Raw genomic sequence first — 144,179 nt, forward strand, 5'->3', positions numbered from 1 at the left:
CTGAGGTAGGACCGTAGTTGACACCCCAGAGATAGAAGCACAAAGATAGTTGTCCGAACAAAATTTACTCCAGCTACTGATTTGTCTTGTTTGCCAGTCAATAGTAGGGTTATGCTTTATCAACCACGGTAAAGCCCTTCATAACAAAACAAGAAATGGACTCAACATGTGAATCACCCACCCTTAACTGAATGTCATGAATGACATGAGTAAGACTCTTTTGTGAGAGAGGGGAGGAATCAATAGCAAACACTGGTATCTCTTTATCTAAAGTGCTAGTTCTAAAACCAAGATTTTGGAGGAACTGAAAATCAATAAGATTTACCCCCGCACCACTGTCAACAAATACCTCAAAATCTAAATTTCCTGAGTCTAGTGCCCCCATGGCAGGCAGGAGGAAACGGGTATTGCAGGGAGAATGCATATTTGCTTGCTCAGACTCCCCATTCACACTACCAAGAGTCAGGGAAGTTTTTTTTCCCTCTTTATGTGAATGCCTCCGTAGTTTTTCATTACTGCTTTGAGGTTTAACAAAAGGACACGCACAAACAAAATGATTTTCTTTTCCTCAGAAGTAACATAGCTTATCCAGCTTCCTAAAATCCCTATCACCTGAGTGAATGGAAACCTGGCCCAACTGCATAGGCTCCTCTCCTGCCCCAGATTCAAAAGTCATATTACCCCGGGGACTAGGTGGGACGGATCCACTTACAGATGGGACACCCCGCTCGAGAGGAATCTTATACCTTTCTCTGAGATGTCTTTCAAGTCGCACTGCCAAAAACATGGCACCTGGGATCCAGCAAACAGGAAAACACAAATGAATGAACAAAACTTATCTGTAGAAGACTCAGTAGTAGCATCCAGCATGCATACACTCCAGGAAGTTGTATAAACCGCAAAGTGATGCAGTATGGGAAGGGATTTAAAGGGATGCAATCAGTGCAACTACATGACAGCTGAGAGAGGCTAACGAGATGAGAAAATGAAAGCAAAACAAAAGGAACCTCAAGGAGGAGGTTCTGAAGGATGTCTGTTAGAGCTTCTCAGAAGTCTGGTGGTGACACCCTGCATGCGATCAACCAAGGCATCCATAGCCTCCATTTTGCAAAACAGCAGGGATATGACAGTTTTTTGGGCGGGTTGTTATAATGTCACGATAGGTAGGTAAGCGGGGAAATAACCAAACACAGGAAAACAAACAGAGCAAACGACTAGGCCCAAAAGCTAGGGAGAAAAGGGTCACCTCCTAGCGATCCCTAAAAGCTTTCCCTAGACTGCTGTGCCCATGTGCATACCCTTATAGTGGATATGCACATGCCCTCGTGCCTAAACCTAAAAACCCTGGGCAAACCCTAAGCAGCAGGGAAAAGGGAAGCGGCAACCTGCTTCTTCAAACCAGGAGGAAGTGAGCATCTCCCTAGAGGCCTAGATACAACACACAAAGGGAAATAATGGAGAGGACTTATCTTGAGCAGAGCTGGAGCAGACAATCCATCGCACATCAAGAGCTTCTAGGAAAGAACTATAACCCACACAGGCCACTGGGGGAAGGAGGGATAAAAAAGCCTCACTAACAATGAAACTCAGTACACCTGAGGGAAGGTGGATCCCGATCAAAACAAACAGAGAAGTCAGACATGTGCAGTCAGTCTGACAGACCTCCGAATTTTACAGTGACCACCCATTTAACAGTGACTGCCCCTTTAAGAGTGACTTTCACATTGACCGCCCCTTTAACAGTGACCGTCCCTTTAACAGTGAATTTTACAGTGACCGCCCCTTTAACAGTAACCGCCCCTTTAACAGTGACTTTCACAGTGACCGCCGATTTAACTGTGACTTTCACAGTGACTGCCCCTTTAACAGTGAATTTCACAGTAACCGCCTCTTTAACAGTGAGTTTCACATTGACCCCCCCTTTATCAGTGACCGCCTCTTTAACAGTGACTTTTACAGTGACCGCCCCTACAGTGACTACCTCTTTAACAGTGACTTTTACAGTGACCGCCCCTTTAACAGTGACCGCCCCTTTAACAGTTACTTTCACAGTGACCGCCCCTTTAACAGTGACTTTCACAGTGACCGCCCCTTTAACAGGGACCTTCATAGCGCCCGCCCCTTTAATAACAGTGACCTCCACAGTTCCCGCCCATTTAATAACAATGTCCTCCACAGTGCCCCCCCCTTTAATAACAGTGACTTCCACTGTGCCCGCCTCTTTAAAAACAGTGACCTCCACAGTACCCGCCCCTTTAAGCAGTAAAGAAAAATTGCTAGGTTGGTATGAAAACCTTGAGTAAAACTGTGTTTATAGCAGTAGCGATTTTAGGAGAAAGACTTGCAGGCTTTTATTGGCTAATGTGGGTAATTTTTTGGGAATGGTACGTCCAATCTCAGGAATGGTACGTCCTATAGAGCTGAGACCCAGTCTAAAACCTTCCCGGACAACTGATGTACCTGTGTGCCAAATTTGGTGAAGATCGGTCCAGTCGTTTGGTCGCGCATAAAGAACGTCCACACGTACAGACAGACAAACTCATTTTTAGATATATAAAGAGATTATTATAGCCAAATTTGCCACCCTAACTCCTCCCATAGTTTCTACACTACATAGACAGTAATATACCGAAACGTGTGATATTACTTTATGGAATGTTTCGCCGAATGGTTAACGAAATATCTGCATTTTTGTGGTGAAATTGGTCCTATAGGAATGAAAGACGAAATGTTCAAAACTAGAGTGTGAGCTGACAAAAGCTAGAGTGTGAGCTGAAAAATCAGGACATGATTTCTAAACTGCCACCACTCCCTCATTTTCAAGCCCACCTACACAAATCTTATATTAAAACGTTCATTTATCCCTGCTGCCACTATAAATGTCTGCTAAGCCATAGTCCTGATAGTTTGCACAATATGACCATTTGTTTGCAACTCACGCCGCCTATTGACATTCATTAAAACTCCACTCTAGCCACCTCAAATTTGAAGGGCAATTTATAAACTGCGACTGTGCCTTCATTTTTAATATTTCAGAGACATACTATGCATAAGAATGTAGGTCTGGGTATTGTGATTCTCACAATAGAAAGCTCTTCGCTGTAGGATTTATAATTTTTAAACTACAACCGTTTGAGGATGGCAACCGCAGTGAAGTTGGGGCAGTTCATTTTTAACCGCTCTTCTCTGCCCTTGCTGTAGAGTGAGTTGCCATAGGAACCCAGGTGTGTGAGCAGCCAGCAGAGTGACAAAAGCTAGAGTGTGAGCTGAAAAATCAGGCCATGATTTCTAAACTGCCACCACTCCCTCATTTTCAAGCCCACCTACACAAATCGGCTGCAAATGTTTTTATAAATGTATGTTTTAATGTAACTATGAAGCACTTTGGGCAACAACATTGCAATGAAATGTGCTATATAAATAAATGAAAGTTGAAATGCATTTCTCACTCTATCAAGCTTGCCATGTGCACTTTTTTAATTTGATCAATCAATTGGTTAGTGCAATGTTTACTATCTTTATTCACTCCAAACACTCCATACAGTTACTCTGCCCAGTCCAACCTTTCCACAGTTACTCCAGCCATTCCAACCACACAACAGTTACTCAAGCCACTCCACCCAGTTACTCCGCCCACTCCAGTTGTAGACTACTGGTGGAGGCAAGAACACTTCACACAATTTCCCCATAAATTGTAGCTTTTCTAGTTTATTTTAAAGTTTTACTGACAAAATAGGGACAAGGCGTTTAGGGTTTGTGTAGCACTTTGGAATCCATATACCAGTGCACCCCTGACGTGTATGCAGTGCACACAGTGGCCAAGGTGAGTACTGGTAGGAGCACATATCGCTGCTCCTGCCTGTGCCATCTCGACTCTGCTAAAGCCTGGCATAGCACATTGGTACAAGGTCTTTTGTGCTGGTAAACTATGCAGAGCTTTTAGCAGAGCGGAGCTGGCACAGGAAGGAGCAGCAATATACTGTGCAGAGCTCCTGCCTGTGCCTGCTCCTCTAAAAGCTCTGTATCAGGGGCGTAGCTATAGGGGGTGCAGAGGTAGCAGTCGCTACCGGGCCCAGGAGCCTGAGGGGGCCCAAAGACCCTTGTGCCACATAAAACACTGGCATTATAGAAAGTGCATACTGGTCAATTTACACCTCTGGCTGGAGGGAAGAGGTTAGGTCAAGAATTTGGCATGAGGGGGTGCCCTTTCAATGTTTGCCTCAGGCAGCAGGAAGGCTATGTGCTCCCCTGCCCATTGCCAACAAGCACTGAGGGACGGGGGCCCAAGCTGAACTCTTGCACCAGGGCCCATGAGCTTTTAGCTACGCCCCTGCTCTGTATATATTATCTGTATTTATCTGACTTTTCAGAATATCATTCATAACAAGCTGTTGGAATGAATAAAAAATTCTGTTCTGTTCTCACCTCGGGGTCAGAATGGAGCAGATGGTATCATAAAATCAAACTTGCCTGAATCATAAGTGGCAAAAAATCATAGTCCTTTATCAGTAACCTTTAGTTCATTATCAGTTAAAGGGGTTGTCCAGGTTCAGAGCTGAACCTGGACATCCCTCCATTTTCACCCAGGCAGCCCCCCTGACATGAGCATCGGAGCAGTTCATGCTCCGATGCTCTCCTTTGCCCTGCGCTAAATCGCACAGGGCAAAGGCATTTTTCTGAGTTCCGGTGACGTACCGGGCTCTCTATGGGGCTGACAGGCAGCCCGGTGACGTCACCGGCACTGATGGGCGGGATTTGGCTCTGCCCTAGCCAGTAAAACGGCTAGGGCAGAGCTAAAGCCCGCCCCTCAGAGCCGGTGACGTCACCGAACACACTGCTGGGCGGAAGTTACCGCCTGGCAGTGTGTTATTGAAAACACAAGAGCCCGTATCCTGTGCGATCTAGCGCAGGGCACGGGAGCGCATCGGAGCATGAGATGCTCCGATGCCAGGCTCAGGAGGGCTGCCCGGGTGAAAATAAGGGTATGTCCGGGTTCAGCTCTGAACCCGGACAACCCCTTTAACTGTTTAGATGAAATATTCACAAGCTCACATATTTTTTGTCTTGTTACCTTGCCTTACTTTGGGAGCTGTTGTATCTTGTGCTTTTATTCTGTTTGAGCTGCTTTCACACCTACATCTTCTTCTCCACTTTTATGTCATATTTCGAGGCTCAGTGTGTGGTGTGTGAATTCGCCGACCAAATTTTACTTTGATTAGATTACATGGATCTTTTTGTTTAGTGGTGGAAACAAGCGTAAGATTCTCTGTATCTTGAATGAACTATTTTTATGTCATCTTATATTCTTTGTGCATTAAATATTCCTTTTTTAATATTCTCTGAAACATTATTTTGTTTCCTCTGCCTATAAGAAATCATTTAAAAAAATCTGTCTCCATCCACCTGAATAAAAGCTGTAAAGTCTTGGCCACTAGGGGTCCCACTTCCACATAAGTTGCAGTCCATTGCCGGTTGTCAGGCAAGATCCATCCCTGGTAATAGAGACTCAGAAGACAACAGAGAGGAAGTAGGGGGGTGTCAGAGCTAGCTGAGATCCTGAGCTCCATAAAACAACTGCTCCTACACACCTTCTGAACATCGCAGGAGCCTCCTGTCTTGCTGTAAGTGTGATTTATTCCTCCTTATCTGTTCTGTGAGCTCCAGAGCTGAAAACAAACATAGTGGGAAGGGAAAGGACTTGACAGCAGTACAGTGCTGGCGAAATGGAGATGTGCCCTGCTTCTGAGTGAAATGCATCTAGCTATGTAGTTGAAACAGGCAGTAATATGGCTGAAAAACCATTAAGGAAGTCCAAATATAACTTTTGCTTCACAGTTATGATTGTACAAAGAAGCACAGCCATTTTTTTTAAAACTCAGGTATGCTTTAACATCAGGATAGGTCATTAATATCTGCTCTGGGAGGGTTATACACACAGCACCTCTACCAGTTAGTTTTTCTCTACAGCAGTGGTCCCAACCTTTTTTTGCACCAAGGACCAGTTTATTGCAAGACAATTTTCCCAGGGACCAGGTGGTGGTGGTGGGGTTCTTGGGCGGGGCTTATGGGGTAGGCGGGGCTTTGGGGTGCTGTTCGGCGCTGACTGATTCACGCGCATAACAAATTCACGTCGCCCGGCAAACAATCTTTCAGGGCTCGGTCCTGGCTGTTGGGGACCACTGCTCTACAGTCTCTGGAACTAGGAGATTGAATGCAACAGGAAGTACAGCTCTGTTCAAAGTGAATGGCCATGATGGGTTAGGTCAGTGGTGGGCAAACTTTTTTGTCAACTGAGCCACGACTGAAATTTCTTTCGAGAGCCACATTTTTAAAACCTAAAATATCGCGTCAACAGTACCAGTGAGGACTATTAGGGCTCATGCACACGACCGTGTGCTCGCCGTTGCCATATTGCAGGCCGCATAAGGCGGGTCCGCAATACACGGGCACTGGCCGTGTGCAGCCCGCATCAAGGACCCATTCACTTCAATGGGTCCAGGATCCGGGATATGAGTGCTACAGAGTGCTTCCATGGTGCTTCTGGCTGTGCCTCCGCACCACAAAAAAGTAGCGCATGCAGTACTTTTTTGCGGTGCGGAGGCACAGCCATAAGCACCACGGAAGCACACTGTAGCACTCATATCCCGGATCCTGGACCCATTGAAGTGAATGGGTCCATGATGCAGGCTGCACATGGCCGTGTGCAGCCCGCATCATGGACCCATTCACTTCAGTATGCGCTACTTTTTTGCGGTGCGGGCAGTCGGATGCGGATCGCGAACCCCATTCAAGTGAATGGGTCCGCGATCCTCATGCAGCTGCCCCATGGTCTGTGTCCGTGCATTGCAGACTGCTATTTGCGGTCCACAGCACAGGCACGGTGCCCTTACATTCGTGGGCATGAGCCCAGAGTGTGTTTTTACATACTTTTATATGTACTTTATTTTATTTGGATCTTGATTATTATTTCATTTTATCTTTATCATTTTTTACTTTTATTAAACTTGTCTGCAGATGTGGATGTAATGTGGATGACGCACTTATGGGGGATGTAATGTGGATGACGCACTTATGGGGGATATCTGTGGATGACGCACTTATGGGGGATATCTGTGGAGGGCATTTATGGGGGATATCTGTGGATGACGCACTTATGGGGGATAACTGTGGATGACACATATATAGCATAAGAGGCTATATAAATGCCCTCCACAGATATCCCCCATAAGTGCCCTCCACAGGTATCCCCCATAAGTGCCCTCCAGTAAGTAAAGTAATGTATTAGTGGGGGGAAGGGAGGAGGCAGGGACACTTGCGGCGGGGCCGGTGCAGTGCCCGGCGCTGTGCACACACCGGGGGCAGCTCCTACCTTTCTGCTGCAGGAAATGTCCTCCTGGACCTGAGCGGCGGCCTCTTCACCACTCCTCACATGGGCGGTGTTCTGCTGAAAGTCCGCGGCTGCCCGCCCTTCTGCTTCTGTGCGCAGCGTGACATCTCACCCTCCATCATGCGCCTCCTGCCCCGCCTGCCTGCTTCATTCATAAAGTGGAAGGAGCAGACAGACGGGGCAGGAGGCGCATGATGGACATTTTGCAAGCTTGAGCGGCGCGATATGGCTGCGCGGCCACCCACCCGCCAGTCCGCACCAAAGAGCCGCATTCAAGGATAAAAAGAGCCGCTTGTGGCTCGCGAGCCGCACTTTGCCGACCACTGGGTTAGGTGAATGGAAGCTAAGCTCCCACACGGCCACTACACATTAAACAGAGCTGTACTTCCGGCTTGATTTTAAAGGGAACCCTGTCATGTGGATATTTGATTATAATCTAACTAATTATATACAATCATTAACTACTAAAAAGTCCCTTAGATGTATTCACTTACTGGTGTGACAGATGGTTACCTCATAATATACACACAAAGATGCCGCATGCCGCATGCTAATGAGCTGATTGGAGTCCGGCGTGATGTCATGGAGTCCAGCGTATATTTAATTCAGAGCTATAGCCACTCCCCTGCCCACCTGCTGCTGATTCCTATGGAAACAAACTGTCATTCAGCAGCAGGTGGGCGGGGAGAGTCAGGAGCTCATGAATATTCATGACTCATCATTATCAGCTGGAGCTTTTCAATACAAGATGTTGGCAGATTGACTGGGTCAATTAAAGAAAGTGACCCAGCATTTTGCTAAGAGAATCAGTCACTTATTTATGTTTCCCTTAGTTAGGACACCATAAAACTGGTGACAGGTTCCCTTTTAAGTGCTAGTTCATGGGCCTGCAAGGAACAGCTGATTGACTCTAACAGTTTAGATAATAATTTATCTAAAAGGATAGATCATCAATATCAGGAGCCTGGAAGACTCCTTTATGTTGGTAAATACATTATTAGAAAGTGAATGAACAAAAGAGAAATCTAAACCAAATCAATATTTGGTGTGACCACCCTTTGCCTTCAAAACAGCCTCAGTACTTCTAGGTACACTTGCACACAGTTTTTGAAGGAACTCGGCAGGGAGGTTGTTCCAAACATCTTGGAGAACTAACCACAGATGTTGTCACAGTGCGCTCTGTGCGAAAAGCAGGGACAGCTGGGGCGCGCTCGTTTCATCAGCGCGCCCTGCGTCGCCCGTTCCCATGGTAACCACAATGGGGCTGAGCGCCGAGCTGCTCACTCGGCTGTATTGGAACTCAGGAGTCATGTGACGCTCGGCTGTGTGTGTGACAGATGTTCTATGGATGTAGGCTTGCTAAGATCCTTCTGTATCTTCATGTAATTCCAGACAGACTGGATAATGCTGAGATCAGAGCTCTGGGAGGGCAATATCATCACTTCCAGGACCCCTGGTTCTTTACGCTGAAGAGATTTCTTAATAACATTGGATGTATGTTTGGGGTTGTTGTCCTGCTGCAGAATACAATAAAATTTTATTTAAAACCTGAAAGCATTGTTACTTTGCAGCATTTTTTCCAAAACTCTTGCACAGTACTGTAGTCCTGTGGATTATCATGTTATGTTTTTTAATTGGGTTAGCTTTTCCCACTGTTTAAACACAACACAGGGTGCATCACAATGCATGCTTTTGCATGCTTGAGAAAAAGGGCATGGCCCTGAAAAGTCACCATACTAATTCTCCATTGAACTGGCCTTCTATGGACTTTGCTTTATCACGTACACAGGTTTTTTGGGAGTTTAGAGACACTTGAAATGATTCAGGCCCTTTAAGGCCCTTTTACACATTAATGTATTGTCAGTTCAACCTCCCGAGAAGGGTGGGTTTGGCCAACAATCTGTCTACTGTGTATGGGGAGCTCCCGACTCACCTCTGAAGAAAGATCGGGCAAGCTGAATATTTTCTTATTATCTTTTGTTCTCTCAGGATTCAAGCTCTCATCAGAGGTGTCTGGCAGCAACTCCCTCCTCTTTCGGGAGAGATCATTTGGTGGACAGCTGTTGAATGTGTATGGCCAGCTTTAGGCATCTGTGTTCAGAAGCAATGTACAGAATATGTCTGATTTCTATTGCTATTCTATGAGGTGTGCAACTGTCTGTTTGGTATTCACTATGGATGTATTCCTCCATATGGATGAGACACATGGATACAAACAGTACGACCCCCAACTGAGATCTCTAAAATCTGCCCTAGGGGACTGAATAGTAACAGGTACTGAATTCAGAAGTATAAGCATTATATCTGCTGCATTCAGTTACTGACTAACAACTGTAGATGAAGGCATGCTTCTCAGCAGCATATCTACTTATTTCTATATAGCCATATTTTTACACATTCCATGAAAATAATGGCCGTATTCTCTCCGTGGCAGTCAGTGGAGCTTGAATCAAAGACCCACATATTATATGATATCTCTTCCGGAATGGTGGCTCACTCCGGACAAAATTATGGAGATGGTGCTGCTAACCCTCAAGAGGGAAACCCACCCTCTAATCAGGATTTATAAAATTACAACTCTGATGAAGGGAAGGAGAGTTCCCGAAACGCGTCTGGGCTGGATCGCTTAATTAAAGAAGAAAATACCTCTGCAACAACTTGCATGGCCATGCGAGAATTATAACAACCACAACTAATACCTCGAATTAAGACGGACGTTTGTTTTGCTTGATGCGCTAGATACAAGTCACGTGAGCGGACCAAACCGGAACAGAGCCTCAACTCCCGTGAGAAGTTGGGTGAGTTAGCGAAGGAGCACGCAGAGACACGCCAACTGTGTCCCGCGCTGCCCTCGCCAAACTAGAGGAAGGCTTGTAACAGGAACGAGGGAGGTAAGGAGAAACCACCTCCATAACCCGTTTAAGGACCGGCATAACTGGTAATATAAGACTATAACCAGCCAGCACAAATTGGATTATATGCGCAATACGATATGAATGGACACTATTACTGAATATGGGCCACTGACCAGTATATCAGATTGTTAAATACAATTAGAAGCATTCTGTGAAAACTGAGATATATATACTAAACACAGACCGGGTGTAAGGCAGTGGACAAACAGAACATTTTACCATTGTAATACGAACAGAGACTTTGCAGTAGTAGACTGTGAATTTCTACAGAACATCCTTCATATATTGTGCTCCAATAGAGACTCTTCATCAATTGAATGTGAATTTCTCCTATTTATGCGAATTGCTAGATTTATAGCATATGAAATGGTATTTTATATTATTTTATCCTCTATATATGTGTGTATTTTACTAATACTTTTAGTGTTTAATTAAACTTTTAACCTCCAATATGCCAGCTGTTGAGTGCTCACCCAATTTTGAGTTGTAATATTATATGATTTGTTTGCAAAAGATGACTCCCCTACTGTATTCATGTCTTGGAAATTCAGCAGTGGGATTATCAGAAATCTGCTGCTTCTTTCTAAACTACTGCCAAAGTGGCCTTTTTTGTGGTAGGAATCACTGTGTGTCTTCTGCTGGCTCAAACTTTGCATTGCAAAGGTTCAAAGCTGTGGGTAAAACCTGCAGCGTGCACTGACGTTTCAATCCGCAGCGCGGCATGTGGGTGAGATTTCTGAAAATCTTATCCATGTGCTACCACTGTGTACTGCTACATATCTGCTGCCCACAAATCTGCAGTGCGGGAATATACCCTTAAAGGGGCCTTGAAGCCTAACCTTTGCCCCTATACATAACACACCCCACTCACAACAGTGATGTACCATTCAAGCTGCTGTGACCTGTGACTGGCTGCAGCGGTCATGGTCCTGTGGGGATCTGAAGCGGCAGGGAATGGAACAGAGGTGGGGTGGGGTTTGTTATGTTCACGGCACCGGTTAGGACCTCAAGGGTTATTGGCTCCAAGGCTGGACAACCCTTTTCCTGTGGGGATCTGAAGCGGCAGGGAATGGAACAGAGGTGGGGTGGGGTTTGTTATGTTCACGGCACCGGTTAGGACCTCAAGGGTTATTGGCTCCAAGGCTGGACAACCCTTTTACTGTGGGGATCTGAAGCGGCAGGGAATGGAACAGAGGTGGGACAGGGGTTTGTTATGTTCACAGCACAGGTTAGGACCTCAAGGGTTATTGGCTCCAAGGCTGGACAACCCTTTTCCTGTGGGGATCTAAAGCGGCAGGGAATGGAACAGAGGTGGGACAGGGGTTTGTTATGTTCACGGCACAGGTTAGGACCTCAAGGGTTATTGGCTCCAAGGCTGGACAAACCCTTTAACTGCCAGGAAATTATCCTATAGGCTTTGTGCACATAGAGATTGAATAATGCACCAACAGACTTCTATAGGGCCCTACTGTAGCTCTGTAGTTCACGTATGGAGGCACAAATAGTAGTTAGGGGTGCACCTAGCCTTTCTTCTGCCTGAGGCGAAATCTGATACGCACCCCAAACCCCCAATGCCAAATTCTTAACCGAACCCCTTCCCTCCAGCCCTACTGTTACAGACATACTTGGAAAACATTACATACAGAGCTAGAAAACATACAGGGTAACACGACGCCACATACTGTGCTTCCTAATACTATACTGCAGAAACTGATCATCTCTTCCGCTGCCCCGACTCTTGCCCCTACCTGGTGCTGCCTGAGGCAATCGCCTAACCTCGCCTCCTTGGTGGTGCACCCCTGATAGTAGTTATCTGCCACCTGATGACATTTGATGCACTATGGCAGATTACCATGCAGGTATGATGCCATACAGATCACCATTTGAGGGCACACCCAGGTCCTATGGCTCTGTACTAGGCAGCAGAGGCTACAGGCCCCCAGTTCAGCATGGCTTTGATTTATGGTACAAAATATGTTAAAAATGACCATTTATTTAGTACCAATTGACAAAGTATTAGGCAGCACCAAGAAATAGCCAGCAGCCCAGTACGATGATGGGGATACTAGCAGCAGAGGAGGATGGCAGTGACGCTGTGGCCCCGTGTACACCTGGTCCTGCAGCCTCACACTCTGCACTGGCTGTGGCAGGCGGCCAATGGGAGGGCGGGAGGCCCGGAAGCTCGTCCACACAGACAGCCGGGGAGGAGGAAGGGGCTCTGCGGCTGCCGGGATCTCAGGAGCCGCTGCAGGGAAGGAAAGCAGCCGGCGTGTGCGGGGCCTCGTCCTTCTCCGGTGCAGAGGATGATCGCGCCGCAGTGAGAGCGGAGGCCGGTGCCCGCGGCTGTGTGTGAGTACTGACCGCTTCCCGCCCATCACTGCCTGTGTACATACCGGCCCGGAGTCTGCTCCCCTCATACCAGATGTGGAGTACCCAGGGAAGCATCAGTGCAACAGCTGTGCATGCAGCAGATACATTGTACAGCGCCACGGAGGGGGCTGGTGCCATATAAACTTTATATCATTCTAAAAAAGATTCTATCTATCTATCTATCATCTATTCTATCTATCATCTATTCTATCTATTATCTATTCTATCTATCTATCATCTATTCTATCTATCTATCTATCTATCTATCTATCTATATCTCTATCTATTATCTATCTAATCTTCTATATCTCTATCTAATCTATCTATTATCTATTCTATCTATCTATCTATCTATCTATCTATCTATCTATCAATCATCTATCTATCTATCATCTATTCTATCTATCTTTTATCTATCATCTATTCTATCTATTATCTATTCTATCTATCTATCTATCTATCTATCAATCATCTATTCTATCTATTATCTATTCTATCTATCTATCTATCTATCTATCTATCATCTATTCTATCTATTATCTATTCTATCTATTATCTATCTATCTATCTATCAATTATCTATCTATCTATCTATCTATCTATCTATCTATATCTCTATCTATTATCTATCTATCTAATCTTCTATATCTCTATCTAATCTATCTATTGTCTATTCTATCTATCTATCTATCTATCTATCTATCAATCATCTATCTATCTATCTATCTATCTATCTATCTATCTATCTATCTATCATCTATTCTATCTATCTATCTATCTATCTATTATGTATTCTATCTATTTATCAATCAATCAATCATCTATCTTTATCTATCTATCTATCTATCTATCTATCTATCTTTTATCTATCACATATTCTATATATCTATTATCTATCAATCATCTATCTATCTATTATCTATCTATTATATCTATCTATTATCTATCTATCTATCTATCTATCTATCTATCTATCTATTATATCTATCTATCTATTATATCTATCTATCTATCTATCTATCTATTATATCTATCTATTATCTATCTATCTATCTATCTATCTATCTATCATCTATCTATCTATCTATCTATCTATATCTATCTATTATCTATCTATCTATCTATATCTCTATCTATTATCTATCTAATCTTCTATATCTCTATCTAATCTATCTATTATCTATTCTATCTATCTATCTATCTATCTATCTATCTATCAATCATCTATCTATCTATCATCTATTCTATCTATCTTTTATCTATCATCTATTCTATCTATTATCTATTCTATCTATCTATCTATCAATCATCTATTCTATCTATTATCTATTCTATCTATCTATCTATCTATCTATCTATCTATCTATCTATATCTCTATCTATTATCTATCTATCTAATCTTCTATATCTCTATCTAATCTATCTATTATCTATTCTATCTATCTATCTATCTATCTATCTATCATCTATTCTATCTATTATCTATTCTATCTATTATCTATCTATCTATCAATTATCTATCTATCTATCTATATCTCTATCTATTATCTATCTATCTAATCTATCTATTGTCTATTCTATCTATCTATCTATCTATCTATCTATCTATCTATCTATCAATCATCTATCTATCTATTATCTATCTATCTATCTATCATCTATTCTATCTATCTATCTATCTATCTATCTATTATGTATTCTATCTATTTATCAATCAATCAATCATCTATCTTTTATCTATCTATCTATCTTTTATCTATCACATATTCTATATATCTATTATCTATCAATCATCTATCTATCTATTATCTATCTATTATATCTATCTATTATCTATCTATCTATCTATCTATTATATCTATCTATCTATTATATCTATCTATCTATCTATCTATCTATTATATCTATCTATTATCTATCTATCTATCTATCTATCTATCTATCATCTATCTATCTATCTATATCTATCTATTATCTATCTATCTATCTATCTATCTATATCTCTATCTATTATCTATCTAATCTTCTATATCTCTATCTAATCTATCTATTATCTATTCTTTCTATCTATCTATCTATCTATCTATCAATCATCTATCTATCTATCATCTATTCTATCTATCTTTTATCTATCATCTATTCTATCTATTATCTATTCTATCTATCTATCTATCTATCTATCTATCAATCATCTATTCTATCTATTATCTATTCTATCTATCTATCTATCTATCTATCTATCTATCATCTATTCTATCTATTATCTATTCTATCTATTATCTATCTATCTATCTATCTATCTATCAATTATCTATCTATCTATCTATCTATATCTCTATCTATTATCTATCTATCTAATCTTCTATATCTCTATCTAATCTATCTATTGTCTATTCTATCTATCTATCTATCTATCTATCTATCTATCAATCATCTATCTATCTATTATCTATCTATCTATCTATCTATCATCTATTCTATCTATCTATCTATCTATTATGTATTCTATCTATTTATCAATCAATCAATCATCTATCTTTTATCTATCTATCTATCTTTTATCTATCACATATTCTATATATCTATTATCTATCAATCATCTATCTATCTATTATATCTATCTATTATCTATCTATCTATCTATCTATCTATATATCTATCTATCTATTATATCTATCTATCTATCTATCTATCTATCTATCTATTATATCTATCTATTATCTATCTATCTATCATCTATCTATCTATCTATATCTATCTATTATCTATCTATCTATCTATATCTCTATCTATCTATCTATCTATCTATATTTTATCTATCTGTCTATCTATTATCATCTATCTATCTATCTATATCTATCTATCTATCTATCTATCTATCTATCTATCATCTATATTTTATCTATCTATCTATCTATTATCTATTCTATCTATTATCTATCTATCTATCTATCTATCTATCTATCTATCTATTATCTAATCTTCTATATCTCTATCTAATCTATCTGTCTATATATCATCTAATATCTGTCTATCTAATCTATCTATTTCATATCTATCTATCATCTATTCTGTCTATCTCATATCTATCTCTCTATTATCTATCTATCTCTCTCTCTCTCTCTCTCTCTCTCTCTCATATCTATCTATCTATCATCTATTCTATCTATTATCTATTCTATCTATCTATCTCTCTATTATCTATCTATCTTTCTCTCTCAGATCTATCTATCTATCTATTATCTATTCTATCTATCTATCTATTATCTATTCTATCTATTATCTATCTATCTATCTATCTATCTATCATCTATTCCAGGGGTGCACAACCTGCGGCCAGCGGGTCGCATGCGGCCCCCAGAGCCATGGTTTGCAGCCCCCGCCCTGCTGGGCAGAAACACAGCTGATCCTGCAATCAGCTGTGTTTCTGCACAGAGCGCCGCACAGCAGACGGATCACAGGTTTTGCTCCTCTACTGTAGCAGGAGCAGAAAGGGTCCCCGGCTATTAGTGAGAGCGGGGAAGCTGAGGAGATGACAGAAGCGCTTTATTAGCGCTTCTGCCTTCTCCTCTATGAGCACTCTGCAGTGTGGACCCAGCGATCATGTGATCGCTGGGTGTCTCGGGAACAGAGGAGCGCTGCCCTGGTACAAAGCCTCCGCAGCAGGCTGGTTTCCCTAAAACTGGGGCTCCTTTGGATGCTCCAGCTACAGTGGTAATAGTACAAAGAAAAAGTCACTTATTGTCTCCCAAAGGTCTTTCAGTGACCTCTTGGGGACAAATTATGTGGTAAATATATATATATATATATATATATATATATAAAAAAAAGTAAAAAAATGATTCAAAAAAATTTGAAAACAAAATAAATGTAAAAATTAAATAAAAAGGAAAAAGTGCTTAATAAAAGAGAGTGTTCACTGTCCCTCCACAGTCTTTTTATGAAAAAGTGAAAATTTTTAAAAAGTGACAGTGTGCCCCAAAGTCTTTTTATGACCTCTTGGGGGACATATTATGTAGCAGAAATATATTAAGTTAAAAAAAATAAAGATACATAAAAGAAAAAACACCCACACCAATCAAAACCGTCACCATTACCGCCCCATTCACGTGAAACTTTTCATATTATATAGCAAAACAGCCTACACAAAATAGAGAACTAATTATAATAATATATTTTGGTGTCAGTTTGCATAAAATTATTTTGGTAGTCCAACAAATAAGATAGTTACAACCATTTGAACCACCACGCGCGCTAAATCACAAAAAAGTGTTTGGTCCTTAAGGCCTTTTCGGGCCTGGTCATTCAAGCGTTAACCAATAGGCGCCTGGTTACTGCAGGGCGCCTATAACTGGATTGGCAGGAGATGGTAGTAACCAGTGAGCTCCGTCCTCTGCAGTGAAGGAAAACGCTTATTTAGAAATAGGAGGCAGGATGGAAGGAAATGTCGCCACTTTTCTGGTAAAAAATGATTTTTAACAAGTTCCTGCAGCATGGCCTCTGAAATCGAAAATTCATAATTACCTGCTCCACTCCGCTCTGGTCCTCTGCACTGCCCCCGCTGCCTCCATCTTCCGGTTCCTGCTCTGTTTACACCTGTCAGTGCATGGCCATGGTCACTTGCACGGCTCCAGCCAATGAATGGCTTCAGCAGTGACACGCTGCTTGTGGCCACATCACCGCCTAAGCCAGTCATTGGCTGGAGTGGTGTATGACCATGTCCATGCACTGCCAGGTGTAAACAGCGGAGGCAATTCGAAGAACCAGAGAGGCGGGGAGCAGGTAAGTATAACTCTTCAGTTTCAGGGGTTATGCTGCAGCACGATATTTGGGACAATTACTGGGAACAAGTGTTCATAGGAGCGCTCATATCTTATATCTGGCCGGTATAATCCTGCAGCTGATCAGTCGATAAACAAGGAATTGCTCATTTGTCGGCTGATTTGCATTTATTTATCTGGATGAAAGATGTCCGATTATCTGCAGCACGACTGTGGCAGCGATCACTCCTCCCCAGTCACTTTGCACTGGCTTGTGTAATAGACAGATGAGCGCCGATCAACATTTTTTTATTTGCGGCCCCTTGAAATAGAACGATGTGACAATGCGGCCCCCAGACCAAAAAAGGTTGTGCACCCCTGATCTATTCTATCTATCTATCTATCTATCTATCTATCTATCTATCTCTCTAGCTAATCTATCTATCTATCTATCTATCTATCTATCTATCTATCTATCTATCTATCTCTCTAGCTAATCTATCTATCTATCTATCTATCTATCTATCTCTCTAGCTAATCTATCTATCTATCTATCTATCTATCTATCTATCTATCTATCTAATGTTCTATATCTCTATCTAATCTATCTATCTATCTATCTATCTATCTATCTATCTATCTATCTAATCTTCTATATCTCTATCTAATCTATCTATCTATCTATCTATCTATCTATCTATCTATCTCATATCTATCTATCTCATATCTATCTATCTATCTAATCTATCTATCTCTTATCTATCTATCTATCTATCTATCTAATCTTCTATATCTATCTATCTAATCTATCTATCTATCTATCTATCTATCTATCTATCTATCTATCTAGCTAATCTTCTATATCTCTATCTAATCTATCTATCTATCTATCTATCTATCTATCTATCTATCTCATATCTATCTATCTAATCTATCTATCTCTTATCTATCTATCTATCTATCTATCTATCTATCTATCTATCTATCTATCTATCACAAACAGTTTCCACTGGAGCGTTATTTCATGTCATCTTGTCACAGGTCGCCATTCTTAATGTCTATTGGATTTTTGGTATTCAGTTTCTATCCCAGCCTACATAACCCTAATCTGATAAGGGTTATCCAGTGTCAGGATTTACTGACATGCCACTTTCAGATGTCAGGAAGATACATTGCCCTGTGATCTATTGTTCTGGATTATATTGGGGAGGATACAAATGCCACGATTATTCGATAGATATCACAAACCTACAAAACCATGTGAGGTTCAGCCAATGTTCCAGTGTCTTATCCTTCTGGAGGCCGATCACACAGTAAGGGTACGGTCACTCCGTCAGGTTTCTGCTGCAGTTTTGAAAGCTAAAATCAGGAGTGGATCATAAGAGAGGAGAAAGTATAAAGGACAGATAGATTAAATTTAATCCTCGTCTTTCAAAACACAGTGCAGAAACCTGACCGTGAGGTTGTACCCTAAGGCCGTATTCACATTTCCGTGTTTGTTTGATGTCAATGAAAAAAATCATTCTGTGTTTTATCTGTGTCAGTTTTTTGCCATCCATGTGTCATCCCTTATTCCATGGACAACTCACAGTGTTTTTTCGCTGACCCATAGACTATGGCCTCATGCACATGACCGTTTGCTTCCTCGTCGTTTCCTCCGATTGTAGCGTTTCAGGTGCGGACCCATTCATTTCTACGGAGCCGTTGAAAATGCAGCTAGTGCACCGTTTGCCATCCGCGTCCGTGATCCGTGGTTCCAGTCCGTCAAAAAAATATAACCTGTCCTATTATTTCCGCGGAAAACGGTTCACGGACCCATTCAAGTCAACGGGACTGCTAAAAAACGCGGAGGCACACAAGATTGTCATCCGCATCCGCGTGTCCATGTCCGTTTTATTCCTATCATTTGCATGGCAAACCTGTCTTATACTTTTTTTATATTCCTTTATGTCTGGTGATCCTCCAAAAATAAAGGAAGACACTCGGAAACAAAAACGGAAACGGATCACGGAACAACGGAACCTCATTTTGCGGAACGGAACACAACAACGGTCGTGTGCATGAGGCCTATAATGGGCGTATTTGGTCTGCATCATGTCTCCGTGATTTTTTTCACTGACCCACGGTCAGTGAAAATCTACTGATATGTGAGCAGACACATTAAAATCAATGGGTACTTGTCCATTCATTTTTTGTTCCAGGGAAAGGGATAGCCACCTAGCAACAACTATTAAGTGTAGGTCGCTGCCTATTACTGCCAACGGGAAAGAATCCGAGATCTCGCGAGACTGCTACGGCAAGCGAGATCTCATGGGAAAGTGTTGCGACACCGGGTACTCTCAACTCTGTCAACCTAAGATCAAAATTAAGTCAAGTAGACTTGAGAGGTCTCAACAGGTTTAATAACTGAAAACGGGACGAACTGTAATAAACTTTGTGGCTCAGATTAACTGTGTAATAATTGTGAGTGTTTTTTTTTTAAACTTGTTGATGAAATGTAGTTTTCTTGAGTTGACAACTCAGAATGAGAATAGTCCTACATGTAATGACAGGAAGGGAACAACAATCCAGCCCTGAACTCCACCCACACCACTGTCCATACCTAGTTGTGCGATCCGCCCTAAATTAAGGCCCACAACTAGGTGATGGTCCCTGACTTGAGTACAGAGGCCTAAGTGTTGTCAGATAGAGGTCAAAACCAGGAGTGGATCAGAATTTAACAGCTAAGTCAAATACACAGCAGAGTGAAACCAGGAGGTAACGTCAGCAGGCAAAGGCTAGGTCAGAAACTATCAGAGTCTAATACCAAACAGTATCCAATATCAAGCAAGGTCAAATAACAAGCAGAGTCAAATACCCGGAGGTCATGACAGAGGCAAAATCAGAATACTTTGGCAAAGTAAAAAAAAAACAGGCAACAGGTAAGCGATCCAGAGTAACAAACACTAAACTAGCTAGTAAGGCAGGAATACCAATCGCAGGCAACTGTGGCCAGCAGCAGCTGCCTGATTACTCTGCATTCCAAATTGTTATGCAAGTCATATTTTTCTCTGCTTTTCCTAAATGGTCAATGCAAATCAACCGTTAGAGTAGAAATCAAATTTTATTCAATAAACCTCCCAATGATAACAGTATTTTTTTCACAAATGAAAAAACTCAAAATGCACTGTTCCAAGTTATTATGCACAACAGGTCACATTTACTGAAATCAAAAACTATTTCAATCAAAAACATCTTAACAGGCCAAGTTACATGTTAAATAGGACCCTTTTTTGATATCACCTTCACAATTCTTGCTTCCATTGAACTTCAGAGTTTTTAGACAGGTTCTGCTTGGATTTCTTTGCAGGATGTCAGAATAGCCTCCCAGAGCTGCTGTTTTGATGTGAACTGCCTCCCACGCATATATCTTTTGCGTGAGGATACTCCAAAGATTCTCAATAGGGTTAAGGTCAGAGAAGTTTCTCTCCTTTTTTGCCAATAGCAGCCAATGAATTAGAGGTATTCCTTGCCGCATGAGATTTTCATGCATTTTCAGGTATGAAGATGAATTTGCTATGGAAGGCATGGTTCTTTTTTTTTGTACCATGGAAGAAAGTGGTCAGTGAGAAACTTTATATACATATGCTAAGGTCATTTTCACACCTTCAGGGACCCTAAAGGGTTTTACCAGCTCTCTCCCCATGATTCCACCCCAAAACATGACTCCGCCACCTCCTTGCTGATGTCACATCCTTGTTGGGACTTGGTGGCCGTCCACCAACCATCCAGTACTCCATCCATCTGGACCATCCTGAGTTGCAGAGCTCTCATTAATAAAAAAGACTGTTTGAAAACTAGTCTTCATGTATGTCTGGGCCCACTGGAACCACTTCTGCTTGTGAGCACTGGTTAGGGATGGCCGAATAGTAGGTTTATGCACAACTACAAACCTCTGGAGGATCCTACACCTTGGGGTTCACGGGACTTCAGAGGCACCAGCAGCTTCAAATACCTGTTTTCAGCTTTGTAATTGCATTTTAAAGCAGCTGCTCTCCTAATCCTATGAATTTGTCTGGCAGAAACCTTCCTCATTATGGCTTTATCTGCACAAACCCCTCTGTGCTGTGAATCAGCCACTAATCTCTTCACAGTACGATGATCATGCTTACGTTTTCATAAAATATCTAATGTTTTCATATCTTGTCCAAGGCATTGCACTATTTAACGCTTTTGGCAGTAGAGCGATCTTTTTTATTTCCCATATTGTTTGAAACCTGTGGCCTGAATAATAATAATGAACGTCCTTCTTATGTAGTTTTCCTTTAATTGAGCTCACCTGGCAAACTAATTATCTCAGGTGTTTAAGACTGATTTCAGTGATCCAAAGAGCCCTGAGACATAAAACCATCCATGAGTATAATTGAAAAACCAAAAATGACTTCTTTATGACACTTGAATCCAATTTGCATAATAATTTGGAATGTGGTGTAAATAGCTTGCCCTCAGGAAGCATGTGACGTCGGCACTGAGCCTTATTGGCACGGCATCCCTGCTCCTGATCGGTCGACCAGCCCCACTGTCAGCAGGGTTGGTTGCCACAGCAACAAAGCGCCACCGTAGTCCAGTCAGACTCGCCACGGGAGAGCAGACTGGTAAGTATGTGACACTATGAGGGACATTTACTAAAGGCATTATGCCACTATTGTGGCCTAAAAATGCTTCTCAGCACTTTTCCGAAGTGCAGAGAAAAAGGCCGGCACTTAGCGGGAGGGGTGGGGCTCTGTGCAGCCTGCTGGATATACTATTACTGGCGTAAGTTATAGCGAAAGTCTACACCAGTCTGTAACTAGCGTAGAATTTATTAAGAGGCATCAACCTCCTAATTAATTAGACGCATCTCACCCAGGGCAAGAAGATCAAGACTGGCGTATGTTTCTGGTAGATTGTTACCCTGTACCTTTTAGGCTATGTTTGAGTTTAAGGACCTTTTGGCTCTTTTGTTGGCCTAAGAGAATGTATATAAACCAAATTAGTATTCTCTGTTCTCAAACAGGAAAACCTATGTGGGTAGGATATTTGGATTTGCTAGGTGGCCGTGCCCTTCCCTAGAATAAAAACCATTTGCAGATCATAGAGTCCTGCAAACTGTGCTTTGTTCTTTGTGGGGGCAGCCACCTAGCACCAACTATTAGGCAGAGAGGCACACACCTGATGGTAGCTCTCATCATTTGTAAACGTTCAGTTTCGGAAGAATGCCAATAGAAGCCTAATGAAAGTGAGTTCTGAAGACCATCTAGCTGCCCTCAATAGCAGCTTCTCTCATATGTTGGGCTTTAAATATGGTCTTATCTATGCCTGCATTTTATATGCCAAAAAGAATCCATGTAGTCTATAGAAACATGTATTCCAGCTCACCATATGTTGCCCATGCACGGAACAGACCGGACGAGTCTTTCAAACAGATACATAAAACAAACAGGGTTCCAGCATCCAAAGTTTTGATTGTTGCTTCGTCTTTATTTCATTTACGGTTAAAAATACATCTTGTAGACAACACCACCCTCCACCATCAGGTTAACGTGTTTTGAACTCAAGCGTTCTTACTCATAACCTCATGTGGTGTGCGACTTCAGGGATAAAATAGACCCCACCCTCCAATGGGAAAAATGGGGGAAGGGAAAACAAGTCTTGGAGGGGGAAAGAAAATCCTCCCTGGGTCAGACTCCACATAATCAGTCACCTGTCACATTCATAGAATCACAATACTCTTCCTACCTTTAATACATAAAATTCATAGTTACATCAATGTTATAAACTCAATAAAAAAAATAAAAAAAATAAAAATTAGAAAGGAAAGAAAAAGGTGAAAAGCTAGGAGAGAAAAACGGACAAACTAAGCCCCTTTATTTGGACATATTAGCTCCAAAGAAAAAACGCACTATGTGAATATACACACTGTGCTAATATCTCTGGAATGATCTCTGTTGTATTTAAGGCTGTTCACTCCTAACCCATGTGATAAAAAAATGGCTTCTCTTAAGTCTATTAAGACATTGGTTGGAGGAAAACACACCTTCGATATCAGAAACCCTAAATGACATGAAAAAATGTCTAAACCTAGAGAAAATAGAGACAGAATATCAGAAGACCAAATTAACAAATGCATTTTTTGGGAAATGGAGACCTTATATTGCGGCCTTCCTTTCAGCAGAGGAGATACAGGAGGTAGTGCGGCCATTGTATGCCACACATACAGAAACTTTTCCAATAAAGAGTTATATAAATTGTAACAGTGAGGGGGTTATATATATAATTAAATGTACAAGCTGTGATATTATGTATGTGGGCAGCACCAGTAGACAATTTAAAGCCACATCACAGGAACATCTCAACTACACTACTAACCCCCAGGCAACGGGCATTTCAATTGCGGCCACCCATTTTATTAATAAACATAACAGAAATTTTGATATCAAAATTTGTGGTCGGATGAAAAAATCTGCATGTTTTACAAGGATGCCTCCCGCATTTAGTAAAGCCCAGGTATTTCAACCAGGTATTTATAGGTGTACTATAGGACTGTGTAAACACTGAAGGGGATAGGCTATTTGCCAATGTGCACGGTCGTCTCGACACGATCCTGCATCTTTTCTTGAGAACATTATACAGGATGTTATCTTCATATAGAATTGGGAGGCATTTCCGTATCGCTTGTTCTATTAAGAAAAATTGCCGACTATATGTAAGAACAAGTGTAGGTTTCTCATCACTCCCTATTCCCTTCCGAGCCAAATTTTTATTTTCAGATTTGAATAAAAGATCTATTCTGTCTTTATTTTTGGCTATATTCAGGGCTCTGGATAACATCCACTTAGCATACCCTCTGTGTCTCAAACGATCCCATATTAGTTGACATTCATTCTGAAAGGCAATATTGGTACTACAGTTTCTACGTGGCGGTATAAATTCACACACCAATTATGGCTTTTATTATATGGGTTGGATGGTGGCTGCTTTTAAGATAGTATTACCAGAGACCTCCTTTCCGATAAGTCTCTGTATTGATATTCTGGTTTGGGATTCCAGTCAGCCTCAGATCCAAAAAACAAACAGATTGTAAATCCATTCAACTTCAAATTATATGGATTATTGTTTACATAATTAACAAAGTCCGGTATGGCAGATACATCGCCACTCCAAATGAGTATCAAGTCATCGATGTATCTGCCATACCAGACAATAGCTTCCGAAAAATGATTATGCTCCGAAAAGACATAACTCTCCTCCCAATACGCCATGGTTATATTTGCGAGGGATGGTGAGAATTTGGCCCCCATAGACACGCATATAAAGTATTTAGGAGGTTCAGGAGGTTCTTGACTGCAATACATAAGGGCAAATCTAATACACAATGCAAACACCATAATCTCACTAGAAAACAAAGGGAAGCACTTAAACAATTGAAAGACCGCTCAGTATGCCATCGAGAAAGTGTTTATTCCATCCAGGGGAGGCAATCTTAAGCAAAGAATCTTATTGCGTGAGGCATACTGGATCTTCAGATTGAACACTCGTTATCCATCAGGACTCAATCTGAGGAAGGAGCTTATGTATTTATATCAACGATAGCTCGATACAGGGGCCAGTTTAAACACCTAGATTTTAAATTAAAACAGCTAAATTAAATATAATATATTATACCTAAATCATCAAATTCATTTTTCCGGTCAAAATGGAATAGTAATAACATCATAAAGAGAAGCCATTTTTTAATCACATGGGTTAGGAGTGAACAGCCTTAAATACAACAGAGATCATTCCCCTGAGATTTTATAGTTTTTTTTCAGATATTAGCACATTGTGTTTTTTCTTTGGAGCTAATATGTCCAAATCAAAGGGCTTAGTTTGTCTGTTTTTCTCTCCTAGTTTTTCACCTTTTTCTTTCCTTTCTAATTTGGTACTCAGTGTTTTGTTTTTACTGAGTTTATAACATTGATGTAACTATGAATTTTATGTATTAAAGGTAGGAAGAGTATTGTGATTCTATGAATGGGACAGGTGACTGATTATGTGGAGACTGATTAAGCTGGACACCACATGAGGTTATAAGTAAGAACGCTTGAGTTCGAAACATGTTAACCTGACGGTGGAGGGTGGTGTTGTCTACAAGATGTATTTTTAACCGTAAATGAAATAAAGCCGCCCTCCATTCATTTCAATGGGGCTGCTGAAAATAGCCGATCACTGGCTTTGCTATTTCTGTCTTCCCCATAGAAATGAATAGGAGCAGGGGCCGCGTGTGCACGGTGTGCTCCAATTCACTTGTATGGGAGCAGCGCTTGGTGGTGGGCGAACCGGGGTTCTCCAGCCACAGCTCTTCCCGCTCCGTTCTCCTTGTAGGTGCAGGTCCCAGAGATGGGACACGCATATATCAGACAATGGGGGCATATCTTAGCGATATGCCCCCATTGTATGTGATGGGAAAACCTCTTTAATCCTGAACGCATAATATGCGTAACAATGCCTATCCTTGTTTTGCGGACCCATAGAAATGAATGGTTCCGTGTGAAATCTGAAAAAACTGCTGATTGGATGCGGACCAAAAATATGGTTGTGTGAATGGGACCTAATACTTAGTCTAAACACTGTTTTCTGTGCAAAGATAAGGATTTTTTCTGGAAAGGAAACATTTTTTGTGACAGTGAGAAGTTTTTTTTATCACATTTATGACCCAACTGTCTGACGAGATTTTTTCTAAATAATGACGGGAAGGAATGGATAATGCTATGCTTACCCGAATAGGATTTCTTGTAAGTATTTGGTTTTGTTGAAGATCCTTTTCCCGAAATGTATGATTTTTAGAATATTTTTTGGGGGGGATTGTCCCTGTGATCATGGTCCGCCCATGGGACCATAGTTGCCCTAGCAGCTTCAGTTCTGCAAAGGACTTACGAGCCCTATATCTCATTTTTACTTCATGAGCAAGTTCTGGACCTAACAAATTACTGTTTTCCAGATTTGAGTCTTCGTGTGATTTTGGGGCTAAATCTGCCATCCCTTCTGATGTGAGCCAATGGGATCTTCTGATGTTTGTAATGTAGTTAAATGATTGTCCTATAGGGCTCATGGACACAAATGTGTACCGCCCGTTCCGTGCATTGGGGACCTCAGTTGTGGTCTCCAATGCATGGGCACCATCAGTATGGCTGGCACAGATGGATGCAGGCCTATTGAACTTGAATGGGTCTGTGATCCGTCCACACCGCAAAAAAATAGAACAAGTTCCGCACCTTCTGTATTGCGGACCAATTCAACTGAATGTTTGCAGGCCGCAATATGGACCCTGGCCAACAACAATCATGTGCATGAGTCAGGACAGCTCTGCTAACAACTTTCAGAAGTGCTAATTAAGATGAGCAAGCATCTGCCTCCATGGCCAGCTTAAAGAAATCTGTGGAGAGCACTTGCTCTCCTGAGACTTTCCTGCGATCTCGCTTGACTATAGTGGTCTTGTGAGATCTTCCTTTCTTTCCTGATGGCAGAGAGAGGCAGCTGCCTAAACCTTATAGCTGGTGCTAGGTGGCTGTCTTACCAAAGAACAAATTATGTATTTAAAGATTTATTGTCCCTGAAATAAAAGAATTAAGCTCTTATTTTATCAGCTTCTATCAGTCCGGTCAGTTATATCTAGGAAAGCTGGGTAATAACCGTTATGGTGGCCGTTACAGCCCCTATTTTTGAAAGTTCACTTTTGTGAAATGTCAGAGGCTGAATAGTTGTATGCAGTCCTGACATTTCATTTCACATGACTGGCCTGTAGCCACAAAGGAGATTACAGCAGTAGCCATGGTGATGGATGTTGCTGTGACTTCAGCCTACCATGTCCATCATGGGACATAGGGAGAAGCTGTAGGGTCCCATGGACCCTATTAATGCAAATTAGGCATAGCAGTCTAGCAAATGGAGGGGAGAGGCAGAGGAATGATTTCTGTCATGTGAGTCAGCCCAAATTCTCTGCTTGGTATTGCTGTGAGTAAGAAGAACATTTTAAAAGAACCTGCCCCTTGGAGGTGTCACATACAGACATGGATGTTCTGAGACAATTGTGTGTAGCTGCTTACTGCAACATGAGCAGATCCAATCAGTATGTGGCAACTACTCCTTAAATACATTGCCTTGAAAAAGTATTCATACCCTTTGAACTTTTCCATATTTTTTCATGTTACACCCACAAACTTAAATGTATTTTATTGGGATTTTATGTGATAGACCAACACAAAGTATCTAGTTAGTAGTTAATAAATTCAAATCTAGAAAGTGTTTTGTATTCAGCCCCCCTGAGTCAATACCTTGTAGGAGCACCTTTCGCTACAATTACAGCTGCAAGTCTTTTGGGGTATGTCTCTACAAGATTTTCACATCTAGAAGCTATCATTTTTGCCCATTCTTCTTTGCAAAGTAGCTCAAGCCTAGGCAGATTGGATGGAGAGCATCTGTGAACAGCAATTTTGAGGTCTTGCCATAGATTTTCAGTGGGATTTAGGTCCAGACTTTGAGCTATTCTAACGCATGAATATGCTTTGCTATAAATTATTCCATTAAAGCTCTGGCTATATGTTTAGGGTCATTGTCCTGCTGGAAGGTGATCCTCCTCTCCAGTATCAAGTTTTTGCAGCCTCTATCAGGTTTTCCTCCGGCCCTATATTTAGCTCCATCCATCTTCCAACGAAATCTGACCAGCTTCCCTGTCCCTGCTGAAGAAAAGCATCCCCACACCACAAATCTGCCACCACCATGTTGCACTGTGGAAATGGGGTGTTCAGGTTTATGTGCAGTGTTAGTTTTCCACCAGCCATAGCATTTAGGCCAAAAAGTTCAACCTTAACTCTCATTTAACTAGAGCACCTTCTTCCACGTGTTTACTGTGTCCCCTACATGGCTTGTGGAAAACTACAAACAGGACTTCTTATGGCGTGTTTTTTTATTTTTATTCTTCTTGCCAGTTTTTTGATTACACAACTAATAGTTGTCCTGTGGACAGATTCTCTCACCTGACCTGTGGATCTATGTAGCTTCTCCTTAGTGACCATGGTCCTTCTCTATTAGTGCTCTACTTGCCTTAGCTGCCAGTTACGGTGGGCGGACATGTCTTCATAGGTATGCAGTTGTGCCATACTCCTTCCATTGTCAGATGATGGATTGAACAGTGGTCCGTGAGATGTTCAGAGCTTGGAATATATTTTAGAACCTATTCCTGCTTCACACTTCTCCACAAGTTTATCCCTGACCTGTCTGGTGTGTTCTTTGGTTTCCATAGTTAATACGGTTGAAAAAAGACATACAGTGAGGCATGGTGGCGGCAGCATCATGTTTTGGGGCTGTTTTTCTTTAGCTGGAACTGGGGCCTTAGTTAAGCTAGAGGGAATTATGGACAGTTCCAAATACCAGTCAATATTGGCACAAAACCTTCAGGCTTCTGCTAGAAAGCTGAACATGAAGAGGAACTTCATCTTTCAGCATGACAACAACCCAAAGCATACATCCAAATCAACAAAGGAATGGCTTCACCAGAAGAAGATTAAAGTTTTGGAATGGCCCAGCTAGAGCCCAGACCTGAATCCGAAAATCTGTGGGGTGATCTGAAGAGGGCTGTGCACAGGAAATCCAACTATTGAAACAGCTCAGCGGGATGTCGCTGATTAGTGAGTATAGCAGGACGCCGCTAAACAAATTACTAGTTTTTTAACACATTGATATTGTGTCACTACCACATTGGGAGGATATGCAAATACCGCAACTGAACAGAGAGCCTCTATAAGACACAAACAGAGGTGACGTTTCATTACTAAAGACTACTGCTGTGTAATCTTATTAAATCTGCAGTGGAGCTATAATACTGTACCATCCCACATTACATATTCGTATTTATTACTAATCTGGACCTAGGTGGATTTTATTTGATGTTTAGGATATTGTATGCATTTTAACTTTTTAGGCTATCAATTAATTTGTAATTCTACCTTTTATTTGGTAATTAGGCTTTTTATCTATTGTTACCCCCAAGTTTTTTTTTGTTATTAATAAATTGTATGGTCCCAATATATCGAGAGTTCCCAGTATTTTTTATCCAATCCCATTATTTGTTCAGAGCACCTCTACCTTGATTGTGTGTCATTCCTGTGCGCCACATTTTTTCACACCTTCTCTATAAGTGACTCTCCCAGTGTTACATCACCTAGGACATATGAGAGATTATTACTACCAAGATGCATAACTTTACATTTGTCCACATTGAACCTAATTTGCCAAGTTGAAGCCCAATCACTCAGAGTGATAACGTCAGCTCTTAGTGTATGGACGTCTTCAATAGACTGTACAGTTCTACATAGCTTAGTGTCATCTGCAAAAATAGATATGGTGTTATTAATCCCCTCCTCAATATCATTAATAAATATAGATAATATATATATATATATATATATATATAAATAAAGGGCCCAGCACTGAAACTTGGGGTACACCACTTATAACCCAGGACCATTCTGAATAGGAATCATTGACCACAACTCTCTGGACACGGTCCTTCGGCCAGTTTTCAATCCAATTACAAACTATACTTTCCAAGCCTATATACCTTACTTTACCTATTAACCGTCTATGAGAGACATTATCAAAAGCCTTAGCAAAATCCAGAAACACTACATCCACAGCCGCCCCTCTGTCCAGGCTACTACTCACCTCCTCATAAAAACAAATCAGGTTAGTCTGACAACTTCTGTCCTTGGTAAACCCATGCTGGTTATCACTTATAATAATATTTACAGTCACATACTCCTGTATATAGTCCTTTAAGAGTCCTTCAAACATTTTTCCCACAACAGAAGTTAAACTAACTGGTCTATAAATACCTGTTGAGGACCTTGATCCTTTTTTGAATATGGGCACCACGTTTGCCTTGCGCCAATCACTTGGCACTGTACCAGTACCTAGAGAATCTTAAAAAATTATAAACTGGGGCACAGCAATGACTGAACTGAGCTCTTTAAGCACTCTTGGGTGTAATCAATCTGGACCCGGAGCCTTGTTCACATTTACCCTATTTAACTTCTCATGGATCATATCTACAGTTAGCCAATGGAGTATATTACTGGATATACTAACAACCCCAGCACCACAGATATCAGCCCCTGTCTCTTCTTTTGTATATACAGAGCTAAAAAAAACATTTAGTAACTCTACCTTTTCCTTATCTTCAGTGACTACCCCCCCTTTACCATTATTTGGTGGACCTACCTGCTCAGACCTATGTTTTTTAGCATTTATATATTTAAATAATTTTTGGGGATTTGTTTTGCTCTCTTTTGCTACCTGATGTTCGTTTTGTAGTTTTGATAAGTTTATCTCCTTTTTACAGATTTTATTAAGCCCTTTGTAATCTTCAAACGTTCCAGCTGACCCCCTCAGATTAGTATTTTTTAAATGCTCTCTTTTTGTCTTTTATTGCCCTTTTTACAGTAGCTGTAAGCCATGGGGGGTTTAATTTTAGCCGTTTATTTACTTGTTACCTAAAGGGATACATTTTTTAGTGCAATTACTCAATGTGGATTTGAAGCTCTCCCATTTATCCTCAGTATTATTTTGTGACAGTAGCTGCTCCCAGTCTATGGCCTGAAATGCTGCCCTCAACCCAGGGAAATTAGCTTTTTGAAATTCAGTGTCTTTGCTCTGCCTGACAGTTTGCTTTTTATAGTTTAGGGGGATTATAATTATATTGTGGTCACTGTTACCTAGTGTTTCTCGAACAGTAACATTTACAACAAGCTCTGCATCATTAGAAATTACCAGATCCAACAGAGCATCGCCCCTAGTGGGAGCTTCTACAAACTGGCCCATAAAGTGGTCCTGCAGCAAGTTGAGGAATCTTCTCCCCTTTGATGTTGAGGCAGAACCGTGACCCCAGTCAATGTCTGGGAAGTTAAAATCTCCCATTATAACCACTGTACCAGCAAGTGCCGCCCGCTCTATTTGGTTATACAGTTGAGCTTCCATCTCCTCTGTGATGTTAGGGGGTCTATAGATTACACCAAGTATTATTTTATTAGTGTTTATATCGCTTTGAACCTCCACCCATAAGGTTTCCTCACATCCTCACCATCCGCACACACAATTGCTTCTTTCACACTTGTCTTCAGATCACTCCTCACATACAGGCAACTTTTCTATTGACCCGGTCTTTCCTAAATAGTGTAAAACCCTTAATATTAACAGCCCAGTCATGCGAAGAGTCCAACCATGTCTCAGCCACACCAACTATATCTTTGTGTTTTTCTAGTACACTGTACCATAGCCTACAGCTCCCCCATTTTTCTAGCTAGACTTCTAGCATTTGTGAAAATACATTTTAAATTACTATTAGCTGTAAAGTGAATATCCGGGATTTTTTGATTACCTTTGTTGATTTTTGTATGTAACAGATTCTTGTTACCAGCAGTTCTATTTTTCATAAATGTATAGTTATGCCCAGTCTTCTCCCTATTTTCCTCGCTAACCCCAGCCCCCACTAAATCCCCACTGTCCCCTTCTACACTCACCTAAAGAATTATTAGGAACACCATACTAATGCGGTGTTGAACCCCCTTTTGCCGTCAGAACTGCCTTAATTCTATGTGGCATTGATTCAACAAGGTGCTTTCTTTAGAAATGTTGGCCCGTATTGATAGGATAGCATCTTGCAGTTGATGGAGATTTGAGGGATGCACATCCAGGGCACGAAGCTCCCGTTCCATCACATCCCAAAGATGCTCTATTGGGTTGAGATCTGGTGACTGTGGGGGCCATTTTAGTACAGAGAACTCATTGTCATGTTCAAGAAACCAATTTGAAATGATTCGAGCTTTGTGACATGGTGCATTATCCTGCTGGAAGTAGCCATCAGAGGATGGGTACATGGTGGTCATGAAGAGATGGACATGGTCAGAAACAATGCTCAGGTAGCCCGTGGCATTTAAACAATGGCCAATTGGCACTAAGAGCCTAAAGTGTGCCCAGAAAACATCCCCCACACCATTACACCACCACCACCACCAGCCTGCACAGTGGTAACAAGGCATGATGGATACATGTTCTTATCCTGTTTACGCCAAATTCGGACTCTATCATTTGAATGTCTCAACAGAAATCAAGACTCATCAGACCAGGCAACATTTTTCCAGTCTTCAACAGTCCAATTTTGGTGAGCTTGTGCAAATTGTAGCCTCTTTTTCCCATTTGTAGTGGAGATGAGTGGTACCCGGGGGGGTCTTCTGCTGTTGTTGCCCATCCACCTCAAGGATGTGCATGTTGTGGCTTCACAAATGCTTTGCTGCATACCTCGGTTGTAACGAGTGGTTATTTCAGTCAACGTTGCTCTTCTATCAGCTTGAATCAGTCAGCCCATTCTCCTCTGACCTCTAGCATCAACAAGGCATTTTCGCCCACAGGACTGCCGCATACTGGATGTTTTTCCCTTTTCACACCATTCTTTGTAAACCCTAGAAATGGTTGTGCGTGAAAATCCCTGTAACTGAGCAGATTGTGAAATACTCAGACCGGCCCGTCTGGCACAAACAACCATGCCATACTCAAAATTGCTTAAATCACCTTTTTTTTCCCATTCTGACATTCAGTTTGGAGTTCAGGAGATTGTCTTGACCAGGACCACAACCCTACATGCATTGAAGCAACTGCCATATGATTAGTTGACTAGATAATCGCATTAATGAGAAATAGAACAGGTGTTCCTAATAATTCTTTAGGTTAGTGTATAACCCACTCTCTATCTACACTATCTGCCCCCTTATTAGTATGACCTTTCCTCCCCAGATCCTAGTTTAAAAGCTCCTCCAGCCGTCTAACAATTTTTTCCCCCAGGGTAGTTGCACCCTCCCCATTAAAGTGCAGCCCATCCCTACTGTAGAGCCTGTAACCGACCGAGAAGTCGGCCCAGTTCTCCATGAACCCAAACCCTTCCTTCCTGCACCAGCTTCTAAACCACCTATTTAACTCCCTAAGCTCCCGTTATCTCTCTGGTGATGCTTGTAGCACTGGCAGTATTTCTGAAAACACTACCTTGGAGATCCTGGACTTGCGCTTCTCACCTAGTTCCCTAAAATCGTTTTTAAGGACCTTCCATCTCCCACTGACTTTGTCATTGGTGCCAATGTATACCATGACGGCCGGGTCTTCCCCAGCCCCACCCAGCAATCTGTCAATCCGATCCGCAATATGCCGAACCCGAGCACCCGGCAGACAACACACTGTTCAGCATTCACGGTCTCGGTGACAGATGACCCTGTCTGTCCGCCATAATGCTGTTTGATCACTAATGTTCTCTAACAAACCTCTGAGGCCTTCACAGAACAGCTGTAGTTATACTGAAATAAAATTACACACAGGTGGTCTCTATTTACAAATTAGGTTACTTCTGAAGGCAATAGTTCACACTGGATTTTATTTAGGGCTATCAGAGTACGTCACACGTTTCAGATTTTTATTTATTAAAAATTTTGAAAACCATGTATCATTTTCTTTTCACTTCACACATATTTGCTAATTTGTGTTGGTCTATCACATGAAATCCCAATAAAATTTGCTGGTGTAACGTGAAAAAAATTTGGAAAAGTTCTAGGGGTATGAATACGTTTTCAAGGCACTGTTGTTCTCTAAGACTATTGATCCTTAAAGGAGTTGTCTATTTTAGAAACCCATGTTTATATACCATATTAGACTAGGGTTAATACACATGTCCTTCGGTCAACAATTACAGCATTGCAGTGCTACTGTGGTGTACATCACAGCATAATGAAATTAAATGAGGTTGCATTGTGACACTCAGAGGTTGTCTTACTTCAGCAAATGTTATTTATCATGTAGGTAAAGTTAAGGCTGGCACATTTTCCTATCGTATGGCCACCACTGCTGGATTGCAGGGTAGTCATAACCCCTCGATACAAGCAAGGTATAATGTGATGGAAAATTAATCAAGCCAGCAAAGGAGGCAATATGGACAATAGCGATACATTAGCAAGTGCCTTGTATTAACTTTCTGTACATGATAAATGCCATTTGCTGAAGTGAAACCGACTACTGTTTTCAGAACAGGACCTCCTAAGTGAAGGAGGGCACACAGCACATGTGTGATGTCCTCTCCATTCACTGGTATGGGGTTATCCAAAATAGCCAAGAGAGTGCACTCAGCTATTTTCAGAAGTCCTATAGCAGTTAGTGGAGAAAAAGGCACACAAGAGCATCCATCTCTCCATTTACTGTTATAGGACTGCCGGAAAAAGCCAAGCCAACCCTTGGCTATTTTTGGAACCCTCATATTTTCCCTTAATTTCAGGGGCCTCGTTCTGGAGACAGTAGTGGGTCTCAGAGGTGGTACCAGAACATTTGCGGCCTATCCTAATGATATGCCGTAAATGTTAAAATGGGACAACCCCTTTAAGTTGCTGCTACCACAAAATGTGAGTCGCCAGAAATCTGGCAAATTTGGATTTCTGACGGCTCACGTATTGTGGTCATGGCAACTTACGACTCACAATGTGACCTCATTCACGTTCATTATGCTGTAATGTACAGTATTGTAGCATCACAAAGCTGGGATATTTGGCCTCATGATGTCTGACAATGTAGCCCCAGCCTTAGGGAGTTCTGATTTGATAAAGTGGGTTCCTCTGTTGAAGATCCTCATCTCTTGGCTAGAGCGTAGAATTGCTATAAAGTATCTGACGCTTTGGAGGTCCTGTACTCTTCTGCATTACACAAACAGCCCATTGATTTGTATGGACACTGTGTACTGCTTAGCTTCTCCTGTGGTGGCGCAGTAGGGAAACTGAACAGCTACTGGCAGGTTTCACCACAGATTACTGTTGATTAGAGTTGAGCGAACACCTGGATGTTCGGGTTCGAGAAGTTCGGCCGAACATCCCGGAAATGTTCGGGTTCGGGATCCGAACCCGATCCGAACTTCGTCCCGAACCCGAACCCCATTGAAGTCAATGGGGACCCGAACTTTTCGGCACTAAAACGGCTGTAAAACAGCCCAGGAAAGGGCTAGAGGGCTGCAAAAGGCAGCAACATGTAGGTAAATCCCCTGCAAACAAATGTGGATAGGGAAATTAATAAAAATAAAAATTAAATAAATAAAAATTAACCAAAATCAATTGGAGAGAGGTTCCATAGCAGAGAATCTGGCTTCCCGTCACCCACCACTGGAACAGTCCATTCTCAGATATTTAGGCCCCGGCACCCAGGCAGAGGAGAGAGGTCCCGTAACAGACAATCTGGCTTCATGTCAGCAGAGAATCAGTCTTCATGTCATAGCAGAGAATCAGGCTTCACGTCACCCACCACTGTAATAGTCCATTTTCATAAATTTAGGCCCAGCACCCAGGCAGAGGAGAGAGGTCCCGTAACAGACAATCTGGCTTCATGTCAGCAGAGAATCAGTCTTCATATCATAGCAGAGAATCTGGCTTCCCGTTACCCACCACTGGAACAGTCCATTCTCAGATATTTAGGCCCCGGCACCCAGGCAGAGGAGAGAGGTCCCGTAACAGACAATCTGGCTTCATGTCAGCAGAGAATCAGTCTTCATATCATAGCAGAGAATCAGGCTTCACGTCAGCCACCACTGCAACAGTCCATTGTCATAAATTCAGGCCCAGCACCCAGGCAGAGGAGAGAGGTCCCGTAACAGACAATCTGGCTTCATGTCAGCAGAGAATCAGTCTGCATGTCATAGCAGAGAATGAGGCTTCACGTCACCCACCACTGCAACAGTCCATTTTCATAAATTTAGGCCCAGCACCCAGGCAGAGGAGAGAGGTCCCGTAACAGAGGATCTGGCTTCATGTCACCAGAGAATCAGTCTGCATGTCATAGCAGAGAATCAGGCTTCACGTCACCCACCACTGCAACAGTCCATTTTCATAAATTTAGGCCCAGCACCCAGGCAGAGGAGAGAGGTCCCGTAACAGAGGATCTGGCTTCATGTCACCAGAGAATCAGTCTGCATGTCATAGCAGAGAATCAGGCTTCACGTCAGCCACCACTGCAACAATCCATTGGCATATATTTAGGCCTAGCACACAGGCAGAGGAGAGAGGTCCCGTAACAGACAATCTGGCTTCATGTCAGCAGAGAATCAGTCTTCATATCATAGCAGAGAATCAGGCTTCACGTCAGCCACCAATGCAACAGTCCATTGTCAGATATTTAGGCCCAGCACCCAGGCAGAGGAGAGAGGTCCCGTAACAGAGGATCTGGCTTCATGTCACCAGAGAATCAGTCTGCATGTCATAGCAGAGAATCAGGCTTCACGTCAGCCACCACTGCAACAATCCATTGGCATATATTTAGGCCTAGCACACAGGCAGAGGAGAGAGGTCCCGTAACAGACAATCTGGCTTCATGTCAGCAGAGAATCAGTCTGCATGTCATAGCAGAGAATGAGGCTTCACGTCACCCACCACTGCAACAGTCCATTTTCATAAATTTAGGCCCAGCACCCAGGCAGAGGAGAGAGGTCCCGTAACAGAGGATCTGGCTTCATGTCACCAGAGAATCAGTCTGCATGTCATAGCAGAGAATCAGGCTTCACGTCAGCCACCACTGCAACAATCCATTGGCATATATTTAGGCCTAGCACACAGGCAGAGGAGAGAGGTCCCGTAACAGACAATCTGGCTTCATGTCAGCAGAGAATCAGTCTTCATATCATAGCAGAGAATCAGGCTTCACGTCAGCCACCAATGCAACAGTCCATTGTCAGATATTTAGGCCCAGCACCCAGGCAGAGGAGAGAGGTCCCGTAACAGAGGATCTGGCTTCATGTCAGCAGAGAATCAGTCTTCATGTCATAGCAGAGAATCAGGCTTCACGTCACCCACCACTGCAACAGTCCATTTTCATAAATTTAGGCCCAGCACCCAGGCAGAGGAGAGAGGTCCCGTAACAGAGGATCTGGCTTCATGTCACCAGAGAATCAGTCTGCATGTCATAGCAGAGAATCAGGCTTCACGTCAGCCACCACTGCAACAATCCATTGGCATATATTTAGGCCTAGCACACAGGCAGAGGAGAGAGGTCCCGTAACAGACAATCTGGCTTCATGTCAGCAGAGAATCAGTCTTCATATCATAGCAGAGAATCAGGCTTCACGTCAGCCACCAATGCAACAGTCCATTGTCAGATATTTAGGCCCAGCACCCAGGCAGAGGAGAGAGGTCCCGTAACAGAGGATCTGGCTTCATGTCAGCAGAGAATCAGTCTTCATGTCATAGCAGAGAATGAGGCTTCACGTCACCCACCACTGCAACAGTCCATTTTCATAAATTTAGGCCCAGCACCCAGGCAGAGGAGAGAGGTCCCGTAACAGAGGATCTGGCTTCATGTCACCAGAGAATCAGTCTGCATGTCATAGCAGAGAATCAGGCTTCACGTCACCCACCACTGCAACAGTCCATTGTCATAAATTCAGGCCCAGCACCCAGGCAGAGGAGAGAGGTCCCGTAACAGACAATCTGGCTTCATGTCACCAGAGAATCAGTCTGCATGTCATAGCAGAGAATGAGGCTTCACGTCAGCCACCACTGCAACAATCCATTGGCATATATTTAGGCCTAGCACACAGGCAGAGGAGAGGTTCATTCAACTTTGGGTAGCCTTGCAATATAATGGTAAAATGAAAATAAAAATAGGATTGAATGAGGAAGTGCCCTGGAGTCCAATAATATATGGTTATGGGGAGGTAGTTAATGTCTAATCTGGACAAGGGACGGACAGGTCCTGTGGGATCCATGCCTGGTTCATTTTTATGAACGTCAGCTTGTGCACATTGGCTGTAGACAGGCGGCTGCGTTTGTCTGTAATGACGCCCCCTGCCGTGCTGAATACACGTTCAGACAAAACGCTGGCTGCCGGGCAGGCCAGCACCTCCAAGGCATAAAAGGCTAGCTCTGGCCACGTGGACAATTTAGAGACCCAGAAGTTGAATGGGGCCGAACCATCAGTCAGTACGTGGAGGGGTGTGCACACGTACTGTTCCACCATGTTAGTGAAATGTTGCCTCCTGCTAACACGTTGCGTATCAGGTGGTGGTGCAGTTAGCTGTGGCGTGTTGACAAAAGTTTTCCACATCTCTGCCATGCTAACCCTGCCCTCAGAGGAGCTGGCCGTGACACAGCTGCCTTGGCGACCTCTTGCTCCTCCTCTGCCTTGGCCTTGGGCTTCCACTTGTTCCCCTGTGACATTTGGGAATGCTCTCAGTAGCGCGTCTACCAACGTGCGCTTGTACTCGCGCATCTTCCTATCACGCTCCAGTGCAGGAAGTAAGGTGGGCACATTGTCTTTGTAGCGTGGATCCAGCAGGGTGGCAACCCAGTAGTCCGCACAGGTTAAAATGTGGGCAACTCTGCTGTCGTTGCGCAGGCACTGCAGCATGTAGTCGCTCATGTGTGCCAGGCTGCCCAGGGATAAGGACAAGCTGTCCTCTGTGGGAGGCGTATCGTCATCGTCCTGCCTTTCCCCCCAGCCACGCACCAGTGATGGACCCGAGCTGCGTTGGGTGCCACCCCGCTGTGACCATGCTTCATCCTCATCCTCCTCCACCTCCTCCTCATCCTCGTCCTCCTCGTCCTCCAGTAGTGGGCCCTGGCTGGCCACATTTGTACCTGGCCTCTGCTGTTGCCAAAAACCTCCCTCTGAGTCACTTCGAAGAGACTGGCCTGAAAGTGCTAAAAATGACCCCTCTTCCTCCTCCTCCTCCTCCTCCTCCTGGGCCACCTCCTCTTCCATCATCGCCCTAAGTGTTTTCTCAAGGAGACATAGAAGTGGTATTGTAACGCTGATAACGGTGTCATCGCCACTGGCCATGTTGGTGGAGTACTCGAAACAGCGCAACAGGGCACACAGGTCTCGCATGGAGGCCCAGTCATTGGTGGTGAAGTGGTGCTGTTCTGTAGTGCGACTGACCCGTGCGTGCTGCAGCTGAAACTCCACTATGGCCTGCTGCTGCTCGCACAGTCTGTCCAGCATGTGCAAGGTGGAGTTCCACCTGGTGGGCACGTCGCATATGAGGCGGTGAGCGGGAAGGCCGAAGTTACGCTGTAGCGCAGACAGGCGAGCAGCAGCAGGATGTGAACGCCGGAAGCGCGAACAGACGGCCCGCACTTTATGCAGCAGCTCTGACATGTCGGGGTAGTTGTGAATGAACTTCTGCACCACCAAATTCAGCACATGCGCCAAGCAAGGGATGTGCGTCAAATTGGCTAGTCCCAGAGCTGCAACGAGATTTCGCCCATTATCACACACCACCAGGCCGGGCTTGAGGCTCACCGGCAGCAACCACTCGTCGGTCTGTTGTTCTATACCCCGCCACAACTCCTGTGCGGTGTGGGGCCTGTCCCCCAAACATATGAGTTTCAGAATGGCCTGCTGACATTTACCCCGGGCTGTGCTGAAGTTGGTGGTGAAGGTGTGTGGCTGACTGGATGAGCAGGTGGAAGAAGAGGAGGAGGAAGCCGAGAAGGAGGAGGTGGCAACAGGAGGCAAAGAATGTTGCCCTGCGATCCTTGGCGGCGGAAAGACGTGCGCCAAACAGCTCTCCGCCTGGGGCCCAGCTGCCACTACATTTACCCAGTGTGCAGTTAGGGAGATATAGCGTCCCTGGCCGTGCTTACTGGTCCACGTATCTGTGGTTAGGTGGACCTTGCCACAGATGGCGTTGCGCAGTGCACACTTGATTTTATCGGATACTTGGTTGTGCAGGGAAGGCACGGCTCTCTTGGAGAAGTAGTGCCGGCTGGGAACAACATACTGTGGGACAGCAAGCGACATGAGCTGTTTGAAGCTGTCTGTGTCCACCAGCCTAAATGACAGCATTTCATAGGCCAGTAGTTTAGAAATGCTGGCATTCAGGGCCAGGGATCGAGGGTGGCTAGGTGGGAATTTACGCTTTCTATCAAATGTTTGTGAGATGGAGAGCTGAACGCTGGCGTGTGACATGGTTGAGACGCTTGGTGACGGAGGTGGTGGTGGTGGTGTTGGTGGTACATCCCCTGTTTGCTGGGCGGCAGGTGCCAACGTTCCTCCAGAGGCGGAGGAAGAGGCCGAGGCGGCAGCAGCAGAATAGGCCGAGGCGGCAGCAGCAGAAGAGGTAGCAGGGGGAGCCTGAGTGACTTCCTTGGTTTTAAGGTGTTTACTCCACTGCAGTTCATGCTTTGCATGCAGGTGCCTGGTCATGCAGGTTGTGCTCAGGTTCAGAACGTTAATGCCTCGCTTCAGGCTCTGATGGCACAGCGTGCAAACCACTCGGGTCTTGTCGTCAGCACATTGTTTGAAGAAGTGCCATGCCAGGGAACTCCTTGAAGCTGCCTTTGGGGTGCTCGGTCCCATATGGCGGCGGTCAGTAGCAGGCGGAGTCTCTTGGCGGCGGGTGTTCTGCTTTTGCCCACTGCTCCCTCTTTTGCTACGCTGTTGGCTCGGTCTCACCACTGCCTCTTCCTCCGAACTGTGAAAGTCAGTGGCACGACCTTCATTCCATGTGGGGTCTAGGACCTCATCGTCCCCTGCATCGTCTTCCACCCAGTCTTGATCCCTGACCTCCTGTTCAGTCTGCACACTGCAGAAAGACGCAGCAGTTGGCACCTGTGTTTCGTCATCATCAGAGACATGCTGAGGTGGTATTCCCATGTCCTCATCATCAGGAAACATAAGTGGTTGTGCGTCAGTGCATTCTATGTCTTTCACCGCTGGGGAAGGGCTAGGTGGATGCCCTTGGGAAACCCTGCCAGCGGAGTCTTCAAACAGCATAAGAGACTGCTGCATAACTTGAGGCTGAGACAGTTTCCCTGGTATGCATGGGGGTGATGTGACAGACTGATGGGGTTGGTTTTCAGGCGCCATCTGTGCGCTTTCTGCAGAAGACTGGGTGGGAGATAATGTGAACGTGCTGGATCCACTGTCGGCCACCCAATTGACTAATGCCTGTACCTGCTCAGGCCTTACCATCCTTAGAACGGCATTGGGCCCCACCATATATCGCTGTAAATTCTGGCGGCTACTGGGACCTGAGGTAGTTGGTACACTAGGACGTGTGGATGTGGCAGAACGGCCACGTCCTCTCCCAGCACCAGAGGGTCCACTAACACCACCACGACCATGTCCACGTCCGCGTCCCTTACTAGATGTTTTTCTCATTGTTATGGTTCACCACAACAACAAATATATTATTTGGCCCAATGTATTGTATTCAAATTCAGCGGGATATAAATTTGAGGCCTAGTATTTAGGCGCTGGGTGACCGGTATGGATTTAGTGACAGAATTAGACTTGGAAATGCACAGAAGCGTGTGTGTGAAGTTATTCTGAATGACCCTATGTGCACCTTCAATATGATCTACCCTTTTAGGGATAGATTTCAAATAGCTCTGATATAGCAGAAACGACTAAATTATGAAATTGCTAAATTGGGAATTGTATTTCAACCCAGAACAAAAAATGTGCTTTGACGGACACTAAATAACTTTCCCAGCCACAACAGGACAGCGGTAACGAGAGATTTAGCGGGATATAAATTTGAGGCCTAGTATTTAGGCGCTGGGTGACAGGTATGGGTTTAGTGACAGAATTAGATTTGGAAATGCACAGTAGCGGGTGTGTGAAGTTATTCTGAATGACCCTATGTGCACCTTGAATATTATATACCCTTTTAGGGATAGATTTCAAATAGCTCTGATATAGCAGAAACCACTAAATTATGAAATTGCTAAATTGGGAATTGTATTTCAACCCAGAACAAGAAATGTGCTTGAACGGACACTAAATAACTCGCCCAGCTACAGCACTAGGGACAGATTTAGCGGGATATAAATTTGAGGCCTAGTATTTAGGCGCTGGGTGACAGGTATGGGTTTAGTGACAGAATTAGACTTGGAAATACACAGTAGCGGGTGTGTGTGAAGTTATTCTGAATGACCCAATGTGCACCTTGAATATTATATACCCTTTTAGGGATAGATTTCAAATAGCTCTGATATAGCAGAAACCACTAAATTATGAAATTGCTAAATTGGGAATTGTATTTCAACCCAGAACAAAAAATGTGCTTTGACGGACACTAAATATCTTGCCCAGCAACAACAGTACAGCGGTAACGAGAGATTTAGCAGGATATAAATTTGAGGCCTAGTATTTAGGCGCTGGGTGACAGGTATGGGTTTAGTGACAGAATTAGACTTGAAAATACACAGTAGCGGGTGTGTGTGAAGTTATTCTGAATGACCCAATGTGCACCTTGAATATTATATACCCTTTTAGGGATAGATTTCAAATAGCTCTGATATAGCAGAAACCACTAAATTATGAAATTGCTAAATTGGGAATTGTACTTCAACCCAGAACAAAAAATGTGCTTTGACGGACACTAAATATCTTTCCAAGCAACAACAGTACAGCGGTAACGAGAGATTTAGCAGGATATAAATTTGAGGCCTAGTATTTAGGCGCTGGGTGACAGGTATGGGTTTAGTGACAGAATTAGACTTGGAAATACACAGTAGCGGGTGTGTGTGAAGTTATTCTGAATGACCCAATGTGCACCTTGAATATTATATACCCTTTTAGGGATAGATTTCAAATAGCTCTGATATAGCAGAAACCACTAAATTATGAAATTGCTAAATTGGGAATTGTACTTCAACCCAGAACAAAAAATGTGCTTTGACGGACACTAAATAACTTTCCCAGCTACAACAGGACAGCGGTAACGAGAGATTTAGCGGGATATAAATTTGAGGCCTAGTATTTAGGCGCTGGGTGACAGGTATGGGTTTAGTGACAGAATTAGACTTGGAAATACACAGTAGCGGGTGTGTGTGAAGTTATTCTGAATGACCCTATGTGCACCTTCAATATGATCTACCCTTTTAGGGATAGATTTCAAATAGCTCTGATATAGCAGAAACCACTAAATTATGAAATTGCTAAATTGGGAATTGTATTTCAACCCAGAACAAAAAATGTGCTTTGACGGACACTAAATAACTTTCCCAGCTACAACAGGACAGCGGTAACGAGAGATTTAGCAGGATATAAATTTGAGGCCTAGTATTTAGGCGCTGGGTGACAGGTATGGGTTTAGTGACAGAATTAGACTTGAAAATACACAGTAGCGGGTGTGTGTGAAGTTATTCTGAATGACCCAATGTGCACCTTGAATATTATATACCCTTTTAGGGATAGATTTCAAATAGCTCTGATATAGCAGAAACCACTAAATTATGAAATTGCTAAATTGGGAATTGTACTTCAACCCAGAACAAAAAATGTGCTTTGACGGACACTAAATATCTTTCCAAGCAACAACAGTACAGCGGTAACGAGAGATTTAGCAGGATATAAATTTGAGGCCTAGTATTTAGGCGCTGGGTGACAGGTATGGGTTTAGTGACAGAATTAGACTTGGAAATACACAGTAGCGGGTGTGTGTGAAGTTATTCTGAATGACCCAATGTGCACCTTGAATATTATATACCCTTTTAGGGATAGATTTCAAATAGCTCTGATATAGCAGAAACCACTAAATTATGAAATTGCTAAATTGGGAATTGTACTTCAACCCAGAACAAAAAATGTGCTTTGACGGACACTAAATAACTTTCCCAGCTACAACAGGACAGCGGTAACGAGAGATTTAGCGGGATATAAATTTGAGGCCTAGTATTTAGGCGCTGGGTGACAGGTATGGGTTTAGTGACAGAATTAGACTTGGAAATACACAGTAGCGGGTGTGTGTGAAGTTATTCTGAATGACCCTATGTGCACCTTCAATATGATCTACCCTTTTAGGGATAGATTTCAAATAGCTCTGATATAGCAGAAACCACTAAATTATGAAATTGCTAAATTGGGAATTGTATTTCAACCCAGAACAAAAAATGTGCTTTGACGGACACTAAATAACTTTCCCAGCTACAACAGGACAGCGGTAACGAGAGATTTAGCAGGATATAAATTTGAGGCCTAGTATTTAGGCGCTGGGTGACAGGTATGGGTTTAGTGACAGAATTAGACTTGAAAATACACAGTAGCGGGTGTGTGTGAAGTTATTCTGAATGACCCAATGTGCACCTTGAATATTTTATACCCTTTTAGGGATAGATTTCAAATAGCTCTGATATAGCAGAAACCACTAAATTATGAAATTGCTAAATTGGGAATTGTACTTCAACCCAGAACAAAAAATGTGCTTTGACGGACACTAAATATCTTTCCAAGCAACAACAGTACAGCGGTAACGAGAGATTTAGCAGGATATAAATTTGAGGCCTAGTATTTAGGCGCTGGGTGACAGGTATGGGTTTAGTGACAGAATTAGACTTGGAAATACACAGTAGCGGGTGTGTGTGAAGTTATTCTGAATGACCCAATGTGCACCTTGAATATTATATACCCTTTTAGGGATAGATTTCAAATAGCTCTGATATAGCAGAAACCACTAAATTATGAAATTGCTAAATTGGGAATTGTACTTCAACCCAGAACAAAAAATGTGCTTTGACGGACACTAAATAACTTTCCCAGCTACAACAGGACAGCGGTAACGAGAGATTTAGCGGGATATAAATTTGAGGCCTAGTATTTAGGCGCTGGGTGACAGGTATGGGTTTAGTGACAGAATTAGACTTGGAAATACACAGTAGCGGGTGTGTGTGAAGTTATTCTGAATGACCCTATGTGCACCTTCAATATGATCTACCCTTTTAGGGATAGATTTCAAATAGCTCTGATATAGCAGAAACCACTAAATTATGAAATTGCTAAATTGGGAATTGTATTTCAACCCAGAACAAAAAATGTGCTTTGACGGACACTAAATAACTTTCCCAGCTACAACAGGACAGCGGTAACGAGAGATTTAGCAGGATATAAATTTGAGGCCTAGTATTTAGGCGCTGGGTGACAGGTATGGGTTTAGTGACAGAATTAGACTTGAAAATACACAGTAGCGGGTGTGTGTGAAGTTATTCTGAATGACCCAATGTGCACCTTGAATATTATATACCCTTTTAGGGATAGATTTCAAATAGCTCTGATATAGCAGAAACCACTAAATTATGAAATTGCTAAATTGGGAATTGTACTTCAACCCAGAACAAAAAATGTGCTTTGACGGACACTAAATAACTTTCCCAGCTACAACAGGACAGCGGTAACGAGAGATTTAGCAGGATATAAATTTGAGGCCTAGTATTTAGGCGCTGGGTGACAGGTATGGGTTTAGTGACAGAATTAGACTTGAAAATACACAGTAGCGGGTGTGTGTGAAGTTATTCTGAATGACCCAATGTGCACCTTGAATATTATATACCCTTTTAGGGATAGATTTCAAATAGCTCTGATATAGCAGAAACCACTAAATTATGAAATTGCTAAATTGGGAATTGTACTTCAACCCAGAACAAAAAATGTGCTTTGACGGACACTAAATAACTTTCCCAGCTACAACAGGACAGCGGTAACGAGAGATTTAGCGGGATATAAATTTGAGGCCTAGTATTTAGGCGCTGGGTGACCGGTATGGATTTAGTGACAGAATTAGACTGGGATATGGCCAAAAAATAACCACACTATTGCTGGTTAAATGCACTTGGTGACGGGCGCAGCTTGCCCCTGATGTAGTATATGGCCAAAAAATGAACAGACTATTGCTGGTTAAATGCACTTGGTGTCACAGCTTGACCAACCACACTACTGAGGGTTAAATGCACTTGGTGACGGGCGCAGCTTGCCCCTGATGTAGTATATGGCCAAAAAATAAACAGACTATTGCTGGTTAAATGCACTTGGTGTGACAGCTTCACCCTGATGTAGGCTTTAGCCAGAAAACAACCACACCATTGAGGGTTAAATGCACTTGGTGACAGGCGCAGCTTGCCCCTGATTTTGTATATGGCCAAAAAATGAACAGACTATTGCTGGTTAAATGCACTTGGTGTGACAGCTTCACCCTGATGTAGGCTTTAGCCAAAAAACAACCACACCATTGAGGGTTAAATGCACTTGGTGACAGGCGCAGCTTGCCCCTGATTTTGTATATGGCCAAAAAATGAACAGACTATTGCTGGTTAAATGCACTTGGTGTGACAGCTTCACCCTGATGTAGGCTTTAGCCAAAAAACAACCACACCATTGAGGGTTAAATGCACTTGGTCGCAGCTTGTGCTGGCGCACCACAAGACACAAAATGGCCGCCGATCACCCCAGAAAAATGTGACTGACAAACGGTCTGGGCAGCCTAAAAACAGTGAGCAATTGAGGATCAGCAGCTCAATGATCCACAGCTGCAGATCGATCAGTTAATCAAGTCCTTTGGAGGAGTTAATCTGCCTAATCTCGCCCTACTGTCGCAGCCGCAACCTCTCCCTACGCTAATCAGAGCAGAGTGACGGGCGGCGCTATGTGACTCCAGCTTAAATAGAGGCTGGGTCACATGGTGCTCTGGCCAATCACAGCCATGCCAATAGTAGGCATGGCTGTGATGGCCTCTTGGGGCAAGTAGTATGACGCTTGTTGATTGGCTGCTTTGCAGCCTTTCAAAAAGCGCCAAGAAAGCGTCACAAAAGCGCCAAGAAAGCGACGAACACCGAACCCGAACCCGGACTTTTACGAAAATGTCCGGGTTCGGGTCCGTGTCACGGACACCCCAAAATTCGGTACGAACCCGAACTATACAGTTCGAGTTCGCTCATCCCTACTGTTGATCACTGGGGGTTTCAGTAGGGGACGCTGTGTGATCAGCTTATTGTCATTGAACTCTAAGTGGACAACAGAAATGAAATAAATTCTCATAGACTATTTATTTATGTAAACCAAAACCCCCATATCACTGCCAGGATGCCATCCATGTAGCATTGCATGGGCATTGCTTTCCAAAATATGATCTGCATGCAAAACACAATAGAAGAAAAGCATACCTGATATGTTTAAAAAAAAATCTTCGTAAGTACGCCATACAACCCTTAGATAATCCAGAGCATTCTGTATCAAGTACTGTGTTCCAGTGAAGCAGAGGTCTGACTGTTTGGCTCCAATCACCAAAGCTATGTTTAGGGAAGAAGCACTTTTAAAGGACTACCTTGCCAGCTGCTGTGCACGGGGAGGTTCTGGTATGCTTGGATTGTCCTACCGTAATAGCATAAAATCTGGGAAGTTAGGACTATTTGCAAAATAGGAGTTCTGAAAACCTAGGTATAAGGCACTAGATATAATACAGAGTGTATTTTTTGACTGAATGTTAAAGAGGACTTATAACCTCTCCTGACATGTCTGTTTTAGTAACTACTTACGTTCCCCATGTAATAATAGTTCTGGAGTATCTGTTCTTATGGCTCTCTCCTTCATTATTGCTGCTATAAGTTAAAAACAAATTACGGTATTAGTTGTTTGCAATGACAGTTCAGATGGGTGTAAGAAGATTTCTAACACCCTGAAACTGAGCTGCAGCATGGTGGCCAAGACCATACAGCGGTTTAACAATACAGGTTCCACTGAGAACAGACCTCGCCATGGTCGGCCAAAGAAGTTGAGTGCACGTGCCCAGAGTCATATTCAGAGGTTGCCTTTTTAAAATAGATGTATGCATGCTGCTAGTATTGCTGCAGAGATTAAAGAGGTGGGGGGGGGGGTCAGCCTGTCAGTTCTAAGACCATACGCCGCACACTGCATCAAATTGGTCTGCATGGCTGTCGTCCCAAAAGGAAGCTTCTTCAAAAGATGATGCACAAAAAAAAGCCTGCAAACAGTTTGCTGAAGACAAGCAGAATAAGGATATGGATTACTTAAACAATGTCCTGTGGTCTGATGAGACCAAGATAAACGTATCTGGTTCAGATGGTGTCAAGCCTGTGTGGTGGCAACCAGGTGAGGAACACAAAGACAAGTGTGTATTGACTACAGTCAAGCATGGTAGTGGGAGTGTCATGGTTTGGGGCTGCATGAGTGCTGCCGACTGTGGGGAGTGTAAGAAGGTACCTAGAATCATTGTGGATGGAAGGTATGTGTCACTGAGGTTCCTGGCCTCGATGAAGTAAGAGCTGGTATTTTATGTGTCTGCAGCAGCTATTGCTAATTGACACCTTGAGAGTTAGCATGGCTGTCATAGTTGATCCGGGGGGGCTCTTACTGGGAGTAGTCAAAGTGCTGGGTGGGTGACTACTCCCCATGTTCCAAGCCGGGTTTTGCCAAGCATAAAAAACAGCCAGCACTGCCAGGTGTGTGGATTTACCTCCCTCTGACAGTGGAGCTCAGGAGTCTGTGTGCTATGAACTGAGGGCTGTTCTAGGATTTGAGATTTGAGCCGGGCTGGAGGACTCAGGCCTGGGCTGGAGGACTTGATGAGGCTGAACTGCTAACAAGGTGTAAATTAACAATGAGGAAAAAAGATGACTTTTATTGTTTATGGACTTTCCTTGTGTGTGAACAAACACCAAGCCACTTGCGTTTTGCAGCTTATATGCATTTTGTTATACACCAATGTGTGAATAAACACAGCTGTTTGATTCAATAACTGTGTACTTTGCCTCTATACTGCATCCGCTAGTCCTCGCTACCAGAACAAATCCCCACAATTGGTGGAGGATGCCGGCAAGCACAGTGCCGCTAGCCTGAACGCCAATATATTTTTGGGCACAGTTGTATGTCGTACATCAAACCACCTGTATTTTAACCCTTGCCCCACGACAAAATAGAGGCTGTTGTGAAGGCCCTCATAGAGGCTAATTTGCAGCAGCGAGAGACCAATCTGCACCAACAGGAGGCTATTAAGCAGCAGCAAGAGACCAATCAGTTGCTGCTACAACACGTAATGGCTTTGCAGACAGCAGGAGCAACCCCAAGCGTCCACGATGCCCGGAAAGCAGTCCGTGCAGCGATCCCTAAGATGTCACCTGCAGACGATATCGAAACCTACTTGGTGATGTACGAGAAAGTGGCCACCAGGGAAAAGCTGCCCCGAGACCAGTGGGCTGAGGTCGTCACTCCTTTCCTGGCATCAGAGTCCTAGCGAGTGTATTTCGACTTGCCGGATGATCAAGCAGCCGACTACCCGAAGGTAAAGGGTGAGATTTTGGCAAGACTGGGCGTGAATGTGTTTGTCCGGGCCCAGAGGGTACATAAGTGGGATTTTAAGCCGGCTGGGCCCACAAGACCCCAGTATTATGACTTACTCCACCTTATGCAAAAGTGTCTACAGCCTGATGTGCTGTTTACCACGGCTATGCTGGATAGACTATTGGGGGGGCTTCTTTTGGAAGGAGGGCAGGCAAACTCCGGAACTCCCCACCCCAGGCCCACCGGTATGAGCCAATTAACACCCCCGGGAGGTTTCCCTTATGGTCCGGACCCAGTTAATCTGCTGGCGGTGTCAGGAACCTGGCCACACCAGGGCTGAGTGTCCTCATCGGGTTGAACCCATGGACACTAATTGTGGTTACTGACAATCGTTATATGCTAGGAAACTGTGTGCCACAGGTACCCCGGAGGCTCTAGACAACTTGTGTCAGGTGGAAGTGGGAGACACTCAAGCGGAGACGCTGCTGGACTCAGGGAGCTTGGTGACCCTGGTAAGGGCTACCCTGGTGCGGTCCGCTGAGTATGCTGGCCGGAAAGTTGGGGTGATGTGCATTCATGGAGACTTGAAAGACTACCCCACCGCGCTGGTGTCTCTAACCACGGTGGCCGGCAGGTGGACCCACGAAGTGGCAGTCGTCACATAGTAACATAGTAACATAGTAACATAGTACATAAGGCCGAAAAAAGACATTTGTCCATCCAGTTCGACCTGTCATCCTGCAAGTTGATCCAGAGGAAGGCAAAAAACCCCTGTGAGGTAGAAGCCAATTTTCCTCACTTTAGGGGAATAAAAATTCCTTCCCGACTCCAATCAGGCAATCAGAATAAATCCCTGGATCAACGATATCTCTCTAGTAGCTATAGCCTGTAATATTATTACGCTCCAGAAATACATCCAGGCCCCTCTTGAATTCCTTTATTGTACTCACCATCACCACCTCCTCAGGCAGAGAGTTCCATAGTCTCACTGCTCTTACCGTAAAGAATCCTCTTCTATGTTTGTGTACAAACCTTCTTTCCTCCAGACGCATAGGATGTCCCCTCGTCACAGTCACCGTCCTGGGAATAAATAGATGACGGGATAGATCTCTGTACTGACCCCTGATATATTTATACATATTAATTAGATCTCCTCTCAGTCGTCTTTTTTCTAAAGTGAATAACCCTAATTTTGATAATCTTTCACGGTACTGTAGTTGCCCCATTCCAGTTATTACTTTAGTTGCCCTCCTCTGGACCCTCTCCAGCTCTGCTATGTCTGCTTTGTTCACTGGAGCCCAGAACTGTACACAGTACTCCATGTGTGGTCTGACTAATGATTTGTAAAGTGGTAGGACTATGTTCTCATCACGGGCATCTATGCCCCTTTTGATGCAACCCATTATCTTATTTGCCTTGGCAGCAGCTGCCTGACACTGTTTTTTGCAGCTTAGTTTGCTATTTATTAAAATTCCTAGATCTTTTTCCATGTCAGTGTTACCGAGTGTTTTACCATTTAATAAGTACGGGTGACTTGCATTATTCCTTCCCATGTGCATAACTTTACATTTGTCAGTGTTAAACCTCATCTGCCACTTATCTGCCCAAGCCTCCAATCTATCCAGATCACTGTGTAGTAGTATACTGTCCTATACATATCTCCAATGTGGTGCCTATGTGGCGTTCTGCGCATTGATTGCCTGCCCGCATGTCTATTGTACCTCAATAAAGTAAAGATTGGACTTTTATGGTGAGTGCCATCTCTTATCTTCTTACCTTGTACAAATCTCCACTATGAACTAATAATAGAGAGTTGGGCAGTTGTGAGAGTTACGGATACCCCTGAGACAGGAATAAGCCCAGGAGATTGTCCTTGTTCAGGGGGACGGCCAGAACCCTGGGAACCTGAGGCCAAAGGGCGAGTGGTAGGTGTGACCGCTACTTCGTTGGAAGAGGGGGAGACAACCCTGCGTAGGGTAATGGTGGTAGACATGGAGGAGTTGCCACCGGGTCCTGGGTTGGCAGACCTCAACGTCTCCAGGCATCCAAATGCCGAGATCCAACCCTTTTCTGGGCCTGGGAGAATGTGGTAATACTTGATGGTGTACCCCAACAACCTGGGGCCAAGTCAATGTTTCCCCGTTTTGTGGTCCACCAGAATATGCTATATCAGGTAAACCAGCTGCGGGGTGAACCTGTTGAACAGTTGGTGGTGCCCAGGACCTATCGAAAACTCGTGTTAGAGTTAGACCACCAACATGTTCTCGGGGGTCAGCTGGGACTGCAGAAGATACAGGACCGGATAACTTTTGTAAGTCTTGCCCGACCTGCCAAACCACTAGCCTCCAGCACCTGTTCCGCAGTCCCTTAGTGCCCCTCCCAATTATTGAGGTACCATTTGAGAGAATAGCTATGGATCTCGTAGGCCCAGTACCGAAGTCCGCCAGGGGGTACCAACACATCTTGGTCGTCCTAGACTACGCCACTCGGTACCTGGAGGCTGTGCCACTGTGACATACATCGGCCAAATATATACAAAGTTCTGGCAGCACTACTGAACCCAACACATTGGGAAAGCCATGAAAGATACCTTAAAAGGTGGTGGTGGTGCAAAGCAGATATGGATCCCGGCTGATGATCCTAACGTCAGATAAATGCAAAGAAATCCGCAACACTCGCCATTGTAGAAAATCCAGTGATAGCTTTATTCCATAGAACAACAAGGTGATGCAACGTTTCGACCTGCCTTGGTCTTTTTCAAGCAAACATCGGCCAAACTCACAGCAAAAGAGTAAATGGAGATGTTTTCCAGAGTGGGGATACCCAAAGAGGTTCTGACTGACCAGGGGACTCCTTTTATGTCCAAGGTCATGCGGGAACTGTGTAAGTCGCTGAATATCAAACAGATACGGACATCCGTCTATCACCCGCAAACTGACGGACTAGTAGAAAGGTTTAATCAAACGTTAAAAGCTATTTTAAAACAAGTAGTAGCTGAGTATGGAAAGGACTAGGACCTTCTTCTGCTCTATCTTATGTTCACAGTGTGAGAAGTGCCCCAGGCCTCTACTGGGTTCTCGCCCTTCGAACCACTATATGGCAGACATCCACGTGGTATGTTGGACATAGCCAAAAAGGCATGGGAGCAACAACCCACACCATATAAAAGTGTTGTTGAATACGTCACCCAGATGCAGGAACATATGGAAACCTTGTTGCCGCTAGTAAAGGAACATTTGGAGGCAGCTTAGCGAGCTCAAAGTTGGGTGTATAATCGGCAAGCTCTGGTCCAGATCTTTAACCCGGGAGATCGGGTTTTGGTTCTGGTACCGACAGTGGACAGTAAGTTACTGGCTAGGTGGCAGGGACCCTACGAGGTACTTGAAAAGGTTAGAGAAGTAAACTACAAGGTACACCAGGTGTACCATGTGAATTTACTCAAACCATGGAAGGATAGGGAGACCAGTACTGACGATAGCCCGCGACCGAGTTTTCTAGGCGGAGAGGTTCCAGGCCCCTAAGTCTGATGTAAGGGAAGCGGTTGCCACAGTGAAGATTGCAGACAGCCTCTCCTCTAAACAGACTCAGGAGGCCAGGGAGTTCATCAGCAGGAACACTGGACGCACTTCCATAATCCAGCATAATTTGAGGGTGTGTGTATTGTGTCAGTACACAAAAGTGATACCTTCTGGCGCAAAGACACAACCTCAGTAGATATGTATAGGATCTTTTATTGGTAAATGACAACGCGTTTCGGAGTCAATATACTCCTTTTTCAAGTCTTTGGGGTCCGTGCTGGAGCTTGAGCTACAAACTGGGCTGCAGGGCAGTATTCCAACATGATATACTGTAGTTCCCAAACGTACTTCCAAGATGTCTGTGAAGGTTCTCATTTATCCAGGTCATGGTATATATCTGTAAAGAATAAATCAAGGCAACTGGACGTACTGTAGATTTCTTTAAAACGTTTCACTCGTTCTTCCAATGAGCTTTCTCAATCAACACCTTTGACCCAACGCTGGGTCTAATTACCAGATGTGGATTCAGTTACATATTTATTCCCCGAATTTTTTGTAAAAAAAGAATTGAGAAAGCTCGTTGGAAGAACGAGTGAAACGTTTTCAAGAAATCTACAGTACGTCCAGTTGCCTTGATTTATTCTTTACAGATATGCACTTCCATTCCAAGATGACCACTGCCTCCTGAGGGTATATATGCTGGACTGGCGAAGCAAATCACCAGACCTAAACCCTACTGAGCATCTCTGGGGCATTCTCAAACGAAAGGTGGAGAAGTGCAAGGTCTCCAACATCCACCTGCTTCTTGATGTTGTCATAGAGTAACAGAAGTGGATTCCGGTGGCAACCTGTGAAGCTCTTGTGAACTCCATGCCCAAGAGAGTTAAGGCAATGCTGGAAAATAATGGTGGCCACACAAAATATTGACAATTTGGGTACAATTTGGCAATTTTCACTTAAAGTTGTACTCTTTTTTACTTTTTCACACCCATATGCAATCTTCTGTTCGCTTCTCCCTTATATTGCAATGAATTAGCACTGTTGTGTATGGCAGATTCGCAATTTTCTTATGGATTCTTGGGGAATGCTGCCTGAGATGCTGTGGTCACAATTGACCATAGCATTTCATGGGTTAAATGTATACGATTGCCACTATAGCCAATTCCATACATTAGACCCTGGTGTCTGCTATGTGAAACAGCAGACACCCAATGGCTATGGCACCCTCTCAACTCCAGAGCAGGCGCCAACTTTAAAGAGATGACATCCGATGTACAAGTATGGCACATGGTTAATTAGCGCAGTGGTTGAATAGCGCTTTCCCATCCACAAAACATCCTAGAGAGTCAGTAATAGGCTGATACCGATATTTGGCTTGTGGGTGAAATTTCAGGATGAACCTAAAATGCACCTTCCAGTCTAACCTTTACAGGTAAACTTAATGTGACCTTCTCTAAACTTTTTAATGCACAGGTCCAACTGTTAAATGTTTCAGTACTTTTGCACAACTTGCTGTTCTCTAACAAGGAGCATAATGGCAAAATACACAACAGGTATTTGATCCATGAATAGCCCAATAAACTTCCTGGTTCAATTAGAATTGGAATTTAAACAGTCCTCCTCATCATGCTGTTCACATTTTGACATCATGAGACCAAGACAACACCTAACAATTTATCAACAATACCTCGCCTTGGCGAGGCTTCAAGCAGAATTTTCTCACACGGAAGTGGCCACTGTGCTTAGAGAGTAACAGAGTGTCATCAGCAGCTTGCAAAAGAGATACAGAGACTGGAAGAGTCGCAGAAAGGCACAGAAGTGGACATCTTTGGCCACATCCCACTGATGACCACTTCATTGTGAACAATGCGGAACCGGATGATGAATGCCACACAACTCCAGGCACATTTAAGGGAGGCGGGAGGCATCCAAGTGTCACGTCAGAGCATTCAAAACCGTTTACATTAGCGTGGTCTGCACCACACAACCAGTCACAAGCGTCATTGTTTTTTTATGGACCAGGAAGCATCTACACTGGATGAGGGACAAGTGGGCCTCAGTGCTGTTCACTGATGAAAGTCGATTCACGCTGAGCAGAATTGAGGGCCCCCAACAATGTTGGAGACATCAAGGAGAGCTCTATGCATTAGTCAGACGAGCCTTTGGTGGTAGTGGCGTTACAATGTGGGCAGGTATGTCTAGTCAATACAGAACTGCCCTACACTTTGTGAATGATACAATGACAAGCCCATACTACTAGAATAACATAATGAATCCAGTCATTGTGCCTCTGCATGAACAACACAGGCCTAATTTCATCTTCATGGACAACAATGCGCCAGGTTGCATAATTAGGGAACAGCTGCTGGAGACTGGGGTACCACAAATAGAGTGGTCTGAACTTTCTCTAGACCTGAATCCCATTGAAAACCTATGGGATCAGCTGAGTCGTCATGTGGAGGCTCGTAACTCTGTACCCTAGAACCTCAAATACCTGAGGGCCGGCCTTCAAGAAGAGTGGGATGCCATGCCTGAGCAGAGTCGACTTGTGAACAGCATGATACATCGTTGTCAAGCTGTAATTGATGCTCAAGGCCACATGACAGGTTTTTGAGACTGACACTTTTTGTGGGGGTATACCCACCACTGTTGTTGGCTTTTGTTTCAATAATTTATTTGAGATCACTATTGCTGCTTCTACTTAAATTCCCTACTTTCATGATATAATATCACTGTTGCGTGAACTTTTTACGTTTTCCATAAATTTCACCCGAAAGCCAAATATCCCTAACTTTTTGTGAGTGGTGTACATCATAAGAAGGATGTGCTGATCATGAGGTACAGATTGTATTATAGGCCAGACCTATATTCTCATTTCTTATGGTTTTTGTTGGAAACAGTCACCAAGCATGTAAAGTGTCTAGTGTAAACAATGCACTTCCTAGAATACAAGACACCAGACATTGAACCAGTTATTCAGAGCTATTTCAGTTCTCAGGCCAGCAGAACTGTGAATGCAGCTCTGAGCGGTGAAACTTATTATAATTGTGGATCAGTACAAAATACGTTATGAAATATATCTGCTCAATTAATCAGGGTTTTCTATAGATTAGTGCTGTATATAAATTGTAAGGTGAATCCCCTATTCGCTTAGTTATGTAGTGCTATGGGAAGGAGGTTTGTATGCCTACATAACCAGTCAGATTTGGGAAGAGGGTATGCAAATCACACAGTGAGAAGTTTTATAGTTCAGGCAATGCTCTCTGAAATCTGGGAAAAGTGTATGCAAATGAGCTCAAAGCAAGTGCTGCGTCTAATACCACCAGATGCAAGGGAGTTATCTTATAAGTCAATGTTTGACCATTTAAACAGGCCTTGAGACATGACTTGGATAATAATTCCACAGGAGCATTGCCTGACCTATAAGACTCCACACGCTGTTTATGTGCTACTCATAAGGAGATATAGTATCCCCTGAATACTAACCCATGCCTCTCACCCAGTTAAGCCAGTACTCTCTGCTCTGCACTGATAAGGGGTAATCACTCCAAAACAGCTGTCTGCAGATGAGATGCTGGCTTAATTCTTATCCAAGTCATGTCTCAAGGTCTGTTTAAAAGATCAAACTTTGACTTATAGAATAGCTGCCTTACATCTGATGGCATTGTTAAGAGCTCATTTGCATCCCTTTCTTCCCAGAATTCCAGAGGAGCATTGCCTGGTTCCATAAGTCTCCTCCATATCAGAAGCCTATGAAAGCCTGGCCCTTGGACCAAAAATGGCAGGCATATTGAGTGCCACCCGGCTTTCCCAGAGTCCTGAATATATGCATGTAGTCAGATCTGTCCACTTTGCTGAATCACTAGGCAGTATTGCCACTGAAGAGTCTGAGTACAAATGCTATGAAGCTTAGTAGTAGTACCAGTGTTCTCACGAATCAAGCCGGATATATAATATCTGGATATGTGCTTTATGTTTAACTGTTTTATTGGTTCTGTTCTTCCTTCAGGTAATCTTCACTGCTGCTGGCAAAGGAACTTCATTCTTCATTTAGTACTAACTTTTGCATAACAGAGGGGCAAATGATTGTGTTACAACATGCTAGGCCGCCATCCCAACCAGAGTCATCTGCTTTTCCATCCGCCATAGGAATGGGCAAGAAGCAAATAGTACTGCCTGTGCAGGCTCATTCAGACAGTAGACTGGTCCATGCCATTACACCTCCGACTTTGGAAGTCACACAGGATGAAGTTGGGGAGCAAGATCCGTCCTTGGAAGACCTATGTAAACCACTTTCTTGTAAGCTGTGTAATGTCACTTTAAATTCTGCACAGCAAGCTCAGGCACACTATCAGGTAAGCAAGCTGAGGCTGGTGTTGCTTTATTCTGGGACTCTCCACCACAGACCTATTACCTAAAGTACTCTATGAATAGCATTGCTGGTACTTATTTTAAATCAGTTTCTCTCTACTCACCCCTTTTCCCTCACTGTGCTCCCAAAAATTGGCCGTGTAATGCATAGAGAGATCTGAGAAGTCCACTTAATGTATTACATAGCCAGTTTTGTTGGCTCACATTTGGTCCCCCCCCTCACCCCCAGTGATCCAAGAAATGTAAAATGGGTCTGAGGTCAGGAATTGGTTGACAGGTGATGTTATTTTAAAAAATAGCTAAATATTTTAACCCCTTAATGACCAGCCTGTTTTTGGCCTTACTGACCTAGTGATTCTTTTTTTCATTTTCTTCTTTGTCGCCTTCCACGAGCTATAACTTTGCGTGACATTTTCGGGTACACATAACTTACTGATTAACTTTTATTTACTCTTTCTGGAAGGAGAATAGGAAAAAACAGCAGTACTGTTTTTATATTGTAAATTTTGTGGCGTTCATTATTTGGCATAAATAGCCCGGTAACTTTATTCTCTGGGTTAGTACAAATAAAACAATACCAAATACAGATAGTTTTTGTTTACATTTTACTACGTTTGCGCAATAAAAACAATAAAAAAATATATATATGTTTTTGCCTCGCCACAGCCCAAGACCCATAACTTTTTTAGTTTTCTTTCTACGGAGCTCGGTGAGGGCTTGCTTTTTGCAGGACGCCTTGTAGTTTTCATTGGCCTCATTTTGGAGTACTTAATGCTTTTTATTCTGCTTTTTTGCTGGCCAAAAAGCAAAGAGCGCAGCCTGCTGGGAAATGCTGGAGGCAGGCCTCGGGCATTCGCTAGGCCCTGGCCTACGTTCATTGACATTAGCACCGCGTGATCTAATTTGCAGTTGGCCGATAGGAGACAGAAGGATTCCGCTCCCTCTGTAACTGCATACTTGCCACAGGCGATATTGCCTGCGGCATGTAATGGGTTACATGGCCTGGATCAGCGCTTTTGCTGGTCTGGGCTGTTAGAGCAGCACGGCTCTCATGGGAGAATCAAGCTCTGGCTCTCTAAAAAGGCGGTGGGCCAGGCTAAGGCTCCTTAGTGACCACCGTAAAAAGGCGTATTGGTGGTCACTAAGGGATTAACAATATATTATATATTTATTGAGAATTCAGGGTAAACATTGCCAAATGTTCCAAAAGAGAAATGCTCAGGGCTCACTTCAGACACGGTAACCTCTGCCTCCTCTGTACGCTGGTTTAAACTGTCTCTGAACCCGGACATATCCCCTTTTTCCCCCAGGCAGCCCCTCTGAGATGAGCATCAGAGCATTTCATGTTTTACAGTCAAGGTCAGCGCTAAAGCCTGCCCATTCCATTAGTGTTGATGATGTTACCAGGAACACTGCTAGGCGGAAGCCTCAGCCTAGCAGTGTAAGAATGCAAGCAAAAAAGCCCTTGCCCTGAACCACAGCTATGTGTCTATGCAAACAGTTTGATAGGAAGGTTGCTAGTGACAGATTCCCTTGCATATTACTTTTTTATTTTTATTTATTTGTTATTTTTTTTAATATTGACAATTTTTATTATTTATTTGTTATTTTTAATCTTCAGTTAACGTACATCAAATATTGATGGAAATTTATGTTAAAGTTAGTGGACCTGTATCCACAGAATGCATTTCAGTCAGCATGTTATAGAACAGAAGGAGCTGAGCAGGTTGTTATATAGTTTTGTGGTAAACAATTTAGCAAAACTTGCAATTTATACATTTACAGTTGTGGAAAAATGCTGTTAAGTAAGAAGTGTTAATAGTTTATTTTTCATTCAAAGTGAATAAACAAAAGAGAAATCTACATCAAATCAATACTTTATGTGACCAACTTTTGCCTCCAAAACAGCAACATTTCTTCTAAATACACTTGTTTTTGAAAACACTCTACAGGGAAGTTGTTCCAAACATCTTGCAGAACTAACCATAGATCTTCTGTGGATGAAGGCTTACTCAGATCCTTCTTTCTCTTCATGTAATCCCAGACATAATCCATTATGTTGAGATCAGGTCTCTGCGGGGCCACATCACTTCCAGAACTCCTTGTTGCTCTTTTTTCTGAAGATATTTTTTAATAACATTGGCTGTATGCTTCTGGTAGTTACCCTGCTGCAGAGTAAATCTGGGGGCAATCAGATGCCTCTCTGGTGGCACTACATGATGGATAAGTATCTGCCTGTATTTCTTCTCAGGGGGAGGATAACATGGAATTCTGTACATGTTATCAATCCCCTTCACCAATCAATCATAAAGCATACTTTCTCTCTGATTGTTGTATGTGGTTGGGGGTTCCATAAAAGGAGTGTGAAGATGAGTGCTTGCTCATCTAATAACTCCTCTGTGCCTAATTAGAGTGTCTATTGACGTTATGACCCAGACATTTACCAGCATTTGGATCATGGTGCCAAATTAGTTGCACCAAACACACCACAAACACACAAACATCAATAAAGTTTACATATTACACTGTCCCTATCTGGTCCATACCCGATCTATAGAGTAACATATACAGAGTGCTTCTCTAGAAATACCCATTAAATGCTGCAGTAGCAGCGATAAGGACTACTAGAGAGAAATATCTAATATATTTCTTTGACAGATGGAAAAAAATTTCATCAGTCAGAAAATGGATTTTCGCACATTTACTTTCACAATAAACAATCATTTTTAATAACTATAGATTTCTTATTAAACAACAGTATTTAGACACTTTTCAGACGGGTGTAGTTCAGGGTTTTTATGGATGCAATATCCAGACCTCCCGCAGTTCATCAGATCAAACTCATTTTCTGATGAACTGCAGGAGGTTCAGGTGTTATATGGGAGTAATAAAGCACCCATGTTATACCTGTCTAAAACTGGCCTTAGTTAATGCATCATTTTAGGTTTAAGGATTTACTATTGTTAGTTAGGATTACAGTTTGTATAGAGGGATGGAAAATATATACCGTACTGTATGCAAAAATGGGTTGGTGCATTCCTGTGGTTTTTGCATTTCTTTAACACATGCAGCATTGAATGTATACATGTGTGGTATGTATGAACTCCTCAAATCTTACTGTTTTTTGCAGACTATATTTTATTTGCATGAAGCCTCTGCTATAGTGTGCATGTTAGTTCTTTGCAATTTGGATTTTTGTCTAAATTTTGTCAATTATTGTTTGCATTAAGGTGCTCACCGCTGCAATGTCGACGGCAAGAAGGTAAACAGTGAAGAGAAGGCTATGATGACCTATCCTGAGGATCAATATTAAAATCCTGGAAAAAAATCTTTTTTGTTATAACTTTATAAACAGTATGGGCACATTTATTACTTTTACCCACTACTATCATTTTTATGAAATTTGCAATTTGATGCAAAGTTGCATGAAGGTGTCCCTGTGTATAAAGTGCGGAGTAGCATTTTGATAATGTGCCAAGTGTCTACTTTCAGAAAATATATGGGTATGGGGGGGGGGAGGGGGGGAGAGGAAGAGTATGATTTCTTTATTTTGTAATTTAGGTTTTATTTAACCATGTCAAAGCCATTGTCCTGGCTACCAGAGATGCATAATATCCAAACACCCTTGGCATTGAAAGGGTTAAAGGGGTTGTCCAGACTTTTAATATTGATGACCTATCCTCAGAATAGGTCATCAATATCATATCGGTGGGGGTCCAACATCCGGTGCCCCCGCCGATCAGCTGTATGAGGAGACGGCACGCGCAGTGTGCATGTGGCGTCTCCCTTCTTTCTTACTGTTCACTGCTGCTTTGCCATAGACATATCAGCAGCAGGAAGAGAGATGGGAGATGGCACTTGCACACTGCACGTGCCGTCTTCTAATACAGCTGACCCCCACTGATCTGATATTGATGACCTATCCTGAGGATAGATCATTATTGTTAAAGCTTGGACAACCCCTTTAAGACCGCTCCTGTGTACAGCTGTCAGTAACTGACAGCTACCGTATCTCTTTACGCACACTTACACAGGGAATGCTATCAATCACTTATAAGACCTTCCCTGTGTACAACTGAAGTCAGAAAAAGCAGAGATTTAAATGTAGAAATTACAAGCTTTCACAACTCTATATCATTCTGCTCAGCTCTTCCTGCTCTATAACATGCTGCCTGCAGATTGCACAGAATTTTGTGGTGACAGGTTGAAAACGTATGCCCTATTTACCGTACCTGGCTATCTCTGGCAGTGCCATAGAAAATAAATAGCAGCAGACACTTGCATTCTGCTGCTCTATTCATGGAGGTCAGACCCCCAATGATCAGATATTTATTCCCTAGCCCTTGGGTAAGGGATAGGTTTCTAACCTGCACATCCCTTCTACACTGCTCATTGTTTTCTACTGCGGCCAGATGTGCCATGCTATTGAATAAGAATTTATCATCATATATGTCACATGATTTACCTCTGTGGTTTCGGCAGTTTTAGAGCATGATATATTTTCATAAGCTGTGTGATTTATGGGAGATTTCCTCCTATTGTAACTAGAGATGAGTGACACAAGCTTCCGATCCTAGATGCAAAGTTACTTTGCTCAAAACTTCGGTTTAATACTGTATGGCGATCCGTCTCCGTACAGCATTAAAGTCAGTTATTCCCAAAGTCTTGTATGAATAACTTCTGTATTTGATTTTTTAACCTGGAAAACCATTTTAAAACTTGGATCCAAACTCGGCTTTGGTTCCGACTGGTAACTCGGAACCGAAGCTGAGTTTGGATCCAAGTTTTAAAATGGTTTTCCAGTTTAAAAATCAAATACTGAAGTTATTCACTGAAGTCTCGCGAAACTTTGGGAATAACTGACTTCACCTCGTCAGCGGCCATACATTTTAATGCTATACAGCATTAAACCGAAGTTTTGGGCGAAGCGACTTTGGATTTAGGATCTGAAGCTCGATTCGCTCATCCCTAATTATAACAGTCTTCATATATAATCTGACTCTAAGAATAAAAAGGGTCATAAATACATATGAGTTACAACTTTTTTTTTATGTTCTACTGATTTTTTTTGTTTGTTCTGTATTTAGTTCAGCAGCTAGATGTATTGTAGCAAATTGTATGGTAGAAAAACCTATTCCCACGATGCAGTTAAAAAGCACAGAGAAGCACGCCCTAACCTTGCAGTTTCCATATGGTCTTGGCTTGTTTTTTCCATACTATACAGAGTTGTGTTTTAGAACTGCTTCTTTGAGAAACACCGGACAGAACTGGTGTAAAACTATGTGTAAAGTGTAGTTTTACCACAACCACAACTAGCAGTGCTATGTCAATGTGCTTTGCTATAAAAACTGCAGCAGAAAAGCTTTTTATAGTCTTTTTTTATGCAGTTTATTTTTAGAACTGCTTCTACAAGAAAATGTGACCATGCCTACAGGAAAAACATGTTTTTTTTTTTAGATACAGTAGTGATATGCTTCCTCTTGGGCTGCTATAGCCAAATTTCAGGCTGCACATCGACCTTTCAACTTGAGATGGGACCCAGTGGGGTTCAGTATGCCTACAACATAAATGAGATGGCTTGATTCCAGGCTGAGATCAGCAGAGAAAAGAAGTGTGTGGAAAATTCTCTCCAATTGTCTTCTCACCATGCATGAAATCCAGTGCATATACGGTGGAGATACCTAGAGTGATGTCATATTGCACTTTTCAGTTGGAAATAAAAGCAGAAACTTTTTTCTTTTGTAATTTTTTTTTGAAATCTTGTATTTTAGGGCAAAAACCACAGCAAGAAGTTGCGGAATTACTGTGCATCAAGTAGTTGTCCGCCGTCATCAAGACACACTTTACATACAGTATCACCTGGATCATCTTCACCAAATGTAAGTTTTTGGTCGACTAATATCTTCTTGCAAGATATGATTTCAAGTTCCATTACTTATTAATTTGCCCTTGATGGATGACCCCTTTATAGGATGTAACCTCTCCCTAACTGACCTAACTTGTATTTTTGACCCGTCTTGTTTACCCATTTACTTTTTGTCTTCTCCTTGCTTGCCACCCTTTGTCTCTCTTGGTTGTAACTTGGCTTGTTTCTGCTGGATACTGCTTTGGCTTTGACCGCTCTTTTTTTAAGCCTGGCTAGCACAACTACTCAATCAGACCGACCACCTGCTAGCAGCTACCTGGTAAGCGCAGGATAGGATTCCATACCATAAGGGAGTGCTCAGGGTTAACAAGTTAGGGGCCTGGGTGGGATCACCCTTACTGGAGCAGATATTTTGCTGTAGTCAGGGTGCCTGTAGTTATAGGGTTGTTGCAGGGTAAATTTGCAGACTCTTGCTGAATTGGGCAGCTACAGCCAAGTCTGGCAGTGGGTGTGCAGTTTGCTGGACAGGTAACGCTGGGTTCACACTTCAGTTATTTGATCAATTATTGCCATCAGTTAGTGTGAGCCAAAACTAGGTGCAGATCTTTCCATTATACCTTATCTCTGAGTAGGTTTCACTACCGGCTTTAGCTCACAACAACTGATGGAAATAACTGACCAAATAACTGAAGTGTGAACTGGACCTAACCTGTATCTTGTCAGGAAATAATCCCAGTTCATACTCTCAAAGGGTCCAAAGGCCCCTATGGGCCAGACGGATTGCAGAATATCTTTTTGGTACCAGCCAGGCAGGTAAATAATGGTATTATTATTATTAAATATAATTTTTTTCTGTATAAGAAAGTGTATCCTGCCGTGCGTTCCTATTCTGTCAGTACTAGGGTTGCACCGGTTTCGAATTATCGATACCCAATCGATGCTGTTGTACCGGCAACGATTCGATACAGGGATTTGCCTTTTACCGATACCAGGCTGCACTACTGCGCAGCCTAGTATCACATAACATTGCATGCGCTGCTCTCAGCGCGTGCCATGTTCCCTCAGCAGCACAGTGGAGAAGGAAGCAGTCTCTCCCCTCTTCCCCTGCCACTGCTGCCGCTGCCACCTGTGAGGGAAGAGAGGGGCGGAGGAGGGGAGGGGCTGTGGCCATTGCACCACCAATGAAGATAACTAAAACATTAATACAAATACAGGAGGCAGGTGCCGGCTGCAGAATCACATAGCCGGCACCCGACCTCTATGTCATGGAGCTGATCGTCGTATGCCAGCTGTGTGATTCTGTTGCCGGCACCCGCCTCCTGTATTTGTATTAAACGTTAGTTATCTTCATTGGTGGCGGAGTGCTCCTTCCCCCCCAGTATTAAAAACATTGGTGGCACAGAGCGTCCTCCCTCCACCCACCCCAGTATTAAATCATTGGTGGCAGTGGCCACAGGGTCCCCTCCCCCCTCTTCATTGATGGTGCAGTGGCAGTTCCGATCGGAGCCCCAGCAGTGTAATCGCTGGGCTCCGATTGGTTACCATGGCAGCCAGGACGCTACTGAAGCCCTGACTGCCATTGTAAGCTCCCTGCTGCAGCAGCAGGGAGAGTGTAAGATCCTATACACCCTAATAGATCTGTATTAGGGTTTATAGGACAAGGGATTAATAGATCCCAGGTTCTAACCCCTAAGGGGGGAAATAGTTATTAAATAAAAAGTAAAAAAATAACTCCACCAAAATATTAACTATAAATGACCCCCTTTCCCAATTTTACATACAAAATATATGAACAATAAATAAATAAACAAATTACATATTGCCATGTTCAAAAACTTCAAACTATTAAAATATAAAAAAAATCTCCTATGTGGTGAACGCCGTAACAGAAAATAAAAAAAATAAAAACTGAGCGATTCACCATTTTTTAGTCACCTGGGACAAGGTGACTAAAAAATGGTGAATCGCTCAGTTTTATTTTTTTTATTTTCTGTTACGGCAGTTCACCACATAGGAGATTTTTTTTATATTTTAATAGTTTGAAGTTTTTGAACATGGCAATATGTAATTTGTTTATTTATTTATTGCTCATATATTTTGTATGTAAAATTGGGAAAGGGGGTGATTTATATTTAATATTTTGGTGGAGTTTTTTTTTACTTTTTATTTAATAACTATTTCCCCCAAAAATAGGATAGGACTGTTCTATTATGGGCTGGACGTTCTATAAAATGCTGAATGCACGCGGCTTTTTTTGTGTTTTATTTTTTTCGAATGGTATCGAGTACTGCAATACTTTTTTATGGTATCGAAATCAAATCAAAATGTTGGTATCGTGACAACCCTAGTCACTGCAAAGAATGAACAATATGCAGTGTATTTATTCTGAACTGAATATATACCGCAGCCTCTTTTTTGTGCTACAGTATGCACTACAGATTGCTTTAATTTGTAGATATTAATGTACAGCTCCGCTTTTATATAGTTTTTCTTTATAAATGGATGCTAAATTTCTAGAATTCTGTAGACATAATGTACTTCTCCTAGAGGAGGCAAATGCATAGAGCTGGCTCCAGCAGTGTCCACTAGAGGGCGTCTTGCGTTTAGTTCTGTGCCAGAAGGAAATCATTACTGCATATTTAGGCTGCTCTCTGATGCTATATATTCACTCCAGACATCACATTTCACTGCATTTATGTTCAAGCAGTTTTACTTGGAATATTCCCTGATTGACTGACACAAGAATACAGGGTACATTCTTATATTGTCCCTGCTGCCCTGGATAGCACCTTTTAGTAGGATGTACGTAATAAAAACCTGTCCTAAATCTCTTATTTTGAGGATCAGACAACTTCAGTCCTTGTTCTATGGCCTGTGACCATCCATTTTATATCTATATCTGACATCTAGTGGATGTATCTGTCATTAGCTTATCTAATATGGTCTGTATTCACATAGCAAATTATGTGGCTCAATCTTGAGTATCTAAATTAGAAAAAGCAACATTTCAACATATTCTATTATTAATAAAGGCTATCAAAAGGCTATCCTTAAGGTGCCATGTGTTATATTGTGCATGATGGCATCCGTTCTGGAATTTTTCAGCTACTCCCCCTTCAGATAAATGACGCCTCAGGTGTACATTACTTGCTGCCCTTTACGTCTCTATTGGAAGAACGTACACATTCTGCCTGGCTGAACATGCATGTTTATGGGACGATTGGGGATGATAACTGCCGGTAGAACTATTCTCAGCCGGCAGCTTTGTAATGTCTATGGTCACCTTTGGTTGCTATTTAGTTGGTGTCACTAATTTAGCTTCTTTATTATATCCTGCAGGTGTTCTAATTTAACTTGTTTTATGCTGGTAACAGATTATATTAAAACATCTCCTGAATATCAACAGTGCATCATTGTAATTATCAGAACCTGTTGAATGTTTTCAGTGGATTGAATTACAAAAATGAGATGTGATATTGAACATTTTTAATGGGAACTTCCAGGGGAATTATGATTTGTTTGTTTAAAAAAAAGGGGCAGAGTGCTTGAAAACAAACAAGCGTTGCTCACCTTGCCGATCCCCCACCATTGTGGTTCTGCTGTTGCTCTGGTCTGTTCTTCTCTCTACTTATTGGTCTCTGGTGGCACACAGGAAGTGGCTTGAACTGCCCACAGCCCACCACTGGACTTAGCGGCGACCTGCCTCAGTTGGCTGTTGGCTGAGCAAGCAGTCCAAGCCATCTCATGTGTCTTGGGTCAAGACCAGGAAGTGGAGGCAGTGGGGACCAGAGCAGTGTCAGAAAAGAGCAGCAGCAGCAGCAGCAGCGGAGGAGGATCCGTGAGATGAGTAATGCTTCTTTTTTATTTTTAACCTATTTTAAACAAAATCCCTGGATTTAGTAATTATCAGTTAATGTTAAATATTAGAACATGATGTAATTCAGCTCAAAAATAAAAGTTATGCGTTTAATTTATTCAGGTGACAGTCCCTAAAAGTGGGGGGCGGGTGATTCTTGCTACCGAGAATGACTACTGCAAACTATGTGATGCTTCATTCAGCTCTCCAGTGGTTGCTCAAGCACACTACCAAGGAAAGAACCATGCCAAGAGATTGCGTCTGGCTGAGACACCAGCTAATACTTCCATGTAAGTATAAAATATAACATCCCATAAAAGCTAAAGAAGCTCATTTTCTTCAATTTTGTTACTTCATGGAGGAGAAAAAAATGTTTTTGTCGAAGAATAGAGTAAGCATAAACCAACTAGCATATATCCCTACCAGCTAAGATGGCCATACACCTCTGATGGTCGATGAGAGGAACACTGCGGCTTCTCTTGTGGCAGAACAGTGCTGGATCTTCCTTTCCACTGGTGGTTTCAGATTGTCTGCAGACTAGGTGGCACATTACATTAGTGATCAAAGTGGCTATCCAGCCTTTTAAAATGGATAGTCTAGCCCTTAGGATATGCCATCAAAATCAGATCTGTTTGTTGTCTGACTCACAGCACCCCATCTGATGAGCTTGTTGAAAGAGCTGCGGTGCTTTTGTGGGCGCTGGATACTTACATTGGTCTGTACGTTGCTCATAGTGCACATGGCATACTTTTTTTTAGCACTAGTCCAGGGTATTAAACTTTTTTCCCTTTCAATTATAAAATAGCAAAAGGAATACTGCTCACCATGCTAATCCCCTGCTGCTTCTGTGCCGAGGTTTCCCTGACTCCATGCCAGTCTCTGTTCAACCGGCTATAGTGATGGCATGTAGACATTACATGTGACCACTGCAGCCAGCCAGCCGCTGCAGTGTTGACCTCGCATCACCACTAGTGCCAGTGATTGGCTGCAGTGGTCACATGTTAGTATGACAAGTCTTTGCTGGAGCCTGGTGAACAAAAACTTAGAAGGGGCTGATGAAATGTTGGCACAATCATCAGATGTTTTTTTTAATACGGGGTTGGATTACCCCTTCTATGTACATTCAATCTATGTACATTTTTAATATTGTACTTCCATGCTGAAATATGGTAGGCTATTTATAGGATGCCTACCCGAGGCTGCACTACTGAGAGATTTGGATGACCAGGTTTGAGATGACAGCAGTGAGCAGTGGTATCAAATCTTTAAATACACCCAAATCTGCATCTTGCCTGGCTTACATAGTGGCAGTTATCTATGTATGTACAGGAACATTGTTAGATTTGGTGATTCCAGTCCTCCATGACGTTTTTCAGTAGTGCAGCCTCAACCTTTTGTCCTAAACTTTTAAGCAATTATATTGTATGTAAGCATAGAAATAAGTAAAGAAAACTGCACATTTTAATGAACACTGAAGGCCTGTTGGTTGACAGTTTTCCTCAGATTTTTGCCAATTTCTGCTCCTATAATAAATGAATATAATATCACATTATCCGCTTGATGTATTTCACCTCCATGGCATATAATATGATTTTGTCACAATCAGGGACTCTGAATGCAAGAGGAGAAGTCGGAAGGAAGGCAATGAACATAAAATGATGCCGAACCGAAGAAATGTCTGCTCTCTTCAGAATAATACAGGTATTCTATCAGAGAGACTTGTCCAGGCTGGTTCATAGAATAGGCCTCACAGAATAGCGGGATGTGGTTACCATGGTAACAGATGACGGATTTGGTTGTCTGGGCCATGTTACATGCATAGCGTACAGTGATGTTCACATCTCACAGAATTAAATTGAATTTAAATGAACTGCATCTACCTGATACAGTATATAAAATATAATCCCCAGTCTTGTTTCAATCAGAATTTCACAGGAGCAGGTCTTTCTTTATTTAATGCACAAGACCCTTGGCTGGTGAAGGCAAGTTTTTACTTTTGCAATCTGTTCCCTTACTGTAATGATCTGTGGACATTGATGAATGGAAATAACCATTGTCTTACATTACCATAATAGAAGTACCCGAGGCCCTGACGTTCCTTTCGCTTAATTAAAATAAGCTTACTGTATATATGCCAGGTTTGCAGAAGCGGGTCTTAATCACAGTTATTGTTAATTCTATGGCTGGTGCCATGTGGCGGGCTGCTATTTCTTGATTGTTTTTTTTATCTATTTTACACCATTGTTGAATATTGAATGCATTGATGGAACCAAATGCAATGAAAACCTATAGTCCATATAGTGTATATGTACAGGACAGCAGGGGTCCAAAGTGCTGTTTCCTGGCTCAGAAATGTACTTATAAATTGAGGAGACAGATGCTTTTAACATTAATGCTAGTTTTTTAATTGTCAAAGTTGTGGTTGTGAAGAGTTTTTAGAACACTGGTGGCGCCATTATTTTAGTCGCTGCAGCTCTACTATTACATTTTCCTCCTGAATAAATATGCATAATGTAAGAGAGCGGATACAGATGACAAAGGAATAAAGAGGAAGACACAGCTGAGTGTTCTTCTCGTGACTTTCAGGTTCAGTTGTATATAGTCAGCCTTTAACATAACAAGATGAGGGGTATACAATATATTGCTTAAAGGGGCTGAGTAGTTTAGGAAACCTAATTTTACACTGATGAGCAAAAGGGTAACAATGTTTTGAACTTTTGACTTTTAGGCTCCATATCTCCACCATCCACTACAGCTTCGAACGTGAGACTACTATCATTTTATAGACAATCATCTTGGCTATCTTATACATAAATTGGACTTGACACTATTTAGCATATGATTAGTTATGCAGATTCTTGTCATGTAACTGCATTGTTACTGTTTTGCTCCTGGTGGTGGAACAATCATTTTATTCTTGTATACTATAAATTACAACCTGTTCTTACATTCCCTAATAGCTCAGTGTGTTATTATGTTGATTCCCAAATGAAAGGTCACTGGTTTGAATCCGGAAGCAGCCATGAAGAAGATTTCCCAAGAAAAGAGAAGCATCATCATCCAGCTCATCAATAGCGGTATCTCTGCCAAGAACATTTCCTAATTGCATCATGTGAGTGCCATGAAAGTTGGAAGAATATGAAATAAAGTCCATCCATCCATTCCAAAGCAAAGAGGTGGACGTCCAAGCAAAATATCGGAGTCAACAAGTCGGCACATCACAAGGTCTATCAGTTCTGGTGCGACAAACACGGCAGTGGAGGTGGCTTGTATGTGTCATAATAGTGATATCACAGATGTCCATGCAGGCACCATGCAATGCGCATTACACAAGTCTGGAATGGTGGCCTGAAAAAAGGTGAAGAAGGCGCAACTTCAATTTCGTCATAAAAAGCGTCTGCTCGAGTTTGCAAAAATTACATTGGACAGTAGAAGATTGTAAACGGGCGATTTGGAGTGATGAGACAAAAGTCAATAGACTGGGCTCTGATGGGTGTAAATGAGCCTGGAGGAAACAAATGAAAAGGGGGCTAATGGATCGAGAAATTGAAAGAACTGTCAAGTTCGGTGGAGGAGGCCTGATGATATGGGGTTGTTTCACAGCCAAAGGCGTTGAATACTTGACTAGGATCGATGGTGGTCTCGATGTTGAGCTATATGTAAGTATCCTACAAGATGAGTTACTTTATAAACTCGAGTACTATGGGTATGAAAAGGACGACATAGTGTTCCAGCAGGACAACAACCCAAAGCATACAGATTGGCGAAGAAATGGTTCAATGACAATGAATTAGAGGTGCTGGATTGACCCCCACAGTCCCCAGACCTCAACCCAATCGAACACTTGTGGATAGAGTTGAAGAAAAAGCTGTATTCGTATCCAGTATGCACCAACATTGGGAACATGTAGTAGAGACCTGGGAACAGATTTCGGTAGAGACATGATTGAATTCGATCGAGAGCATGCCCAGGCAGTGTTGAAAGCCAAAGATGGATTAGCAAAATTCTAAAAATTACAATTTAGAAATTTAGGAGCAAAACAGTAACAATGCAGTTACATGACAAGAATCTGCATAACTAATTATATGCTAAATAGTTGCAAATCCAGTTCATGTATGAGATAGCCAAGATGATTGCCTATAAAATGATGGTAGTCTCGCGGTCAAAGCTGTAGTGGATGGTGAGATATGGAGTCTGAAAGTCAAAAGTTCAAAACATTGTTACCCTTTTGCTCGTCACTGTATATACCTTGTTAGGAAATTATGAGCTAATAGAGGGGAGGTGGTTTCAGAAACCTAATATCTTTGCCAGAGTGGAGAACAGTTACAAAGACTATTTCCTGCTCTGGAGGACCCTTCACAGAAAACCCATGTTGAACCAGGACGGGGGAGGGGGGGGGGGGGAAGCAGCAGGGACCGGAGAAGCATTAGAAGAAACATATTATTTATGACACATTATGCCATAAAGTCATGGGAATCAGGATTCCTTTTCAGAAGTGCAGGAAAAGTGAGCTACTTTTGGTAGGGATGGCTTTTTGTCCTTGACAAGCTGTGGGAAGTTCTCTCTGCTCTTGGGGTGACAGATATGTGCCGCACGCACATTTTGGTTTCTTTTGGCAAGAATCTTACCCTTGATCTGCTTGTTCCTAATTATACCTATGGCATGCTGCGTAACATTGTAGATCCGGCCAGTCTTGCCATGGTAGCATCTATGTGGCATGCCTTTTTGTATGTTGCCTGTACCCTTGATGTCCATAATATTACCCATCTTGTAGATGTGCATGTACATTGATAAGAGAGCCCTCCAATGTTTTTCTAAAGGGTCCAGAGAACATATAATGTGTTCTACATATTTGCATATCTTATGTCCCTTTGCTTATTTTACCATTGTTTTGCCTGTTTAATTTTTTGGGTTCTGTAAGACGCGTACATGAATGTAATGAAGGTCTCAGAAAAGATGTTTATTTAAACCATGCTGAGTAATGTAAGAAGGGTGCAAATGATGTCAGATGAACCAATCTTAATACATGAACCAGAAAAGCTAATTTGACAGAGTTCTTCAAATTCGTGATAGACCATGAAAAACTACCTCTCATAAGAGCGGCACAGATTAGGCCATTGAGTATTAAGGTCTTGTGTCAATAAATAAAGGTTTCTGTAATTACCAAGAGATGGATCAAGTTAATGGACCAAACCATACAAATAGTCTTTGTTCTAGGACATGCAAAAAATAAAAACGCATGATAGCATTGAGTTTTTTTTACTGGAAGTCACTTCATATTTTACCTCCAGAAATCACATATTTGTTGTGGTTTTATGACACTTTAATGCAAAATAAAAAGTTTTTGTTTTGTTTTGTTTCCCTAAGGTCCATATTTTAATCCTCGGTCTCGCCAACGGATTCCTAGAGACCTAGCTATGTGTGTAACCCCCAGTGGACAGTTCTATTGCTCAATGTGCAATGCTGGAGCCAGTGAGGAGCTGGAGTTCAGGCAACATCTGGAGACCAAGCAGCACAAAAGCAAAGTTTCCGAGCAGCGCTACCGAAGCGAGATGGAGAATTTGGGATACATGTAGGAAAACAATCACTACCTAGTGGTGTTTCTAAGCTGTTCCTTTTAATTTCTTTGTTACTACTAATTTTCCCTGTTTAACCACTTCTGAACATCTTTCAGATACTAATTGACTTTGCCAGTAATGGAGGGTAGACCTATTGTTACCATGTTTAATTTGAGACAATTCTCTGCCCTGAAGTTTAACATCACTGTCATATGTGTTCTGTGAAGGTACGCCAAGGCTGCCAGTTTTCTTACAGAGCATTTGCAGTTCTTGGGAAATTGCTTTTGAGATGCTCATAATAGGACACTTGAAGGTGTCACTTGATGTTACAACACTTTGTGGACCTTGTTTCAATGTGGAAACGATTCCTTCTGTATTCACAATTGCAGACTATAGCCATGGCCCGAACAGAAAGGATGCAGCTACTTTTAAAGAGATTTAGGCTCCTTACATCTGTATTGTGGCTACCAAAACTGTGACCGATCCATCCCACCATGGATACCAATGATGCCGACAAACCCCTTTGACATATAATGGACCCACATTCTTCAGGCAGTGCAATGATCGTTTACACCAAGGAAATGTACTCTGGACCCTACTATGGACATTGTGACTGATGACTTTGAAGCGTACTTTTTGCCGCTGCACACTATCATTTACACTGTGTGATTAGTAGCCAAAGAATCCCATTTTGGAAAATACAGAACAGCTCGATGGGGAAAAGTCTGCATGTGCTGAGAAGACCGGAAACAGTGCAGACGTGTACAGCATGTAGTTTTAAGCATGGTTCCGAAAACATTTTTGTATGTTGTATTTTACTGTGGAACGCTCCAGAACTCATCACTGTGTTTGCCAACAAGCATTAATAGATGATTTCTCTTAATGGTTTGTTGCTGTTGGGCATTTAATCAATTACTGTGCAATGAACTGTGTTTTATGTGTCTCTTGATAAATTTATATCCTTCACTTTGCACTTAAATCCTTTGCTGCTCTAGGTACTGTAATTGACATAAGAGCTAGTGGGACTTTGGCCAGTAAGGTTAAGAGAGAGTATTTTTCCATTTTTTGTGATTCCACTGCTTATTTTGGTCATTACATTCCTATTTTATATGATGTCTGAAATTCATATCTTACTTGTACTGTAACCTTCTCTCTGCTGTTGCACTTATTCATTCTTGCTAAAACCTATTAAAATCCATGTCAGGTAATGCCACATCAGGTATTAACCCATAGCAGAGTCTGGTGAATCTTCCCATCTGTCTCTTGGCTTAGACTATAACATTACAAGAGACACAAGTTTGCTGTGGGCAGCTCTTTCACCACACAGTGGGGGTCATTTATCGAAGACCGTCTTTCCCGAAGAGACTAATTTATGACGAGGCGCAGGCCTCATCATAAATTGGTGGCACCTCCGGCAGTCCATGCTCCTGTAATGAAAGCTTTTCCAGCCCCTGACTGGAGTAGTTTTTACTCCTCTTTTACGCCTTTTTCCAGGTGTAAATAAATGTTATTATATTTGCCGGGGACAATGCCCAACCAAGCCCCAGGACACTCCCATCAAGTTATTGTGACTTTTTTCTACGTCAAAAACTGGTGTAAGCATCTTAATAAATGACCCCCAAAGACGCGAATGAAACAAAATAATGCTGCTTCATTTGCTCAATTACTTTGCAAACCGGACTCAAGTGATTTATAACCATATCACTTGTATGCTTAGTACTTTGTCTTAGAGAATGAAGGATTTTTGCACTTACCGCACATTGTTACTGTGTGGTACCGTGTGTTTATTTATAGGATGCGTAGTTTTGCTGTTCATGTATGTTGATGAGATGATATTTTTCTTTATAATGTACAGAAATATATAATGATAAACTACGACTGTTGTCCAATGTGTTTTATTTAAGTAGCAAGATAGAGGCTTTTTAGGGTCATTTATCAAACTGGTTTTAAAGTAGAACTGGTTTAGTAGCCCTTAGCAACCAATCATATTCCTCCTTTCATTTTCCAAAGGCGCTCTGAAAAATGAAAGGTGGAATCTGATTTGTTGCTATGGGCAACTAAGCCAGTTCTACTTTACATCAACGCCCTTTATTTCAGCTTTCTCCACATCATCTTACTCAAAGTTGCAAGCTCACTGGCACAAAACACTTCCACAATAGCAGGACCAGATTAAGAGCCATATGTATTTTGCGGTCTGCAAAATATAGATCCCCAAAAAATACAGATGACTTCCGTGTGACATCCGTATTGCATCCTTTTTTTTTTTGCAGACCCATTGTAACAATGCCTATCCTCGTCCACAAAAGAACAAGAATAGCACGTGTTCTATCTTTTTTGCACAACGGCCATGCGGATATACGGAAATAGAATGCACATGGAGTCATTTCTGTTTATTTGCAGACCCATTGAAGTAAATGGTCCCACATACAGGCTGCAAAAAATAAAAATAAATGGAATGGACATAGAAAAAAATATCTTTGTGTTCATGAGCCCTAAGGTTGTAGCTAAAGGCGCTTCAGTGTTTCCTGATCCTGTGCACCCTCTAGATCAGGCATGCTCAACCTGCGGCCATCCAGCTGTTGTAAAACTACAACTCCCACAATGCCCTGTTGTAGACTGATAGCTGTAGGCTGTTCAGGCATGCTGGGAGTTGTAGTTTTGCCACAGCTGGAGGGGCGCAGGTTGAGCATGCCTGCTCTAGATTGACCGCCTCTGCAGGGACCTCTCACTTCTCTGTGTTCCCATGCTGACTCTTTCATGCATCACTTGATGATCCATGTCCACATGGCAAAATCCACAGCAGAAAAATCATCTGAAAATACTGTAGGTAAATTTCTGGGGTGGTTTTGTAATTTGGTAGTGGTTTTATTTGAGTTTTTACAAGCATTTTTAGAGTTTTTGAGTGAGATTCTTCTGCTTCCCCATTGACTTCTATGGAAATCCACTATCAAATCATCTTTAAAGAACTACAGTAACATGTCACTTCTCAAGCGTTTTTCAAATCAACTGCTGAAATAAAAACTCTTCCATGTATACAAATTATGCACATGGTGGAGTTTTTTGTACACTGAAGTCAATGGGAAGCTGTCAAAGATGGTTTAAATGTGCATTCAACAGCAGAAAATGCCATTTTCCACTGCTGAATCAGTGAACATAGCCTGATCCGCCTCAGTTACTAATGTCTTACATTACAGGCTTTATTGCAGGTTTTTAGCAATGTTGATATGAGTGTTCACATCAGGACTGCGCCTACATGAAAACCTGGATGAAAAAAGGCAACTGTTGTTTCAGATAAGGAGCTGGGAAATCACTGGAGACATGAAGAGCCTCTGGAATTTGTGGTCTATGAGGCTTCAGTGACTTTTCTCCCTCTCCTCTGTCATGCACTGCTGTGTGGGTTATCCCATAATATCCATCGGGAGCTTATTGTGTTTTATGATATTCCTGATAGGCAAGCAACACATTTTCACAGAATGCGGCGGCTCCTTTCTGCAGTACTAGTTGATGGCATTCATATTTTTAAGAGAACCACAGAAGGATGTACATTTCTAGAAGAGGACCACAGTGCTTGTCATTCTTTTTAAGGGCTCATGCACACAGCCGTATGTATTTTGCAGCCCACAAAACACCGATCCGCAAAAAATATGGATAACGTCCATCTGCATTCAGTACTTTGCGGGACGAAACAGCTGGCCCCTAATAGAACAGTCCTATCCTTGTCCATTATGTGGACAGTAATAGGACATATTCTATTTTTTTGCGAAACGGAATGCAAACGGAGTAACTGCCATTTTTTTTTTGCAGACCCATTGAAATGAATGGTTCTGCATACGGTCCCCAAAAAAAGGGAATGGACACGGAAAGAATATACGTTTGTGTGCATGAGCTCTAAGGCTAGGACTACACGCCATTGAATGAGTGGGGTCACGCGCGACTCAGGTGTCTGCCACAACTGTGACCCCAGAATTACCCAAAATTCAGCAGGGTTGGATTTTTTTTTACGATTCTGGGGTCGCAGTAAACGTGTAGCCCTACATATATACAGTCATGTGAAAAAATTAGGACACCCTTTGAAAGCATGTGGTTTTTTGTAACATTTTTAATAAAAGGTTATTTCATCTCCGTTTCAACAATACAGAGAGATTAAAGTAATCCAACTAAACAAAGAAAACTGAAGAAAAGTCTTTTCAAGATCTTCTGTAAATGTCATTCTACAAAAATGCCTATTCTAACTGAGGAAAAAGATAGGACACCCTCACATGTATTCCCTCTTAAATTGGCTCAGATCTCACACAGGTATATCACACCAGGTGCACATAATTAGTAGATCGTTACTCTGCATGTTGAATGAGGCTTGCCCTATTTAAACCTCAGACATTTAGTTTGGTGTGCTCCTGACTGTTGAAGTGAGAGTGAGCACCATGGTGAGAGCAAAAGAGCTGTCAGAGGACTTCAGAAAAAAGATTGTAGCAGCCTATGAGTCTGGGAAGGGATTTAAAAAGATCTCAAAAGATTTTGAAATCAGCCATTCCACTGTCCGGAAGATAGTCTACAAGTGGAGGGCTTTCAAAACAACTGCCAACATGCCCAGGACTGGTCGCCCCAGCAAGTTCACCCCAAGAGCAGACCGCAAGATGCTAAAAGAGGTCTCCAAAAACCCTAAAGTGTCATCTCGAGAACTACAGCAGGCTCTGGCTACTGTTGATGTAGAAGTACATGCCTCTACAATCAGAAAGAGACTGTACAAGTTTAACTTGCATGGGAGGTGTGCAAGGAGGAAACCTTTGCTTTCCAAGAGAAACATCGAGGCCAGACTGACATTTGCCAGAGATAAAGTTGACAAAGACCAGGACTTCTGGAATAATGTTCTTTGGACAGATGAGTCCAAAATTGAATTATTTGGACACAACAGCAGAGGACATGTTTGGCGTAAACCAAACACAGCATTCCAAGAAAAGAACCTCATACCAACTGTGAAGCATGGAGGTGGAAGTGTCATGGTTTGGGGCTGCTTTGCTGCAGCAGGACCTGGTCAGCTCACCATCATAGAATCCACGATGAATTCTACTGTGTATCAGAAGGTGCTTGAAGAACATGTGAGACCATCAGTTAGAAAATTAAAGCTGAAGCGGAACTGGACCATGCAACATGACAATGACCCAAAACATACTAGTAAATCAACCAAAGATTGGCTGAAAAAGAAGAAATGGAGAGTCCTGGAATGGCCAAGTCAAAGTCCAGATTTGAATCCCATTGAGATGCTGTGGGGTGACTTGAAAAGGGCTGTACGTGCAAGAAACCCCTCAAACATCTCACAGCTGAAAAAGTTCAGCATTGAGGAGTGGGGTAAAATTTCCTCAGACCGATGTCGAAGACTGGTAGATGGCTACAAGAACCGTCTCACTGCAGTTATTTCAGCCAAAGGAGGTAACACTCGCTATTAGGGGCAAGGGTGTCCTATCTTTTTCCTCAGTTAGAATAGGCATTTTTGTAGAATGACATTTACAGAAGATCTTGAAAAGACTTTTCTTCAGTTTTCTTTGTTTAGTTGGATTACTTTAATCTCTCTGTATTGTTGAAACGGAGATGAAATAACCTTTTATTAAAAATGTTACAAAAAACCACATGCTTTCAAAGGGTGTCCTAATTTTTTCACATGACTGTATATATATATATATATATATATATATACAGTACAGACCAAAAGTTTGGACACACCTTCTCATTCAAAGAGTTTTCTTTATTTTCATGACTATGAAAATTGTAGATTCACACTGAAGGCATCAAAACTATGAATTAACACATGTGGAATTATATACATAACAAAAAAGTGTGAAACAACTGAAAATATGTCATATTCTAGGTTCTTCAAAGTAGCCACATTTTGCTTTGATTACTGCTTTGCACACTCTTGGCATTCTCTTGATGAGCTTCAAGAGGTAGTCACCTGAAATGGTCTTCCAACAGTCTTGAAGGAGTTCCCAGAGATGCTTAGCACTTGTTGGCCCTTTTGCCTTCACTCTGCGGTCCAGCTCACCCCAAACCATCTCGATGGGGTTCAGGTCCGGTGACTGTGGAGGCCAGGTCATCTGGCGCAGCACCCCATCACTCTCCTTCATGGTCAAATAGCCCTTACACAGCCTGGAGGTGTGTTTGGGGTCATTGTCCTGTTGAAAAATAAATGATGGTCCAACTAAATGCAAACCAGATGGAATAGCATGCCACTGCAAGATGCTGTGGTAGCCATGCTGGTTCAGTATGCCTTCAATTTTGAATAAATCCCCAACAGTGTCACCAGCAAAGCACCCACACACCATCACACCTTCTCCTCCATGCTTCACGGTGGGAACCAGGCATGTGGAGTCCATCCGTTCACCTTTTCTGCGTCGCACAAAGACACGGTGGTTGGAACCAAAGATCTCAAATTTGGACTCATCAGACCAAAGCACAGATTTCCACTGGTCTAATGTCCATTCCTTGCGTTCTTTAGCCCAAACAAGTCTCTTCTGCTTGTTGCCTGTCCTTAGCAGTGGTTTCCTAGCAGATATTCTACCATGAAGACCTGATTCACACAGTCTCCTCTTAACAGTTGTTCTAGAGATGTGTCTACTGCTAGAACTATGTGTGGCATTGACCTGGTCTCTAATCTGAGCTGCTGTTAACCTGCGAATTTCTGAGGCTGGTGACTCGGATGAACTTATCCTCCGCAGCAGAGGTGACTCTTGGTCTTCCTTTCCTGGGGCGGTCCGCATGTGAGCCAGTTTCTTTGTAGCACTTGATAGTTTTTGTGACTGCACTTGGGGACTCTTTCAAAGTTTTCCCAATTTTTCGGACTGACTGACCTTCATTTCTTAAAGTAATGATGGCCACTTGTTTTTCTTTACTTGCTGCTTTTCTCTTGCCATAATACAAATTCTAACAGTCTATTCAGTAGGACTATCAGCTGTGTATCCACCTGACTTCTCCACAAGGCAACTGATGGTCCCAACCCCATTTATAAGGCAAGAAATCCCACTTATTGAACCTGACAGGGCACACCTGTGAAGTGAAAACCATTTCAGGTGACTACCTCTTAAAGCTCATCAAGAGAATGCCAAGAGTGTGCAAAGCAGTAATCAAAGCAAAAGGTGGCTACTTTGAAGAACCTAGAATATGACATATTTTCAGTTGTTTTACACTTTTTTGTTATGTATATAATTCCACATGTGTTAATTCATAGTTTTGATGCCTTCAGTGTGAATCTACAATTTTCATAGTCATGAAAATAAAGAAAACTCTTTGAATGAGAAGGTGTGTCCAAACTTTTGGTCTGTACTGTATATAGAAAAAAGAGGATTCGGTGGCACCAGTATGATCTGGGGTTGCTGCAGTTGGTCAGGTCTAGGTTCAGCAACAGTATGTGCTTCAAGAATGAGGTCAGGTGACTACCTGAACATACGGAATGACCAGGTTATTCCATCAATCATACCCAGGCTTGTACAGTAGGCACTAGGTATGATGAGTGCATCACTTCATCTGCCTCTCTTCTTACCCTGATGCACCCATCACTCTGGAACAGGGTAAATCTTGACTCATCAGACCACATGACCTTCTTCCATTGCTCCAGAGTCCGATCTGTATGCTCCCTAGCAAATTGAAGCCTTTTTTTCTGATTTGCCTCACTGATTAGTGGTTTTCTTACGACTACACAGCTATTCAGTCCCAATCACTTGAGTTCCCTTCGCATTGTGCATGTGGAAATGCTCTTACTTTCACTATTAAACATAGCCCTGAGTTCTACTGTTGTTTTTCTTTGATTTAATTTCACCAAACGTTTAAGTGATCGCCGATCACCATCATTCAGGATTTTTTTCCCGCCACATTTCTTCCTCGAATACTATGGGTCCCCACTATCCTTCCAGTTTTTAATAATGCGTTAGACAGTTCTTAACCAAATTTTAGTAGTTTCTTCAATCTCCTTAGATGTTTTCTCTGCTTGATGCATGCCAATGATTTGACCCTTCTTAACCACCTCCGGACCGCCTAACGCACATGTGCGTTCCGGAGGTGGCAGCGCTGCGCACAGTCACGCATATACGCGTCATCTCGCGAGACGCGAGATGACGCGAGTATGCGCCCGCGCGTGCGCAGTTCGCGCCGGCATTTCGTTCAGGACCATTTCGTCAGCAACCTGCCAGCCAATGATCGTGGCTGGCAGGTTGCTGATTTTTAAAAAAGCCAATCACAGAGCCATATAGCAGATCATATTTGTAAATATGATCTGTTATATGGCTGCCTGCTCCTCTGCTGGTTCTTTTCGTCGGTTGGATCCAGCAGAGGAGCAGGCTTCACAGTGAGTACACCAAACACTACACTATAGCCCCTGATCACCCCCCTGAACCCCAATTAACCCTTTGATCACCCCTTTGATCACCCCTGTCAATCACAAGTGAAAAGAAAAAAGTGATCAGTGCAAACTGTCACTTTTTTTTTTCACTGTTATTGACCGTTAGGTTTTAGGTATAGTTTAGGTCCCTTGGTTAGGTAGTTAGCGATCAGTTAGCGCCCAGCCCACCGCACCGCAGTCCGTTATTCGCTGATTAGCGTATCGCTAATCAGCATTTGTACTTTTATAGTATCTGGAAGTGATCAAAACTGATCACGGTCAGATCTATAATAGTACTAGTGTCACTTTAGTTCGCCCTCCACCCAAAACGCAGTGTTTGCCCGATCAGGCCTGATCGGTCGCCCACACGTGCGTTCGCCCACACCCGCCCCACCGCAGTGACAAAAAAAAAATTTTTTTTTGATCACTGCACATTCACTTTACACGCACTGCGGCGATAAAAAAATCAGTTTTGATATTTTTTATCAACCGCAGCGGCCTCCGGTACTTCACTAGCCTCCCCTTTGTTAGACAGGCTTGCTTTTTTTTTCTTGGGTAGTCTCAGGGAATACCCCTAAATTTAGTTGCCCACATGTCTAACAGGGGGTATTCCTCTGAAGAGGCCTACAGGCTTCTGACCCAGTCGGATGAGGAGTGGGAACCCTCATCTGATGAATCCAGCGGGTCAGAATACGAACCTGTAGAAAGCAGTGGCTCTCTGACCCAAAGTTCGGACGAGGAGGCTGAGGTCCCTGATACCACCAGGCGTACCCGGCCCCGTGTCGCTAGACCGCAGGTTGCGCAGGATCCGCTTCAAGAGCAGCAGAGTGGGGCTGGTGCTGTCGGATTACGTGGTGAGGCATACACCAGCAGCCCAGCCCTCCCTGGACCTAGTACCAGCACTGCCGTACAACCTGGTGAAGTAGCGAGCACCAGAAGGGCAGTTGAAGCTGGTACGGTGGCACGTGCAGTAGTGACCCCGTCGCAGCCACCGCAAAGACGTGCCCGTAGAGCCCCTAGAATCCCAGAGGTGCTGGCAAACCCTGATTGGCAGTCCCCAACTTCAGCCGCACCTGTAGTTTTCCCTTTCACTGCCCAGTCTGGAGTTCGGGTTGAGACGGCTCAGATCGGTTCGGCCCTGGGATTTTTTGAGCTGTTCTTGACTGCGGAGCTTTTAGACATAGTTGTGGCCGAAACAAACAGGTATGCCACACAATTTATCACCGCTAACCCGGGAAGCTTTTATGCCCAGCCTTTCCGGTGGAAACCAGTCCAAGTTTCCGAACTTAAAACTTTTCTGGGCCTCCTCCTCAACATGGGCCTGACAAAAAAGCATGAATTGCGGTCATATTGGTCCACGAACCCGATTCATCACATGTCCATGTTCTCTGCTGCCATGTCCAGGGCACGTTTTGAGGCCATCCTGCGGTTCCTGCACTTTAGTGACAACACCGCCTCCCGTCCCAGGGGCCACCCTGCTTTTGACCGGCTCCACAAAATTCGGCCCCTCATAGACCATTTCAACCAGAAATTTGCAGATATTTATACCCCAGAGCAAAACATCTGCATAGACGAGTCCCTGATACATTTTACCGGGCGCCTTGGCTTCAAACAATACATCCCAAGCAAGCGCGCCCGGTATGGGGTCAAATTGTATAAGCTCTGTGAAAGGGCCACAGGCTATACCCACAAATTTCGGGTCTATGAGGGAAAAGATCAGACCCTGGAGCCGGTCGGTTGCTCTGACTACCTGGGGAGCAGTGGGAAGACAGTTTGGGACTTGGTGTCACCCTTATTCGGCAAGGGGTACCATCTTTATGTGGACAATTTTTACACAAGTGTGGCCCTCTTTAGGCATTTGTTTCTAGAACGGATTGGCGCCTGTGGTACCGCGCGAACTAGTCGCGCGGGCTTCCCCCAACGGCTCGTTACCACCCGTCTTGCAAGGGGGCAGAGGGCCGCACTGTGTAACGAAGAACTGCTCGCGGTGAAATGGAGAGACAAGCGTGACGTTTACATGCTCTCCTCCATTCACGCAGACACGACAATACAAATTGAGCGAGCAACCCGTGTCATTGAAAAGCCCCTCTCAGTCCACGACTATAACCTCCACATGGGAGGGGTCGACTTCAATGACCAGATGTTGTCTCCGTATTTAGTTTCCCGACGCACCAGACGCTGGTATAAGAAGGTGTCTGTATATTTAATTCAATTGGCTCTGTACAATAGTTTTGTTCTCTACAGTAAGGCTGGGAGAACTGGATCCTTCCTCAAATTTCAGGAAGAGATCATCGAGAACCTCCTGTATCCAGGAGGTTCCGTGGCCCCAACCACCAGTGTAGTTAGCCGTCTACACGAGCGACATTTCCCCAATGTCGTTCCTGGTACCTCAACCCAACCGTCACCCCGAAAAAGATGTCGTGTCTGTAGCAGGAGCGGAATAAGGCGTGACACCCGCTATTTCTGTCCTGACTGTCCGGACCACCCTGCCCTATGCTTTGGAGAGTGTTTCCGGAAGTACCACTCACAGGTACACTATTAGCATAGGGATCATCTCACCAGGATAGGCACACAGGGCTATTAGGGCCCATTCACTCACTGCTGCTGCAAACGTCTCCTTTCACATGGGACAAAGTGCATAACGCACTTCGCCACATCTTTGGGCGATTTGCGCTTTGCACATTGTCCCTTGGGGAAGGAGAGGTTTGTTCTATAAAGGTAAAAAAACAAAAAAAACAACAAAAAAAAAAAACAGGTAAGCAAACAGGTTAATGTTTAGTTCCAAAAGTTAAAGTTACATGTTCTGTTCCAAAGTTAATAAAATTATTGCGTTGTGGCCTGGTTTTTTCTTTTTTTTTTCTTTTTTTACCTTCCAGGTGGACCAACCGATCGACCAGCTGCAGCACCGATGTGCATTCTGACAGAAGCATTGCGCTGCTGTCAGATTACACGCAAGTCGGTGTATGCGGCGCTGCAAGACGGGATTTTCTCCTCTGCAGTGACAGATACGTTTGCCGAGGCATACGAGCTGAGGAGGAGGCGGCGTTCCTATGCTTTGGCAAGCACTTTGTATATATATATATATATATAAATAAAAAAATCCCGGCAATGATTTATTCATCCACATCGATTGATGTGAATGGAGAAATCTGGTTTGCCAGGGCATACGAGCTAAGTGGGTATGGATGTAGGGCGGAGCTCCTATGTCCTGGCAGACGCCTTTCCCCTCCATTTTTTTTTTTTGGCAGAGATTTTTTCATCCACATTGATCGATGCGAATGAAGAAATCTGTGCCGTTCATTTTTTTCTTTCAGCCCAGAGGCTGAACGGAAAAAAAAATCTCATTACCTGTATGCTCAATATAAGGAGAATAGCAGAAACTCCTAATGCTGGCCATACATGTAATGATTGCGGAGACCCTCAAATGCCAGGGCAGTACAAACACCCCACAACTGACCCCATTTTGGAAAGAAGACACCCCAAGGTATTTGCTGAGGGGCATATTGAGTCCATGAAAGATTTAAATTTTTGTCCTAAGTTAGCGGAAAGTGAGACTTTGTGAGAAAAAAAAAAATATATCAATTTCCGCTAACTTATGCAAAAAAAAAATAAATTCTATGAACTTGCCAGGCCCCTCATTGGATACCTTGGGGTGTCTTCTTTCCAAAGTGGGGTCACATGTGGGGTATTTATACTGCCCTGGCTTTTTAGGGGCCCTAAAGCGTGAGAAGAAGTCTGGGATCCAAATGTCTAAAAATGCCCTCCTAAAAGGAATTTGGGCCCCTTTGCGCATCTAGGCTGCAAAAAAGTGTCACACATCTGGTATCGCCGTACTCAGGAGAAGTTGGGGAATGTGTTTCGGGGTGTCATTTTACATATACCCATGCTGGGTGAGAAAAATATCTTGGTCAAATGCCAACTTTGTATAAAAAAATGGGAAAAGTTGTCTTTTGCCAAGATATTTCTCTCACCCAGCATGGGTATATGTAAAATGACACCCCAAAACACATTCCCCAACTTCTCCTGAGTACGGCGATACCAGATGTGTGACACTTTTTTGATGCCAAGGTGGGCAAAGGGGCACATATTCCAAAGTGCACCTTTCGGATTTCACCGGTCATTTTTTACAGATTTTGATTGCAAAGTACTTCTCACACATATGGGCCCCTAAATTGCCAGGGCAGTATAACTACGCCACAAGTGACCCCATTTTGGAAAGAAGACACCCCAAGGTATTCCGTGAGGGGCATGGCGAGTTCCTAGAATTTTTTATTTTTTGTCGCAAGTTAGTGGAATATGAGACTTTGTAAGGAGAAAAGAGAAAAAAAAAAATCATCATTTTCCGCTAACTTGTGACAAAAAATAAAAAATTCTAGGAACTCGCAGTGCCCCTCACGGAATACCTTGGGGTGTCTTCTTTCCAAAATGGGGTCACTTGTGGCGTAGTTATACTGCCCTGGCAATTTAGGGGCCCAAATGTGTGAGAAGTACCTTGCAATCAAAATGTGTAAAAAATGGCCTGCAAAATCTGAAAGGTGCACTTTGGAATATGTGCCCCTTTGCCCACCTTGCCAGCAAAAAAGTGTGACACATCTGGTATCGCCGTACTCAGGAGAAGTTGGGGAATGTGTTTTGGGGTGTCATTTTACATATACCCATGCTGGATGAGAGAAATATCTTGGCAAAAGACAACTTTTCCCATTTTTTTATACAAAGTTGGCATTTGACCAAGATATTTTTCTCACCCAGCATGGGTATATGTAAAATGATACCCCAAAACACATTCCCCAACTTCTCCTGAGTACGGCGATACCAGATGTGTCACACTTTTTTGCTGCCAAGGTGGGCAAAGGGGCACATATTCCAAAGTGCACCTTTCGGATTTCACCGGTCATTTTTTACAGATTTTGATTGCAAAGTACTTCTCACACATATGGGCCCCTAAATTGCCAGGGCAGTATAACTACGCCACAAGTGACCCCATTTTGGAAAGAAGACACCCCAAGGTATTCCGTGAGGGGCATGGCGAGTTCCTAGAATTTTTTATTTTTTGTCGCAAGTTAGTGGAATATGAGACTTTGTAAGGAAAAAAGAGAAAAAAAAAAAATCATCATTTTCCGCTAACTTGTGACAAAAAATAAAAAATTCTAGGAACTCGCCATGCCCCTCACGGAATACCTTGGGGTGTCTTCTTTCCAAAATGGGGTCACTTGTGGCGTAGTTATACTGCCCTGGCAATTTAGGGTTCCGGATCCAAGGAAAAGGTTCCCCTCCTGAGTCATCATCCGTTTAGCTGAAACATCAGAAGCAAGTAACCAGCCGGGACACAGAATACTACAGAGGCCAATCTGATAAAGCGAGAGGTACTCAAGATAACAGAGGAGGTACTAGATAAGGACAGCTTCAAGGGTACGCCAGATAAAGGGCATTAGACCTTGGAGGATAAGTCACATGTTTCAGGACCAGTCAGGAATAGTGTGCAAGCCGCCTGTACTGCATCTCCTGTAATTAACACTCTGTAAAGAACATCGCTATAACCGGCCATTCTGTATTTCTAAGAACCAGCTGTATTCAAATAGAAACCAACTGTCTTCCATGGAACTGCGCTTCCAACTGCGTCCATGTGTAACTATCACTGACATTCAGTAAAGTTCCCGTTTTGGTTGGCTATCCTGTGGTTGCTTCATTCTTCTACATTACTATACACGGCGTGTCACCGTTTAATTGACACTGGCGTCACGAACATTAAATACCTGCCTGTTCCAGTATTTGCCTCAATTGAAGACGACAGTGGATCCCAGGTTAGTGAGTCAATCTGCACTACAAAGCCCAGCATACACTACTGACCCCCTGGGACACTGCAGGTAGCCATATTAGTGCTACACACTTTCCTCTTAGTTTGTCTGTATAGACAGTACACCCAGGTGCTTTTGCTTTATGTCAGCTGAAATGAATGGCATTCAGTTGACAGAAGAATGTCATAGAGTATTGCAGTCTCCAGGAAATAATGGAATACAGACCCCTCCCTAGAGAGCATGGAGTGACAGGGGAGATGCACATAGAGTCCTGTCTGTGCATAGTGCTACATTCCTGCAATGCAAGCATTAACATAGTGTGGTGGCCCTATTGGCTGGTAAGGGCTGCAACCTCGTGCAGAGAGTCGGACCCCCACCGATCAGATATTCTGAGGATAGACCATCAATACCAAAATCTTGAACAATGAGATAATTAAAAATTTTGGCTAATTCCTGCAATAGCTAAAAAAAAATAAAAAAATCATCTGCAGCTGTTTACATGACCGCTGCAGCCAATCACTGTGCTCAGCAGTTTATGACTGAGGATAGTGATTGGCTGCAGTATGGACGTTCTATACACCTGCACAGTCACAGTGTCGTACCGTACACGTGACTGCTGCAGCAATTCACTGACCTCAGTCTAAGGCCTCATGCACACGACCGTTGTTTTGGTCCGCATCTGAGCCACAGTTTTTGCGGCTTGGATGCGGACCCCTTCACTTCAACGGGGCCACAAAAGATGTGGACAGCACTCCGTGTGCTGTCCGCATCCACTGCTCCGTTCCGTGGTCCGCAAAAAGAAATATAACCTGTCCTATGCTTGTCCATTTTGCGGACAAGAATAGCAGTTATATCAATGGCTGTCCATGCCGTTCCGCAAATGGCGGAAAGCACACGGACGCCATCCGTGTTTTGCGGATTTGCAATTTGCGGACCACAAAACACACAACGGTCATGTGCATGAGGCCTAAGGCTTCATTCAGTCTAAGGGTACAAAACATGGATACTGGCTCGTGTGCGTTCCGCAATTTGCAACCACACATGGCCGCCACTGTGATACAAAATGCCTAATCTTGTCCGGACAAGAACAGGGCTGCGGAATGGAACTACCTTTGAAATGAATGGGTCTGCACCTGTTGCGGAATGGATGTGGGCTCATTTATACCTTCGTGTAAATGTGCCCTAAAGCTTCATCCACAGGTCAGTGTTTGGTCAGTGATTTCCATTAGTGTTTTTGAGCCAAAACCAGGATTGGAGCCTCCACAGAAATAATGTATAAGGGAAAGATCTGCTCCTGTTCTGTGTTTAAAGCCGCAACTGGTTTTGGCTCAAAATCACTGATGGAAATCACTGATCAAACACTGACTGCTAAGGCATTAGACTGCTGAGCACAGTGATTGGCTGCAGCATTCATGTGCTGTATACCAGCACAAGACTGTCTGTAGAAAACTATGTAGAAATATTATTAGACATTGAAAGAGGTTTGGTGGGCAGCGGGTGGAGAGAAACAGACAGACAGACAGACTAATACAAAATAATTCCCTATCACCTGGCAAGAAGGAGCCTGCCTACTAACAAGTGCATTCTAATGTCCTCTGTAGTAAGACAGACATGAAAGGGTTAACACTTCAGACCATTGGGTGAATTCATAGGGAACGAAGCATGCATCTGTAAGAAATACCTGTAGTGAACTATGCACCTGTGATGATGTCATAAATATGGATCCTAATGACCCATAAAAGAAGATTGCATAAAACAAAGGCACACGGTCATGGTCAGTGCCATATTTGATGCACCTGAGGACCATGCCATAAAATGCAGATCCTGATGTAATTAGAAGGTTCTTGTAGGTAAGAAACTTCCAGATGCGGTTGTCTGCCTTAGACCTCATCCACATGAAAGTGTATTAGCCGTGCCTGTGCTGCGGCCCGCAATTTGCAATATGGGCACCGACCGTGTGCCCGCTGTCTGTGGATACGGACACATTCATTTCAATGGGGTCCACGATCTGCACCGCAAAGAAAGTAGTGTGTGGAGGCACAGTCAAAAAACCCACAGAAGCACTCCGTAGTGGATCCGTGGGCTTCCAATCCCTGCACCACACAAAATCTTATAGATTGTGGACCCATTCCAGTGAATGGGTCTGCATCCTTGATACGGTGCGCACATGGCCGGTGCCCATATATTGCGGACCAGCTGTTTGCGGGCTGCAATGCGGGCACAGCCGTCACACGTTCGTGCAAACACTTTGCATATGCTGTGGTATTGAAGATCAATGTATTAGATGGGTGTTGGCAGGACAAGACTCCCGTAGTGGATAGATTCACCACAAATAGCGGTTCTGGAGGTCCGGTCTCTTCTGTGTATTATTTCAGCGAGTGCCGTGTAATTTATTTCTACTGCGGCATGGCAAGATCGTTTCTTCCCTCAATGATAATAGTGATATTAGCGCAGGGGACTATCTTTGTCACCAGGCATTCTCCAAGGGCAAAATGGGCTTGAGGGATGTCCAGAGGAATATCTTTGGAGAGCATGCACGTTGCTAGTCATGGTAGAGAAGAAAGGGTCTTTACACTGATAAGGACTTTATACTGACTTGCAATCACAGTAGAAAAGTCAAGCCATTGATTTTGAGTGTGCTCTTTGTGCCCTACCAGCCCATTTGCTTAATCCATTAACTTTGGTGCAAAAATGATTTTGTATGATGCGGATAGGACTGATGGGATGCCCTCTGCTAGACTCCTCTAGAGTTTGAATGGAGGAGCAGCATGCCCAGCATAAAGGGGACTTCTCATGATTGGTCGGGGTCCCAGTTGAGGAGTTCGCAGCCGTCATAAATGTGTTACCTATCTCGTGGGAAAACACCTTTAAATTGTTCTAACTACCTGTGATTGTACAGTGTATATGAAAGGTTGTAATGATTGGTTGAGCAATATAATACTACATTTGAATGGCTGCCATGTGATACTACATCTGCCATGAAAACAAAAAGGGCGACCCCAGGGGTGCCACAAAAGGGGAAAAGAGAGGGGGAGGGGGGGCAGTGCCCACCCAATATACCCACAATCACACCCCTAAAGAATAACTCGGCACAAGCTCCCCAGTGCACATATCAGAAAAAATGGAAAGAAGGAGCCAAAGCGCCAGATAATAAATGTAATAAATCCTTTATTATATGATAACAAATGTAAAATACATATAATAAAAAATGCAGGGAGACAAGGGAAGGAGGGAGCAGGGAGGTGAAAAGGGCGCCACCCTGGGAGGAGCGCTCCGGTCTGGATGCTAGAATATATGGGAGGTCAACGGTATAACGGTATACAGAAAATAAATAGCCTGCCCGCGGACAACTATAATAATATGGTGAACAGGTGGGTCAAAGTAGATGAAAAACCCAACACCAAGCTAGGCGCCATCCTGGTCGGTTCACTCCTGGTCTGTTTGAGGTGAGGTTTTGTCCATTGTTTCCCCCGGTCTCTATTTATATATTTTTGATTGTTCATCTTTATGCTAGATCTTTGCATGGCCGGGCGCCAACACCTAGCTTGGTGTTGGGTTTTTCATCTACTTTGACCCACCTGTTCACCATATTATTATAGTTGTCCGCGGGCAGGCTATTTATTTTCTGTATACCGTTATACCGTTGACCTCCCATATATTCTAGCATCCAGACCGGAGCGCTCCTCCCAGGGTGGCGCCCTTTTCACCTCCCTGCTCCCTCCTTCCTTTGTCTCCCTGCATTTTTTATTATATGTATTTTACATTTGTTATATTATAATAAAGGATTTTTTTTTACATTTATTATCTGGCGCTTTGGCTCCTTCTTTCCGTTTTTTCTGATATGTACATCTGCCATGGCTACTGCAGGGCAAATGCATGGCGAGCGTGGCAAATCTGCTGTTTGCTAGTGATGTCGAGAACGGAACTGAATTCTGTATCTGATAAGTCAACCTCTTTAAATTCTCATTATAGCCTTCGTTTGTAAGGGTGTGACTCAAAGAGGCTTTTAAGAGTGAAGATAGCGGAGCTGGCTTCTTAGTAGATTTATTGCAGTGCTTTTCCTATTAAAAGTCTTCAGACATCAGCTACTGCATGCGAAAGAAAACATATTGATGGAAGCTGCCCAGTCTTTATGAAAAATCAATCTCAACAGATTTTTTTCTCTTTGAAAGCAGCATTATTTTTTAATTCCCACCCCATAACGGATGAGTGTGAAAGTGAAGGTAGAGCTATCCCCTTTTTGAAAGGATAAATCATAATCATTACCCTCGTGCACAGAAACTCTCCATGTGACCGATATCCCAACAGTGTGACCTGAAGCAAAAGGAGTGATGAATCAGTAAATTGCGTTCTTCGGAATATCCGTAAGAAAACTACTGACTCATAATAATGATCGTCTGCCTAGAACTGCCATAAATAACCATTATTGTTTTATTTTTTTGCCTTTTAACTTATTTTTGTTCATTACGAACCTCAGTAAAAAAAATCACTTGCAGTTATCCCACCAGAAGTACAAACAATAAAAGAAATGACAAGAAAATTTATGTCGTAATAGGTGCCGAGCTAAGCGAGAAGAAAAACAGCTCTGCAGGATTTTCCCTACATTATGCCTATAAGACTAAATGTATTTTCAGTTATTATATTTCTCTTTTCATGTTGCTGATATAGCACCAACATATTCTGCAGTTCTGTGTCATCAGTCACATCAGTCTCTGTAGTCAATACAGATCACAATCTAATTTTCGATCGCAGACACATGAACGCTCATCTCCATGGCTCTCCTGCTCCAGGTCTTGTACATGAGTCTTCCTGGAAGGCTGTCTGCCATCTGCTGGTGAATGATGAGTACTACATGGCAGTTATTACCCTCTCACCAGCAGATGGCAGCAATTGTGGTCTTAGGGAATGAGACTGTGTGACCAGGCCTGGAAAGGAAGTGGGCCCACCCAGATCTCCGCATTCTACTGTATCTGCATCCTCAACATGTGGGGCAGAGGGATCCCTGTCTCTTACTTTGGGAAGCCACAGCCTGCTTTGGACTTTTGGCTTACCAGATGTTCAGAAGCTGGGAGGATGCAGAAGATGACATTGCTCTTCCCGTTTATTTTGTATACTGTATATAATTATAATACATGCAGTTTAATTGCTATGTGCGTCGTGCAAAATGCCACAAAGGGGCGCACTGAGACTTTATCGCCCAAGGACCCACATGAACCTGGAGTAAGCCCTGGAAGGGGTCATAATAATGTGACTAAACTGTGTGTATATAGATGTATATATAATTGTGATGGGTCAACAAACTGCCAAAATGCTTTTGTTTCATTTTTTGTCATTTTAGGTTTGTTTTCTGATTTATATTTCTCTGTTAAAAAATATTTCTTGCCTTCTAGCTGCAAGTAGAGAAGAGTCTGGGAAGTTAAAATGCCCTCGCGCCCCAAAGTCAAGCAGAGGCAATGATATTACCATAGAAACCCTTGATGCCAGAAATGGAGTAAATGATTTCTGAATTTTGAAAATATTTTCCTGTAGTGCAAATGGAATAGGAGGCCCTCAGGTAGCTCTGCATAAATTATACAGCTTTGGGGGTAAAGTAATGAAGTCTGAAATGACCACTTTACTGGACAAGAACTATATTAATCTATGTCATTGAGATAGAAATAGGACCATTAAATTATCTGAAATTACTTTCACATAGCTTTTGGGGAAGCGTGCTAAAAAGATTCAGTAAAAAGTTCAAAATTTCTAATGCAACCTTTTATGTGAGAAAAGTTTTTTTTTTTTTCTGTTGTATTATATTCAGCAATTCCAATTTTATTTTCTCCTGAAACCACATCTTTATACTTAAAGCAGTTGTCTCGATGTTGTCTAAGAGCAGGAAGTAGTTAAAAAAAAAAAATCATCCATTGGCTAGAGGTATGAGAACGATTCGTGTGGAGGATGTTTGTTTTGTGTCATTTATGCATTTTTTATTTTTTTTTTGCTCTGTCCTTCAAAGGTCAGAAAAGACCCTTGGGGGACTTATTTCTTTTACACTATTTTCTTTCTCACTGTACAGATGACAGGGAAATCTGCCCAGTTACAGGGACAGTTGTCACTGCTACGGCTGTGCTGGATCTAGTTAGACCCTGCAGCAGCCTTCTAGAACTGGAATTCCTATACTTGCCAACAGTCCTGAATTGCAGGGAAATCAGAGACAGTCCCAGCAAATTCAGGTTATCCCTGTCTGAAAGTGAACAGGGCGTGTGTAATCCCCAACCATAAGTGAGAGTTTGGGCATTCCTGGGGTGTGGTTTATATGCCCCGCCATGTTGGTAAGTAAGAATAACTGGGGTTATGCAACCAGTCACATGATCACTGGGACACTGAGGCAGCGTTAGTGTCGTGTTCGAGAGAACAGAGGACTCGAAAGTGCTACAATGGTTTCTGTCTTCTCTCGAAGCTCCCTGACATTCTCTGGCAGTGGGAGATCCTATGTTCAGCAGCCTGGTCACTCAAACAGCATATGTCACATGACCTAGTAACGTGACACATGGGTGACAAGTAATTGTTGCGTCCAGTCATCGGCTGTGGCGGTCACGTGTCCAATGTGAAACAGGATGTTTACCTGAGTACAGCTGGGTACAGCACACAAGGGTGGGCAATGGAGCTGAAACCCAGAGGCGGGGATCAGTTACGGGACGCACCGGACTATAATATGCACCTAGGATTTGGAGGAGGAAAATAAGAAAAACAATATTTTTCATACTTCAGATCAGACCCCCAATCCTCATCAGACCCCCATTCTTCAAATCAGACCCCTAAGCTCCATCAGACTCAGATCAGATGCTCAGAACACCCCCAAGCTCCTTCAGCCTCAGATCAGACCTGACCCCCAAGCTCCATCAGACTCAGATCAGATCCCCCAACCTCCATCAGTCTCAGATCGACCCCCATCAGACACCCCAGACTCCATCAGCATCAGATCAGATCCACATAAGCCTCAGATCAGATCCCCATCATCCTCAGACCCCCATTAGACTCCTATCACTTGCTCTGAACAGGTCTGCCACTCACTCACCACTCCCTGGTTTTCTTCTGGCCTGTGTTGCACTGTGACTTGACATTGCACAATGGTGTCACGACCATGGTCATGGTCGTGACTCCTGAACCGCATACTGTTGCCTGCGGTTTGGTTTGGTTGTTCAACCACAGGTGAGGGCCGCTAGTATGTTGCCTCACTTGTGGCTGCCGCGGGCAATAAGTTGCTATTTTGTATGTCGCAGTATAGCAGCCTGAGCTGGTGCTAGGCAGCTTGCTGCAATGTGCATGCGGTTGCACCTGGCAACCTGTCTTTGTTAGATGTGTCTTTTGTACTGTATGTCTGGTGTGCACAGGGTTTTTAGTTATGTGTGCACTTTCCCCTTTAAGTGGCTTCCATCCCTTGCCTGGTGTAGGAAGGGTTAACTCCCTCTTTGTGTGAACACTGGGTGTGTCCGTGTCTGGGTGTGGCCACTTTGGGCTATAAAGCCTCTGTGTAGATCAGCAGTCTGAGGGGTACTCCAGGCATGTTGCTGGAGTCCTCCTCCTGGTATCCTATTCCATCTGCCAGTGAGGGCCACCCTTGTGGTCATAAAACCCATGTATGATGTCTAGTTGATGTGTTCCTTTCTATGTTTATTACAGCTATAGATGCCCTGGTTTCCTGTGTGTTTTGTGTGTTCTGTCTCCTTAGTGTTTGTGTGGACAGTAATACCTGGTGCATGGGTTCCAGTCAGCAAGGCTGTGGCAGGTTAGTTTGGAACCAGTGTTTTTCACCTGCCATATCTATATGTCTGTATATGTCTCCCCTTCCTTGCAGCTTGGCCAGTGAGACTCCAGTTCCTCTGTATCCAGGAGGAACAGGTCGTCTTAAGCCTCAGTCACACGTCAGTTTTCAGTCAGGATTGGAGCCTCCACAGACATAAGGCATAAGGGAAAGATCTGCACCTGTTCTGTGTTTAGAGCCGCACCTGGTTTTGGCTCAAAATCACTGATGGAAATCACTGACCGAACACTGACTGTGTGAATGAGGCATTACCCTGCTCCTAGTAAGGGCCACCCTGAGGGCTAGTAGGGACTTAAAGGTTCCGGAGTATGAGCCCTCCCACCATCAGGGTTGGCTCATACAGCTAGGAGTCAGGGTAAGATTAGGGACGTTATAGGAGGTGACCTGCTCCCTGATCCTGTGCTCCTGGCCAAGTGGCGACTAACATCTTCTGGCATCGCACGGCTGAGGGTTTTCCCCATCCTCAGCCGTGACAAGTGGCAGCTCATAATTTGTGTTGAGCGCGAATATTCGTATTGCAATTTTTTTTCGCGAATATCGGAACTTCGAGAATTCACAAATATTTTTAATATAGCGCTATATATTCATAATTGTGAATATTAGAGATTTTTTTTTTTTAACCAGCACACATGAGCCCTCCCTGCTTCTAGCTTGTGGGCCAATGAGATGGCTGCAATATCTTTGTCTGAGCTTAGCAACATCCTTAGCAACCAATAGGAAAGATGCCTACTCCTTGGCTATATACGAACCTCCCCAGCAGCCATTTCCTGCAGTTTTTTGCAGTTCTGAGAGAGAGCAAAGCACAACACTCCTCTATGTCAGACTCATTACATTAGATAGCTCATATATATTATATAATACAGATAGTTAGGGGGAGATACTCAATGTAGCTTAGTTAGTGAATAGTGTAGCTGATAGGTTCAAGTGCAGGGTGTTAGGTACATTATATAGTTAGCAAGGAATGTAGGTAAAAGATACGTGGCATATACATCACTCTTGTCACGCTGAGCATGTTATAAGGAAAAATTATTACATCTACACAACACCGAACCCAAACCTGAACTTCAGTGAAGAAGTTCGGGTCTGGGTACCACAGTCAGTTTTTTATCACGCGCGTGCAAAATGCGTTGCACCTGCATAAAAACTGAACAACTGACTGCAATTGGGTACCTACTCGTTCGGGTTTGCCGCAATACACCCGGGACGCATCCTAAACAAATCCGTCACGCCCGTGTGAACCCAGCCTTAGTGTTTTGTGTGGTAGGGAGGGATTATTGTCAGCGTGGTTCGACTTAAAAAAAAAAAAAATTAAAGTCTTTTGCTTGCTTTTTTAGTGTCATTGTCTTAGTGTTTCGTGTGCTAGGGAGGGATTATTGTCAGCGTCGTCCGTCTTTGAAAAAACAAAAAAGTCTACAGCTTGCTGTTTTAGTATCATTGTCTTAGTGTTTTGTGTGCTAGGGAGGGATTATTGTCAGCCTCGTTCGTCTTTGAAAAAAAAAAAGGTATTTTGCCTGGTGTTTTAGTGTCACTGTGTTAGGCAGGGGCATACATAGAAATCACTGGGCCGCATAGCAAGAATCTGAATTAGGCCCCCTAACCCCGCCCACTACCCTGGCCCATCCCACCTCCTGACCTGGCTCCTCCCCTTCCACACCCCTATTTGCCAATAAGGAAATGTATACATGACCTATTGAATACGTTAGGGACACTGGCGTAATTAAAAATGACTAGGCCCCACAGAAAATTTTTGAACGGGCCCCACAGAAAATTTTTGAATGGACCCCCCCAGTTGTCCGGCAGAGACCCTTGACTTCTTCCCTAATACAGTCCAATTATTGTCCAATAGACAAGTCATGGAAATATATGTATACTGTAATATTATATTTTAACACTGTCTATTGCACAATAATTTGACTGTATTAGGGAAGAAGTCAAGGGTCTCTGCCATTCAGAGGTGACAGACAACTTCAGGGGCCCATTCAAAAATTTGCTGTGGGGCCCGTTCAAAAAAATTCCTGTGGGGCCCAGTCATTTATAATTATGCCAGTGAAGCTTAATGATCCGGGTTGGGGTTCTAAAGATAGTGACTAGGGGGTGGGGCAGTCTTACTGTGTGGGCGGGCGGGCTGGCAGTGGCTTAGGTCCGGACTGGCTGGTGACACTGGCGAGGCGGGCAGCACAAGTCACTCTCAACTTCTTCCACTCTGGGTGTGCACCTGCTGCCTGCCAGCGAAACACTGGGCCAATCAGCAGCAGGATCTTTGCACACTCCTAATGCTGATTGGCCCATTGTGTGAAGCTGTGCAGGCGCACGAGCCGAGGGAGCGCACGGCCAGGCTAAGTACTAGGAAGCACTGGGAGGCGGAGCCAGTGAGAACTCGGGAAGGGGGGGGGGGCGGACTGGGTGTTATTGGCGGCGCTGGGAGCCGGCCTGCCTCTGCCCTAAGCTGAGCCTGCAGTGAGTGCAGTTGCAGGGGGTGGGGCCTTCCGTGCGCTCCGGGCCCCCCTGTGCCGCGGGCCCCATAGCAGTGGCGTACCCTGCCTATATTGGCGGTACGCCACTGGTGTTAGGGCTTCATGTGCTAGGGAGGAATTAGCGTCAGTGTCGTTCGTCTTTGAAAAAAATAAAAAAATAAAATGGCTTACTGTTTTAGTGTCATTGTCTTACCCTAAGTTCACACCTGAGCGTTTTACAGCGCGTTCCTACGCGCTGTAAAACGCTCAACAAGGAGAAACCAATGCTTCCCTATAGGAATGGTTCTCACCTGGGCGTTTTACAGCGTGTACGATCGCGCTGTAAAACGCCCGACGTTCAAACAAGTTCTTTTTTGGGGCGTTTTGTTGCGCGTTCCCGAACATAGATATTCGGGAACGCGCGACAATGTGTGTTCGCTTGTCTCTGTATGCACGATTGTAAACGCCCGTACAATCGCGCATACAGAGCGCTCCTTTCAGAACGCTCAGGTCTGAACCCAGGATTAGGGTTTCGTGTGCTAGGGAGGGATTATTGTCAGCGTCATTCAGCAAGTATTTTCCTTGCTGTTTTAGTACTCATTGTCTTTCGTGTGCTACGGAGGGATTCACATCAGCATTGTTCGTCTTTAAAAAAACAAAAAAAAAGTATTTTGCTTGCTGTTTTAGCGTCATTGTCTTAGTTTTTTTTGAGCTAGGGAGGGATCATTGTCAGGGTCGTTCGTCTTTGAAAAAAATAAAAAAACTGCATTTTGCCTGGTGTTTTAGTGTCACTGTGTTAGGGTTTTATGTGCTAGGGAGGAATTAGCGTCAGCGTCGTTCTTCTTTGAAATAAAAAACAAAAAACAAGTCTTTTCTTTGCTGTTTTAGTGTCATTATCTTAGTGTTTTGTGTGCTAGGGAGGGATTATTGTCAGCGTGGTTCGTCTTTGAAAAAAAAAAGTCTTTTGCTTGCTGTTTTAGTGTCATTGTCTTAGTGTTTTGTGTGCTAGGGAGGGATTAGTGTAAGCATTTGTGAAAAAAACAAAACAAAAATCTTTTGCTGTCTGGTTTTCTGTCATTGTCTTAGTGTTTCGTGTCTATTTTATTTCATTTTTGCCCCATTGTCCCAAACCCAATAAAGTTAGCCCAAAATCCCTCTTCATTTTCTTTCTATTTTTTTGGGTGTTTAAAAATATTCTGCGCCGATCATGAGTGGACGTGGGCGTGCTGGCAGCTGTGGCCGTGGTAGGGTAGCCGGTTCCAGTGCTGGACCGCTGTCAGCACGGAGCTGCTCCTCTACCAACGGAGGGGCGGGCGCTGCAGGCAGGGGCGTCCGCCTTATCAGAGATTTTTTTGGGCATGGCAGCCGCCTCATTTAGTTTCAGGACGCTGAGGCAGTTGTGTCTTTTGTGACACAAGCCAGTGGCACGGAGTCCTCTGCCCCGGCTCTGAGCAGCAGCAGCTCTCCAACTCCTGCAGGACCAGCCCCCAAGACTCGTCCCTGCTGCTGTTTGACAGCGACAGCAAGAGGAACATCTCGAGGGAGGTAATGCAGGAAAGTGAGCTGCAGCTTGGGCCGGATGCTTAGGACCTTTTGGAAGGGATAGAGGACGAGGAGGACGAGGGGGTACCGCCCAGTGACATCCCTTCCAACTTGTGTGGGTGGTTTCAGCCACAGAACCCCTGCACCTAGTCAGACCCAGGCGTCAGCCGGGGGACAGCGGAGCCAGGTCAGGGGCTCCACGTCTGCTGTTACCCTCAGTCCACCACTGGTCGCCCTTGGGTCTGACAATGCAGGCAACAAAGAGGAGGGTGACCAAGAATGGGTGCCACCTCCCTTGTCAGCTGACAGCAGCACTGATGAATAAGGTAGACACCTGAGGCAAACGGTGCACCGTGTCGCCTCCGCCTATGCGCACTGAGCCTGAACAGGCGCAAGCCAGCACCACCTCATTTGACAGGAGATTGGTGTATAAGTCGCCTGTTTGGGCTTACTTCACTCTGGCAGAAGACAATCAGACAATTGCCATCTGTCAGCTGTGCCATGCCAGGGTGAGGTCAGTTGCTTGGCTGGGTACCACTGCCCTTACCCAGAACCTGAGAGGCAACCACTAGTGGGAGTGGGACCAGATGCAGGGTGGTTTTAGCAGCGCAAGCAGCAGTGCGCAGGGGACAGCAGCCCCTGCCACTGTCCTGCAGCCACCCCACCCCCCATTCCCACTCCCCTACTCCCTCTCCTAGAGGTACTGGTACCGGCAGCCAGACCTCTGCCTTCTCTGTCACCTGCATTGCTGTCCGGCACCAGTCGTCGGTCGCCGAGGCATTTGAACGTGCCATGGCCTTCGCACCCGGGGACCAATGGGTGCGTTCACTCAATGGGCTCCTAGCAAGGGTTATTGGGGCGGGCCCAACCCAGATGGCGTGTCCGCAGCCGCCATTTCTTTGCCAGGACGGCGTCCCTGCCCTACACCAGAACATTGTGCAGAATGTATCCCTGTCACTGGATCATGCTGTCAGCGACAGGGTGCATCTCACAATGGATGCCTAGACCAGCAGACATAGGCAGGGACGCTATATCAGCTTCACAGCCCATTGGGTGTCCCTCCGAGGCGCCGGGGAGGGATCATCAGATGTGGTGGCATCTTAGTTTATGGTGCCTCCCCGGGGTGTCCAGGGGAGAACTGCTGCTCTCCCTAAGCCACTGTCTCCACTGCTACTGAGCCCCCAGCAAGCATCCCCATAGCTACACAAGTATGGGACACGTCCGCTGCCAGGCCGTGCTCCAGCTTGTGAGCTTAGTGGAATGGAGACACACTGGATCTGATGTTCTGACGTCATGGTCCCGGGCAGCCAAAAAGAGTCACAGTGGGCTGTCCTCTTCCCGATGGATGCCCACATGCTGCGCTGCCTCCGGAGGGACCCCTGGATCAGAAAAATTAAGGAGAGGGATAATTTTTTGGTTGGCCACCCTTTTAGACCCTCGCTACAAGGGGAAACTGGAGCAGTTCATCCCAGCCAGCCGACGGGATGCCCATATGCAAAACCTGCTGGCCTGTCTGCTCCTCCGGCTGGAGCAGGCCAACCCTCTGCCTCATGCTCCAGTTCTCCCTGCTCATCTCACCTAGCAGGTGGCTGGCCCAAGCAGCTCCAGCCTAGCAGGTGATCTTATGGGTGAGATGAGGCTGTTCTACCAGCCTGCGCGATCCAGTAGCAGCAGCAGTCACCATCAACTGACATTTATCAAAATGAATCTTGGCCCCCGCCGTCGGTTCAGGGCGCTGAGGGGGCCCTTGTCAATCCCTCTCCTTGGGCTCTCCCTCCTAAGCATTATTGTTGTTTAACTTTTGTATATGTTTCTGGATGAATTTATTTATTTAGGGATAAATTTATTTATATATTTATTTATTGATGACTTTATATATTTCTATATTGATGAATTTATTTATGTATTTATTTCTTGATGACTTTATTTATGTATTTATTTATTGATTAATTTATTTATTGATGACTATTTATATATTTCTGTATTGATGAATTTATTTATGTATTTATTTATTAATAAAAAAAATTATGTATTTATTTATTGATGACTTTATATATTTCTCTATTGATGAATTTATTGATCTATTTCTTTATCGGTTAATCTATTTATTTATGTATTTATTTATCGATGAATTTATTTGCTGCTGAACAAGCCTTTAGCTGCGATACTTGGCTACACACGGGGGGTAGTGTCACACAGCCCGAGCCAAACATCACCAGGAAGGGGCTGACAGGTAGTGATGGATGAACATCGGCCAGGGACGATCAAATGTTTCGCGAACCGCAAGTTCGCGGCGGGTCCCATTCACTTTAATGGCAGGCGCCACCAAATACTTACTAGAAATGCACAAATAGTCCCACAACATGGACAGTGACATACCAGAGGGGGATCAATGGCAAAAATTCCCACAAAAATATGTATTTTAATCTGGGGCCATTTTTATGCGTCTTAAATTGAAACTCTGAAAAATGTGCCATACTGGAGCCTAGAAAAATGTCATTTTAGGCCATGGGAGTACAGGCCCCAAACATTAGGGTAGGCGTTCACCATCCAGAAAACATCAAGTGATTATGTGGCTGGAGGTATATTAGACGGTCATTAGATATCAATTTGACTGCAGGCCAATGGAGTACAGGGCCCAAAAATTATTTATTCAATGTACAGAAAAGAACAAGCTTTGTCTTCTTCTCATTGTCTATCGCTAGTAGAGGCCTAAGCATGGCAGGCAGGTTCACCCAGAAGTATCTTGCTGGATGAGCAGCCAATACCGCACTTGCATCAATCTTGACAGGATTCGGATCCAGGTGTAGAGGAATAGTTTTTTTGGAATGCTTTTTCCATCGCAACACCCTCCACGTTGTTGAATAAACTGAAGACTGGCCGATTTTCTCCTAAGATTTTTTTTTTAAGTTATTATTACATTTATTAAACATTTTATTATGAAATTTATTCCATATATATTATAAAATTCGGTGTCTCCATGATCAATCAGCAGCGGGTTCTACACACTTCCAAAATAAAGTGGGGCGAATAGATGACAGATGATTGGGACGCCCCATGATCTTCCCAGGAGCAGTTTTTTGGAGCCGCGGTTCATTTCTGAGACGTCTGTGTGAGAATCCGAAGACCATCTCCATCTCCGTGCACCACAGGATGTCCTCCTCCTCCTGTGTTAGGAAAAATTTAATTTTTATTATAAAATTTATTAAATATAATTAGGATACCCTCCTTTCCATTACATGATGACTGGGAACCCCTGACGAAGAGACTGGGCCCTGGTTAGTTTGAATCGTGATTCAATTCGCAACTCTTCTGGGCTCCAAGCAATCTTGAAGCTTTATCTTCTTCTCATTGTCTGTCGCTAGTAGAGGCTTAAGCATGGCAGGCAGATTCCCCCAGAAGTATCTTACTGGATGAGCAGCCAATACCGCACTTGCATCAATCTTGACAGGATTCGGCTCCAGGTGGAGAGGAATTGTTTTTTTGGAATGTTTTCTCCATTGTAACAACCTCCACGTCGTTGAATAAACTGAATAAACTAAGAAAATTTTTTAAGTTATTATTACATTTATTAAACATTTTATTATGAAATGTATCCTATATATATTATAAAATTCGGTGTCTCCATCATCAATCGGCAGTGTGGGGTTCCCACACGGGTTCTACACACTTCATAATAATAAAATGTATTTATATTGCGCCACCATATTTCGCAGGGCTTTACAAGTTCATAGGGTTCATATACAAAACAAAAATAACTGGATAATATGCAACTGAAACAATAGGAGTCAGGGCCCTGCTCGCAAGAGCTTACAATCTATGAGGAATTGGGGGTGACACATAAGGTAGTTGATTGTGATAAGTAGAATTTGAGCCATTATTGAACAGACAGGAGTGGTGTCGGCCGATCTGCTTCGGGTTTGGGACTACTAGACGATTGAGTTTAGGCCAGAGAATTTGGTGGGGGGAGGTTTAGTCTGGGAAAAATCATTTTAGGTAGCTTGATAAGCCTGCCTGAAAAGATGTGTTTTTAAGGCACGTTTGAAGGTGGAGAAGTTGTGGATTGACCTAATATTCCAGGGCAGAGTATTCCAGAGAGTATGTGCAGCTCGAGAAAAGTCTTGAAGACGGGAGTGAGAGGTATGAATTATGGAGGTTATTAATCTTAGGTCGCTAACAGAACGGAGAGCACGAGTAGGGTGGTAGACGGAGATGAGGGAGGAGATATATGGAGGTGCGGCGTCGTGCATAGCTTTGTGAGGGTGAGAAGTTTGAACTGTATTCTGTGGTGGATGGGCAACCAGTGAAGTAACTGTCACAGACTAGTAGCATCAGTGTAGCGGTTGGATGGATAGATGAGCCTGGCTGCAGCATTTAGAACAGACTGAAGGAGGGAGAGTTTAGTGAGAGGGAGACCGATTAGTAATGCGTTGCAGTAGTCAAGACGGGAATGGATTAAGGCAACACGAGTTTTTGCCGTTTCCACCGTAAGAAAAGGGCGGATTCTGGCAATATTCTTGAGGTGCAGATGACAATAGCGTGTGAGTGATTGAATATGGGGAACAAAGGAAAGATCAGAGTCAAATGTGGCTCCAAGTCAGCGGGCATAGTGCACAGGAGTTATGATAGTGCTGCAGACCGAAATTGAAATATCAAGTTTAGGTAACATAGCAACATAGTACATAAGGCCGAAAAAAGTCATTTGTCCATCCAGTTCGGCCTGTTATCCTGCAAGTTGATCCAGAGGAAGGCAAAAAAAAAAAAACCTGTGAGGTAGAAGCCAATTTTAAAAATTCCTTCCCGACTCCAATCAGGCAATCAGAATAACTCCCTGGATCAACAACCCCTCTCTAGAAGCTATAGCCTGTAATATTATTACGCTCCAGAAATACATCCAGGCCCCTCTTGAATTCCTTTATTGTACTCACCATCACCAGCTCCTCAGGCAGAAAGTTCCATAGTCTCACTGCTCTTACCGTAAAGAATCCTTTTCTATGTTTGTGTACAAACCTTCTTTCCTCCAGACGCAGAGGATGTCCCCTCGTCACAGTCACAGTCCTGGGGATAAATAGATGATGGGATAGATCTCTGTACTGACCCCTGATATATGTATACATATTAATTAGATCTCCCCTCAGTTGTCTTTTTTCTAAAGTGAATAGCCCTAATTTTGATAATCTTTCAGGGTACTGTAGTTGCCCCATTCCAGTTATTACTTTAGTTGCCCTCCTCTGGACCTTCTCCAGCTCTGCTATGTCTGCCTTGTTTACAGGAGCCTAGAACTATACACAGTACTCCATGTGTGGTCTGACTAGCGATTTGTAAAGTGGTAGGACTATGTTCTTATCACGGGCATCTATGCCCCTTCTGATGCAACCCATTATCTTATTGGACTTGGCAGCAGCTGCCCGACACTGGTTTTTGCAGCTTAGTTTGCTGTTTATTAAAATTCATAGCTCCTTTTCCATGTCAGTGTTACTGAGTGTTTTACCATTTAGTATGTACGGGTGACTTGCATTATTCCTTCCCATGTGCATAACTTTACATTTGTCAGTGTTAAACCTTATCTGCCACTTATCTGCCCAAGCCTCCAATCTATCCAGATCCCTCTGTAGTAGTATACTGTCCTCATCAGTGTAAATTACTTTACACAGTTTAGTGTCATCTGCGAAAATTGATACTTTACTATGCAAGCCTTCTACAAGATCATTAATAAATATATTGAAGAGAATAGGGCCCAATACTGACCCCTGAGGAACCCACTAGTGACAGTGACCCAATCTGAGTGTGTACCATTAATAACCACCCTCTGTTTTCTATCATTGAGCCAGTTACTTACCCACATACAGACATTTTCTCCCAGTCCGAGCAGTCTCATTTTATATACTAACCTTTTATGTGGTACAGTGTCAAATGCTTTGGAGAAGTCCAGATATACGACATCCATTGATTCGCCGCTGTCAAGTCTAGAACTTTCCTCCTCATAGAAACTGATTAAATTAGTTTGGCATGACCGATCTCTCACGAAGCCATGCTGATATGGCGTTATTTGATTATTTCCGTTGAGATGCTCTAAGATAGCATCTCTCAGAAAACCTTCAAATAGTTTACCCACAACAGATGTTAAACTTACCGGCATATAGCTTCCAGGCTCTGTTTTTGGACCCTTTTTGAATATTGGCACCACATTTGCCATGCGCCAATCCTGTGGGACATTCCCTGTCAGTATAGAGTCTGCAAATATCAGAAATAAGGGTCTGGCTATGGCATTACTTAATTCCCTTAGGATACGGGGGTGTATGCCATCCGGTCCTGGCGATTTGTCTATTTTAATCTTTTTAAGTGATGTACTTCTTCCTGGGTCAGACAGGACACTTATAATGGGGAATTTATTTTTACATTCTGCATGTCATCTGACAGTTTATTTTCCTCAGTGAATACATTGGAGTTACAGGTGAGTTAGTAGATGGGGAAAGACAAGAAGTTCAGTTTTTGATACAGATAGGACATGATAGTAGATGCAGCTGCCATACAATTACTGGTGTTTTGGAGTAAAGCAGGGGTGATGTCAGAGGATGAAGTGTATAGTTGGCTGTCGTCAGCATAGAGATGGTATCGAAAGCCAAATCTACTAATAGTCTGTCCGATGGGGGCTGTATAGAGGGAGAAGGACCTAGTACTGAGCCCTGAGGAATTCCAACATCAAGAGGAAGAGGAGACGAAGAAGAGCCAGCAAATGATACACTAAAGAAGCGGCCAGAGAGATAGGAAGAGAACCAAGAGGGGGCAGTGTCCTTAAGGCCAATTGAGTGGAGCATGGTGAGGAGGAGTTTATGGTCTACGGTATCGAACGCTGCAGAGAGATCCAACAGAATCAGTAGCAAATAGTCACCATTTATTTTTGCTGTTAGGAGATCGTTAGACACTTTAGTAAGGGCAGTTTCTGTAGAGTGAAGAGGGCAGAAGGCAGATTGTAATGGGTCAAGAAGAGAGTTTGCAGAGAGATAGCTTATTAAGTGAGAGTAGACAAGACGTTCAAGGAGTTTAGAGATGAAGGGGAGGTTAGAAACAGGTCGGTAGTTTGCAGCACAGGTCGGGTCAAGAGATGGTTTCTTTAGTAGTGGGGTTATAATAGAGTGTTTGAAAGAGGAGGGAAAGATACCAGAAGAGAGAGAGGTTAAAAATTGTATTTAGGTAAGTGATGACAGCTGGGGAGAGGGACCGGAGGAGGTGTGATGGAATAGGATCACTGCTACAGGTTGTGGGTCAAGAAGAAGAGGGAAGCCTGGAGACTTCTTCCTCTGTTATAGGATCAAAAAAGGAGAGAGAGCATGTGGAGGAATTGGAGGGGGGAGGATTGAAATTATTTTGGGACTGGAAGATTATTTCCTGCCTGATACTGCCAATGTTGTCTCTTAAGTAAGTGGCCATTCCATCAGCGCAGAGGTCAGTGACAGGTTCTGGAACTTTAGGGCTTAGAAGGGAGTGAAAAGTGTCAAAAAGTTGTTTTGGGTTATTTGAGCGTGAGGAGATAAGAGAGATGAAGTACTTTTATTTTGCAATATTGAGAGCCGAATTGTATGTTTTGTGCATAAATTTATAATGGAGGAAGTCTGCTGATATTCGCGATTTCTCCATAAGCGTTGTGCACACCTGGAGCAGCGCTGGAGAAAACGTGTTTCAGATGTGTGCCAGGGTTGCCGTGTTCTGTGTCGAGAGGGTTGGATTGATATTGGAGCAACTTCATCTAGGGTGGTTTTGAGGGTCTGGTTGTAATGATTGGCAGCCAAGTCTGGACAGGGGAAGGAAGTGATTGGGGTAAGAGCTAGTTGTAGGGTGTTAATAAGTTCCTGGCAGTTAATGGTGTGTATGATTCTGTAAGTGTGAAAAGTAGGATTGTCATGAGAAAAGTGAGAGGTCTTTATGGTAAATGAAAGAAGATTGTGGTCAGAAAGTGGGAAGGATAAGTTACTAAAGTTTGACACTGAGCAATGACGGAAGAAGACTAGATCAAGAATATTTCCCTGTTTATGCGTGGCAGAGGAAGCAAGTTGTGACAGGCCAAGATAGGAGGTTAAAGAAAGAAAGTGAGCGGCTGATGGGTAGATAGGGTCATTAATGGGGATATTAAAATCACCCATAATAAGAGTTGGTGATTCAAAGGATAGGAAGTGAGGAAGCCAAGCTGCAAACTGATTCAGAAATTGGTGGGGGGAGCCTGGGGGACGATAGACAACAGCAACTCTCAGGGAGAATGGATGGAAGAGTCTAATGGTGTGAACCTCAAAAGAGGGGAATGTGAGAGAGGGTACAGGGGGAATAACCTGAAATGTGCACTATGGAGAAAGTAGTATGCCTACTCCTCCACCGTGCCTGTCATCAGGTCTGGGGGTATGAGAGAAGTGAAGTCCACCATAGGATAGGGCAGCAGGGGAAGCAGTGTCAGAGGGTTGAAGCCACGTTTCTGTAAGGGCTAGCAAGTTCAGAGACTGTGAGAGGACGTAATCATGGATTGTGGGTAATTTGTTACGAACCGACCGCGCATTCCAGAGTGCACAGCTGAAAGAGACTGGGGAGAATGTGCAGTGAACAATAATACGATTTTTGGAGTTTCTGTGTGTGGCAGAGGAGAAGTTAGCAAGAGAGGGAGGGCCAAGATTTGGTGAAATATCCCCTGCAGCTAGTAGCAGGAGGACAGAAAGAGACAGCAAGTGGTTGAAAGATTTATATTGGTGTTTTTTATGCTGCACCGTGAAGGAAGATGGGTCAGTGTAATGTATGATGGTATAAAGTGTATGGGAACTGAAAAAGGGTGAGGGAAGGAGGGACGGACTGATGTGGAGAGAAGAGACAGAGGGTGGACAGTGTGGTTGAATTTGAAAGTAGACAGCCATAGTGATGATAAGAAGAGCCAGAGCCTGAGTGAAGCAATAGCGTAGCATACCTGTGCTCTATGTAACTTTGTTTGAGTAGTACACATAGCATATTCATCTCCTGCCCTGTCTAACTGCCATGATTAACTGCCAAGCGCTTAGGCAAAATGGCGCTTTAGCAGAGATGGTGCTTAAGGCTCGTGCTGACCCCTGCGAGTGCTTCCCTTTAGTCTGTGTCTATATTTATAGGAAGTGTGATCACAGAACTAGGGGTAATATAGCTCATCAATAAATTAATCACTGAAGTAACCCAAAAAATAGATGAAAAACCGCAGCACTCCTAGTCTTGAATCCAATTTTGTGTTTATTAACACCGAAAAAAATAGCAACTTTTGGCTACCAAGGAGGCCTTCAGGTCGGGGCCTGGCACTGCGAGCACCGCCGCCATTTTACACAGAAATTGACTAACAAGTGGTGCTGTCCTGTTTTCACTTCACTGAAGTAAGGCACATGAGAAGTGATGCTATATGTAGGTAAACAAACAAAGCTAAGAATCTGGATGGGCCACAAAATCACTACAGATCACAAGAATTACAGCAGTCAAATAAATCACAAGTCTATTGGAAGAGCATCTCTAGGACTAATAACAAGGATATCACACTTAAAGAAAATATTATACATTGATGATTATACAAAGTTCTGTACCAGAGAAGATAGATAGAAGCTGCACTATTAGGCTTGTGGAAAGCCTAATATAAAATTCCTAAATAAAGTGGGGCGAATAGATGACGGATGATAGGGATGCTCCATGATCTTCCCAGGAGCTGCTTTTGGGAGCCACGGTTTATTTCTGAGACGTCTGTGTGGGAATCCGAAGACCATCTTCATCTCCGTGCACCACAGGATGTCCTCCTGTGTTAGGAAAAATGTAATTTTTATTATAAAATGTATTAAACATTTTATTAATAAATGTATTAAATATAATAAGGATGCCCTCCTTTCTGTTCCATGATGACTGGGAACCCCTGACGAAGAGACTGGGCCCTGGTTGGTTTGAATCATGATTAAATTTGCAACTCTTCCGGGCTCCAAGCAATATTGAAGCTTTGTCTTCTTCTCATTGTCTGTCGCTTAGTAGAGGCCTAAGCATGCCAGGCAGGTTCCCCCAGAAGTATCTTGCTGTATGAGCAGCCAATACCGCACTTGCATCAATCTTGACAGGATTCGACTCCAGGTGGAGAGTAATAATTTTTTTGGGACTGCTTTCTCCATGGCAATACCACGTCGTTGAATAAACTGAAGACTAGCCGATTATCGCCTGTCTTACGCAACATTTAATTTTTATTATTAAATTTATTAAATATTTTAACATTAATTTTAAAACTGGCCTAATAACTCAAGTATAAACTCTGCCTTATAGGTTGATGTTAGTGTCAAGTAGAAGTGCACTCCTTTTACACTCTTGTCAGCTGATTCCACATAGATGTCTACAAAACCTGTTTTAATATACACTTATACAAGTAGAACCCCCCTGACAGAGTGGAGAGGATGTCATCAGTAAGTTTGTGTTGACGTCACTGATTCATTTGCCCTTCCTCTGATCCATCAGAACAATAACCCGCAAAAAACGGATCCTGTTTTTGGAGCATATGCCTTCATTCGGTCAGCATTTGCTTAGTATTGCTAATGCCAATAAAAACAGGAGTGGATCTAAAACACAGATGACACATGAATGGAATATTTGCATGTCTTCTGTGTTTTGTACCCACTCCTGCTTTTTTCTACCAAATCATAAGCCAATTCTGATGGGACCATACAGGCCTTACAGCTGCTACACAGACAGGAGCTGTTGTGCGTCTCATTTTTCCTTCCTTCTGACAGATCAGAAGAATGGTCAAATTAATTATGATGGCAGCCAGACCGAAAGCCAAAATAGTGGCCCAGTCATGAAGTGGAGAGGGTGTGAACAGCATATGAAGTTCACAAGAGTGTTCCTATGACAGAGTGGTGAGGCGGAAGCAGCATGAGGAGACCACACAGTGGCCCAATGACAATGTCTGGAGGTGGCGGCAGCATCAGAAGGCCACAGGGTGGCACAATGACAGTATGGAGGTGGCAGCAGTATGAGGAGGCCACCGAGTGGCACAATCACAGAGTATGTAGTTGGCATCAGTATGTGGAGGCCAGCGAGTGGCCAGGTTACATAGTGTGGAGATGGTAGCATCAGGAGGCCAGAGTGGCAAGGTGACATAGTGTGGACATGGCAGCAGCAGCATGATACAACAGAGTGGCACTGTGACATAGTGTGGACATGGCGGCAGCAGCATGATACAACAGAGTGGCACGGTGACATAGTGTGGACATGGCAGCATCAGTAGGCCATAGAGTGGCAAGATGACATAGTGTGGAGGTGGGTGACAATACTAGTACTCGCTGAAGATGGTGGGTGAAAGAAGGAGCACTTGGAATCAGATGTTTGACATCAGGCGGGTAACAGCATCAGAATAGTAGCGGAGGCAGGTAGCCAGAAAAAAACGGTCTCTTTTGTCAAAATGTTGGTGTGGCACCATGGATGATCTAGTCTGATGCTTTAGGCATTGGTGTGTTGAAATCCTGGCTGATCCACACCTGATTCATCTTGATGCAGTGTCCCACTATGTGCTATATTTGGGCACTTTAAACTCTTGCTAAATGTGATATCAAATGTATTGTGGTATCATGCTGTAGTTCCCTTTAACAGGCAGGCAGTATCATTTACCTGTATTCGCTCCTAGGTGGTGCAGGAACCACTTAGAGGGGGGGTGTAAAGTTAGTGTGTCCGATGTTAATGAAGAGATGAGGAAGTTAATAGAGGAGGTGGAAATGTTTATTTCCACCAAAATAATTCACAAAAGATTTTACCCCATATAAGTGCAGCGCTTAACGCAGAATACAAGATTTTTTGCCACCCAAATATTTCAAAAGATTTTAGTGCATATCAGTGCAGCACTTAATGCCGAACACAAGTTTTTTTTCCACCCAAATATTTCAAAAGAGATTTTAGCACATATCAGTGCAGTGCTAAACGCCGAATACAAGATTTTTTTCCACCCAAATATTTCAAAAGAAATTTTAGCGCATAACAGTGCAGCGCATAACACATAATACGATATTTTTTGGGAAGTGAACGAGACGCAGTGGAGGAAGTAGGTCAGCGTTAGAAGAGCGAGGTGCGGACCTGGTGCAGTTTCTGTGCTGCAGAAAAGTCCCCGTAGTGTGCAGTAAGCAATACCGTAGATAGATGCCGGCTGGTGTGAATTATTTCACATTTTTGTGCAGGGTTAGTGCATAGTGTATTCATCTCTATTGGTGCGCCACTCTTATGGACGTTGTCACGTAAGTGCGCAGTGTGTGAGACGTAAATACAAAATTTCAACACAACGTAATTCAGTCCTTACCGAACTGCAGCGCTGAACGCTGAATATATCTTGATTTTTGTACAGAAATACACCACTAAAGGCTTTACATCATATAACTGCAACAGTAAAAGCTGAATATATTTTTTTTTTCTACTGATATACGTCAATAAATGTTTTTCAAGATATGAGTGCAGCAGCGAATGGCGAATGTGTATTTATTTTTCTACTGCTATACGTGAATAAAGTTTTTTCAAGATATAAGTGCAGCAGCAAATGGCAAATGTATATTTATTTTTCTACTGCTATACGTGAATAAAGTTTTTTCAAGATATAAGTGCACCAGCGAATGGCGAATGTATATTTCTTTTTATACTGCAATACGCCAGTAAAGGCTTTACCAGATATAACTGCAACAGTGAACTGAGAATATATTTTTCTTGTTGGACTCAAATAGGCCACTATACGCTTTCAAGGGAAATAACTGCAGAAGTGAACTGAAAATGTATTTTTCTTGTTGGACTGAAATAGGCCACTATATGCTTTCAACAGAAATAACTGCAGAAGTGAACTGACAATATATTTTTCTTTGTTTACTGAAATACGTCCCTATACGCTTTCAACTTAAATAACTGCAAAAGTGAACTGAAAATATATATTTCTTCTTGGACTGAAATAGGCCACTATACGCTTTCACCAGCAGTGCGCATGTATTTTAATTTTTTAAATAAAATAAGCCCCTATGCTCTTTCACCAGAAATGAATGCAACCATGCAGAGCATATTACTGAAATACGGCCCTATGCTTTTTCACAAGAAATGACTGCAAATGATTTTAGCGTAAATAACAACAAAAGTGACCTGCGAATATATTTTTTGTATTGTATTGAAATAGGCCATGTGAGACAGTGACTGGTCTCACACAGGTTAGAGGCAAGGATCGTGTGGATAGTGCAGTCCACACCCCTATTCCACCACAGGTGGGACCAGCTGGAGGTACTCAGGTTGGCATAAGGCACCTCCCAGGCTGTCAGCAAGGGGGGGGGGGGGGTGCGGGGGGTTACCTGTGGACAGAAGCCTGGAGGCTCTGTGTGCTCCAAGCCAGGAGGGCTGAGAGACCACTATTCCCCAAGAGACACTGGACTGGAGACAGTGGGCATACTGTGCTCTATACAGCTAGGAGGCTGTGGGACATTGGCTCAGAAAGCTGCACGGGTTCACAGCCTCAGGGTGTGAACAGGGACTTAGGTGAGTCAGGGATCTGTTTGTTTAGTTAGAGCCCAGACGGGCGAGTGTTTATTATTTTGTGTTATTGTTTATGTTTATGTGGATGTGCCACAATAAAACATCGTGTTTGGATCTTAAACTTGGTGTCCTGAAGATATCTGTGAGAATGACCCCCGAAAGAGAGCTGATCCCCTACAGCCACTAAATGATATCAGCGCAGTTAACAGCAAAAGTGACCTGCTTATATATTTATCTTTTTCTACAGATAAAAACCACTAAAGGCTTTTCAACATAGCACTTGCACCCCAATAACTAATTGTTGGAATGACAGAGACGGTATTATCAGACTATCTGGATCCCCACGGTAAGGTTTCCCTGCACTTATAAATCGATTGTTTTCACAATGAGGAATTTACTATAACTCTCCCTTGCATCTGCACGTGTCTCTCCCTGACTGTGAAATGATTCCTCTCACTGTCCTTTCCCTGCACTTGTAAAACGCTGTTTTTCACAATGAGGAAATTACAATGACTCTCCCTACTAGCATTTGCACGTGTCTCTCCCTGACTGTGAAATGATTCATCTCACTTATCCTTTCCCCGCACTAGTAAATCGCGTCTTTCCTTTTTTTTAAAACAGTTTTTCTTTCACTCTCCCAAGTCCCTGCATACACGTCTGTCCCTGAACAATGTACGATGGTGAATGGCAGCATCTAAGATGACCGCTGTATTTATAGGGCTGTGACATCATATTTGTTCCAATGGCGTCTGTCACTATCTGTAGCTGAGGTAACGCAGCTAAACCGCAAACAAATACTGCACTACTCAAATTGGTATATAACACCCCTGCTTCAATCAATTTTTTGGGGGGGCAACTGGTAAATCACACCAGTAGAAATTATTTGTTCCAATGGCGTTTGTCACTCTGTGTAGCTGAGGTAACACAGCCAAACCGCAAACAAATGCTGCACTACCCAAATGCACTATATAGAAAGTATATTATTGGTATATCACACCCCTGCTTCAATCAGTTTTTTGGGGGGCAACTGGTATATCACACCAGTAGAAATTATTTGTTCCAATGGTGTTTGTCACTCTGTGTAGATGCGGTAACACAGCACAACTGCAAACAAATGTTGCACTACCTAAATGCACTATATAGAAAGTATATTATTAGTATATAACACCCCTGCTTCAATCAGTTTTTTGGGGAGGCAACTGGTATATAACACCAGTAGAAATTATTTGTTCCAATAGCGTTTGGCACTCTGTGTAGCTGCAGTTATCGGAACAAGGTGCCTGCTCAAATCATTGAGCAGGCACCTAGGCTAAATGCGCGGGGTGGTCCCGTGACCCCCCCATGTCGGCGATCGCAACAAACCGCAGGTCAATTCAGCGGGGATCAGAAACTTTACAATGCCCAAAATATATATGTTCTTCCTCCCCCTGCACCCCTGTATGATATTATGTGAACGGGTGGTGCAGGGGGAGGGTTGCAGGCGGTGCTGGAGGCGGGCAGTGCGGCAGGCGGGATCGCGATCCCCCGCCCGCCTCCCCTTGAATAATCGTTGGTGCACATTGCTGGCACCCTGGTATAAACGGCTGACATCGGTGATGCAATGTCAGCCGTTTAACCCTTTCCATACAGCGGTCTGTACGGACCGCTGTATGGAAAAGGTTAACAGCTCAGGGAGCTCCCTCCCTCTCCGATCGGGTGGCTGCTGTGCCTTTGGAGCCCCCCGATGGGAGAGGGAGAGAGCCCCCAGACAGCCCCCCGCCAGCCCCGTCCTCACCTTTCCCAGTCTGCGAAGTTGTGGCAGACAGGGAAGGTTCCCATGGCAACAGGACGCCTGCTCAGGCGTCCTGCTGTCCATGGTGCTGAACAGATCTGTGCTGAAGGCATAGATCTGTTCAGTGTAAGTAAAATACAGTGCAGTACCCTATATAGAGTACAGTACTGTATTATACAGACATCAGACCCACTGGATCTTCAACCCTAAACTAGTACCAACAAAACTGCCACCCTATCCTGTAGTTTCTAAAATGGGGTCACTTTTTTAGAGTTTCTACTCTGGGGGTGCATCAGGGGGGCTTCAAATGGGACATGGTGTAAAAAACAAACAGTCCAGCAAAATCCAGCCTTCCAAAAACCGTATGGCATTCCTTTCCTTCTGCGCCCTGCCGTGTGCCCGTACAGCAGTTTACAACCACATATGGGGTGTTTCTGGAAACTACAGAATTAGGGCCATAAATAATGAGTTTTGTTTGGCTGTTAACCCTTTCTTTGTAACTGGAAAAAAAATATTAAAATGGAAAATCTGCCAAAAAAGTGAAATTTGTATCTCTATTTTCCATTAAATCTTGTACAACACCTAAAGGGTTAAAAATGTATGTAAAATCAGTTTTGAATACCTTGAGGGGTGTAGTTTCTTAGATGGGGGTCACTTTTATGGAGTTTCTACTCTAGGGGTGCATCAGGAGTGCTTCAAATGGGACATGGTGTCAAAAAAACAGTCCAGCAAAATCTGGCTTCCAAAAACCATACGGCGCACCTTTCACTCTACGCCCCGCTGTGTGGCCGTACAGTAGTTTACGGCCACATATGGGGTGTTTCTGTAAACGGCAGAGTCAGGGCAATAAAGATACAGTCTTGTTTGGATGTTAACCCTTGCTTTGTAAGTGGAAAAAATGGGTTAAAATGGAAAATGAGGCAAAAAAAAAATGAAATTTTCAAATTTCATCCCCATTTGCCAATAACTCTTGTGCAACACCTAAAGGGTTAAAAATTTATGTAAAATCAGTTTTGAATACCTTGAGGGGTGTACTTTCTTAGATGGGGTCACTTTTAGGGAGTTTCTGCTCTAGGGGTGCATCAGGGGGCTTCAAATGGGACATGGTGTAAATAAACCAGTCCATAAAAATCAGCCTTCCAAAAACCAAACGGCGCACCTTTCACTCTACGCCCCGCTGTGTGGCCGTACAGTAGTTTACGGCCACATATTGGGTGTTTCTGTAAACGGCAGAGTCAGGTCAATAAAGATACAGTCTTGTTTGGCTGTTAACCCTTGCTTTGTTAGTGGAAAAAATTGGTTAAAATGGAAAATTAGACCAAAAAATGAAATTCTCAAATTTCATCCCCATTTGCCAATAACTCTTGTGCAACACCTAAAGGGTTAACGACGTATGTAAAATCAGTTTTGAATACCTTGAGGGGTGTAGTTTCTTAGATGGGGTAATTTTTGGGAGGTTTCTGTTATCTAAGCCTCACAATATGACTTCAAACCTGAACTGGTCCATAAAAAGTGGGATTTTGAAGATTTCTGAAAGCCTTGTAACATCCCCAAAAAATAAAATATCATTCCCAAAATGCTACAAACGTGAAGTAGACATATGGGGAATGTAAAGTCATCACAATTTTTGGGGGTATTACTATGTATTACAGAAGTAGAGAAACTGAAACTTTGAAATTTGCTAATTTTTGCAATTTTTTGGTAAATTAGGTATTATTTTGTGCAAAAAAAATAATTTTTTTGACTTCATTTTACCAGTGTCATGAAGTACAATATGTGACGAAAAAACAATCTCAGAACGGCCTGGATAAGTCAAAGCATTTTAAAGTTATCAGCACTTAAAGTGACAGTGGTCAGATTTGCAAAAAATGACCTGGTCCTTAAGGTGAAATAAGGCTGTGTCCCTAAGGGGTTAATGGTCATCAGTTGTGTTCGGTTTAAATTAGTTTGTGTCAGTTCCCTAGACATCAGTTACTTTGGAGAAAAGGTCCTGCCTGCTGTACATTTTCTCCCATCAAAAATAACTGCAACCTGATGGAACTGAAGCAAACTAATGCAAACTGAGCACAACTGATGCTCAAAATGAAGTGGATCCGGCTTTTTTTTTCTTTTCATTTTTATGTTCTTCTGACATAATAGAAGACCAGAAAGCTCAATGCATGTGTGAACACAGCTATATTCTGAGATTTAAATACTGATGAGCTATCCACTTGATAGATCATCAGTACCTGATGGGTAGGGGTCTGACATTCGGGACCCCGCCGATGAGCTGCATGAAAAGGCAGAGGCGCACCTGTGAACATAGCAACCTTCTCTGTGCTTACCAAGTGCAGCGCCGTACATTGTATAGCAGCTGTGCTTGGTATCGCAGCTCAGCCCTATTCACTTGTATGGGGCTCAGCTGCTCCTAGGCCACGTGACTGATAAAAATATTGTCATTGGCCGAGGAAAAGCGAGAAGACTGCAGTGCTACTGAAAGCGCTGCTGCCTTCTCAAACAGCTGATCGGCGGGGGGCCCAACAATCAGATACTGATGACCTGTCCAGAGGATAGGTCAAAAAAGTTTATCCTGTATGTGGTATCACTGTAATCGTACTGACTGGAGAACGAAGGGAGCAGGTCAGTTTTACTGCATAGGGAACTCAGTAAAAATGAAGCACTTGAATTGAAGTAGAAGGCTACGGAAGCTCTACAGAGCACTTCCGTGGCATTTCAGTCCATGCCTCCACACTGCAAAAAAATAAAACATGCTCAATTTTTTTGCTGTGAGAATGGATCGTGGACCGATTCAAGTAGAATAGGTCTGCATCCACCAATGCAGGCCACACAGACGGTGCCTGCACATTGGGGACAGCAATTTGCGTTCCCCAATGCACGGCACAGGCGGCACACCCGTTCGTGTGCATGAGACCTAAAATGGTGCCAATAGAAAGTAAAACTTGTCCTGCAAAAAACAAGCTTTCAAGCTTTTTTTTATGTGAACAGAAAAAAAGGTAGATAGGGAGTAAAAAACAACAAAATAAAACACAAAAACTGAAAAAAAATACCAGGGTCTTGAAAGGGTTAATCTTGTATTCCTGGAAAACCCCTTTAAGGAACATGATAACTGCATACACTGCAGAATGGAGAAATATTGTCAAACTGAATATACCAGATTAGCAATATGAAGTAGTGCGATAAGCAGAAATCCCAATCCTTTAAGGGAATGTAACTGTTTACAGATGTTTCCCTGGATTTTATAACATGAAAAAGTCCATTAAATTGTTATCTTCTTTTAAAGGGCATCTTCAAGAAGTCTTGTTACAGTGAAGGAGAAAGCAGCTTTTCAAAGTCCTTGTGGCATCAATGTGTTCTGTGGAGTCTTCTTCTTGGGCTTTATCAATAGTAAGTGTAAATCAATTTCTATACAAAAAAATCCCATCATTTCTATGCAAGAACACAGGGCTAGTACAGAGATCTATTAAAGTGGAGGGGGCATTGTGCTGCCGTACTCCATATCTGGTCTAAGAGCTCATGCACATGGCTGTTGGTCGGCCATTCCGTGCATTGGGGACCGCAATTTGAGGTCCTAATGCATGGCCAACATCTGTGCAGATTACGCAGATGGATTCAGACCCATTCAACTTGAATAAGTCCGTGATCTGTTCGCACCGCCAAAAAATACAACATGTTCTATTTTTTTGCGGTGCAGAGGCACAGGGAGAATCTCCATGTAAGCACGCTGTAATGCTTCAGTGGGGTTCCATGCCTATGTTCCGCACCAACCTTCTGGATTGCAGACCTATTCAAGTAAATGGGTCTACATCTGCAATATGGGCATGGCTGGGCGATGGTTCTGTGCATGTGTAACGATGTGGGGCAAGGGAACTTAAATGTATTACTTTGCTATGTTGTAAATTGTATAATTACTGCAACATCTCACTTTGGTAAGTAGATGGCAGCAAAGGATAAGATGATAAAAGTCTACTTTGGAACTGTCTATCAGAGGAATACTAATAACCTATTTAGTTTGAAAAGTTGGAAAAAAGCAAATTTATGGGCTGTTTTGGACCCTTACAAGTGTGATAGCAAACTGAATATGCAGGTTTGACACTGCAATTAGCAAATTACTTATTGCATCACACTCTCCCTGTGTAAGAAGAGGAGGTTCCTCTAGAAGCAGGAAGTGAGCAGACGGAGGCTGTGCTTGGTGCCGCTGGAGACCACAAGGGATCATCTCTGCTGAATCTGGAAGAAAATGGACCGGCTCACGTTGGAGACTGGCGACAGTACGAAGGGGAGGTTTGCAGCGAAGACCCCAGGAGTGTCGTGACTGTAGGATACAGTTCTGGAGTGGACCAGGAAATAAGAAAAAGCACCAAGAACCTGCTCAATGAACTGTAAGTGCGGCTTTGCCGCATCACATTACACCACACTGTTGAAGTGGCATTTGGACATACAATAACACTCCAAGTACAGTTACATTGCGGTGTACGGGCTGCAAGCGAATTCATAGCCCTAAGGGACTCTTACGCTGGCACCTTCCTATCTCACTGGCTGCTCATAGGGTGTTATTTGCTGTGAGCTGGAGTAAGGATTAAAGTTACAAGAGACAGACATCATTTCCCTGTGTATTACAAATAGTATTGAGCGAGCAATACTTAGGGTGCACCCCAACGAGGAGCTAGTCCAGGAACATACAAGTGCAGCTAGGCTGTTTAATGGACATTGGAGAAAACATCACATTTACTGGTTTATTGTTAGACAGTGTTACATTTACTGTTGGTTTATTCTCTGTGTACCAATCAGTTTTATACATATACTTTCAGCTTCTTGTTCACTACATTGTTCAGTAAGCTCAACTGCTGGGAAAGAAGCATTGTCTGAGTCTGTGTGGAATTGTGTACCCTCTGTAACTGTGGGCCCAGCCCTCAGTCTTCTTTCATTTGGCTCTGCGAACAGGGTACATTGATCGCCATGCAGAACCCAACCGGTCACGAGGCGGTTTCGGCTGTGGCCCCCATCACCCCTCCTGCCGTGGGAGTAGCTCTGATCATGTATTTGCCTGCAGGGGCAATATTGAATCAGCTAGTGAGGTTTGATGGCCAAAATATGCTGTTAGAAGACTGGGCCGCACACCTTAAGAGCACCCTCAGGTTGTACAACTTGGCTCTGGATTTACAATGGGATGTGGCGCTGAACGCCTTGGAAGGGGATGCTAGATGCACTGTAATGCTACGTCCATAAGAGGAAAGAAGACACTGAATGCTATATTCTCGATTCTCAAGTCTATTTACGAAGAAACTAACCAGTATTGGCAGCCTTAGGTCCCGTTTCTTCACTCGCTTCCAGCGTGAAGATGAGACTATTCCCCAGTTTGCTAACGCCCTACAGGAGATCTGGTCACATGTACAGAAGAGAAAGGCCAGTGGTGCTAACGTTCTTGGAAATGGAAATTAAATCCTCCGGGACCAGTTCGTCCTTGGATTGCGTAGCCCTCTTTGCAAGGCTCTCAGGGAACGTATCCTGGTGGATGCTACGTTGCAGTTTCAGAAGATACAAGCTGAGGCCGTGGCCCAAGACAAGGAGGAGGCGTATGGGGCTTATACCGTAAGGATGCAGGCTGCAGGAAGTGAAAAAAACTCCCTCTGATGAAGAGGATCTGCGAGAGGCAGTGAAGGCACTTAGTGCATCCCTGGGAGAAATTCAGAGGCAATTGGCACAGTTACAGGCTCCATCGATGGCCCCAGTTTACGCTGATTACTGGAAAAGGGATGCTGCCCCTATGGGTTCCCCACTATATCAAGCAACTCCAGAGGCTGGAGTGAGATGCACTCCCATGCACTGGGCTGGTCTGTCACCACCTACAGATGCACAGACATGTGGTACTCCAAAAGATCGGAGGGCAAGGGGGCCGCACTGTTGGATTTGCCAAGGAAGAGAACATATCTACCGTCAATGCCCACAAAAGGCCCTGAATCCAGACCAGCCACTGTTAAACGGGAACCCCTCATGGTAGTGGGCCATACCGGGGGGAAAGGCCAGTTGACAGGTTACCCCTAATAACTTCCGGGACCTGGTGACCGAAAGCCCCTACTTAAAGGTGCAGATTGAAGAACAGATGGTGGAATATCTTGTAAAAACAGGGTCGAGAGTAACCACGATATCAGTGAAGTTTTTTGCAAGATACTTCTTCATCAAGCTGATGGCTGTAAATCAGGCGGCTATACCTGTGTTTGGAGTGGCTTGGATGAGAATGATGCTATGCGGACAAGATGTTGGCAAGAAGGGAGTGGTGCTTGTATAGAAACCGGCTCAGTATGGAGCTCCTGTTGTATTGGGAATAAACATTCTGCAGGAATTGGATCAGCTCATGTTTACAAAGGAGGGCCCGAGTTATTGGAGGAAAACGATTTCCCACAAGCCTACTCAGAGAACATTCCAGAGGTTGATCTGGACATGCTGTATGTGCAAAAACACTCCTGAGGGTAAGCCAGTTGGAGCAGTGTATTCCCCATATGGAAGAGCCTGCACCGTACCTCCACGACAGGAGAAGATGATACGAATGCCTTTTGGAAGCCGTCGGAAACTGAATAGGATAGATATGCTGATAAAACCCCTGGGCGTGTCGGAAGCCAGCCGGAGGCCAGTGGTCGCCAAGGCCATCATGACAGTCACGGAGGGGCATGTGTTAGTCTGGTGTGTCAACGTACACGATCATGAAGTTACCTTCCATGCTGGAGAGAAAGCGGCTGAGTTTTATATGCTGCAAGGAGAACCACTCGCAGGTAGCCAGTTAGCCCTACAGACTGTTGAAAATGATGCCTGGACTTTGGCAGTGGACCAGAACTCTGTGGAGGAACCCACGCCTGAGTGGAATGACCGGCGGATCTTGGAACAAATGGAGATTGATGCGAACCAGTTCATCGCCGATCAGATGGAAAAGATTGAAGCAGTGCTATGGGAGTTTCAATCCGCATTTTCCCGATGTGAGGAGGACTTCAGGTGAACAACGAAATACCGACTAGGGATACTCCCCCGATTTGAGAAAGGTACCGGCAGTTTCCTATACCCACTCTCTACTAAAAAGTGAACAGCATGCTGTCACAGATGTTATATAATGGAGTGGTAAAAGAGAGCCAAAATCCGAGGGCAGCACCAGTGCGGAAGAAGGATGGGTCCTTAAGGTTCTGTGTGGACTACCAGAAGTTAAACGCTGCCACAGCAAAAGGATGCTTTTCCCCTGCCTAGGATTGAAGAGTCATTGATGGCACTACAGCGTGCCAAGTATTTCTTAACTCAGGACTTGGCGGGCGGCTACTGGTAAGTACCTGTGGCAGAGAAGGATAGACAGAAGACAGCCTTTATCCTACCCATGGGGCTGTATGAATTCACAGGAATGCCCCTCGGGCTGACCAATGCTCCGGGCACATTCCAACGCCTAATGGAACACTACCTGGGTGAACTGAACTTTGAGTCAATTCTGATCTACCTGGATGATGTGATAGTCCATGCACCTATGTTTGAAGTACATTTGAGGAGACTGCGGCAACTGTTCGGTAGGCTCCACTCTCATCACCTTAAGATCAAACCGAGGAAGTGCCATCTCTTTAAAACAAACCTAGAGTATCTGGGACACATCGCATCTGCTGAGGGAGTTCACCCTGCGGAGAGTAAGGCAGTGAGCAACCTAAGACGCTTTGAGAAGTGAAAGCATTTCTAGGATTGGCTGGTTACTATCAAAGATTTATAAAGGGCTTTGCGAAGATCGCCAGTCCGCTACACAAACTCTTGAGAGGGACTGTCCAGGGTCCGAAGACATGGCCCATCATGGGGGCTGCCATAGCAGCAAGCGTTTGATGAGTTGAATAAAGCCCTGATTATCGCCCATATCCTGGCATATGCTCAGTATGACAGACCATTCACACTCTACACTGATGGAAGTTTGCATGAACTGGGAGCAGCACTAGCCCAAGAACAAGATGGGCAGGAACGAGTCATTGCATATGCTAGTCAGTCTCTACTGGACTCTGAGCGCAACCCGGAAAATTATAACTCCTTCAAACTCGAGTTGTTGGCATTAATCTGGGCAATGACAGAAAAATTCCTAGGGTATCTCACCAGGGCAAAGATCCTAGTAAGAACAGACAATAACCCATTGGCCCACCTGCAGAATGTAAAGCTGGGCGTCTTGGAGCAGAGATGGATGACGACTAGACTGGCGAAATTTGACTATACCATCAAATACCGTGCCGGTAAAGACAATGCAAATGCGGATGTCCCAATAGATGAGGTTGAAGGGATTGAGATACTCGATCTTGGTCAAGTGCCTCGACACTCAGTCGACCGTGGCCAGCTCAAGTGGGGTGGCTACTGACAGCACTGTGTTGCTGGGGAAGACAGAGAAAGAATAGGCCCCAAGTGCAAGATGATGATCCTGACTAAAAGAAGATCAAACACTGGGTGAAGACAGGGATATGGCCCAAGATTAAAGAGCGAAGTCGCTTATCCTCAGATGGATGAAAGCTGTTGCAGCAGTGGGATCGGCTGCAAATCCGAAATGGAATCATGTACCAGAAGGTGTTTCTGCCTACCGATCTTGAAGAAAGGTGGCAGATAGTGATACCTAGTAGCCTGGCCCGAAGAGTGGCCCTTGAGGGACATGAGAAGGGTTTCCACTTTGGAGCAGAGAATACATACAAGTGGATACAGAACGTCCGCGTCACTGGAGATTCTAATGATCGATTACATCTTGATCGGCCAGTCGGTGAGTGGTCACTAGTATTGCCTTGTGACGACTGATCACTTCACAAAGTTCAGTACCTACCTGTGACCAGAATCAGCCGCCCGTGCAGTGTGCAAACACTTAATCCAGGTGTACAGATGACCGAAGCGGATTCATTCTGATCAAGGAGCTTGCTTCCAAGGGAAGTTGATGGAAGAGCTGTGTCAGCTGTATAGGATTGAGAAGTCACGAACGACGCCATACCACCCGCAAGGCAATGGGGCCTGTGAAAGATTCAACAGGAGGCTTCTACAGATGTTCCATATTCTGGAGAAAGAACGTAAGTTGTGCTGGCCCGAATATTTGCCTGAACTACTATGGACGTATAATAATTGTGTTCATAACACTACCGGCTATACTCCACACATGCTGCTGTTCGGTCGTCCAGGGCAAGAAGTTGCCGAAATGAACCTTGGACCTCTTTTGGAAGAGTTCCCTAGGACAGCTGACTCATGGGTGCAGGAGCACCAAGACAAACTGAGGACTATTCATCAGTTGGTCAATGAGAAGTTGCAACAGCCAACCCCTAGGGATCATCAACCTGTGCAGAATACACCCTTGTTGCCGGGTGACAGAGTATTGGTTTGTAAAAATATATAGATAGTGTCTCTGTTAAAAATACTGGTTCCCTCAGGCGCTGCAAATCCAAAAGACAATGTGGGAAAAAAGTCAATTGAAATCAAGAAAATATATAAAAAGGATTGCGCTGCAGGAGAGAAATCTTCTCTGGGTAATAAAGTTCTCTTTATGAAATCTTCAACTAATAGGACCACATGCAAACTTCACAGTCCAACACTGGTAGGAAACCTATAATGTGATGAGAAAGCGCACTATGGTGTAGTAAGCCCCAAACACCTAACGCACTATGTGAATGGGCTATACTCACAAGACTCCGCTAGTGAAGGCGTGTAGAAATCTGAATAGTGTCTCTCTTCAAAAATCTGTTACAAAGAAGAACACTATAGTGTAGTATGTAGCAACACTTTACACTCCTGCAAACAGATTGTACTCACAGAACTTCGCTGATAAGGTGCGTAGATGATGATATTCAGGAGCAACCTAAGCTTGGTAGATGGAACAGGCGTGGATCGAAGCACGTCGGTATGATAAGCCAGTCCAGCAGATTAAATACTGTAACACCTGAATGACACCAGACCCCAGCTTCCAAGGATCTCGTGGGAAGGAAGTCGCAAGTATGGTGAAGTACGCACCAGTGGGCCAGATAAAAATTATTTAATATACTCACAAAAATACAGCTTAAAACGTGTTTAAAATGTCTCTATACTGCCCGACCCGGGTTTCGCCGTGATGCTTCGTCTGGGGCGTATTGGTTTGTGCTAAACGGACCACAAATAAATTGGATGACCTCTGGGAACCGCAGCCATATATTGTAAAACAGCAGCTGTATCTTGAAGGCCCAGTTTACGATGTCCAAAGGGAATACTCTGATAGGCCGACTCGAAGATTACACCATAACATGCTCAGACCTTGTCTTTCAGAGAGTCGTTCCCTGACAGATAATTCTGGAGGTGTTCAGGAGAGGCAATTGAAGCCTATAGGTCCAAGAGAAATAACTGACAAACTGACAAGTAATTCACCCCCAATTGTTTAGTAGCAGGCACTATTCCTGAAAATGCGATACCAACCCAGGAGGGGTCGGGTCCTGTTCCTACACCAATGACAGAGGACCCAGGCCTTCACAGATCTGAGCGCTCCATGGTAGGTATCCTCCCTCAGTGCTATGCAGATTAATTTATTTGGTAGAGCTGTCGGGATGCCAAAATTCTACTGGCATGGAATGTAAGGATATGGAGCAAGGGAACTTAAATGTATTACTCTGCTATGTTGTAAATTGTATAATTACTGCAACATTTCACTTTGGTCCGTAGATGGCAGCAAAGGATAAGTTGATAAAAGTCTACATTTGACAATGCACTTAGCAAATGACTTATTGCATCACACTGTCCCTGTGTAAGAGGAGGAGGTTCCTCTAGAAGCAGGAAGTGAGCAGACGGAGGCTGTGCTTGGTGCTGCTGGAAACCACAAGGGATTATCTGTGCTGAATAAGAAAAAGCACTAAGAACCTGCTCAAGGAACTGTAAGTGCGGTTTTGCCGCATCACATTACACCACGCTGTTGAAGTGGCATTTGGACATACAATAACACTCCAAGTACAGTTACATTGCAGTGTACAGGCTGCAAGCTAATGCATAGCCCTAAGGGACTCTTACACCTTCCTATCTCTCTGACATTTTTTGAGCATTTAATTTAATGAAAACAACAAATAAACTGAAACAGGCTGTTTTTCAGCTGATCAAAAGTTTAGGACCACACCTATAAAAAAAAAAAATAACCCCCCCCAAAACAGAAATCCAACTTCCAAACATGAACTCAGTAATGAGTAGCTCCTCTGTTATTGTTTATCACTTCCAAAATTTGTTTCGGCATGCTTGATGCAAGCGTTTCCATGAGGTGAGTGGGAACATTTCTCCAAGTGGTGATGACGGCCGCACGAAGGCCATCTACTGTCTGGAACTCTTGTGCATTTTTGTAAACTTCCCTTGCCATCCATCCCCAAAGGTTCTCAATTGGATTTAGATCAGGGGAACATGCAGGATGGGCCAAAAGAGTGATATTATTCTCCTGGAAGAAGTCCCTTGTCCTGCGGGCATTGTATACTGTAGCGTTGTCCTGTTGAAAAACCCAGTCATTACCACGCAGACGAGGGCCCTAAGTCATGAGGAATGCTCTCTGCAACATCTGGACATAGCTAGCGGCTGTTTGACGCCCCTGCACTTCCTGAAGCTCCATTGTTCCACTGAAGGAAAGAGCACCCCAGACCATTATGGCGCCCCCTTCACTGTGGCGCGTAGAAAACATCTCAGGTGGGATCTGCTTGTCATGCCAATAACGTTGGAAACCATCAGGACCATCAAGGTTAAATTTTTTCTCATCAGAGAATAAAACTTTCTTCCACCTTTGACTGTCCCATGTTTGGTGCTCTCTTGCAAAGTTGAAACGAGCAGTTCTGTGGCGTTCAGGGAGATGAGGTCTTTGAAGACGTTTTTTGTTTTTGAAGCCCTTCAGTCTCAGATGCCGTCTGATGTTATGGGGCTGCAGTCAGCACCAGTAAGGGCTTTAATGTGGGCAGAGGATCGTCCAGTGTCTTGACAGACAGCCAATTGGATCCTCAGGGCTGATGAAATTTTTTGGGATCTTCCACTTGACTTTTTTGTTCCATAACCCTCAGGATCATTTAAGAAATTCCAAATTACTGTCTTACTGCGTCCCACCTCAGCAGCGATGGCGCGCTGTGAGAGACCCTGCTTATGCAGTTCAACAACCCGACCACGTTCAGAAAGGGAGAGTTTTTTTTGCCTTTGCCATCACAACGTGTGACACCTGACAGAAAATGGCAATTAATCCACATCTTTGCACAGATTTGGCCTTGTAAAGGCATGTGGTCTTAAAATGTTGATCAGCTGAAAAACAGCCTGTTTCAGTTTATTCATTGTTTTCATTAAAATGCTCAAAATTTTTTTTGTCTCACTCCCATTTCTTCTTGTTGCATGTTGAAGCTCTACTTGGAACCGTGTTAAGATCCAGCCAGGCTAAATATGATTTTTTGCCATTTTTCAAGTGGTCTTAAACTTTAGATCAGGACTGTTTAAGTTTTTGGGAATATTCATAATATTCTAAAACAAGAATATATAGCAATATAGCGAATTATTATATTACAAAAAATTCACATTACAAAAATTCGCATTACAAAAATTCGCAATCAACACTACTCCTAAAGTCAAAGATATTGCAGCCTTCTCATTGGCCCACAAGCTAGAAGCAGGGAGGGATCATGTGTACTGATTAAAAAAAAATCGAAAATATTCACTATATTGCTATATATTCTGGTTTTAGAATATCAAGAATATTCTAAAAAACAAATATATAGCACTATATCGAATATATTAGTTTTTTAGAATATTCGTCTTTTTTTCTATCTGAAGTCATGATTCCTCCATGCTTAAGTTAAGCAGGGAGGAATTATGACTTTAGATTGGAAAAAAAATTACAACTATTAAAAAAAAAGATTATAGCACTATATTAGCTAAATTGTTCTACATTAGTTTTTTTTGTATTACGAATATTCTAAAAAACTAATATATTAGTTTTTTAGAATATTCGTCTTTTTTTTTAAAATATCTGTACAGTTGTTCCACTTTGGCATACTCCTCCCCAACTGGGGAATGCCTGGGGGTTAGAGCATAGCATTGGATCTGAGTTTTCACGATCTCTTTGATTCGCATTACAAAAATTCACATTATGAAAATTCTCATTACGAAAATTCGCAATCAACACTACTCCTAAAGTCAAAGATTTTGCAGCCTTCTCATTGGCCCACAAGATAGAAGCAGGGAGGCATGTGTACTGATTAAAAAAAAATCTTGAATATTCGAAATTACGAATATATATCACTATATTCTAAATATTCACAAATTCTCGAAGTGCCGATATTCGCAATAAAAATTTGCAATTCGAATATTCATGATCAACACTAGTAAGGGGTAGGCAACTTTCCTGTTGGTCTTCTCATTGGCCCACAAGCGAGAAGCAGTTGAGGGTACTGTAAAAAAAACATCTAGAATATTTGCAATTACGAATATATAGCAGTGTCAGAAAGGGCATAAGTTGATTCATAAATGAAATATGAAAGTGGACTGGTTTTATGCCCAGAGCTAATTAAGGGCTATTAGCTCTCCCCAAACCAGACCTGGAAATTAATGACGTCACGCTCCAGCCAGGCTTGACAGCGAGCTGATCTTATCTTAAAGGACAGGATGAGCTGGGCCTGGTATAGCCTTTATGACTTCCCAGCTATATCATAGGTGACCCAGGCTTCAGGAAGATGAGAGTTCACAGTTTTTTTACATAGGCCAGAAGCATATAAGATGGCTACCCAGAGGAATTATGTATGTATGCCGGCACACCTCCCTCTTTTAAAAGGTTGCCTGGGGAAATGGCCACAAGCCTATTCCACAGCAACCCAGCCATCTCCGGCCGATTCTCCCTGCCGCGACAACCCGTCGGCATTTCCATGTAAACTACCTTTTCTGTGCTGCACGGTGAAGTTGTACTGCTGCAAAATCAGGCTCCATCTCAGCAGTTTTGCATTGTCTCCTGCGAGACGTGCCAACCAGCTGAGGGGATTGTGATCAGTGATCACTGTGAAATTGCGTCCATACAGGTAGTGTTGTAGCTTTTGCAGGGACCACACAATAGCTAAACACTCCTTCTCTATTGTGGAGTAGCTGGTCTCCCTGGCCAGTAACTTACGGCTCAGGTATAGTACAGGATGCTCCTCCCCGGCCTGGTTCACCTGACTCAGGACTGCACCCAGACCAAAGGCGGAAGCATCCGTGTGGACCACAAACTTCCGAGTGAAATCTGGGGCCTGAAGCACAGGAGCAGTGGCTAGTGCATCCTTCAGGGCCTGGAAGCCTTGCTCGCATTCCGGCGTCCATGACACCATCCTGGGCAGCTTCTTCTTGGTCAAGTCTGTCAGAGGCTTGGCCAGGGCGCTATAGTTCGGGATGAACTTCCTATAGTACCCGGCCGTTCCCAAGAAAGACATGACCTGCTTCTTGGTGAGAGGTGTTGGCCATCTCGTAATGGCTTTCACCTTCTCTATTTCAGGCCTCAGTGTGCCTCCTCCTACTCTGTGGCCTAAGTAAGTGACCTCATTCATGCCCAGCTGGCACTTGCTAGGCTTAACAGTTAGTCCAGCCGCAGCAAGTTTGTCCAGTACTTGCGACAGGTGCACCAGATGCTCCTTCCACGTGGGGCTATACACGGCAATGTCGTCTAAATAGGCGACAGCACATTCTTCTAGTCCTTCCAGCAAGTCATTCACAAGCCTTTGAAAGGTGGCTGGCGCATTCTTCATCCCAAACGGCATTACAGTAAATTCGTATAAGCCGAAAGGGGTGATGAAGGCCGACTTCTCCTGAGCCTCCGAGGTCAGGGGAATCTGCCAATACCCCCTGCTCAGGTCCATGATTGTCAGGTAGCTGGCTCCTGCCAACTTATCTAACAGTTCATCAATCCTGGGCATGGGGTAAGCATCCGAGGTTGTGATGGCATTCAGTTTCCGATAATCCACACAGAACCTGGTTGTCTGATCTTTCTTCGGGACCAGAACCACCGGTGAGGCCCAAGCGCTGTGGGATTTCTGAATGACCCCGAGCTGCTTCATTTCCTCGATCTCCCTCCTGAGGTCTGCCTGGACCTCCATTGAGACACGGTAGGCGGACTGCTTTGTGGGAGCATGTGTACCTGTGTCCACATGATGGACTGCAAGGTGTGTTCTCCCGGGTTTCCCTGTAAAAGTGTCACGGTGAGCCGTCAACACTTCTAAGAGCTGAGATCTCTGCTGGGACGAGGGTTGAGGGTTAAGTCCACCTCCAACTCTCGAGTGTCAGCTAGCAGATCTAGTAGGGGGTCGGCCTCCTCCCTTTCGGGCAGGCTGCAAACCGGCATAACATGTGGCGTTCTCTCGTGATGCTCCTTGAGCATGTTGACGTGAAACGTCTTCTGTCTCCTACCTCCCTCTCCAAGGCCCACCACATAATTTACCTTACTCAGACATTTGACAATGGGGTACGGCCCTTCCCATGCAGCTTGCAGTTTGTTTTGCCGCATTGGCAGCAGGACATAGACCTTCTGACCTTCTGCCCCTCCTGGTAGATTCTCTCTCGGGCAGTGCGGTTATACCACTGCTTCTGTTTGCTTTGGGCCTGCACCATATTCTCCTGTACCAGACCTACCAGCGACTCCATTTTGTCTCGGAACCTGAAGACATAGTCTACTACAGGGACTTCAGTTCCGGCAACCTTGCCTTCCCAAGACTCTCTGATTAGGTCTAGGGGACCTCTTACTCGTCGACCATACAGGAGTTCGAAGGGCGAAAACCTGGTTGACTCCTGGGGAACCTCTCTGTAGGCAAATAGCAGGTGAGGTAGATATCGTTCCCAGTCCTTCCCTTGCGCCTCCACGAACATCTTCAGCATCTGCTTCAACGTCCCGTTGAAGTGCTCACAGAGGCCGTTTGTTTGTGGGTGGTAAAGGCTGGCTACGATATGGTTCACCTGTATTTTCCTACAGAGCGCCTGCATTAGTTCAGACATGAACTGAGGTCCTTGGTCGCTGAGAAGCTCAGCTGGGAACCCCACTCTCGGGAAGATCCCCAGCAGGGCGTCTGCAACCTTGTCCGCCCTAATGGAGGATAACGCCACTGCTTCCGGGTAGCGCGTTGCGTAATCTACCAGGGTTAATATGAATCGTTTACCCGAACTGCTGGGGATGGCCAGTGGACCAATGATGTCCACGGCCACCCTCCTGAAGGGTTCATCAATTATCGGTAAGGGATTCAATGGAGCTCGGTGACGGTCTCCTGCTTTGCCAACTCGCTGACAGGTGTCGCAGGACCTGCAGTACCTGGCGACATCTGCCCCGAGGCCAGGCCAGAAAAAATTCTGCATCACCCGGGACTTTGTTTTGGTTATTCCCAGGTGACCAGCTAAGGGGATCTCATGAGCCACTTGCAGTAATTGTTCCCTGAACTGCACAGGTACAATGAGCTGCCTCTTGAGTGGCCCCACCCTACTGTCACTGTGGGAGATGTCCTCCTTATACAGTTTCCCATTGTCCCAACACACTCGGTATTTGTCTCCCTCAGTGGGAGGGCTGGCAGCTAACCCTCTTAGCTGCTCCAAGGTAGGGTCATCTCGCAGGGCCTGCTCAAAGTCGGCACTACAAGTCCCAGCCAGCTGTCCTGTGGCGAACAGGGACAGTGGCTGAGGCTCTGACGCGGTTAAGTCCACGGGGTCCGAACCGGTGGAAGGGGACACTTCCACTTGCTCTTCCCCAATGGAGCGTTCCGCTGCGGCTTTTGCAGCCCTGCGAGTGACGGGCAACACAGGCACAATAATGTCATCACATTTAACATTTACACAACTTGAATCAGTTAAACACATGTCCGCTACCTGTGTACATACACCCGCCATCCCCTCTACATCTCCTGTCATAGGAGAACTGCTCCCACACACCCCACCTCCCACCTCCCGAGGTCCATCCCCAAGGTTATCTGATGTTACGCAAACATCCTTGCACAGTACCTCGGTATGTCCAGGGACCTCCATAGGGACGGGTGAGTCCTGTGTGCTTCCAGGGGGCACGTAGCACGAGACCAATCGTCCTAGGTCAGTGCCTAATAAAACATTTGTGGGGATCTCCGCAGAGACTCCCACCTCCCTTACTCCACTCCCAGCCCCCCAATCAAGGAAAACACGAGCTAGGGGAACATTAGGGCTCACCCCCCCAACTCCCGTGATGGTGAGGCTTTTGCCGGGAATAAGGTCTGCGTCATCCACTAGTTCAGGCCGAACTAGTGTGACTTCGGCTCCTGTATCGCGGAAGCCTGTGGTGCATCGGTTGCCCACAGTAACCGACTGTAGGTTGTCTGCGGTGTGTCTTGCAGCTCCATTCACTAACAGCACAGATGATGGGTTGCGGGCAAGCTTGCCAGGGGGTGCTGTCTTCTTCTCCGGGCATGAGTGGCTGAGGTGTCCTGGCTTGCCGCACGCATAGCACTTGCACACGTCTGTCGGTGCTGGCTTGATTCCTTCAGGTCTTTGTGCAGGCCTGTGAAAGGGTCGCTGGACAGGAATCCACAAAGCTGGCTGGGAGGAAGAAGCAGATGAAGAGGTTCCTCCCAGACGGGACAGAGTGTCTTTGAATGCCCGAGTGCTGGGCATGGCGACGTATTCATCGGCTAGCTCGGCCGCCTCTCGCGCACTCTTCGGCTTGTGCTCACATACATATTTTTGCACATCCGTGGGGCAATTGGAGACAAACTGTTCTCGGACCATCATATCCGCCAGGGACTGCTTGGTGTCCTCTGTGAGGGGATCAGACCACTGTTGGAAGGTGGTCTGCAACTTGCCCAGGTGGTCCATAAAAGTATCTCCGGGCCCTCTCCGCAGGGACCGGAACCGTAAACGGTAAGTCTCTGGAGTCAGCTGGTACTTGACCAGAATAGCCTTTTTGATGACCGCGTAACTGGTACGCTCTGCTAATGGTAGTCCGACCAGGGCCTCCATAGCTTTGCCCTTCAGTGCGGACATTAGATGTCCCGCCCACTGTGGCTCTGGTACCTGGTACTGCTGGCATGAGGTTTCAAAAGCATGCAGGAAAAGATCAATGTCACAGTTCTCAGACTCCATCACAGGCAGTTTTGGCTTGACCATCAGGGATGGGCCTGTGGATGTAGCATGCCGGTCGGACCCCTGAAGCTGTACTCGGGCCATGTCCAGTTCATGCCTGCGGACAGCTTCCCGTTCTCGTTCTGCAGCCTCGCGCTCAGCCTGGCGCTCTGCCCGACGTGCCTCCAGCAGCCGAAAATATAAGTCTGGGTTACTGAGCATTAGTTGGTCCAGACCATTTTGGGATGGCATAGAGACAGAGTTATGTCCAGCTAGAGGACTGCAAGCCCCAGCAGGCTGTCCTCCCAGTTCATCATCCTCATTCTGGAAGGGGTCCCCTGGCTCAGGGGCCCCTGAGTGTCCTCCATTCTCTGAATCCTGCAGGGATGACTCTTGACTCCTCCGTGCACATAACTCCTGGAGAAGGACAGTCTTATTTTTCCCATATACTTGGATGCCTTTGTGCTCACACAGAGCTGTGATATCAGCCACGCTCATGACGTCATAATTCACGGATTCGGACATTATTGCCAAATAAATGATAGGACAGAAAACAAGAGAGAGGGGAGGTTACTGTCGTGAATTATTATTCTATCAAAACTAATGCACTGTGCTTCGTCTTCCAGAAATTTTCAATCCTTTAGTACAGAGTTATGGACATAACTTCATGCACTAATATTCTAAGCATACAGAATCCCACCGCTGCCACCAGAAAAGGTCACGAACTATGGATCCGATCGCTCCGGATCCCACAGCTGTGACGTAGTGGTCTGTGACGGAGTCTGCGCACACACAGAGACCTCACGTGACCGGGTCTTACCATCAGGCTAACACCCCCCCACTACACTTCGGTAACTGCCACCACGTGGGTTCCCGGTCCACGAGCCGACTATCCGGGTCATTCACTATCACACAGATCAGTGGATGAACCGGATATCACTTACTGACCAACCGCAGTCAATCACCCCCAGCTATGTAGTGTCCCACTAGGTAGGGGTGGGCACTACACAAAGGTCAATTGGTGTGCGCGTTACTCCTACTCACAAGGAACAGAAGTGTTATATTTAATTGTGCATTTTATGTATGTTCTAATGTGTTTTTACATGCAATGTACCCCTGTATGATGCAATAGCAGGCCTAGTTGGGTGTAGTTAGACATCCCAGACACTAGAGGGAGATAGGGAGCCCCTAGTATAAATGTCCAGGCCTAGACAGGGAGTGGGAGTGCAGAGTCAGGAGTCTGAGAAGACAGAGGTTAAAAAGCCTGCTCCTGACATGCAGCTGGATAGCCCTGGCTGCTAGTGATGTCCAGGAGGCTAGTGAGAAGCTCCAGCCTGCCTGAGAACAAGAGAGCCTTAGTTAGCTCTGAAGACACCCCAGTTGCAAGACCCAACCTCCTGGGAGAAACCCACAGTCATCCACTTTACAAGAGAGGGCGATCCAGGGTAAGCTAAGTGACCCTGATGGGCAGATGAAACTAGAAAGTGCAGCAAGAATCTAATACCTGAGGAAGATAGTAACCAAGGATTTAAGCCACCCTTTAGGCATCCGGGCCTTGGGATATAAAGCCAGAGCAGGAGTTCTAGAAAGGACAGTGTACATTGATTCTGAGGAAAGGTACAACCTGCTGCTGAGTGCTTGTGAATTTACCCTCTGCGTATCTTGCATAAATATTACCTGCCATTGTGTGAATAAGCCTACTTGTGGAACTGTGATTGAAAGACTGTACTACTACCTGCTGTACAAAGTTGGATTGTTCAGTAAAGTTACGTTTGGTTCACTATTCTACTTGTGTACCTCCATCATTCCAACTACCAACCGGCGTGCCACCGTCCAAAGGCACTGGCGTCACGAATACAACAGGGACCTTGCCCCAGGCACTCAAAATACCTGTAACATCCAGGGCACCTCATCCACCATCAGGCCTGGTCCCTATATACAGAGTGTGCCCCAGAGGAACCGTGTCTACCTCTCCTTCACTGCCACGCGCCTGCCCAGGGTTCTCCAATACAGTGAGTACCCTCGATTGCCCATAACCGTGACCTCACTTCGTCTATACCCTGCAGGTCTGGCGTGTTGCAGCTACAATTCCTGAATGCAATTTAACTAACTACCTGGTACAGTCTCTTCAAAGGCAAGGTATGTTGTTCAGCAGCTTAGAATATGGAAGACTTGGCTATTTAGATTTTATAACCTTTAATAAGAGGTAAAAAGCAGTGCATACAAGTCTAATGAAAATGACTATAAATCTACAGAATAATAATAACAATATAAATAATCACGACAGTTCAAATGAAAGGGAAAAAGATGAAAGAATACTTAGTTTCTCTGGAGGGTTTCAGATGGTCATTCATATGTCCTTTTTGAATCCTTGCAAACCCCTTTTCAGTATGTATCAGGGGAGACCCTCAAAGTTCTTCTGATACAGGGATATGCCGTCAATGTCCAATTAAGTGTCTGGTGATGTTCCATGGGTCTCTCTCCTCTGTCCTTGTGCACAGATTTTTATGAACTCTCCCATGGGCAGGAGACTTACTCCTGTCAGCCAATGGCAGCAGAGTGACTGTGAAGCCTAGGGAGTGGCCTCCAAGTGTTTTATGACCCCATCAAAGTTCAGTTCCTACAATGAGGATTATACTTAAGCCCGTATCTCCCAGATACATCGGCATATTTTTATACAGAATACATATTTGGGATCCTTATTTATTTACCTACAGAATGAGACCACACACGGTAATGCTGGGACCTGTAGTTCTTCTACCACCCATAGGTCAGCTACGGAATCACATCTTCTAGTCATATTTGATACCCAATTAACCACAATACTCTGTAGAGCCTGGATCTGGTGTCAGAAAGGGCATAAGTTGATTCATAAATGAAATATGAAAGTGGACTGGTTTTATGCCCAGAGCTAATTAAGGGCTATTAGCTCTCCTCAAACCAGACCCGGAAATTAATGAAGTCACGCTCCAGCCAGGCTTGACAGCGAGCTGATCTTATCTTATAGGACAGGATGAGCTGGGCCTGGTATAGCCTTTATGACTTCCCAGCATTACCGTGTGTGGTCTCATTCTGTAGGTAAATAAATAAGGATCGCAAATATGTATTCTGTATAAAAATATGCCGATGTATCAAGGAGATACGGGCTTAAGTATAAACGAGTGATGCATTTTACATGGGACTGTTTGCAAGAAGGGCTGGAAGGCAGGGGTGTGATGTATCTTACATGTGACTGTATGCTGGAGGGGCTAAGGCAGGGAAGTGATGTGTCTTACATGGGACTGTATGCTGAAGGGGCTGAAGGCAGGGGGGTTGTATCTTACATGGGACTGTATGCTGGAGGGGCTGAAGGCAGGGGGAGTGATGTATTTTACATAGGACTGTATGCTAGAGGGGCTGAAGGCAGGACGAGTGATGCATTTTACATGGGACTGTATGCTGGAGGGGCTGAAGGCAGATGACAAAGAGAGAGAGTGTGATATTATTTACATAGGACTGTATGCCGGAGGGGCAGAAGGCAGGAGAGTGATGTACCTTACATGGGACTGTATGCTGGAGAGGCTGAAGGCAGGGGGAAGGTTGTAAATTACATGGGACTGTATGCTGGAGGGGCTGAAGGCAGGGGGAGTGATGTATTTTACATAGGACTGTATGCTAGAGGGGCTGAAGGCAGGACGAGTGATGCATTTTACATGGGACTGTATGCTGGAGGGGCTGAAGGCAGATGACAAAGAGAGAGAGTGTGATATTATTTACATAGGACTGTATGCCGGAGGGGCAGAAGGCAGGAGAGTGATGTACCTTACATGGGACTGTATGCTGGAGAGGCTGAAGGCAGGGGGAAGGTTGTAAATTACATGGGACTGTATGCTGGAGGGGCTGAAGGGAGGCATAATTATTACTATAATACTGCAGAGGGGGCCATTATAATATTAATAATAATAATACAGAGGATAAAATAATAATAATATTACAGAGGGGCCAGTATATATTATAATTATACAGAGGGCATTATAGTTATGGGCACTATGGGGGAGGGGGGTCTGTTATCTGAGGATGATAGTAAAGTGAGAAATCCCCCAAAAATTCTGTGAAACTCTACAGGGACGAGACATGGCTGAAAGAAGTTATCATGACGTTCCTATTTCCGAATGAAAACGCTGAGGAAAGTCTACATCACAGGAGATGTCACTGGATGTAACAGGTATGGTGCTGTATCCTCCTGTATATTTCATAGCAATGCATGTTAAATCCATCCAAATATCTTTTTTGGGGTCTGGAAATAGAATTTGGGCCACACTGCCGAAGCCTGGCCTCAGACTTCAGGTCACAATGTGTGTGTTCAGAATTCTGGGGCCTCACACCCATCTACTACATTATCTGTACTCAGAGAGTTATCACTGTGTTATCTGTGGTGTTACGTAGGACTGCAGGTGACATCTACTGCATTATTTGTAAAAAGGGGCGTGGTCACAGGTTGGGGGGGGGCGCAATACTTGGCTTGCCCCGGGTGCTGGCAACCCACGCTACGCCACTGGGTATACCTGCTTCTGTCTTCTGGAACACGGTTGCCACATCTAGGGGGGGGGGGGGGGCTTTGATGGAGTTTACCTTTCATTAATTTTAAGATAGGATAATGAACTCATGTAGAAATATGGAAGGATGACATAGTCCATAAATTTCTACATGATGCCCCTTGGGTACAGATATTCAATGTTCAGCAACCTTGTGCTGCGGTAATTCAAAATTACATTACATCCTTGGATCCTGTTAATGCACTTTACAAATGTTAAATATATTACCTAATAAAGATAAAATATACTTTGGGATAAAAGCCTTGCTTACACATAGGCTGAAAAGTTTTTAAAAGTTTTACACCTTGCTTACAACAAATTTAGCAGCAGATCATCATTTACTGTAGACAGCAGAGAAAAACACTTTTAATTAACTTTGTGGTCAGTGAAGGGGGAAGTATTTTGCTGACATCTGCAAAGGAGTATTTACATCAAGCCATAGATACAGACACTGATTCCCACAAGGTTAGAACGGCTTTTGGAGAGTAGGTTATGAGGCATAAAGAAGCACAAACCAAAGATACTGAAATAGAGAGAAGAATGATCACAATGATCACATTTTATTTAACTCTATGCTGAGCAGTAGATCTGCAGTACCCTAGAACAGGGTGACTGCAAAAGGTTAAAGGCTATGTATACCTTTGGGGTCAATCTTTTTTATTTATTAGTGCATTGTACTCATGAGCTAAAAATCATTTTTTTTCAATTGGTCATTATTAAAAATATGGAGTCCTTTTCTCTGTAGAGAGCTGAGATGCTATTCTAGCAGGATCTGAATTTTTTGTCTGCTCCATCAGACTGTTAGCTAACAGGCTCCTTATCTCTGTTCTCAGACCTTATAAACATTCATTAAAGTCTTAACTTCCTGATAAGAATGTGGCTTAAATACTGTATTTTCCACCCTATAAGACGCATTAGCCCATAAGACGCACCTGGGTTTTAGAGGGGGACAATAATAAAATAAAAAAATTAATTATACCTCAGGTCAGACCACCAATCAAACCCCCAGTGTTAATCAGACCTCAGCTAACAGCCCCAATAAGATCCCCAATGTTAATAAGACCCCAATAAGACCTCAGATCAGCCCCCCAATTAGACCTCAGATCAGACCCCAATATGAATGACCCCAAATCAGACCTCAGATAAGAGCCTCGTGCCTCTCATCAGCCCCCAGTAGCCTCATAGCAGCCCCCAGTAGCTTCATATCAGCTCCCAGTAGCTTCATATCAGCCCCCAGTAGCTTCATAGCAGCCCCCAGTAGCTTTATAGCAGCCCCCAGTAGCCTTATAGCAGCCCCTAGTAGCCTTATAGCAGCCCCTAGTAGCTTTATAGCAGCCCCTAGTAGCCTCATAGCAGCCCCATTAGCCTCATAGCAGCCGCCAGTAGCCTTATAGCAGCCCCCAGTAGCCTCTCATCAGCCCCAGTAGCTTCTCATCAGCTCCCAGCAGCCTATCCATCAGACCCCAGTGCCTCTCACCAGCCCCCAGAAGTGTCTATCAGCCTCATAAATATAAGATAAAAAGAGACACTTACCTCACCTGCTCCTGGACGCCGCCGCTCCTCTCCTCCAGCACGATCTGCTTCCACCTGCTGTTGGCTGTGCAATGAAGGTTGCGCACAGTGTGACATCACAGAGCGCCTCACGCTGTGCGCAGCCCTGCACAACCGACAGCCGGGTACCAGGAAGCTGTGAGTACAAAGCCTTCACCGCTTCCCGGTCCTCCAGTACTAATGAGCGCTTCCATAATGGAAGCGGCTCATTAGTATTTGCCCCATAAGATGCAGGGGCATTTTCCCCCCACTTTGGGGGGCGGGGGAAATGCGTCTTATGGGCCTAAAAATACGTTAAGTGTTTATGACTTCTTAGTAATTTCGAGATAAGGGTTATTAGATCACTGGCACAAAGTAAAAGTGAAATTAGGATGCACACAGCCAGAAAAACTGTTAACCCTTTGCAACAGAATGGCTGAATATTGAAAAAATAATTTTTAGCCCCAAATGAGTAAAAAAATTGTCCCCAAGGTATACATAGCCTTTAAGTAATAGAATGGTGGTTGACGTGATGACGTGATGACGTAGACAGAGTACGTCACGCTCTCCGCCCTCCCCGCGGCCCGGCTATCCTGCTGTCCTGATTCTCCTGGCGTCTTCGTGGTGGTCTTCGGCCGTGTCCTCTCTATGGTCGTGGGGCATGTGTTGCTGCCCTGATTGCTGAATGGGTGTGGAGTTTGTCCTCAGCTTCTGCCGATCCTCCCTCCTCCTCTTTGTGCCGCTGTGATTAGTCCTGTGTTGCCCTGATCGCTGAATGTGTGTGGAGTTTGTCTTCAGCTTCTGCCGATCCTCCCTCCTCCTCTCTGTGCCGCTGTGATTAGCCCTGCTGTGTTTCTCTCGGCTGATGGGCCACAGGACGGGTTGTTGGAATTCACTTGGGACTTCTGTTGATCTTCCCACATATACCTGACCTCTCCCTCGTGTCTCCAGTTTCTACCGATCCGTTTCCCCTCCTTCCTGCTACCGTTGTGACTAACCTCCCTGTGATTGTGACTAACCTCGATCCGACTGACGGGCTGCTGGAGGGTTCTCCAGGGGGCTTTGCATGATCCCCTTGTCATATCTGACCCCCTCCTCGTGCCTCCAGATTTTGTTGACCCTCCTCCCCTCCTCCTTTGCACTGCTGGGATCAACCTTACAAACCTTACTTTGACAGGCTGTTGGAGATTGCGATCTCTCCTTTTTGGTTGCCAGTGTGTTTCATGACTTTCCAATCCTGGTCGGCGACGGCTTCTTCCATGTGGATGGTCGGGGAAGGTTGAAACCGGTGAGATTGTTCCTTTTTTTGTTTCTACCTCCTTTGTCTCCCCTATGTCCTCTCCCTCTGATGCTACTTTTTAACCAAAACTACTTCACCATCTTAAAACACATTTAAGGCTTATTGTTACCCATCCTCACTGTTGAGGAAAAAAGCGAGGTGGCTATAAAGGCAAAATAAAAGATTTTTTTTTTTGATACAAATATAAAAGGAATAAACTATAAAGTATAAGGTGAAAAGTGAAAAAAGTGAAAAAAGGGGAGAAAGAGCATAAAGAAGAGGAAAAAAAAAAAAAAGAAAAAAAAGGGGGAGAGGAACACAAAATAAAAGGGAAGGGGGGAAAGAGGGAAAAGGAGAAAAGGAAAAAAAAAAAAAAAAAAAAAAAAAAAAAGCGAAGGAAAGAAGACAAAGAAAGAAGAAAGGGGAGGAAGGAAAAATAAAAAAAGAGGAGAGGAGAGAAAGGAAGGAAGGGGAAAAGGAAAGAAAAAAAGGAAGAAAAAAAAAAGAAGAAAAAAAAAAGGAGAGTAAAAAATATAAAAGGACAGAAAAAGGCGAAAAGAAAAGAGGAAAGCATAAAACAAAGGAGCAGAAAAAAAAAAAAAAGAAAGAGAGGAAAAGGAGAAGAAGAAAAAAAAAGGAAAAAGAAAGGAAAAAAAAAGAAAAAGAAAAAAAGGATATACAGGAACAGGGTATGGCTCCAAAAGCTAGTAGGCGCTCGGTTGACCTCTCCAGTCAGAAATCGGGGTCAAAAACTTTTGAAACAACAAAAATAGACCAGTTCCTGAGGTCTCCGAGGGTTAATACGAGGGGCGGACAAAAGGAACTTGTCGCTAAAAAAAATGACGAGAGGTGACTGAGATAGAACCACAAAAAGCCTCCAGATACCCCGAAGAGGAAGACGGTATAATGGGGGAAGTTATCCCTAATGACAACTCCTCTCCGTTAGAAGAAATATTGCTAGCGGTCAAACAAAATGGGGATTTAATACAGGCTGTTACAACCCAACTTGGGTTTATCCAAGTTGATGTGGGACTAATAAAATATGATTTGTCAAAAATGCGAGACAGAGTTAACAATCTTGAGAGCTCCGTTGCCCTGATACAGAATGAATCCAAAAAAATAAACACTGAAGTCTCCACACTTAAATTAGAGTGTAACCTTCTAAAGAAAAAGGTGGTGGACCTTGAGGATAGGTCACGAAGATATAACGTGAGAATAATAGGGATCCCAGAGGGTGCGGAAGAGAAGAATTCAACCCAATTCATACAGAAGTTAATTTTTGAGAATTTTGGGAAAGACTCGTTTTCCCCCATTTTTTATGATAGAAAGAGCTCATCGGGTCCCAGGGGGTAAACCAATCCCAGGGAGACAACCTCGGACATTTCTTGTTAAGTTATTGGCCATAGGGGATAAAGATATCCTTTTGAGAAGGGCGAGGGAATGTTCACCGGTTGTATATAATGGTAACAGATTGGCCTTTTTTCCAGATTTCTCAAAAGACATACAAGAAAAGAGACGCACATTTATGACGGTTAAAAAGAGGCTAAGAGAAAGGGATATTAAATATTCTCTTATGTTCCCAGCAAAATTGCGGATTATTTTCAATGACAAAATCCTATTTTTTGACACCTCGGAAGAAGCCGTGGACTGGCTTGAACGAAATAATCTATGATTTAATTGTTTTAGGATTTGGTGGGAACAATAATTGTTATAAGGGGCTTATACCCCCAAATTTCTTTCTCTCCGCTTCCTAATAGGGATGGCCGAGTGTGGGGAGTGTGGGAGGGATGGTCATAGGAGAGAAATCTACTACAATATGTGGTGGATTACCTGTACGGGGGGGTGGGGCTGGGGTTGGGGTTGGGGTTGGGGTTGGGCTGTGGTGCGTCAAATTATTATTATTTTTATTTATTTTTTCTCTTTTTCCTTTTTTCCCACCTAACCGCTGTTGATAATGTCGACTAGAATTATTGCCTGGAATATACGCGGTTTGGGGGATAGAGGAAAAAGACAAGCGGTTTTTGATTTGACTCAGGTCCACTTGCCAGCAATAGTATGCTTGTTAGAGACCCATCTCACTGAAGAGACCTCTAGGGTGGTCGACAGGTGATGGGCTGCGCACACGTATCATTCTACTTTCTCCAGTTACTCGAGAGGTGTTACTGTCTTGATACATAGACTTATTGATTTCGTTTGTGAGGCATCCTCTGTCGACCATCAGGGGAGATTTATCTTTCTATATTGTAGGTTAAGGGGGAAGATATGTATTTTGGCTTTTGTCTATATTCCACCGCCATTTTCCTTTTCGGTTCTTAATTCTTTGGTATTATTTATGGATAAATGGCCAGAGTGTCCAACATTGATTATTGGTGATTTTAACTGTGTCATTGATCCTCTATGTGATAGGGTCTCTACGAGTGTCAGGAGTGATAGTCCGGTTCAGGGGTCTCCCCTGGCACGGTTTTGCCTGGAGGCTGGTTTTGAAGATGTCTGGGAATATTTAGGACAGGGGAAAAGGGCTTTTTCATGTTTTAGTAAAGCAGGTAAATCAATGTCTAGAATAGATCTTGCACTGATAAGTAGTAAACATGTGAAACTGGTAAAGCGAATGAAATACGAAACGAGGTCAATATCGGATCACTCTCCGTTACTACTCGAACTCTGCTTAACTCAGGAAAGATACATACAAAAACCCCTTTTTAGACTAAATCCTTACTGGTTATCAGTTATAAAGACACATGAAATAATCCAAAATGAAATTGGCCGATTTTGGGATAATAACTATGGCTCAGCAAAAATTCAAGTGGTATGGGATACTTTTAAGGCGTATATGAGGGGATTGATGGTTAGTAATATCGCGAACCTCAGAAAGGAGTACGGGAAAAAACAGAAAAATCTAGAAGAACGTGCATCACTGGCGACAGAATCCTTCTATATGAATAAGACGGAGGAGAATAGGGAAAGTATGCAAAGAGCCACACAAATATATTCTAACTTCTTATTGGACAAGGCCCAACAGAGCCTTTTTTTTAAAGGGCAAAAATACTACGGAGTCAGGGCGACCTGGTAAATTTTTGTCCAGAGTAATCTCAAGCCAACAATCTAAAAAATATATAGATAAGGTTCGACTGATTGATGGTAGGATGGTCACTGGACAGGGTCCGGTAGAGAAGGCCTTTGTGGACTATTTCCTGGATTTGTATAAAGCTGAATCTAAGATCACAGATGATAAGATGGATTCCTATCTTGATGGGATCGTCTTCCCAACTATTACTGAGGCGCAAAAGAAAGCACTTGAACTAGAGGTCTCAATTCAGGAACTTGAGGGAGCTATTAAATTATGCTCAGCCAACTCCACTCCTGGTTCAGATGGACTCCCATATGAATTCTATAGTAAATATGGGGACTGTATTCTCCCTAGACTGCTGGAAGTCTTTTCTGAATCAATGGAGGATGGGAAGTTGCCAGATTCAATGATGGAAGCCGTAATAACATTAATTCCAAAAAAAGGCAAGGATCCTTTAGATCTAGAATCTTATAGACCAATCTCACTGCTTAATGCAGATGTAAAGCTTCTTGCGAGGGTTCTGGCTACAAGGCTTTCTAGGGTCATTTCCTCTATTGTCCATCCGGATCAGAATGGCTTTATTCAAAACAAGGGCACACATCATAATTTGCATCGGCTCTTTTCTAATATTCAGGCCCCTGGGGGGACCGCTCGCTCCATCCTGTCATTGGATGCCTCTAAGGCCTTTGACAGGGTGGAGTGGCGCTTCCTCTGGAAGGTTCTGGCAAGGATGGGCTTTGGGGAAAAATTTATAGGTATTCTCAAGTTATTGTATAGATCTCCAAGGGCAAAATTGAGTCTCAATGGAATCCTGAGTATTAGTATTGATTTAAATAGAGGCACGCGGCAGGGCTGCCCATTATCCCCCTTGTTATTTGATATTTATATCGAACCCCTTGCGATGGCCATCAGGCAGGACGATCAGGTTAAAGGATTTGGTACGCTAGGAGTGCAAGACCGTATCTCCTTATATACGGATGATGTTCTTTTTTTTATAGACCATACGGAAATTACTCTTCCTAGGATTATTCAAATGGTTAAAGCATTTGGTGAGGTGTCCGGTCTTCTTATAAACTGGTCTAAGACCAGTTTGATGCCAATAGACCCCCTGCCACAGAAACAGGTTCTTGTGACACAGTTGGACATTGTTGACACTTTTCAATACTTGGGTTTGATTATATCACCCCGGGTTGAAAATTTTGTACAACTTAATTTGATCCCCATAATGGTAAGGATTAGAGCTAAAATAGGGATCTGGCTGAGACTTCCCCTATCCAGAGCTGACCGAGTTTCACTGGTTAAAATGGTGATATTACCACAATTTCTTTATGTGCTTAGGAATACACCTATTTGGATACAAGATAAGTATTTTAAACTCATGGAAAGAATAATTAATGATTTAATATGGGGAAGAAAGCGAGTTCGAATAAAGTTGGAATATTTGTATAAATCAGTGGAGTGCGGGGGTTTAAATCTCCCATACTTTAAAGGGTATTTTATTGCAGCCCAGCTATTGATGTGCTATGACTCAGAGAACAGCGCACTGCTGGGGAAGTTGGTAGGTAGTCACGCTCACAATAATATATTTACCCTGTTGGAATCTGGGCTACTGAAGAGCTATGAGCGAGGCTACAGAGAGACTATAAAACTACTCCTGAAAGTGTGGGCTACAACTAGGACATGGTTGAAGGTTAAGGGTTCACTTACATTCACGCCTCTTTGGCATAATGTG

The 144,179-nt window shown here is 43.7% G+C and overlaps 1 protein-coding gene across 1 annotated transcript; it reads left to right on the forward strand.

The window, feature by feature from the left end:
• The first annotated feature begins 12,507 nt into the window (after nucleotides 1–12,507).
• Nucleotides 12,508–74,609, forward strand: ZMAT3 (zinc finger matrin-type 3). Its single transcript, XM_044290095.1, has 6 exons — nucleotides 12,508–12,651; nucleotides 57,093–57,438; nucleotides 63,226–63,333; nucleotides 67,300–67,466; nucleotides 68,783–68,877; nucleotides 72,544–74,609. The coding sequence occupies exons 2-6, from the start codon at nucleotides 57,166–57,168 to the stop codon at nucleotides 72,750–72,752; spliced, it is 852 nt and encodes a 283-aa protein (XP_044146030.1). The 5' UTR covers nucleotides 12,508–12,651; nucleotides 57,093–57,165; the 3' UTR covers nucleotides 72,753–74,609.
• Nucleotides 74,610–144,179: the final 69,570 nt, after the last annotated feature.

The sequence above is a fragment of the Bufo gargarizans genome, chromosome 4 (assembly GCF_014858855.1).
Source record: "Bufo gargarizans isolate SCDJY-AF-19 chromosome 4, ASM1485885v1, whole genome shotgun sequence".
Lineage (NCBI taxonomy): Eukaryota > Metazoa > Chordata > Amphibia > Anura > Bufonidae > Bufo > Bufo gargarizans.

Bases quoted from the DNA above. Each gene is read 5' to 3' on its own strand.
- ZMAT3 (XM_044290095.1), top strand. From the start codon at position 57,166: ATGATTGTGTTACAACATGCTAGGCCGCCATCCCAACCAGAGTCATCT. The intron at 57,439-63,225 runs GTAAGCAAGCTG...CTTGTATTTTAG, and splicing joins AAGCTCAGGCACACTATCAG to GGCAAAAACCACAGCAAGAA. The intron at 63,334-67,299 runs GTAAGTTTTTGG...TAATTTATTCAG, and splicing joins CTGGATCATCTTCACCAAAT to GTGACAGTCCCTAAAAGTGG.